The sequence below is a fragment of the Artibeus jamaicensis genome, unplaced genomic scaffold (genome assembly GCF_021234435.1).
Source record: "Artibeus jamaicensis isolate MK-2021 breed Jamaican fruit bat unplaced genomic scaffold, CSHL_Jam_final contig_311, whole genome shotgun sequence".
Classification (NCBI taxonomy): Eukaryota; Metazoa; Chordata; class Mammalia; order Chiroptera; family Phyllostomidae; genus Artibeus; species Artibeus jamaicensis.
Genome location: NW_026521717.1, coordinates 7,382,082 through 7,500,331, shown reverse-complemented (window position 1 = coordinate 7,500,331; position 118,250 = coordinate 7,382,082). Strand labels below are relative to the sequence as shown.

Genomic DNA, 118,250 nt, shown 5'->3' with positions numbered 1-118,250 from the left:
CTTTTCCTCAGAGAAGGAGTGATATTGACAGGGCTTTCAAAACGCTGCAGACAGAGGCCCCTGAAAACATACTTCTTTCCCACATGTTCATTCCGCGGTGATTTCAAAGAATTCAAAGCGTTCATGAGGGTTGTATCAGAGAAAAATTAACTTGATGGCCAAGAGTGAACTGGTAGAGTCATACACTTTTGGACATTCGCCACAGAGTCTCTTTTCAAATCAGGCTCTACAGGTCCATGAATAAGAGCTTGCTTGCTTTTCCTGTATAGAAAAGCATACTTTTGCTGAAACTGTGAGGCAGAAGATTGGTCACGTAAAATCCGCTACACTTTCCTGCATCTCCTCACTGACGTGATGAGAAGACAGGGTCCTAGAAAGCCTTTTTCTCTCATTCTTACCGCAAAACCCATCATCCGAAAGAAAACCCAATAGAGAGCTCACAAGAATACCTGCAGTGAAGCCATTCATAAGGCGCTGAATTGTGTACATATCCTTGGTTGAAATCCTGCTTCATGTGAAACGTTTCCCTTGCCGAGTTACTTGGAAAAGTTTGAACTCCTCACTACTGTATTATCAGAGTGTGATGGGGTAGAGTCTTAAAGTTGTTACTTTCCTTTCATATTCAGTTAGACAATGGCAGTGCTCTTCAAACGCACATGGGACCACGTAAATGCATTTCTTATTTGCGCTACGCTTTCCTTCCAAGAATGTGCTGTTGGGGAAACCCTGGTATGCTAGCTGAGTGGGGTTCACAGATGATATAGTTCTGCCTGCGACTTCACTCCCGGGCATAGAGAGAGGCCATTCAGCATCGTTCCCGCTAACAACCTGCCAGAAGATTCACATTTCACAGAAATACTTGAACCGAAAGGTCGAACTCACCATGGATTACCAGAGACATCATGTATTTCAACTTCGCACTGCAGAGGTTACGGACAGAGCGTCCTAAAGGCTCCAGGAAGAGTTGGGTTAAAACATACTTCTTCCCAAGCACCTTCATTCACCAGTGATTTCAAGAATCAAGACATTCATTACCGTTCTATCCCAGAGAAATGCACTTGGTCGTGAAAGCTGGACTGTTAGGATCTTATGCATTTTGACATTCCCGAATTGGTTATCTTCAAGTCCGATAATACTCAGTCTCTGAACCTCTGCTTCTTCGTTCTCTTCCCTTGGCCCAAAGAGTCCGCTAAAAGATAACTCACCTAAAATACCTTCCCGCTTTGGGCATCTGTTCCCTTTCGTCTCAAGAGAAGAGTATGTTCAAAAGCCTTCCATGTTCAATCTAACCTGAAAACACATATATCTTAAGGATACCTGGACACAGTGCTGAAAACACTCTGAGACAGCACTCATCTTCTCTTGTAGTCCAGTGAGCCACCTCAAGAAGTGCTGAACAGTGTCGATAGCATTGCTTGAAGTCCCGCTTCATACAAAGTGTTTCCATTTCTAGGTAACTTAGAGAAGTGCAAATTCCTCACTACTGGATCATCAGACGGTGATGCATCGAAGGTCTTTAGATGGTTACCTGCTTTTCTGTGCACCTAGACTCCTGCAATGCCTTTCAGATGTACAGGGTACCGTGTACATGCATTGCTTAGTTAGGCTACGCATTCCTCCCATGAAAATACTCTTGGCAAAACTGTGGTATAGTGGCTGACTGTGTTTCACAGGGGATACACTTCTGCCTGATAGTTCACTCATTGGACGAAGGAGCGGTCCCTCAGCCTCCCTTTAGCTAACAACCTACCACCAACTTCACATTTCACAAACAAATACTGCCACAGAACGGCTAAAAGCAGTATGAATTGCCAGACCTTTTATGCATCTCGACTTTTCCTCAGAGGAGGAGTGATATTGACAGGGCTTTCAAAACGCTGCAGACTGAGGCCCCTGAAAACACACGTCTTTTCCAAATGTTCATTCCGCGGTGATTTCCAAGAATTCAAAGCGTTCATGAGTGTTACATCAGAGAGAAATTCACTTGATGGCCAAGAGTGAGCCGGTAGTGTATTCATTTGGACATTCTCCACAGAGTCTCTCTTCAAATCAGGCTCTACAGGTCCATGAATAAGAGTTGCTCGCTTTTCTTGTATAGAAAAGGATACTTTTGATGAAAGTGTGAGGCAGAAGATTGGTCGCATAAAATCCGCTACACTCCTGCGAACCAGATAATCACGGCTCGATTCCCAGTCAGGGCACATGCCTGGGTTGCAGACCAGTTCCCTGCAGGCCAGTTACCAACAGGGGACGCACGAAAGGCAACCATACATTGATATTTCTCTCCCTCTCTCCTTCCCTTCCCCTCTAAAGATAAATAAATAAAATATTTTTAAAAAATCCGCTACACTTTCCTGCATCTCCTCACTGACGTGATGAGAAGACAGGGTCCTAGAAAGCCTTTTTCTCTCACTCTTACCGCAAAACCCATCATCCGAAAGATAACCCAATAGAGAGCTCACAAGAATACCTGCAGTGAAGCCATTCATAAGGCGCTGACCTGCGTACATATCGTTGGTTGAAATCCTGCTTCATGTGAAACGTTTCCCTTGCCGAGTTACTTGGAAAAGTTTAAATTCCTCACTACTGCACTATCAGCGTGTGATGGGGTAGAGTTTTAAGGTTGTTTCTTTCCTTTCATATTCAGTTAGACAACAGCAGTGCTGTTCAATCGTACATGGGACCGTGCCAATGCATTTCTTATTTGCGCTACGCTTTCCTTCCAAGAATGTGCTGTTGGGGAAACCCTGGTATGCTAGCTGAGTGGGGTTCAGAGAGGATATAGTTCGGCCTGCGACTTCACTCCCTGGCATAAGGGAAGGCCATTCAGCATCTATTCCGCTAACAACCTACCAGAAGACTCACATTTCACAGAAATACTTGAACCTCAAGGTCGAAATCACCATGGATTACCAAAGATATCATGTATATCCACTTTGCACTGAAGAGTATATGGACAGAGCGTTCTAAAGGCTCCAGGCAGAGTTGGGTTAAAACATACTTCTTCCCAAGCACCTTCATTCGCCAGTGATTTCAAGAATCAAGACATTCATTACCGTTCTATTGCAGAGAAATGCGCTTGGTCATGAAAGTGGGACCGTTAGTATCTTACGCATTTTGACATTCCCAAATTGGCTGTCTTCAAGTCCGATAATACTCAGTCTCTGAACCTCGGCTTCTTTGTTCTCTTTCCTTTGGCGGAAAGAGTCTGCTAAAAGATAATTCACCCAAAATACCTTCCCGCTTTGGGCATCTGTTCCCTATTGTGACAAGAGAAGAGTATGTTCAAAAGCCTTCCACGTTCAATCTAACAGGAAAACACATACATCTTAAAGATACTTGGACACAGGGCTGAAAACCGTACATACACTCTGAGACACCACTCATTTTATCTTTTAGTACAGTGAGGCCACTCAAAAGGCTCTAAGCAGTGTAGATATTATGTGTTGGAAACTAACCTCATGGGAAGTGTTTCCATGTCCCAGTAACTTAGAAAAAGTTAAAAGGCTTTGCCTCACCATTAGCAGAGTGCTGTGTGTAGAAAGTCCCCAAGTGGCTTCTTTAGAATCATATTCACTTAGACCTTCACGGTTCTGTTCAAAGTTGCATAGTACATTCTACATGCACTTCTTAGGCTACACTTTCCTCCTTGGAAAATACTTGTGAAAAAAACTGTGGGATAATTGCTTACTGGGTTTCATAGGCGATATTATTCCTGTGTGTGAGTGCCCTGATTGGCTGACAAAAAGGTAATTCAGCAGTTCTCTAATTATCAAACCTACTGTGAAAGTGACATTGCAGAAAAATACTTCAACACAAGTGGTAAAAAAACAGTATGTATCACCAGAGACACCATCCATTTCAACTTTTCCTGAAAGGACTACTTTGACTGAGAGTTATCAAGACTGCAGAAAGACTGGCTTAAAACACTCTTTCTACAAAACATGTTCATTTCCAAGTGTTTTCATAGGGATTAATCCATTCATTTTTTCCATTTTTATTTTTTATTTAGTTGTTCAAGCACAGTTTTCTGTCCTTTACTCCCATCCAAACCCACCTGCCAGTGCTCCCCAATTTTCTCCCATTTCCACCCTTCTTAGTTGTTTTCCATGTGTTCTTTGTAGTTGTTCCTGTGAATCCTTCCTTTTTTCCCCTGAAATTCCCTTCCTATCTCCTCTGGTCTCTGTCAGTCTGTTCTCTATTTCAGTGTCTTTGATTATATTTTACTTACTTGTTTGTTTTGTTGTTTAGTTTCCTGTTAAAGGTGATATCATATGATATTTGTCTTTCATCGCCTGGCTCATTTCACTCAGAATAATGCTTTCCAATTTCATCTATGCTGTTGCAAAGGGTAGGAGCTCCTTCTTTCTTTCTGATGCATAGAATTCCATTGTGTAAATGTACCATAGTTTTTGGATCCATTCATTTCCTCATGGGCACCTAGGTTGCTTCCAACTCATGGCTATTGTAAATTGTGCTGCTATGAACAATGGCATGCATAGGTTCTTTTGGATTGATGTTTCAGTTCATAGGATATAATCCTAGCAGTTAAATTGCTGGGTCAAAAGGCATATTCATTTTTAGTTTTCTTAGAAAATTTCATACTGTTTTCCATGGTGGTTGTACCAATCTGCAATCCCACCAACTGTGAACTAGTGTCCGTTTTCCCCCACAACCTCTCCAACATTTATTGTTTGTTGCTTTGTTCATGATGGCCATTCTGAGCAGTGTAAAGTGGTATCTTATTGCGGTTTTAATTTGCATCTCTCTGATAGCTACGGATATTGAGCATCTTTTCATGTGTCTCTGGATCCTCTGTATGTTCTCCTTGGAGATGTATCTGTTCAAGTCCTTTGCCCACTTTTAAACTGGGTTGCTTGTCTTGTTAGAGTGGAGTTGTGTAAGTTCTTTGTATATTTTGGGGAATAAACCCTTGTCTGTAGTATCATTGGCAAATATGTTTTCCCATACAGTTGGTACTCTTTTTATCTTAAAACTGTTTTCTTTAGCCATGCAGAAGCTTTTTATTTTAATGAGATCCCATTAGTTTATTCTTTCCTTTATGTCCCTTGCTCTAGGGTACATATCAGTAAAAATGTTGCTGTGTGAAATATCTGATATTTTCCTGCCAATGTTTTCCTCTAGGACTTTAATGGTGTCACCACTTATATTTAAGTCTTTTATCCACCTTGAATTCATTTTGGTGTATGGTGTAAGTTGGTGCTCAAGTTTCATTTTTTGGCACGTAGCTGTCCAGTTCTACCAACACCATTTTTTGAAGAGGATATTTTTAGTCCATTTTATGTTACTGCCCCCTTTGTCAAATATTAATTGCCCATAGAGACTTGGGTTTATTTCTTGGCTCTCTGTTCTGTGCCATTGGTCTATGTGCCTGTTTTTATGCCAGTACCAGGACATTTTGACAGTAGCCTCATAATACAGTTTGGTATCAGGTATTGTGATCCCTCCTACTTTGTTCTTCTTTCTCAAAATTGCAGCTGCTATTCGGGGTCATTTATGGTTCCATATAAATTTTCAAAGTGTTTCTTCTATGTATGTGAAATATGCCATTGGTACTTTAATAGGTATTGCATCGAATCTGTAAATTGCTTTGGGTAGTATGGACATACTGATGATGTTAATTCTTCCAATCCATGAACACCGTATATGTTTCCATTTGTGACCTCCTTGATTTCTTTCATCAGTGTTGTGTAGTTTTCTGTATACAGATATTTTACTTCTTTGGTTGTGTTTATTCCCATGTTTTCTTTTCCTTTTTCTATATTGAATGGGATTTTTTCCTGATTTCTGCTTTTGCTGTTTCAATGTTAGTGTACAAAAATGCCTTTGATTTCTGGATATTGCCTTTGTATCCTGCTGTTTTGCCTAATTCATTTATTACATCGAGCAGTTTTAGGGTAGAGTTTATAGGATTTTCCATGTATGCTATCATGTCATCTGCAAACAGTGACAGTTTTGTTTTCTCCTTTCCAATTTGGATGCCATCAGACTTTTCTTGTCTGATTGCTGTGGCTAAAACTTGCAATACTATATTAAATAGAAGTGGTGAAAATGGACAACCTTGTCTTGTTCCTGATCTTAGTGGAAAAGATTTTAGTTTTTCCCTGTTGAGTATGATGTTGGCTATAGGTTTCTCATATATGGCTTTTATTATGTTGAGGAATGTTCCCTCTATTCCCACTTTGCTGAGTGTTTTCATCATAAATGGCTGTTGTACCTTATCAAAAGCTTTTCTGCATATATTGATATGATCATGTGATTTTGTCTTTTCTTTTGTTTATATGATGTATTACATTTACTGATTTGCAAATATTGAACCATCCTTGCATCCCTGGGATGAATCCCACTTGGTCGTGCTGAATGATCTTTTTAATGTATTGTTGATGCGGTTTGCCAATATTTTGTTGAGGATTTTAGTGTCTATGTTCATCAGCGATATTGGCCTGCAGTTTTCTTTCTTTGTTGTGTCTTTATCTGGTTTTGGGAGTAGGATGATGCTGGCTTCATAAAAAGTGTTTGGGAGTCTTCCATCATTTTGGATTTTTTGGAATAGTCTGTGAAGAATAGGGGTTAGCTCTTTCTTAAATGCTTTGTAAAATTCTCCTGTGAAATCATCTGGTCCAGGGCTCTTGTGTAATGGGAGTTTTTTTATTACTGCTTCAATTTCATCTGCTGTTATTGGTCTGTTCAGGCTTTCTGCTTTTTTTTCGTTGAGTTTTGGAAGATTATATTTTTATAGAAATCCGTGCATGTCACCTAGGTTTTCAAATTTCTTGGCATACAGTTCTTTATAGTAATTTCTTAAAATCCTTTGTATCTCTGTGTTGTCAGTTGTAATCTCTCCTCTTTCTTTTTTGACTGTATTTATTTGGGTCCTCTCTCATTTTTTCTTGATGAGCCCGCTTAAAGGCTTGTCAATTTTGTTTATCTTTTCAGAAAATCAGCTCCTGGATTCATCAATCTTTATTTTTTTTTTATTATTTATCTTTAGAGGGGAAGGGGGGGAAGGAGAGAGGGAGAGAAACATCAATGTATGGTTGCCTTTTGTGCATCCCCTGCTGGGAACTGGCCTGCAGGGAACCGGCCTGCAACCCAGGCATGTGCCCTGACTGGGAATCGAACCGCGATCGTGTGGTTCGCAGGCCCGCGCTCAATCCACTGAGCTACACCAGCCAGGGCTCATCAATCTTTAGAATTGTGCTTTTAGTCTCTATGTTATTTAATATGCTCTGATATTGGTTATTTCCTTTCTTCTGCTTGTTCTGGGCTGTCTTTGTTGTTCCTCAAGTTCTTTTAGGCATAGGTTGTCTGTTTTAAATGTTTCTTTCTTTCTTTTTTTTTTTTTTGATAGGCCTCTATTGCTATGAACTTCACTCTCAGGACTGCTTTCACTATGTCCCATAAATTTTTGGTTGTTGTGAGTTCATTTTCATTTGTTCCCAGAAACTTTTTGATTCATTCCCTAATTTTATTCTTGACTCATTCATTGTTTAATAACATGCTATTCAATATCCATGACCATGAGTGTTTTGGGGTTTTTCCTTGGTGTTGGTTTCTAGTTTATGTCCATTGAAAGGTTGGAGAAAATGCTTGCCAAAATTTCAAGTTTCTTGAATTTGTTGAAGCTTGTTTTTTGTCTTATCATGTGGTCTATCATTGATAATGTTCCATGTGCATTTGCAAAGAATGCGTATTTAGCTTCTTTGGGGTAAAGGGCTCTATATATATCAGTTAAGTCCATTTCATCTAGGGTGTTGTTTAATGCCACAATATCTTTATTGATATTTTGTTTGGAAGATCTGTCCATTTTTGATAGTGGGGTGTTAAAATCCCCCACTATAATTGTGTTGCTGTCTATATCTTTCTTGAATTCCTCTAAGATTTTCTTTATATATTTTGGTGCTCCTATGTTGGGTGCATATATATTTATGATGTTAATGTCTTCTTGGTGGATTCTTCCCTTGAGTATTATGAAGTGACCTTCTGGGTCACTCTTTATGGCTCTTTTTTTGAAGTCTATTTTGTCTCATATGAGAATTGCTACCCCAGCTATTTTTTCTTGTCCATTTGCTTGGAAAATTTGTTTCCAGCCTTTCACTTTTAGTCTGTGATGGTCTTTTGTCCTGAGGTGGGTCTCTTGTAGGCAGCATATGTGTGGGTCATACTTTCTTATCCATGATGCTATTCTGTGTCTTTTGATTGCAGCATTTAATCCATTTCTGTTTAAGGTTATTATTGATAGGTACTTATTCATTGCCATTTTTGTACCTGTGTTCCTCTCTGTCTGTCTCTTTTCCTTCCTTTCCTTAAAGCAGTTCTTTTAGTATTTCTTGTAGAGCTGGCAAGGACATTATTCAATTCCACAATATCTTTGTTAATATTTTGTTTGGAAGATCTGTCTATTTTTGACAGTGGGTTGTTAAAATCCCCTACTGTAATTGTGTTGCTCTCAATAACTTTCTTGAACTCCTCTAAGATTTTCTTTATATATTTGGTTGCTCCTATGTTGAGTGCATATATATTTACAATGTTTATGTCTTCTTGGTGAATTCTTCCCTTGAGTATTATGAAGTGACCTTCTGGATCTCTCTCTCTCTCTTTTTTTTTTTTTTTTTTTAATGTACGGTTGCCTCTTGTGAGTCCCCTGCTGGGAACTAGCCTGAAACCCAGGCATGTGCCCTGACTGGGAACTGAACCACAATCATGTGGTACACTGGCCCACCCTCAAACCACTGACCTATACCAGCCAGGGCTGGGTCTCGTTTTATGGCCCTTTTTTTGAAGTCTATTTTGTCTGATATGTGTATTGCTACCCCAGCTTTTTTTCCTGTCTGTTTGCTTGAAAAATTTGTTTCCAGCCCTTCACTTTTAGTCTATGTAGGTGTTTGGTCTTGAGGTGGGTCTCTTGTAGGCAGCATATGTGTGGGTCATGCTTTCTTATTTATTCAGCTATTCTATGTCTTTTGATTGGAGCATTTAATCCACTTAAGTTTAAGGTTATTATTGATAGGTACTTATTCATTGACTTTTTTTAGCTATGTTCCTCTCCGTCTCTCTCTTTTCCTTCCTTTCCTTAGAGCAGTCCCTTTAGCACCTCTTGCAGAGCTGGTTTGGTGGAGGCGTATTCTTTTAGATGTCTTTTGTCTTGGAAGCTCTTTATTTGGCCTTTTATCTTGATTGAGAGCCTTGCTGGGTAAAGTAGCCTTGGTCGCAGGCCTCTGGTTCACATTATTTGGAATATTTTTTGCCATTCTCTTCTTGCTTGGAGTGTTTCCATTGAGAAGTCAGCAGCTAACCTTATTGGGGCTCCCTTATATGTTACTTCCTGTTTCTCCCTTGCTGCCTTTGAGATTGTGTCTTTGTCTTTGAATTTTACCATTTTGATGATGATGTGTCTTGAAGTGGGCCTCTTTGGGTTCCTCTTGATTGGGACTCTCTGTGTTTCCTGGATTTGTGTGTCTCTTTCTCTCATTAAATTAGGGAAGTTTCCATTATTACTTTTTCAAACAGGTTTTACATACCTTGCTCGTTTTCTTCTCCTGGTATTCCTATTATGGGGATACTATTACATTTCATATTGTCTTGCATTTCTCTTAATCCTGCTTCATTCTTTATGAGCCTCTTTTCCTTTTCTTTCTCTTTCTGGGTGTGTTTTTTTTACTTTGTCCTTGAACTGTCTTATCTGATCTTTTGCTTCATCGATCCTGCTTTTGATTCCTTCCACTGTTTTCTTCAATTCATAAATTATATTCTTCATTTCCTCTTGGCCCTTGTTGATAGTTTCTATTTCCTTTTTTTATGTTGATATAGTTTGCAGTGAGTTCATTGTAGTTACCCTGTAGTTTCTGGTAGCTCATTGTGAGCTCTTTGAACTTCCCTATAACTAGTGCTTTGAACTCAATATCTGACAGCTGACTATTTCATCTAGCAGTCTTTTTTAGGCTTCCTCCTTTCCTTTCATTTGGGGATTGTTTCTTTGCCTTCCCATTGTTTGTGAGACTCTTCTTGTTAGCTTCAGCTTCTTCAGTTGATCTGTTCTGGCTCCCTGGGTTTATGGTGTGAACTTCTGTGGTAGAATACCTGTGATATTTAGTGGTGTGGTCTCTTTGATCTCCCAAGCTCAATGGTCTTGGTCTATCTTTTAAGTTGGTTCTGTGTTTGTCTTTGGGGTTTGATCATTTTGGGGTCTTTCTTTTGTGGATCCTTCCCACCAGCTGGATAACTGATGGTCCCTCTGTCTACCACCTGTTTTAATTTGTTGTGCTGGTGAGGGCATGTTGTGTTGGAGCTAGTTCTTCCATATTTACAAGGTTTTGAGGAATCTTTTGTTTCTTGTTCAATTGTTCGTACTGGGTAGTTTCTCCACTATTTAGTTATATTTCCAGATATGTCTTGGATTGAGGTCTGTGTGGTTTCTACTCCCTGCTTTGCCTTCTTCTGTTATTATCTGTTGGTGGTTCCTTTGTTGTTGGGTTTCCTCTTCCAGTGGGTATCCTGGTGTTCACCACTTTCACTTAGTCTTTTTTTGTGATCAGTTTGAGGGGAAGGCAAAGTGGTTTATGACAGCAGGTGAGTATTCTATGATATTTATAGTAGCAGCTGGTAGGGAAGAGATAGGAGATCCTTTGGACATGTATAGTGTTAACCATAATCTTCAACCCAACTAGTGACTTTTAAGAAAGAGTGGACAGAAGGTAAGACTTTGTTGGGGAGGGAAAGCTTGTGAGTTGGATCTAGAAAGCAGTGAGGCTGTGGGAGGTCAGATTTTGAGGTAAGGCAAGAGTAAAGGATAGTAAATAGGTGTAGTGTGTGAGAGAATAGAGTTAACCACTACAGTAATAGAGTTCAGGTAACTATGAAGTGGTCTGAGATCCGTGGAGTGGTGATGTGAATTATTTACAATTGTATGGAACAGCTATTATTTACAATAATATTAGAGCAACAATCATATGACAGAATCTATGTGATCTGGATAACATAAATAGGGGATATAGAACCTTGAGTAGTGTGCTAAAGGAACACAAGTGACATGAAGGATAGTAATTTAGTAATACACTATGGAAGAGAGAACAGGAGAAACCTGTCAAATGATGCAATATAACCAGCCAAGCAAAGAAAATTATACAGAAAGAAGAGGAATACAAAAATACTATTAAAATAAAAGATGTAAGAATAATGTAAAAATAATAATAAAAATATTCAGTAACATGTACTTTCTCTGCTAGACCAGAGTGAAATTTGTCTCTCTGTCTCTACTGTTGGGATGCCCCCTCTTTGGGTCCAACTCTGGTCCTTTCAGAGTTCCCAGTTTTTTGTTTCACTTGTGGGTATTTTTTTTTTTTTTAAAAGGCAGGAGAAGGGAGGAAGAAGAGATAAAATTGGAAAGAAAGGAAGGAGGAATAAAACAAGAAAGAAGAAAAGACAGGGAACAGGTACTAAAAGATAAAACAATAATAAATTTTTTTAAAAGATTACTTAAAAAAAAAAACCTTTTGTGGGTTTCAAACTGGCCAAACTGGTTTTTCTGGTCTTGCTGTCTTCAGCATACTGAAGGGCAGTTGGTGTGGCCTTTCTTGTGTACTCAACCAGTCTTGCAAGTACTCTCCCAACAGCTAGTCTGATGCCTCTCCCCAGAACCCCAGGCAGGGGATCCAAGTCTTTTTTAGAGCGCTCTTTTCCCAATGGTCATTGCCGTGGGCTGGGGTGTGGGTGGCCGCACGTGCCGGCCAGGCTGCCTGAGTCGCATGGGCTTGGGCTCGAACCCTTCCCAGTGCTATGGGGAAATGCAGGGACTTCCATGCACCCTCAGGATTGCTGCCGAATTGGGTGGGGAGTAAACCGAGCAGGTGTTGTAGGAGAATTCCCCAAGCAGTTTTACTTTTTGAGAAATTCCTCCCACTCAAGTCTGTCGCTCAGAACATCCCAATTCTCCAGCCAGACTATCCAGGTCAATGCATGTCACTATGGGATTCTCAACTCTCTAAAGCCAGTGACCACAGACTCCATGGGTGATCATGGCCCTTGTGTATTTGTTTTCTTTGTCCTTATTCCTCTTTCTGCAACTTCAAGCAACCAGGTCACTCCAGGTGCTACTCAAACTCTGCGTGGCCAAGGACAGAGGGAGCAGTTGACCCAGCTCTCTCCCAAGGACTCTGTGGCTAGCCTGTGGCTCCCAAAGAGTCTGTGGTAGACCCAGTGCCAGGCACCAGGTGCTGGGCACTAGGTCTGGGGCTACACCCGTGTCTCTGTGCTGGTTTCTGGGAACTTATTGTCCTGAAGTAGTTTCCTTACCTTCTGGTTTTGCAGTGTCCACTACACTTTCTGGTCTTTTACTTTCATATATGCTGGGTGTTTGATCTGTTTCTCCATAGATTAGCCAGGTTTTTCTCCTGTGTGTAGGGGAAAATGGAATCTGCTCCCTCCTACTCCATTGCTATCTTCCAACTCCTCCTTGCCACTTTCTTAATATAATTCTAGGAAAAGGGGCAAAAAAATTGTTTGGTCTGAACTTAATATCCTTGCAGACCAATCTCAGAATGTTTTCAAAAATTTAGTTGATTTTCTCTATTCTCTAATATTTTCTGGTCTATGCCACCTAAATTCTAATTTAACACTCACAGGAATTTGCCACAGCTATAGAAGCTACAGTCTTTGCTTACTTATGAAGGACTTATCTCTCTTTAGTATATATCAAGAAGACAAAACAGTATAATTTGAAGAGGCAGAGAGGAGCTAGCTGTATCTTAGCAGCCTAATAGAAAATTCTGATGAGGAAGATAGTCTGACAAGTTCAGGACAACTCAAGAAAGGCTCTGACAGTAGAAACTGCCAGAAAATTAAGGGATGGTGTTGGGAACCAATCTGCCTTGGAAACCAACTCCAGAAGTTTTCAGGAGTTGTAACAGCCCCCCATGGCTAAAACTAAGTGAGTGACCTCTAGAATGTGAGTCTCTAGGGAGACAAAGCTTGTCTCTAGTAGCAAATGCTGCTTCTGCTTACTCCCCTGCCCCCAATGCATGGTAGGATAGTCAATAATGGGTAAGACCCCTGGGGGGGGCAACCTAAGCCAGACATGATCACTTGGGAGGCCATCATGGAAGGACTTGGGGGGCTGCAACAAATTGGGAGTGATGGACCCTCACCCCAGGCTATTCTGACATAGCCCGAGTTTCCATGTCCTCTGGGAGAAGCACTGCCTGGCTCTAATCCACTTAAGCCTGAAAACTTCTGATGGGGAGGTGATGCAGCCCCTTGCTGGCTAGAGTGGGATCTGGGGTGATCAGGCATAAGAAAGAATTCCTAAAAGTCCTGTGAAGCCTGCTTTGCTAAGAGTGCTTTCATTCATATGATAAGGGTCCAAGAGGAAATGTCTCCCAAGGTTTCTACAACCCCCTTTCCTGACAGACACTGACTCAGACTAAGCCCTCAAATTTCTTTGAAATGTTATCTACTGTTTGATCCTTACCACCCGTATGTATTACAACCCAATAAAAGCCATCGAGGAAGGGGCTCTTGGCCTTTCTCCTCTGAGAGATTGGCCACCTCTCCTACCCAAGCAGATCATGTCTTGGTAGTGTTACTTTAATCTGTGGAAGACGGGGGGACTTGCAGGCAAAGTTGCCTCTGCAGGAGGGGCTCAAAAGTGGGATTAATTTTAGTACAGTTAATAATTACAGGTCTTTATGTTGTGTAATTGTCCCTCCCATCTATGCTTATGTGGTTGTTGGTAGGTATTTAGTCCTCGACAAAATACTCAAAAGTTCTCTAAAGCAGAAGCAGGTAATTATACTCAAGTAAAACCATATATTCCTGGAATATGGAGGTTCTTACAACATAAAATCCGGCTCAAAACTGGGATTTGAAATTAATGGGGAGGTCACAAGATGGCAATGGAATAGAAGGAACTTTCTTGAACCTCTCCCAGAACCAAACTGGAAACAAAAATAAAAAGAGAAACATGCACCATAAAATGAACAACTGAACACTACCTGAAAAAAATACTTTTGGCCAAGGATGGGTAGAAACACCCTCAAGCCTGGTAGAGAAAGGGTGGGGATGTGAAAGCAGATGGCCCCATTCACATGGGTAGGGGGCCAAGGTAATAGCACTTTTGTGGGGGCTCCCTAGTGAGAAGTGAAGTCTGGACCCCAGATCAGGCTCCCAAATTGAGTGCCAGTGGTTGGATCAGCCACCAATATAGCATCTGGTGGTGAAAAGCCATGGGACTTTTATATATCAGGGAATAATAGAGACTGCTGGGGGCAAAGTCACTGCTTTTCTCCTTAAAGAGGACAAAGCACAGTTTTGGGTTTTTTTTGTTTTGTTTTGTTTTTTGTTTTTGTAGCAACTGAACTGGGGCTCCAGAAAAAAAAAAGGGCAGCATGGACTAGAGTTTCCCAAGCAGAGACTGGAGTGGCAGGCACTGGGGAGAGTCATGGGGGAGTGGCTGCAGGGATTTCTGTGCCTGTACATATTGCAAGTAACTTACTTGCGAAAAGCAAGCCCCTCCCAGGGGAAAAACAGTATCCCAATCTGTAGGATACTGTTCACCCAAACCTCTAGAATCTCACTCAATCCATTCTCTGAAATCCTGCTTGGCTCATCCTGTATTATCTTTTTTTCTTTTCCTCCATCCTGCACCTTAACCACTGATGAGCAGACAGAAACATACACAGACACAGAAGGTTTCAGAGATTGGCTTTAGCGTACAGCCATTATATACATTTTCCTGGGACACAGACTGGTGTTTTATCCTCATGGGAGACACATAGAAACCTTGTCCTGGTTTTTGAAAGACTCAGATTCTGGGCTCTGAGGGCTCTACCCATTGCCTACTAGGGGCTCTGTCCTGACAAGTTCAGGGAAATAATCTAGGACAGACTCAGACATGTGGCTCAGTGGTCAGGGAACATACCCACCATTTTTCCTGAAGTCTAAATGCACCTCCATGGGAAATCAGGAATCCAACCCCTCTGATTCTGCCAGAAGCCCTCTCATAAACAGTAGAGTCAACAATTAGTTTAAGACTGACAACAAGCCAGCAGAGGAAAATCTTGCAGTGCATTAGGACATTTGCTGACCCACCTGTGGGCCCAGTGCTGATAAAAGCCAGCCTTCAAACGTAGCTTAACCCAAACTGTGTGCAGCCAAACCCAGAGGAGACGGCCATAAACTGCATTGCTTGTAGCTTCAAACAGGCTGCCAAGGACTAGACTGTTAAAAGCTACACTGAAGAGCACACTGGACATTGACTTACACCAGTGTCAGACAACAGAGCTGTAGCCTAAGGAAAACCTAGCACTTAGGGAGTAAACTCTGCAGAGATGAATTCCACTTTGGTGTTTTTCATTATTTGCATTTTTTAAATCATATCCTTATTATTTTTCTTTTGCTTCTATATTTCTTTTTCTTTCATATCTCTTATTTACTATTTTAAATTCAGTTTATTCTTTCCTTGTTTTTGTTTTAATTTCTTTTCCTTTGTTCTTTTCCCATTTTCCTCTTCATATTCTTTACTCTTATTATTTCTCTTCCTTTGTCTTCTCATAATCATTTTTGTTTCTTTTGGTCTTCTCATATTTAATTTGCTTTTACTATTCTATTTTTCTTGCCACTTTTATTATTCTTTGCTCTTTTGTCATGGATTTTGCTGTTGTTGTGGGATGGTCTGCTTGTTTTGTTTTTTTTGTGTGTGTGTTGTTTTGAGGCAAGTAATTTATCAGACATAAAGTTCAAAGTAATGGTTATTAAGGATGTTCAGGAAACTTAGTGAGAACTACAAAAAACTTCAAACTACTTCAGCATAAAAACGGACACAGAAACTATGAATAAGAATCAATTGGAAATGAAGAATGCAATATCTGAAATGACAAACACACTAAAAAAATTAAAATCAGGCTAGAAAAAGCAGGGGATCAAGTCAGCAGTTTGGGAGACAAGAAAGAAAAAACACCTAGTCAGAGCAACAAAAAGACAAAAAGACTTTAAAAGAATGAGGATAGCTTGAGACAGCTTTGGGGCAACAAAAAACACAACAATATTCACACAATAGGGACACGAGAAGAAGAAGAAAGTGAGCATGGGATAGAAAACTGTTTAAAGAAATAATGACAGAAAAATTCCCTAACCTGGTGAAGGAAAATGTCATACAAGTTCAGGAAGGAAAGAGTCACACCAAGACACGTCATAATCAAAACAACAAAGGTTAAAGACAAAAAGAGAATTTTTTCTTTTTTTTTTTAATTTTATTTATTTATCTTTAGAAGGGAAGGGAAGGAGAGAAGGAGAGAAATATCAATGTATGGTTGCTTCTGGTGCATCCCCTGCTGGGAACTGGCCCCTGCTGGGAACTGGCCCACAACCCAGGCCTGTGCCCTGATGGGGAATCGAACTGTGATCTTTTGGTTCACAGGCCCGTGCTCAATCCACTGAGCTACACCAGCCAGGGCCCAAAAAGAGAATCTTAAAGGCAGCAACAGAGAAACAGTTACCTAGATGTGTGCTCCAATAAGGCTGTCAGCTGATTTCTCAACAGAAACACTACAGGCCAGAAGGGAGTGGCATGAAGTATTCAAAGTAATAAAAAGCAAGGAACTGCAACCAAGAATACTCTATCCAGCAAGATTTTCATTTAAAACTAAAGGTGAAACAAAGAAAAAAAAAAAAAACAGCTTCCCAGTGGGAAAAAAACAAACAAACAAACAGGTTAAAGGACTAAATTTCCATCAAGCCAGCATTGCAAGAGATGCTAAAGGGACTGCTTTAAGAAGAAGAAAAAATAGCCCTGGTTAGTGTGGCTCAGTGAATTGAGTGCTGGCCTGCAAATCAAAGGGTCACTGGTTGCATTCCCAGTCAGGGAACATGGCTAGGTTGTGGGCCAGGTCCCCAGTTAGGGGTGTGTGAGAGGCAGCTGCACATTGCTATTTCTCCCCTTCCATTTCTCCCTCCCTTCCTTCTTAAAAATAAATAATTTTTAAAAGAAGAAATAGAGAAAGGAACATATGCACAAAGGAGGGGGACTGGCAATGAATAAGTACTTATTAACAATAACCTTAACTGTGGAGATGGAAGATAGTGATGAAATAGGTGGGAGCTGAGCCCACTCAAGCATGCTTCCAACTAGGACACTTAGTTGACCTTCCAAAAACAAAGTGAACAGTCAATAGAATCTAAGATGATATGAAGTCTAGAAGCCAAAGTGTGCAGAGGATGCTACAAAATGGGCAGTAAGTAGGTTTTATATGTGGACAGGGAAAGTCCCTGGACATGGTGCCAGAAAATATGGTTGCCTGTGGGGACAATATATGTGGAGAGCCCAGTCAGGAATAGCAGCTTAGTGATTCCTTCCACTCCCAGGGTGGGGAATCCACAGACCTGTGCTAGGAGTGACTTTAATGCACAGAGTCACCAAGGAGAAACAGGCTGTACACATGCACACAGCTGGTATCCTACCCTAACTATGGAGGCAGTTGCCAGCCAGGACAGTGCCAGACATCGGAGATTCTGGCTGCACTTGGATGGAATATGGGGAAGAGGAGGGCCACAGTTGGCCATAACTAAGATGGAGCCACAACTCTTGACTTGCCAGAGTTGAAGTGTGTGGAAAGCCAAGCAGTGGTCTGGAGATACAGCAGAAGTGCCCAGAGATACTTTTTTCAAAGGGGTAGCTGAGGTGTGCTGGGCAAGGACTCCATGTGCATGTAGCTGCCCAGCCAACAAAGAGGGAGGTTTGTGGACATGATCTGTTCCCAACTAGTACACCTAGGCAGTGCCATCAAAAGGGTTCAGAGTGAGGTGGTTTCTTAGCCCCAGACCAGTGTAGTGTCGCAGAGTGGAGAGTGCAGGCCACAGGGTACTATGATGGCAGTGGGCTAGGGTCTGTGTACCTGAGATTAAGTGAGGCCAGATTGGTCCCCCTACCTTGGCAGAACCCCAAGGAAAGGAAGAATGAGCCCAGCCCCCCAACTCAGACAGAAGCTGGGAAGATATGCAAAACTGGCTGGGCAGGCTTAACAACCTGCAGGGGGCTTTTCTGAAAGAGTAGGAGAGCAAATTCAACATCTAGAAAGGCCCATTTTGAACTTTCCACTGAGGCCATCTAAGAAAGGGTACAACAAGGTTGATTCAGGGCACTGCCCAGACTTGGCTCACACACAGAGCTGCAGACTACACCAAGGAGCAATGAGCTGACACTCTTACACAGATTGCTCCCTGGACCATGCAGAATTGAAAGCTATTTAATTATAAACTATACATTATTGGAAGTAAACTGGGACAGACTAAGACAGGAGATGTAGGGGCAGAGGAAACACAACCACAATTTTCCCAGAAGACTGAACAGTGCTTCTCAGGGTAGACGCAGAGACTTCACCCTCTTGATTGCAACAGAAGCTCCCTCTAGAGGCAGGGAAAGGAGATACAGGTGGTTTTGCCAGAAGCTGAATGACCTACCTGGGGACCTGGAGCTGATAGAAAATCAGAGACAGAGACAGAAAGGAGTCAGAAGATGAACAATAGCTGAGACAAATTTCACCTCACTCTTCCTCAGAACTTGTGTGTTTTTTTCTCTTCTTTTTTCTTGCTTCCTTTCACATAACATTTTAATATTTCTTCATTTGCTTCACTCATATTCTAACTAACACTATTCTTGGTCTTTTTAAAATTCTTTTTATACAGATTATGTATTTTTTCATATTACTTTTATTCAAATCCCACACAACACCCTTCCCTGGTCTTACTCCATTTTGCCAACTTCCTGATCTTTCTTACTGCTATTGTAAACTTTATTTTCTCTCACACTATGTCATTTTCCTATTCCCTACTCTATTTCTTTTCCATGTAACCTCCCATAAGCACTCTTCTTAAGTCAGCTTGCATTCTTTCCCCCCTCTTATAATACTCTTATTTCCTTTCCACCTGTATACATTGTAGCTAGTTGGGTAAAATACCATGGTTATTGCTGTACTTCTCCAACAGAACTCCTATTTGTTTACTATTTATTTGTACTGTAAATCCCATAGGGTACTCTTCCCCTGTCATATTCCATATTGTCTTCCCCATGCCCCTGATCAGTTGGGTGAGGAATTTTATTTTAATTTCCTTCCCCTCTCTTAGTGTGGGCTTCACTGCCTAATCTTACTAGTCTGCCTCCCCAATCCTCTCATAATAATTTTACTTTACTATAGACATCTTATATTCATTTTTCTCTTTTGTATTATATTCTTATTCCCCTTCCACCTTTATTAACATTCAACCAGCTGTTGCTGCTATTGACTCTGTTGTGGATTCTGCAATTTCACACCTGTCGGTCCAATAACTTTTTAATTTAACTTCAAACCTCATAGTATACTCTTCCCTACTCTTATTCCATTTTCCCCATACCCTTCTGTGTTTTACTTACATTTTAAATTTTGTTTTCCCCTTTCTTTGCCTCGGTTCTATCCCTACTCCTATCAATTATCCCTCCTCTTCTCACTCAAAAACATTTTCTTCTATTACTCATCTCTTATTCCATTTGATCTATCTTATAATATTCTTTATCTTTATTACTCTTTGCTCAATAGGAGTTGATATTGTTGATGCAGTAGAGGAGTTCCTTTTGCTGGCATAGATTTCATTACCTGGTAATACTCCTGTGTTAACCAATACCTGTACAACGGCACACAAGACAAGGCAGAAGTTTTGACCACCAATAAGCCAGCTGGAGGGGAGAAGCCACCAACAAGCAAAGCTCAAGTACAACAAGAGAGACCACACAAATGGAAGAAAGGGTAACCCTAGAACATCCAGACAAGGAGATCAGAGAGACTGCACCATTGAGTCCCACAGACTCCTACAATAGAAGTCCACCCCACAAAGACATGCAGTCAAAGCAGAGTATCCTGAGACACAGAAACAAACAAAAAGAGTTACCTAAAATGGGGAGACAAAGGAAGACCCCCAATCAAAGGGAATGAAGGAATCCCCAGAAAAAGAGCTAAATGAAATTGAGGCAAGCAATCTACCAGACACATTATTTACAAATTGGCTATAAGGCTTTTCAAGTAATTCAGTGACATGTACAAGGAACAAAGTGGGAAATACAGCACCATGAAAAAGAAAACAGAAAGTATAAACAAGAACCAGTAAGAAATGAAGAATACAATATCTGAAATAAAAAAAATACACTAGAACAAATTACAAGCAGGCTTGATGAAGCAGGGGATCAAATCAGTGAGCTGAAAGACAGCATAGAAAAAATTAATGAGGTACAGCAATGAAAAAAAAAAACTCAAAAGGTATGAGGAGAGTTTAAGGGAACTTCAGACAACATGAAATGGAAGAACATTTGAATCACAGGAATACCAGAAGGAGAACAAAAGGAGCAAGAGATAGAAAACCTGTGTGAAAAAATGACAGAGAACTTCCATAACTTGGTGAGAGGAAAAACCATGAAAGTTCAGGAAGCACAGAGTGTCCCAATCAAGATGAACCCAAAGAGGCCTGCTCCAAGACACATCATAATTAAAATGCCAAATTTTAAAGACAACGAGAGAATCTTAAAGGCAGCAAGAGAGAAACAGATAGTACCATATAAGGAAGCTCCAGTAAGACTAGCAGCTCTTTTCCCAAGAGAAACATTACAAGCCAGAAGGAAATGGCAAGAAATATTCCAAGTAATGAAAAGCAAAGATCTACACCCAAGACTACTCCATCCAGCAAGGCTCTCAATTAAAACAGAAGGTGAAATGAGTTTCCAGACTAAAGAAGGCTAAAAGAATACACCTCAAACAAACCAGCATTGGAAGACATGCTAAAGGGGCTGCTTTAAAAAAACAGGAAGGTATAGAAAGAGAGAGGACCTTTGCTACAAAGGAAAAAATGGCAATCAAAGTACTTATCAATATCAACCTTACATGTAAATGGATTATGCTCCATTCAGAAGATATAGGGTAGCTGAATGTGTAAGAAAACACAATCCGCATATATGTTGTATACAAAGGACCCACTGCAGAACAAAAGACCTACAGAGACTGACAGTGAAGGGTTGGAAAAAAATTATCTAAGCAAATGGATAGGGGAAAAATAGCCAAGGTAGCAATATTTATACCAGACAGAATAGTTTCAAAACAAAAGCCATAAAAAGAGACAGAGAAGGTCACTTCAAAATACCTAAAGGAAGAACTCACCAAGAAGATATCAATGTTGTAAACATATCTGCACCCAACATAGGAACAACCAAATATACTAAGAAAATCTTGGAGTACTTCAAGAAAGGGTTCTAAACAAAGAATCAACAAAGATATTGTAACACTGATCAACATGTTAGGTCAAATGGACTTAACAATTTATATAGAACCTGTCACCCCAAAGAAGCAAAATATACATTATTTTCAAAGGCAGACCGTGTGATAAGGCACAAAATATACCCCAACAAACTCCAGAAAATTGAAATCATATCAAGCATTTTCTTGAATCACAATGGCTTGAAACTAGAAACCAACCTCAAGGAAAAAACTAAAAAACAATCAAAACCACAGAGACTGAATAACATGTTATGACATAATGAGTGAGTAAATAATGAGATAAAGAAAGAAATAAAAAAGTTCTGGAAACTAATGAAAATGAACACATAACAACCCAAAACCTATGGGACACTGCAAAGGGAAGTTCATAGCAATACAGGTCTACCTAGAAAAGATAGAAAATTTTCAAATGAACAATCTAACCATACATCTTCAAGAACTAGAGACACAATAACAACAACAACAAAAAATCTCAGAGTGGGTAGAGGGAAGGAAATAACCAAGATCAGAGCAGAATGAAATGGCATAGAGGCTAAAAGAACAATCCAAAGGATCAATAAATTCATTTTGTTCTTTGAAAAGATAAACAAAATTGACAAGCCCACTACAAGGTTCCTGTAATCAAAAAGTCTGGTACTGGCATAAGAACACACATAAACCAATGGAACATAATAGAGAGCCCAGAAATAAACCCATGTGAATACAGTCAGTTAATATTTGACAAAGTGCAAGAACATAAAATGGAGTAAAAATAGCCTCTTCAACAAATGTTGGTGGGATATCTTGACAAGCACATGCAAAAAAAAAAAAAAAAAGAAAGAAACTAGACCACCAACTTATACCATACACACACAAAAAAATTAAATGTGGATAAAAGACTTAAATATAAGTCATGACACCATAAAAGTCCTAAAGGAGACCCGAGGCAGGAAAATTTCAGATATCCCATGCAGCAGTGCTTTCACTGATACACCCCTAGGGCAAGAGATATAAAGGAAAGAATAAACAAATGAAACTAAATCAAATCAAATAACTTCTTGGTTAAAGAAAAATCAACAAAATAAAAAGGAACCAACTGTATGGGAAAATATATTTGCCAATGATACCTCAGACAAGGGGTTCATCTTCAAAATACACAAAAAACTCACACAGCTCCACACCAGAAAGACAAACAATTCAAGTAAAAATGGGCAAAGCACCTGAAGAGACACCTTTCCAAGGAGGATATACAGAGTGCCCATAGACACATAACAAAATGCTCAATATCACTAGCTGTCAAAGAGATGCAAAGTAAAACCACAATGAGATACTACTTCATACTGGTCAGAATGGCCATCATTAACAAAACAACAAATAACAAGTGCTGGCAAGGTTGTGGAGAAAAGGGAACCCTAATATACTGTTGGTGGGAATACAGACTGGTGCAGCCACTGTGTAAACAGTATGTAATTTCCTCAGAAAACTAAAGATGGAACTGCCTTTCAACCCAGTGATCCTACTTCAGGAACTATACCCTAAGAATCCTGAATCACCAATTCAAAAGAACCTATGCATCCCAATGGTCATAGCAGTGTATTTACAACAGCCAAGTGCTTGAAACAGCCTAAATTTCCATCAGTACATGAATGGATAAAAAACTGTGGTACATTTATAGAATGGAATAGTTTGCAGCAGAAAAAAAGGCCTCCTACCCTTCATAACAGCATGGATCAAACTGGAGAGCATTATGCTAAGTGGAGTAAGCCAGGTGGTAAAAGACAAATACCATATGATCTCACCTATAAGTGGAACCTAACCATCAAAACAAACAAATGAGCAAAACATAACTAGAGACTTAGAAAGAAAGAATAAACTGATAGTGACCAGAAGGGAGAGGACAGGGGATAATGGAGGAGAGAAGGGGAAGGGGCAAGCAAAGAAACATGAATAGAGGACTCATGGGCATGGAGAATGGGGGTGATTGATAGGGTAGCAGTGAGCAATTGGGAAAAAGTTGGGACAACTGTAACTGAACAACAGTAAAAAAAGAAAAGAATAATAGGCATACCAGAAGAAGAAGAGTGGGAGAAGGGAATGGAGGACCTATTCAAACAAATAATTGCAAGACATTAACAAATCTATGGACAGAGTTGGATCCTTGAATGCAAGGTAGAAACAGAACATCTACCACATCAATCCATACAGACCTTCTCCAAGGCATATTATATTAAAACTGTCAAAAAATAATGACAAAGAAAATGTTCTCAAGGCAGCCAGAAAAAAGAAAGTAACCTATAAAGAAAAGTCCATTAGGTTAACGTCAGACTTCTCAGCAGAAACTCTGCAAACTAGAAGAGAATGGAAACAAATATTCAAAATTACCTAAAGAAATTAGCAGCCAAGAGCTCCTACCCTTCTCAACAGCATGGATGAAATTGGAGAGCATTATGCTAAGTGAAATAAGCCAGGAAGTGAAAGACAAATACCATATGATCTCACCTATAAGTGGAACCTAATGAACAAAACAAACAAGCAAGCAAAATATAACCAGAGACATTAAAATAAAGAACAAACTGACAGCAGCCAGAGGGAAGGGGAGAGAGGGATAATGGGGGAAAATAGGGGAAAGGCCATCAAGGAACATGTATAAAGGACACATGCACAAAGCCCAAGGGGTTACATTCGAAGGTGGGAAGAGAGGATAGGTGGGACAGGAGTGTGTGGTGGGGTGAAAATGGAGAAACCTGTACTTGAACAACAATAAAAAATAAATAAACAAACATAAACGAATGAATGAATGAGTGAATAGAAATTACCAGCCAAGAATACAATGAAACCTTGGTTCTCAAACTTAATTTGTTCTAGAAGGCTGCTTGAGAAGTGATTTTTTTTTTCAAAAAATGAATCATACAGATGACTGATCATACAGGTATCAGCATGAAAGTTTTGTTGTGGTGAGGACCAAAGTTTTGTTCAATAACCAAGACTTTTTTTCTATACCAACTTGGTCAAGAACTGAATTATTGTAGATGAGAGATGTTTGAGAATCAAGATTTGACTGTTTATATTCAACAAAGTTATCCAATAGATAGATATAAAGGAGAAGTAATGGGTTTTTCAGACATAAAGAAGTGGATGAAATTAACCACCAGAAGACCTCAACTTTAGGAAACACTCAAGGGAGATATTCCACCTGAAACAAAGAACAAAAAGTCACAAAAATATGAGTAGGATCACCAACACACTCATAGCATAATTTCACCTATATAGAGAAACCAGAAAAACCTCAAGTAAACTCTTAGCATTACATCTTAAAGAACTAGAAAAGTAATTAAAAAGCAGCCCAAAGTCAACAGAATAAAGAAAATAATAAAAATTAGAGCACAACTGAACAAATTAGGGAACAAAAAGACTACACAAAAATTAACAAGCACCTGATTCTTTGAAAAAAATTAATAAAATTGACAAACCTCTGAGAAGACTCATTAAGAAAAAAAGACTCAAATAAACAAAATGATAAAGAGAAAATAACAAAAACATCATAGAAATACAAAAGGATCATACTAGAATATACTGAAAAACTATATGCCACCAAATTCAATGACCTAGAAGAAATAGATAAGTTCCTAGAAATATATAACATTACTCAACTGAATCATAAATGGGAGTCTAAATTGACCAATGAACTGTGAGGAAATTGGAACAACCATCAAAAACCTCCCCAAAAGTAAAAGTCCAGGACCTTTCAAAAGCAAAAGCCTTTGGTATTTAAAACAAAAACAAAAACAAAAACAAACAAAAAAGCTTCAGGATCAAAAGTAGAATTCTTTGCTAGTGAATTCTACCAAATATACAAAGAATATTTGATTCTTATCCCAAACTCTTTCAAAACACTGAATAAGAGGCAATACTTCCTAATTCATTTTATGAGGCCACCCTGACACCCAAGTATGGCAAGGATAACACACAAAAAGAAAACTATAAACCAATATCTTTGGTGAATACAGATGCAAAACACCTAAATAAAATAGTAGCAAATCAAATACAACACATCAAAAATAATCAAAGATCCTGATGAAGGGGTTTCATTCAAGATCCACAAGTGTGATTCAACATATGCAAATTGATCAGCATAATATACCATGTTAACAAAAGATAAAAATCATGATTTTAATACACGGGAAAAAGAATTTCCTAAGATAAACATTGGTTTATGATTAAAACACTAAAAAAATGGTATAAAAGGCAAGTTCCTCAAGATAATGAAGGCATATATAACAAGCTCTCAGTTAATATCATACTCAATGGTGAAAAACTAAAAGCTTTTCCTCTAAGATCAGGAACAAGACAAGGATGTCCACTCTCACCACTCTTTTTTAAAAAATAATTTTATTTATTTATTTTTTAGATTTTATTTATATTTAGAAAGGAAGGGGAAAAGAGAGGGAGAGAAATATCAATGTACGGTTGCTTCTCGTGTGTCCCCTGCTGGTAACTGGCCCCTGCTGGGAACTGGCTTGCAACCCAGGCATGTGCCCTGACTGGGAATTGAACCGTGATCCTTTGGTTCACAGCCCTGTGCTCAATCCACTGAGCTACACCAGCCAGGGGACACTCTCACCACTCTTATTCAAGAAAAATGTGGAAGTCCTATCCAGAGCAATCAGGCAAGAGAAAGGAATAAAAGGCATCCAAATTAAGAATGAAGAAATGTGTCACTCTTTACAGATGACATGATTCTTTATATTTAAAAAAACTTAAAGACTCAACCAAAAACTTAGAATTATTAAAAAATACTGTACAGTAAATTTGCAGGACATGTAAATATCAATGTACAAAATCCACTGCTGTCCTATATACTAACAATAAATTTTAAAAAATGAAACAAATTCCATTTGCAATTGCCACAAATAAATAAAATACTTAGTAACAGGCTTAACAAAAATTGTGAAAACAATTGTGATATTGTGAAAACTATAAAGTAGTATTGAAAGAGATTTAAAAAAAACACAGCAAAATGGTCAGATATTCCATGCTCATGGTTTGGAAGAATAAACATAGTTAAAGTGTCCATATTACTCCTGGCAGTACACAGATTTAATGCAATCGACATAAAATCCCAATGACATTTTTTAAAGAAATAAAAGAAAAAAATCATGAGATTTGTTTGGAACCACAAAAGACCCCAAATAGCCAAAGCGATCCTGAAAGAAGAAAGAAAGAAAAAAAGAAAAGAAAGGCAGGCAGGCAGGCAGGGAGGGAGTGAGGGAGGGAGAAAGGGAGGGAAGGGGAAAAAGAAAAGAAAGAAAGAAGGAAAGAAAGAAAGAAAGAAAGAAAGAAAGAAAGAAAGAAAGAAAGAAAGAAAGAAAGAAAGAAAGAAAGAAAGAAAGAAAGAAAGAAAGAAAGAAAGAAAGAAAGAAAGAAAGAAAGAAAGAAAGAAAGAAAGAAAGAAAGAAAGAAAGAAAGAAAGAAAGAAAGAAAGAAAGAAAGAAAGAAAGAAAGAAAGAAAGAAAAGAAAGAAAGAGAGAAGAGAAAGAGAGAAAGAGAGAGAGAAAGGGAGAAAGGGAGAAAGGGAGAAAGGGAGAAAGAGAGAAAGAGAGAGAGAGGAAGGAAGGAAGGAAGGAAGGAAGGAAGGAAGGAAGGAAGGAAGGAAGGAAGGAAGGAAGAGAGAGAGAGAGAGAAAGAAAGAAAGAGAGAGAGAGAGAGAGAGGAAGGAAGGAAGGAAGGAAGGAAGGAAGGGAAAGAAAGAAAGAAAGAAAAAGAAGGAAGGAAGGAAGGGAGGGAGGGAGGGAGGGAGAGAGAGAGAGAGAGAGAGAGAGAGAGAAAGAAAGAAAGAAAGAAAGAAAGAAAGAAAGAAAGAAAGAAAGAAAGAAAGAAAGAAAGAAAGAAAGAAAGAAAGAAAGAAAGAAAGAAAGAGGGAAAGGAAGGAAGGAAGGAAGGAAGGAAGGAAGGAAGGAAGGAAGGAAGGAAGGAAGGAAGGAAGGAAGGAAGGAAGGAAGAAAGGAAGGAAGGAAGGAAGGAAGGAAGGAAGGAAGGAAGGAAGGAAGGAAGGAAGAAAAAGAAGGAAGGAAGGAAGGAAGGAAGGAAGGAAGGAAGGAAGGAAGGGAGGGAGGGAGGAAGGAAGGGAGGGAGGAAGGGAGGAAGAAAGAGAGGGAGGAAGGGGAGAGGGGGAGAGAGAGAGAAAAGAAAAGAAAGCTGAAGTCTCACACTACCTGACTTCAAACTATACTACAGAGCAACAAAAATCAAAACACCATAGTACTGGCAGAAAATCAGATACTCAAACCATTGGAACAAAACTGAGAGCCCAGAAATAAAACCACATGTATATGGGCAAATACTTTTTTGGCAAAGGAGATAAAAACATATAATGGAGGAAAGAAAGCCTCTTTGATAAATGATGATGGTAAAATTAAAAAGCCACTTTCAAAAGAATGAAACTAGACCAGTTAGTCTGCATGTACAAAAACTAATTCAAAATGGATCAAAGACCTAAACATAACATCTGAAACAATAAATTACAGAAAAAACATAGGTATTAAACTTACATATCTTGGTCATGGAGGACACTTTATCAATCTGACTCCAAAGGCAAGGGAAGTAAAGGCAAAACATAATGAATGGGACTATAGCAAACTAAAAAGTTTCTGCACAGCAAAAGAAATGCCCAAGGAAACAAAAGGCACTTAACCAAATGGGAGAATATTTGCAAATGACAGCTCCATAAAGGGGTTATTTTCCAAAATATGTAAAGAACATACACAGCTCAACACCAACCAACAATCCAATTTTAAAAATGGGCAGAGGCCCTGAACAGAGACTTCTCACAAGAAGACATACAAATGGCCAACAGATATATGAAAAAAATGCTCACCTTCACCAGCAAAAGCAAATCAAAATTTCTGTGAGATACCACCTCACACCTGTTAGAATGGCTATTACTGAAAACACAAGTAGTAAGTGTTGGAGAGATAGTGGAGAGAAAGGAACTCACATTCACTGCTGGTTGGAATGTAAACTGGTACAGCCACTATGGAAAACAGTATGAAGTTTCCTTTAAAAAATTAAGAATATAGTTACCATATGGGTATCTACTCAACAAATTTGAAAACATTAATTCACAAAAATATATACACCTCTATATTTATTGCTGCATTATTCAGGTCAGGACATGGAAACAACCAAAGAGTACTTGGATAGATGATTTGATAAAGAAGATGTGGTACATATGTACAATGGAACACGACTCAGACATACATTTGCAACAACATGGATGGACCTTGAGAATATCATGTTAAGTGAAATAAATCAGAAAAAGCTAAGAATCATATTATTTCACTCATATGTGGGATATATGGAGGATTTATAAAACCAGAATTTATGCATACAAAATTGTTTATTTATTCATGCATGTCTGAACTTCGGTCACCTTCAAAGTACCCTCCATTTGATTCATTACACTTATCCAGATGTTTTCTCCACTGCTCAACACAATTTTTGAACACTTTGATTTTGATGCCTTTTAGTGCTTCTGCTGTTTTGTTTGTTTGTTTCACCTCTTCCACATCAGCAAAACATTTCCCTTTGAAAACTTTTTTCATCTGGGGAAACAAAAAAATTTAAAAAATAAGGTTTGTCCAGGGAGATATTGGGTGAATAGGGAGGATGGAGCATGAGGGTCATGCACTTTTTGGTCAAAAACTGCTGAACACTCAGTGTGGTGTGGGCAGATGCACTCATAAATCACCCAACATGAAATAGATACATTGAATGAGTCTTCAAAAGAAATTCACTGAAGCCAAAACCAGCCTCTCACAATGCCAGCTGGTACACTGATATAGATGGGTTCCTAGAACACTCATCCAGCAGGGGAAACCTGTACTACAAGGGGCCCACTCTCCAAAAGATTATTGCTGTGTTTTTAGTGGTACCCTCTTGTAAAACTGAAACTCACAGACAACAGTATGGTGGTCACCAAAGGAAAGAGATGGGGTGGGTAGTGAAGGGTAAAGGGTTCCAAATATATGGCGATGGAAGATGATTTGACTTTAGGTTGTGGGCACACAATGCAATATACAAATCATGTGTTATAGAAATGTACACTTAAAACCTACATAATCTTATTAATCAATGTCATTCCCAATACTCTTAATTTAAAAAGAGAACTTGTACTACTCAACACCAAAAAACCGCCAAACCATTCAATTAAAAAATGGGCAGAGGACCTGAATGAACACTTCTCCAAAGAGTACATACGGATGGCCAATAGACATTTGAAAAAAATGCTCAATGTCACTAACCATCAGAGAAATGAAAATTAAACCATAGTGCCCTATCACCTTGCATTTGTCAACATGGCTATCATCAATAAATCCACAAATGACAAATATTGGTGAAGATATAAAGAAAAGGTAACCCTGGTGCACTACTGGTAGGAATACAGATTGGTATAGAAGCTATAGAAAACAGTATAGAGTTTCCTCAAAAAATTAAAAGTGAAACTGCCTTACAACCCAGTGATTCCACTTTTGGGTATATATCCAAAGAAATTCAAAACACTAATTTGAAGAATATGTACACCCTGTTCATTGCAGCATTGTTTACATTAGTCAAGCTATGGAAGCAATGTAAGTGCTCATCAACAGATGAGTGGATAAAATAAACCATGGTACATATATACAATGGAATATTAGTTGGCCATAAAAAGAATGTGATCTTACCATTTGCAATGGCATGGATGTGGATGAACTAAAAAGGTATTATGCTAAGTGAAATAAGTCAGACAAAGTCAAATACCATTTCATTTCACTTATATGTGGAATCTAAAGAATAAAATTAAATAATCAAACAAAATGGAAACTGATTCATAGACACAGAAAGAACTGGTGATTGACTGAGGTGGTTTGGGGCATAGGGTGAAAAGTGAATGAAATAAGAAATACAAATTGGTAGTTAACAAAATAGTCATGGGAATGCATATAAAGCATAGCAAAAATAGTCAATAATGTGATAAAGATGTATGGTGCCAGTTAAGGTACTGGAAATATTGAGGGAAATATTATGTAAAGTATATGATTGTCCAACCACTAAGCTATACACTTGAAACCAATACAAAATAAAATAGAAAGAATAGTATAAAAATAAAATATTCTGTATAGAGTTTGATTAACATCTAATATTGTATCTAAAGAATCTTCAGGGTACTTCAGTGGAGTGAGAATAGAACAAATGCCTCACTGCAACATTAAAACTGCGTTCAAATTTTGTGACTTACACTAAATAGTAATGTATATCTTGCTCATAAATATCTTGGTATGTTTTAATATATAATATTTTTATTCCACGTGAAATAAATGGAATAAGCACTGTTTGTTTTAAATATGCCATGTTCCTCTCTTATCTTTGGCACATTGCTAAATATCTTTGATTTAAGATACACCAGCATTTTCTGATCTAGACCAACCAGCAACAACAAATGTTTACTATAATTATCATTTAATTATTTAAAGTTAATACTTATAAAATATTGTGAGGTCATCACACAAAATTATTGCCTGGTCAACTTTGTTTTACAAATTATCAAAAAAATTATATACAACATTAAAAAAACTAGTGTTTAGACTATGGTTTCAATTATGTATCAACTTTGGTCTAAGTAATAATATTTCCTAACAAATATAAATATAAATTACTTTATAAACTCAGTAGTTGCTCAAAACAATCACTACTTAAATTTCATTGTTTCATACTTTATAGCTATATATTGCAACTAGTGAATAAGGAAATACTCAGAAAAAGAGAAATATTTATAGTTTCCCTAGTTGTCCTGAACTTGCTTATGTTTATAGGCCAATTTTTTCTGACTTTACAATCTAGTTGTCCCTACCCATAGCCAAATTTCTTATCAGATTTTATCATCAGATTTATTTTATTAATTATGTTATAACAGTTACCCCAGTTTTCCCCCATTTGCTTCCTTGTCCAGTGCCTCCCTTCCCTCAAACAACTCCCACCCCTTATACCACCAGTTCCTGTACATGGGTGGTGTAAATTTTTTGGCATCTTCATTTCCTATGCTATTCTTAACACCCTCATCTATTTTGTACCTACAAATTATGCTTCTTAATCCCTGTACCATTTTCCCCATCCTCCCCTTCCCTCCTCCCAGCTGATAAACCTCCAAATGATCTCCATAACTTATGATTCTGTTCCTGTCTGGTTTCTTGCTTTTTGTTTTTAGATTCACTTGTAGATGTGAATTTTTGCATTCTTAATGTTCATTGCTTTGATCTTTTTCTTAAACAAGTCCCTTTAACATTTAATGTAATAATGGCCTGGGGATGATGAACTTTAGTTTTAGATTGTGTGGCAAGTGCTTTATTTGTCCTTCCATTCTCAACAACAGCTTTGCTGGATAGAATAATCTAGGTTATAGGTCCTTGCTTTTCATCAAATTGAATACTTTTCAATCCCTTCTTGCTCACAAGTTTGAGAAATCAGCTGATATTTTTATGGGGACTCCTTTGTATGTAAATGCTTTTCTCTTACTGCTTTTAAGATTCTCTATCTTTATTTTTATTTAATTATTGTTCAAGTATTCTTTTACTCCCATCCCAGCCCACCCCCCCAGTACTCCCCACCTCCCTCCCATTTGCACCCATTAGTTTTTATCCATGTGTTCTTTATACTTGTTCCTCTGAATCCTCCCCCTTTTCCCCTGAAATTCCCTCCCCTCTTGTCCCTGTCAGCCTGTTCTCTATTTCAGTGTCTTTGGTTATATTTTGCTTACTTGTTTGTTTTGTTGTTTAGGTTCCTGTTAGAAGTGAGATCATATGGTATTTGTCTTTCATCACCTGGCTTATTTCCCTCAGCATAATGCTTTCCAATTCCATCCATGCTGTTGCAAAGGGAAAGATCTCCTTCTTTCTTTCTGCTGCATAGAATTCCATTGTGTAAATGTACCATAGTTTTTCTCTATTTTTAATCTTTGGCATTTTAATTATGATGTGACTTGGTGAGATCCTCTTTGGGTCCATCTTGTTTGGACCCAAGTCCAGGAAGCACAGAGATGGAAGCTTCCTGGACTTGCAATGTCTATTTCCTTTGCCAAATTAGGGAAGTTTTCTTTCATTAGTTTTTCAAGTAAGTTCTTAATTCCTTGCTCTTCCTCTTCTGGTAGCCCTATGATTGGGATATTGGTAGTTTAAAGTTGTTCTAGAGGTTCTTTTTTTTTTTTTTTTGCATTTTTGGTCCTTCTGTTCTGGTTGAATGTTTTTTTTTTTCCCTTATGTTCCATTTTAAGTTTTCTGTGGTTTTGTTTCTGTTCTGTTCTTTCATTTGGACTATCTTTCTCTCATTTTGGCAGCCTCCCTGTGTTTGTTTCTGTGTATTAGGTAAAGCTGGGTGCCCTCAACTTAATATACCTGTTAAGTTGTATGGAACAGATCTTAGGCATTTGCCAGGGTGGGGTGACCCACTTTACCACTTTGTGGTTGTGTGTGTAGAGAAGACTCAGAGAGGAGACAGTGTCACTGCCTGGCTTCAGGAGGTTTGCCTTGCACTCACCCTGTTTGGTCACTTCATGCACTTCCCATATGCAACTGGTGCCCTTCCAGCTACTACCCTGGTGGTGAAATCCAAAGTGGGTGGGTTTGCATACATTCTAAGTCTGTGTGGGCCCTTTAAGGTATAAAAATCTGGGAGTTTGTTCAGCCAACTAAACTCCCCCGATTTTTTACAGCATCTTTCCAGTGCTGGAATCCTGGGCTGTGCAGTTTGGCCTGGGGCTGGAATCACTCCCAAGGTATCCCATGCAGTTTTTATCAACCACACGTGAATATGGGACCACCTGTTCCACTGTGGCCACTGCCCCCTCTCAACACACCACCCCTCCTGCCCATCTGAATGAATGTGGCTTAAATTATTGGTTATTGGACTTCAATATAGCCAGATTTTCTGATTGTTCTGGGTGTTGTTTTGCGATCGATCTGGTTATAATTCTATGGCTGCACAAGGAGGCAAAGCGTGTCTACCTACACCTCCATCTTGGCCTCAAGTTATCAGACTTCCAATAATTAATTTTCACTTGTAATAATCTCCAACGTGTCTGTTTCTAATAGATAAATCAATAAAAGATTCAATCTTAATTATTTTGGAGTCATGATGAAAATGGACTCAACCCACAAATAGCCTTTTTTTTGACATCAGCTATGCTTTCATTCAAACCTGCCTCAGTTTTCCCTCCCTACTCTTGACACTAATTACTAATTATAAATGTGACTTTTTAAAATCTTACTGACTCCATCAACAGCCTTTAGTAATTATTAACTTAATGAGGATCTTGAAATTGTATCTACTTAAAATTTTAAAATGTAATTTACAACCAAGTTATTACAATTTCTGCTTAAGACTTTAAATCTATTCGCTCATCCAAAAATATTTTTTAAATATCCCCTATTATGGGGAAGGCACTCTTCTAGGTAACTGTGTACCAGAAATACCAAGATGTGTAAGTATCTGCCTGAAAAACAGACGACACTCCAGCAGTTTCCAACAGAGATGTTCAAATATACAGATGTAATTCCTTTAAACATTTTCTATAAAACATACCTAATCACATTCTTAAAATTAAACAATTTTCTTCTGACACACATAAAATATTAACTATCACATCACCTGTGGAAAGGTAATGTAGAACATTACTTTAAAAGAGACTAAGCACCAAATGTGAAATACACATAAAAAGGCAGTATCCAACACAGTAAATATATTTAAGCTACAATTTACAAATATACTACATATAGATTCTAATAAATATTTTACTCAAAATCTGTCTCCTAATGCACTAAATATAAGTGCATTTTAATTAACAATGTAATTTTTTTAAAGTATAGAGCTTATGAAAACGCTGGTCTGAAAAGGCTCTTTTCTATAGACTTTTGTATTTATTAAGAAGAGCAAGATAGAAAGTATGCAAAGTCCAAGTATCCCAGGGAGGAAGAGTTGAGTCAGGGTAAACCAACACAAGTAATAGCATAACTAAAAAATTATGGAAAAAGAACTTAGCTTCTTAATTTATCACATACAAGTGTCCATTTTTTAAAAAGATGTTTTTAGAGGGTGGTACTTTCATGGTTTTAGCAAAATATCATATAACAAAATAAGTCAACATTATGTTGAAAATAGCTCCATGTTATTTCTCTTTAGTGGAAAAGAATTTTGCCCTAAAATAATTCTTACCATTTTAAGTAATTCCTTCCTAAACATGATAGATAAAAAATGAAAGCCATAAAAATTACTTACCTATTTCTTAATCACTCCCATATAATCCCCTCTCTATACTATCAGTTACTGTTTTAAAACTGGCAGTTTTAACTTAGGATGCAATCTCCTAAGAGTCATTTATAGTTTTTTGTTTCTTTGGGTAGAAGAATTGATCAAACTAGACACTCCACAACTTTTTAATAAATTGGCTCATCACATTTCTAGCCCAGAACTCCTTTGGTTGTACTTTTTTTTTTAATATTAAATTTTATTTAGTTACTTTTCAAGTACATTTTTTTAAATCTATTTCTCCCATCCCACCCCCCCAGTGTCCCCCCTCCCTCCTATCCCCCCCCCCCCCGCAGTCCTCATCTCTGTGTCTTTCATACTTGTTCCTCAAAATCCCTCCCCTTTTTTCCCCTTAAATTCCCTTCCCTCTCCCCTCTGGTCGCTGCCCACTTGTTCTCTATTTCAGTGTCTTTGTTTTTATTCTGTTTGCTTGTTTGTTTTATTCTTTAGCTTCCTGTCAAAGGTGAGATCATGTGATATTTGTCCTTCAATGCCTGGCCTATTTCACTCAGCATAATGCTTTCCAGTTCCATCCATGTTGTTGCAAAGGGTAGTAGCTCCTTCTTTCTCTCTGCTGCATAGAATTCCATTGTGTATATGTAGCACTATTTTTTGATCCATTCGTGATTCTTTCAACACGTTTGCTCATTTTATGATGGGTAATTCATGTGTGCAACTACCTACACCAACTGCACTGACTGTTCAGCAGTTTTTGACCAAAAACTGCATGACGCCTGTGACTCACTCTCCCTATCTGACTGATCATGCCCCTAGCAACTTTTTTTTTTGTTTCCCTGGATGAAAAAAGTCCTCAAAGGGAATGACTTGCTGATGTGGAAGAGGGGAAACAAAAAAAAAATGGCAGAAACAGTAGAAGGCATCAAGATCGTCATGCTCAAAAACTGTTTTGAGCAGCAGAAAAATTGTCTTGATAGATGTATTGCATCAAATGGAGAATACTTTGAAAGTGGCTGAAGTTTAAACATGTAAGAATACACAACTTTTATTAATAAATCCCATTTTGGGGAGGATTCTCTCTCATATACCTCTATATTTTACTTTCTCAGAGTAAAGACATATGCTTTAGTAAAAGCTAATCTGCTCAGCATTGGCTCAGAAATTTAAAGGGGGATTTTAGTTAACACTAATTTAACTTTTTTGTAGTTATAAGTTCATAATTTTAACATTTGGCTTTTCTGCTATACTTTTTCAGAATAGTATAATAAAACCCCATAATATTTCATTTGGATGATACTGATATAGATACTTAACTAAGAAATTTTCAAATCAACCTGCTACCAACCATGAACTCCAATGCATGGACATTTTTTTACCATCACGTGTAATATACTAAAATATGCAATAACCGTTATTTACACATTACATGGCAAACTAATTTTTAACAAAATTTTATTCAAAGCATTAGGAAAATCATATTCAAAACACGGAAATAATCAGACTATAACAATGCTGACAGATAGTGGAATACAAGTTCCCTGACACTTAGTGACTTCTTCCTAACTAAAACTTCAGTTTTAAAGTCACCAGACGGAAAATAGTAGAAGTATTATCTTGTGTCTCTGAGGCTGGAGAAATGGCTTTGATGTGAGAAGTGACACCATTTAAACAGCCAAGATTAGATTTTCCCTAATGTAATTATATTCCCTTCTTGTTATTTCCCAGAGATAAAAATTTAGAATGGAAGGGTTACTAGGAGGTAAATTAGCTCCTTGAAGATGTCCTGATCTGATCAATGCTTGCTTTAATCAGTCCAAACACTGAATTAGCTTTTAAAAATTACAACCACATCATTGCACTTATCTAAAATCATTAATATGAATACACTTTTAAATAATACATTACAGTTATATACCTGTTGTCAATCTTTTTACCTTAAAAGTTATCACTAATGGAGATTTGAAAAACAATTTTCATAGTAGAACTTCAGAACTTTAAATTTATAGAGATCAAAATAATTTCTGAATATTGAAAATAGACTAAATCAATAAATTGCTAAATTTAAGGATTACTTTTTGAAAAGGAAGATAATTTTGTTGGAAGGAATTTGTAGCTGAAAACACTGCCCATTAAAAAAAGACAAATAAAAAAATCATAGTTACCCTGAGACTTTTAAGTACTCTTTAGTACTTTCAGAGGCCCCCAAAAATTCATGAAGAAGCAACTTTTGGCTCTAGCCTCTTACTATTACCAACGTAAAAAATGTTTTCAACTAAACAGTGATTTGTGCTTCCCTGATACACTGGTAACAGGTTACACCTAGACATCTGGACTATAAGCAAATTCTGCATGCAGGTCAGGTAGACTTCTTTTTATTTCCAAAGAAAGAGTTTGTAATTTTTCAAGTGGTCTTGGACTCAAACCTACTGTTTACAAAAAATAATATTCTGTAAGCAAATTCATAGTTTTCTTATAATAATCAAATTCTCTAGTCTACAACCTCTAATCTATGAGCAAATGTTTTATTTCTAATGCAAACATTTCTCAAAGTACACTGTTATTTTTAACATCTCTTATGCATTTACAGTCAGAATTTTTGAATCTCCACATACTTTTAGTATGAAAGAATGGTTATTCCAAACTTCTTACATACCATAATTACTTGAGAGAAGAAAAGTGAAAAAGTGAAAGCAACTACAGAAGTACCAGGATATTTTTCAAAAATAAGAATATACAAAAAACGGCAAATTAGATGGTAACTGGTAGTATGAACTCTCAGTATTCTACTTTGGCTTCCAAATTAAGATCTGACAAGTTTGAAGCCTTGTCCTGTGTCCAGCACAGTAGGAAGAAACCAACTCATTTTTAACCTTTTCAAGCACCTAAAACAACTTTGGCAGATCCAAAAAAGGTTCAGACCACACAACCAATTTGCCAAATGTACTAGTGGATATGTAATACGAGGAAAGTGTAACATCCAGTGCTTGGCCACATCACTTCCTGTTGGCAAATGCAAAGTATAGTCACTCCACTGTTTTGACACACCATATACTGCTTTCACTGTGCGTCCCTTTTCAGTCCAGCAGATGTTATTATTGGAGTTGCAGTTATATTCTACCCAGTCTTTTGTAAAGTCACCCAGCTGTGGTGGGTCAGCTTCTTCAATATCTATTGTCTTTATCATCTCGGCTCCTTGCACTGCAACATACTGGTCATTGATTTTTCTTACTTCTTTCACCCAGGGGGTTGAATTCTCACTGTCTAATATAATAATAAGTCGGGAACAGAAGGAACCATTCTTTTCTCTCCACCATTCTAAAAGTGTGTCAAGGCGCAATATGTCTCCACCTACAAACAAAAGAAAATTCAATAATGTAATAATTTCTGAAGCCTCTTAATAAGAATTCCTTTTTGCTTAAGTGTATTTTCTTTAAGTTTGTAAAATTAAATATGTGAGTAGAAATATAGAGACTTCATTTCAAAGTATCTTTTCAAAAGATTTTTAAAAACAAACTTTCAACTTCATGTTAAAAAAAGTTATCCTTGTTACTCGCATACAAAATAGAATATGCTATAATATATTAAGAAAATCTTTTATAAAGTTAAATTCAGTGAAAAATATAGAATTATAAAGGAAAGTTTATATTCTACATCAAAAGCAGCAAATATAGCTTGCAGTCCAAATCCAACCCATTAAGTATTTAGGTATAGACTCAGAGCTGAGAATTGATTATATATTTTTACATATTTGAAGTATCTTTAAAAAAACAGTATTTGTGATATGGGAAAATTATAGGACATAAACATTTCATGTAATTGTTTCCATTAACAACAATGATTTGTATTCTGTCTATGGCTGCTTTTCAACTACAGTGGCAGAGCTGAGTAGTTGCAACAGAGACCTTATGGCCCACAAAGCCCGTTACAGAAAAAGTTTACCAGTGCTATTGTATACTACCAATAAAATAACAGTACCTATCCTCATTATCTAGATAGCTACTGAATGAAAAATAAACTCTTCCACCCTGTACCAAGAATAAGTTTAGAATGAATTTATTTTAAAATCAATTTTGTACCTGAAAAACAAAGAATTAAAAAGTTTAGTCGGACTAAAGTAAATAAATCTGACCTAGAAACCTATCTTACAGCATAGGTTTTCTATCTGGTTCATTGTGGATAGGTTCCCCCCTCCCCCCATTAATTTTGATTTTTAAATGTTACATTAAAGTATTACGTTATTTGTTTCTGGAGTCCTCTTAAATTTCACGGCCACTGCTATCCTCACCTCACCCTAGTCCTGGCTGTGAATGGTATACTGATAGAATCATCCCAATTCTAGTTATTTATGCTAAGGAAAGAGTAGAGATTAAGACAAATTATTACATATAAAGAGATCTCCTTCCCTCTACTATCTAAGATAGTGTAAAATCTGAAACATCCAGGGGGAATGGAAATAAACTATGGTAGAAACTCAAGAGGGAAGTTTATAGTAAAATAATATTTATTAAGAAATTTTAATGAGAAAATTAGCTATGAAATTAGGAAAAACATATGAGAGAGAAATGTTATCTATAAGAAAGCAGTAGCTATTGTTGGGTGTTTGAATTTCAGCTGGTTTTTGTTATATTTTTCTATATTTTTCCAAAGTTTCTACATTGAATGCTGTTTTTGTAATTAGAAAAGAGTTTTAACATGTTGTAGTTTACTTGCACAAGATTCTAAACCTAACTTTAGAACATACAGTTCTACCAAGAGCAACCATCCTCTTTGCTAAATTATCAAAATGGCAACACCAGAATGAGAAAGAATCCTTAATAATTTGTATTCTATTAGTAATATAACCTCTGAATCAAGGTAGACCACATTCTTTATGAATAATTAAATTTCTCTTATTCTTTAGCTCTGTGAATGAAAAACACATGCATATATCTCAGAGGCACTATTTCAATGCATGGTCTCTATATATTACTAATGGATTGCTTCACAGATACTTCCTGAAAATACCTTTTCAAAAATGGTGAAATGTTAACTTTTCATTACTGCCAATTTTATTAAATTTCTCTAGAGATCAGAGGACAACAGATTACGGGAGCCATTCTACAAATTCCATCTGCCCAAAACGTGACTGACTATCTAACTTGCCTTCTACAACTCTATCATAAATACTCTTCAGCACATTCTACACTAATTCTTATACACAACCTCTTTTAAACTATTTATCTTTTCTTGTTTTATTTTTGTCTGCTTTCTCCTATGAACTGAAAAAAATTCATCTGGCTTTTGGCCCAGATACAAAAGTACTTATATTTATCTTAGATAACAGCAATCTGATGCAGTTCAAGTTAACTAAAACTGCATTTTAAAGGCTCTGTCTATCTGTGATAAAGTGCTTTACAGATTATCTACATATTTTTCATTTACAAGGTGAGGCAAAAGTAGGTTTTATAGTTCTTACTATGGAAAATAATATAATAATTAATAAATAAATATAAATTCTGTGTCACATACTCACATCTATAAACCTACTTTTGCCCCATCCTGTATTTCTATCCCTCATCATTACCACAGTTTTTCTTTTACCCTCAAGCAAAGAGGCAAAAATAGGAGGTTACGAATTATAAGTAAGAAGACTACATATTCTAAGAAGTACTACGAGTAAAGGTATGGGATAAATGGTAAATAGAGATGTTTCTTCTCACAATGACATTTGGTTCTGGACCTGCTCTTAACTTGCTAACTCCAGTAAAATCCAGTCATAATGTTTCTTGTTTTAAAAGTTTTTAGAAAGGTAACTACTAAAAAATGTCAGAGCTCAGAGCTCTTTGGCACTTAGTTTAATACTACTTCTGAAGTAGAATCAGCCTTTGAGGGATGTCTGGGGAAGGCTAGGGCAGGAACTGACTGAAAAGAGGGCTTAGCCTCTGGGCCTAGTTAAACCTAGTTACCAACAAGTAGGCCAGATGCCTAAGGCTGTGAGAGTATACAGCTGCTGATTTACTGGAGAAATATCTACTACTCGTTTTTTCCCCCTCTTACTTTCAACTAACAAGTCTGTGACATAGAAAGTTACACAAATAAGAACAAATCTTCATGGCTAATAGAGCAATTCCATAATGGCCAACTTATTGGTGACAGACTTCAAAAAATATAAATATTCCATAATGTAACATTTACCTAAAATAAACTGTTACTTTAGAGTTTTTCAGTCTTCACAAATTACTCCTAATTGATATTGAATAAAAATTTATCAAGATTTCTACACATGCGTGTTGTAGACTGCTCTGCCTGATTTTAGGAATTGTATCTCTACTCCTTGTGGCTAAGGGTGAGAGATGACCTTTGGAATGCCAGCCACAGGAGACAAAGCCTGTCTCTAGTAGCAAACACTGCCTCAGTTCCTCTCCCTGCCCCCAAAGCTTGGTCAGAAGTCAATGACAGGTAAGACCCCTCACAGTGGGGGCAGGGAGGGGGGGAACCTGAGCCAGACTCATCACTTGGGAGGCCTTCATGGAAGGACTGGGGGGGGTGGCCTGCAACAAAAAGCAATGGACTCAAGCCCCCTGGCTTTGACAAAGCCCAAGTCGCCATGTTCTCTGGGAGAAGTGTTTCCTGGCTCTAATCCCCTTAAGCCTGTTGGGGAGAGGTGCAACTCCTTGCCTTGCTAGAGCGTGTCCTGGGGAAAAAATCTGGCATCACAAAGACTTGCTGATTAACCTGTGAAATCTGCTCTGCTAAGAGTGCTTTCATTCATATGATAAGGGTCCGAGAGGAAATGAGTATGTCTCCCAAAGTTTCTGTAACTCTCTTCCTGACAGACACTGACTCATAGTAAGCCCTCAGATTTCTTTGTAATGTTATCTACTATTTGATCCTTGTCACCTTGTATTCCTGTGTATTACAACCCAATAAAAGGCTATGGATAAAGAGGCTCGGGGCTTTTTTCTCCTCGGAGGAACTGGCCACTGCTGGCCTTTGTCTCCCCAGAGAAACTGGCCACAGCCCACTCCTCCTCCCCAAGCAGATCTCATCTTGTCTCGGCCATATTTATTCATTCACACATGTCCATGGCACCGGGGGGACTCGAGAGAGAAGTCACCCCCCCACACACACATGTACACACAATTTATCCTGGTGTCTATTATTCCTAAAAAAAAAAAAGCTGATACAAATATTAGTAAACTGTACATCTAGAATTTACTTCCAAAACCATTTTTAACAATACTTGGAATAAATTGTAAGATTTAAGAAAAATGTATACTTTTTGAAAACTGTTATATTATTAACCCTTTTCCTAAAAAATACAATAAGTTTACTTTTAAGATGACTTTCTTATGGCCCTGGTGGGGTAGCTCAGTTGATGAGAGCATGGTCCCATATGCCAAAGTTGAAGGTTTGATACATGGTGAGGGCACATGCAAAAGTCAATCAATGAATGCATGGATGCGTGGAACAACAAATCAATGTCTCTTTCTCCCTTCCTCTCTTTCTAAAAATCAATGAAAATAAAAAACAAAATTAAAGAAAATAAAAATAAGATTACTTTCATATAACACTTAAAAATAACTAAGGATTTATGCATGACCACCAAAATTATGCCTTTATTTTCCATTTCATTTGAAAAGTTTATTATTGTAAGCACTAGAGTAAATTTTCAACAAACAATGCTGTTTTTAGATCTGAAATTCTAATTTCTCTATAGATTTTTAAAGTTACTACAACTTTTTTCTTGTGCTCAGAAGTACATGGAATGCTACACCTTACCTGGAATAAAGTAGTAATACAGATTAAAAAGTTGTTTTCTATTTAAAGTTATTAAAAAGTTCAGGTCAAGAAAGTAATCTTATAAATTATATTCAAATTTTTTTTAAAAGATTTTATTTTTATTTATTTTTAGACAGAGGGGGAGGGAGGGATAGAGAGAGGGAAACATCAATGTGTGGTTGCCCTCTCGTGCACCCCTCACTGGGGACCTGGCCTGCTACCCAGGCATGTACCCTGACTGGGAATCGTACCAGCAACATTTTGGTCTGCAGGCCAGTGCTCAATCCACTGAGCCTCACCAGCCAAGGATATATTCAAGTAATTTTAATGGTTGAACCATGTTAACAAAAACATCTACTTACCAGAATATGCCATTTCTCTACCTTCATGTTTTTGCCTTTGGCAGGAACTTGGTACAATGGGGAAAAATGTATTTTAGGAGTCGGGCAGATCTGAGATTAAATCATGGCTCTTCACTTATTAGTAGTATGAACAATATATGTTATATAACCACTTTCAGCTTTCATTTCATGTTTGAAAAACGTAAATGATAGAGTGTTAGTATTTACCTGAAAGGATGTCAAGTAAAGATTAAATCTAATGTGAATAAAGTACAAATCATAGTAGCTGTGCTTCAAATGTGCCCAATAAATGTTAGTTTGTTATTACTCCTAGATAGCCATTGAGTTGGTAAATATTTATTCATAGACACAAAAAATTACAAAAATAATTTTCTTTATGATAAAGCCCTTGGTTACAAGTCTGGCGTGAAATTATTGAGACCACGATTATTTAAAGTCATCTCTACTTTAACATGAAGTTTATTTCCTTATTTCTGAAGTTCGTGTATTTGCAGTTCTGCCTCTGTCCTTCTATAATATTTTGTTTATATTTCCTTTGATCTGAGTATCTATTTCTACTTATATTTTATGACTTTTTTTGTATATGTCCTTGGTGTAATGTAAAATATTTATGAAAAAAAGCAGGATATAATTATCCCTAAAAGAACTATTCTAATTTAAAATAAAAAATTGTTCTTTTTCACAATTCATTCAATGATTTTATCCATCTACATGTTTTAAGGATCCTCAACTACATGACAAGCTCTATTCCAGGTGCTAGGCAAACGATTCACAAAACCTACAGGGTGACTATTGTAGTTGGTGAGGGCAACAAACAAATTGACATATAATATAAAGAGATCTCATTTCTCCCTTGGCAGGGAGATTTAAATTACCTCTTCATTTTATAGATGAGAGAACTGCAGCTAACAGAAGTTAAGTAACTTCCCTAAAATAACACTATTGCGGCAGATTAGCACCAAAACCAAGGTCTCCTAACTTTAGTGATTTTCCCATTAACACACATTGCCTGTTGTTTAAAGTTTGGTTGAGCTTTCTAACATAAATAAAACCATGCATGTGAAAGACTATTAGGGTCAGCATCCATAACTTTAGAGACTTAAAAGTACTAATCAGTTAATCATCTTCTGAAAAGTGTTACTGTATTTAATAATTCCGGAAATACTTTGAAGGGAAAGTGGTTGTAAATTATTTTTTCTTCCCACAAATAATAAGCCATAATGTTCAAAACCTTTGGAGATTACTAAAATTATGCTATACAGTTAAGCCAGAGAAAAGAAAAAACAGTCATATGTTATACTTGGTAAACTATAAAGTGAAAAAATGAGAATTCTGAAAATTTAATGTTTCAGTGTAAAGGATAGATTTCCACAATTGGTATATTTTCACAAAAGTGAAATTGCCAGTGGTGACTTTACCTGCAAGAGCCCACTCTCCTGTACCATGAGTGTGCCCACTGTAATACAAAACATATGTATCGTGTCTAGGTCCATCCACAGTCCGAAGTTCAAGAAAAGCTTTCAGTTTGGAATGTAGAGTATCAAAAGACAGTCCACTTGTGGAATAGTCACATCCATAGGTTTCAATCATATGATATGCAAAAAATCTTTGAATAGCATTGAGCATGCCAGTAGATCTCAAATTTAACTCCTGTACATGTTCGGGTGGAAGAAGTGTTGGTTGCCCATCAGGACTGAAGAAAGAAAAAAAGATTATTTTGGTGTTTAAGAAGTATTCATTCTGTATCATATTTTATCCTTTATTTATAATTAATTATCTAAGAATCTAAGAATAGCTGCTAACTAAATAACAGGATTTAAAAAAAATCACCCTTTTTAAAACTGCTAGGGTTAAGATTAAGTGTTGAAAATGAAACTCTAGTTTCTAAAATTATATTTCTTATAATAATTATATATATATTTCTTATCAATAAAGCAATAGCTAAAGTGAAAGTTAGGATAAAAAGATCTCCAAGTATAGATAGTACTACTATTCTTTGCCCTTCCTTCAAATCTTCTCACCAAATAATTGGTATTAGGCATTTTAAAAACAAAATTATACTAATTTTATCCCCAATGTGTTTTAAGAACAAGGGTGGGGACCATCATGAAAACTTTTCTTCTTGAGAAAAATATTAATAAAGTATGAAAACAATATTTTAAATTGTATATTTGTTTAATTTCTATATTGAAAAGGATTCTTTATAAATTTGTGCTCAAGTTTTACTAAGCAAAGGTACATAAATTGTATGAGACATTACCTATTAGTAAATGGTATTCTAATAAATTATTAAAATTTAGGTCCAACTGTCATATCTTACTGAACACTAATTGAAGACCTAAATCTACTCCTCAAACAACTGTAAAATGATACTCTAGTAATCAACAGGAGAAAAAAGTAAACAAGATATAATCAAAGACATTGAAATTAAGAACAATCTAACAATAGCCGGGGGGGAGGGGTCAGTGGGGAGAAAGGTTTTCAGGAAGAACTATAAAGGACACATGACAAAACCAAGGGGGAGGGTGGAATCAAGGGAGGGAGGTGGGTTTGGCTGGGGTGGGGTGGGGGAGTGGTGAGGAGAAAATGCAGACAACTGTAATTAAACAACAATAAAGTAATTAAAAAACAAACAAAAAAAGATGATAAACCAAGTCCTACAACTAGCAAGAATCATAACACTATTGATATTGAGCTGGGATGGGAGACTCATCAATCCTATTTAGTAAAGGCATTTCTACCAAGAATTTAAAAAACTACATTCACGTAAGACTTTACTTTTCATTACAACAACACATTTTGTTCCATACTCACTTAATAATTACAAAAAATAAAAATGAAGAAATGTATATATAAAAATTATATAATATAAAACTCTTAAATGCAAATTACTTTTTCTACATATTCTTCCTGAAAAGTTGTCACATCTTACTTTATGGAACCCTTCTAAATCTGTATTTTCTTATGAGAATCTTCAAATTTTTATTAAGCCTTTAACATGGAGAAAAAGAATACAAATAGTCTATCTGAGATTTTCATGTCACATACTCAAAAGGAGATAAAAACTTTTGGTTTCAAGTTCCCCTCATCCCAAAGAAAGTATGATGAATACTTGCCCATCAGAATCAATTAATGGCAAATAACTCATTTTTTTCTATTTCAAAGGTACTTAACAATATTAAAAATATTTAAAATGTGTCAACATTATAGGTTCAGACAGATATACCATATATTTGGGGTAAAAAATTATTCTGAAGTGAAAGTGCAGTCAAATACATATGTTTATGTACATACACAAATAAGTATTTACATACACAGACACACACTATACACACACAGTTATTTCCAATCTTTTGAATTCCTGGTATTATATTATTCAGGGGGCAGGGTATTTTTATATTCATATTCTCATTAACTCTTCATAATATTCCTCTGAGATGGGCAGAACAGGTACTGTCATTTACATTTTAGATAAAGATAATGAAGTTCAGAGAAGTTATGATTTGCCTAAGGTGACACAGATTTTGGATTTAGGACTCTCAGGCCCAGTGTACATTGTATTACATTTTACCATATTGTTTCACAGGACATTTTCCCAACAAGATATCACTTTCTAAAGAAAGGGTAGAATGTTTACTTAGAAAATCCATTAATATTTCTTGATTTCTAGCAAAATATAAGCTAATTGCATTTATCCAAAAGAAAATTAAATTAAACCCTGAAGATTATATTATTACTGAGAATAAATACTTTTTAAACATTTGGGATAACTAAAAATGCAATAGTATTGTATTTTTAAATATTATAGTATTGAAAACCTCATCAATAATTTGTATTTATTACCATATTAAGAAAATGTTAAGAGTCAAGTAGCTATTACTAATTACTACATTCTAGAGTACTGTACCTGCAGAAGTTGGTAGGAATCACAATAGCATATCCAACAGATGTTCCTCCTAAACAATTACCCAATTCATGGAAGAGCCCATGAGCCATGGATTCCAATGGCAAAACAATTAAAAACATGCTCAAGAAGACTCCATTTGCTGGCTAAAAGAAATTTGAAAAATCATGTTTACATAGTGTGACTGGTTTATGTGTACATACATCTATAGATATACATACATGAATATTTACCCTACACTTTTGGCTACTACTCTCAGAAAGAATAAAAAGGACAATTAATGATTCAAAAACAATCGTATGTTGAAGCAGACAAGAATATATGAAGAGGCAGTGAACCCTAAATTTATCTCTCAGGTTCTTAGAAGTCGGGACAAAACAAATATGGCACATATTTCTTTCATTTCTAAGATAACATCTCACTCAAAATAAATATACAAAACAAAAAAATAACCATTTAACTGAGAAAAAGCCAGAAAACAAATCTTTCCTGTTAAAACCCACATGCCCTAAATCATTTTTCAAATCACACACTTATTCACTTTAACAGAAGTGTTAAGTGCTCGTTTTTTAATGCACTGAAAAGTCCACAAATTAAGAGAATAAAATTTTAAAGAAACTAAAGATCCTAAAACTGTCAAAATGAATTCCATTCTTATATTTAATTGCACTTAGGTTTTCCTTTGAAAAGCTTTAGACTCTGTATAGACTAAAAATTGCAAAAATACAAAATGAAAAACTAGTTCCAGGCAAGATGGAGGCATAGGTAGAAACCCTGAGCTTCCTCACACAACCAAAAGAAGGACAATAGTCAACCTAAAAATAACCAGAAGTGCCAGAAATTCAAACTACATGGAACTCTGACAACCAAGGAATTAAAGAAACAGTCAACCAGACCAACAGACCAGTAAGATGGGTGGACGGAGAGAACCCACAGCAAGGCGGTGGAATGTGCAGGCGGGATTGACTGCGAGAACCCCTGGCCAAGGGGCAGACTATGAGGGTGGGGCTGGCAGAGTCCAGGTGCAGACCATGTGGGCGGGGCTGCTTGAACAGAAAGCTGAGACTCAGAACTCTTTGTGGAGTACAGCAGTTGCCACAGCGGGAGAAAATCCCACTCTCACAGGAGGGTTCATTGAAAAGTGGGGCTAGAGCCAAGCAGGTGAGCTGCATTGTTCTTTTTCTGGCCCGTCCCCACACACTGAGCTGCACTGCAGCAAGGAGGGTTGCTCTGCTTTGGTGAATACTGAAAGCCCCACCCCTTACAACTTAATAGGGGCCTCAAGCAAAGAAATAGGGCCAAAATGAAAGAACAGAGCAAAACCTCAGAAAGAGAGCTAAGAGAAGACGATATAGCCAACATAACTGAGGGAGAGTTTAAAGCCCCGGTAATCAAAATGCTCACAGATCTGAATGAGCTAGGTCAAAAAATGAAATAACAAAAAGAAAAATACCCAAAATGAAATAAAGCAAAATATTCAGGGAACCCAGTGACAGGAAGGAAATCATGATTCAAAGCAACGATTTGGAACAAAAGGAAGAAATAATCATCCAACCAGAACAGAATACACAAACAAGAACTCAAAAAAATGAAGAGAAACTTAGGTACCTCTGGAACAACTTTTTTTCTTTAAAACAATTTTAATACATTTTACTGATTATGCTATTACAGTTGTTCTATTTCCCCCCTTCACTCCCCTCTGCCCTATACTTCCCCTTCCACCCACCTCCCCCCCTTTAGTTCATGTCCATAGGTCATATTTATAAGTTCTTTGTCTTCTACATTTCCCATACTATTCTTACCCTCCCCCATCTATCTTCTATCTACCATCTATGCTACTTATTCTCTGTAACTTTTCTCCCTCTCCCCCCTGTTGATAACCTTCCATGTGATCTCCGTCTCTGTGGTTCTGTTCCTGTTCTAGTTATTTGCTGAGTTTGCTTTTATTTTTGTTTTAGGTGTGGTTGTTAATATTTGTGAGTTTGCTGTCATTTTACTGTTCATAGTTTTTGATGTTCTTCATTTTCTTAGATAAGTCCCTTTAACATTTCATATAAGGGCTTGGTGATGATGAACTCCTTTAACTTGAACTTATCTGAGAAGCACTTTAACTGCCCTTCCATTCTAAATGAAAGCTTTGTTGATAGAGTAATCTTGGATGTAGGTCCTTGCCTTTGATGACTTGGAATACTTCTTTCCATCCCCTACTTGCCTGTAAGGTCTGTGAGAAATCAGCTGACAGTCTGATGGGAACTCCTTTGTAGGTAACTCTCTCCTTTCCTCTTGCTGCTTCTAGGATTCTCTCCTTCATTTTAATCTTGGGTCATGTAATTATGATGGGCCTTGGTGTGCTCCTTTTTGGGTCCAAATTCTTTGGGATTCTCTGAGCTTCCTGGACTCCCTGGAATCTATTTCCTTTGCCAGATTGGGGAAGTTCTCCTTTATTATTTGTTCAAGTAACTTTTCCACTTGTTGCTTTTCCTCTTCTCCTTCTGGTACTCGTATAATTCAGAAAATGGAACATTTAAACATGCCTGGGAAGTTCCTAAGCCTCTCCTTATTTTTTTTTTTTTTGAATTCTTGTTTCTTCATTCTTTTCTGGTTGGATGTTTCTTTCTTTCTTCTAGTCCACACTGTTGATTTCAGTCCCAGTTTCTTTCCCATCACTATTGGTTCCCTGTACATTTTCCTTTATTTCAGTTAGCATAGCCTTCATTATTTCACCTAATTTTCCACCAAATTCAACCAATTCTGTGAGCATCCTGATTACCAGTGTTTTGAACCATGCATCTGATAGGGTGGCTATCTCTTCATCAATTAGTTGCATTTTTTCTGGAGCTCTGATCTGTTCTTTCATTTGGGCCATCTTTTCTGTTTTGACTCGCATGTTACGTAGTGAGGGGCGGAGTCTTAGGTGTTCACCTAGGCGAGGCAACCCACATCACTGGGTTGTGAGGTATGTGGGGGAGGGGTCTGAAAGGGAACAATGGCACTCGCTCCACTCTCTGCCAGATTTCGATCACTTCCCACAAGCAAATCAGGCTCTTCTGGTGCTGATTACTGCATGGGTGGCCTTGTATACATTCTGGACCCTGTGGGTCTCTCCAATGAACTCTCCTGCGAGGCTGGGAGTTTCTCCCGCTGCCTCAACACCCACAGGTGTTTTCAATATGTGGTTTGAGGCTTTATTTCCCAGCACTGAAACCCTGGGTTGTACTCCTTGGTTGACGGACTTCCACAAAGTTTGATTTTCTGTCAATTCTGGTTGGCTTTTGTTTTTAAATTATTGTTGTCCTTCTTTTGGTTGTGCAAGGAGGCAAGTGTGTCTTCCTACTCCTCTATCTTGGCCGGAAGTCCTCCTCTGGAATAACTTTAAACATTCCAATATGTGAATAGTAGGGATGCCAGAAGAAGAACAAAGCAAGAAACTAAAAACGTATTTGAACAAATAATGAAGGAAAACTTCCCCTGAACAAATAATGAAGGAAAACTTCCCCTTCCTTCTGGAGAAGGAAACAGACTTCCAGGAAGCCCAGAGAGTCCCAAAGAAGTTGGACCCAACAAGGAACATACCCAAGGCACATCATCATTAAGTTACCCATGATTAAAGAAAGAAAAAGACAGTTATCTTAAAAGCACAAGAGGAAAGGAGTTACCTACAAAGGAGTACCCATAAGACTATCAGCTGATTTCTCAAAAGAAACCTTACAAGCAAGAAGGGGCTGGAGAGAAGTATTCCAAGTCATGAATGACAAGGACCTACATCCAAGATTACTCTATCCAGCAAAGCTTTCATTTGTAATGGAAGGTCAGATAGAGTGATTCCCAGATAAGGTCAAGTTAAAGGGGCCATCATCACCAAGTCCTTACTATATGAAGTGTTAAGGGGACTTACCTAAGAAATTGAACAAAATCAAAAATTATGAACAGCGAAATGACAACAAACTCATAACTATCAACAACTGAACTTAAAAAAAACAATGAAAACAAAAACTCAGCAAACAACTAGAACAGGAACAGAATCAGAGAAATGGGTGTCACATGGAGAGTTTAGGGGGGTAATACAGGGGTAAAGTTACAGGGGAAACATTACAGGGAAGAAGCATAATTGGTAGGCAGCAATAGACTGGGAGAGGTAAAAAAATGGTATAGGAAACAGAGAACTCAAAGAACTTATAAGTATAACCCATGGACATTAACTAAGGAGGGGAATGCTGGAGGGTTGGGGGTGCAGGTTGGAGGGGGGATAAAGGTGAAAAAATTGGGAAAACTGTAACAGCATACTCAATAAAATATACTTTAAAAATATAAAATAAAGGAATAAACTTTAAACATCCAAAAGCAGATTAGAGAAGAAGAGGCAGCAGAAATATTAAAAAGAGGAGGCAAGATTAGGTAGTAACTACAATAAAGAATGAGAAAAAAAGGATCCATTAAGTGTAAAGGAAGGATGACAGTTACTCAGTCCTGATTTATATCTTTGCAATACTGATACTATTCTATATTCTTTGTTGTTATTGCACATATTACAGTCATGTGCCAATGAGCATGAACACATATTTTTTAGCCACAATAAGGAGATCTGTTTGATTAGAATTTAATAAAAAAACAGAAAGCTGATTCCCATAATGGAAAAATGGATTTAAGGTCCTACCTATATCTGGTACAGTCTGTAATCAATTACATAATTAATACAGTACATGACCAGCCCTGGCTGGTATAGCTCAGTGGATTGAGCACGGGCCTGCGAACTAAGGGATCCTGGTTCGATTGCCAGTCAGGGCACATGCCTGGGTTGCAGGCCAGTTCCTAACAGGGAATGCACGAGAGGCAACCATACATTGATATTTCTCTTCCTCTCTCTTTCCCTTCCTCTCTAAAGATAAATAAATAAAATCTTTTAAAAAAAAGTTAAAAAAAATACAGTACATGACCAATTCAGAGACATTAAAAAATACAAATAAGTAAAAAGGATATGTCATTGAAATTATGCCAAGTACCATCATCCACACATATGTACTACTTGCTTAAAATATTTACAGGCTTCATACAATGTATATTCACAAATATATATATATTTTTCCAAAGTGGGATATATAATAATGTTCTGTAAACAAACAGGATTACACCAAACTAAAACAATTTTGCACAGCAAAAGAAACCAACAACAAAACAAAAAAATGACCGACTGAAGAAAAAATGTATTTGCTAGTGAGAAATCTAGTAAGGGGTTAATCTCCAAAATTGATTAAGACCTCACACAACTCCACACACACACAAGTAAAAAATGGGCAGAAGACCTTAACAGATACTTCTCCAAAAAATAAATACATATGGCCAATAAACGTATGAAAAGATGCCCAAAATCACTAATAATCAGAGAAATGCAAATTGAAACCTCAATGATACATCACCCTACAGGTGTCAAAATGGCTATCACCAAAAAAAATCAACAAACCAAAAGTACTGGGGCAATATAAGGAAAAGGGAACAACCTTACGACCTAATGATTATACTTCTGGTTATATAGCTAAAGAAATTCCAAACACTAATTCAAAATGATATATGCACCTTTTATGTTCACTGAAGTGTTATTCACAAGACCCAAGATATGGAAGCAACTCTGGTGACCACAAATAGACCAGTAGATGAAAAAGTGGTGGATACAATGGAATATTACTCAGTCATAAATACAAATGAAGTCTTACCATTTATGACTGCACGGATGGACCTAGAAGGTATTATTCTAAGTAAAATAAGACAAAGAAGGACAAATACCATATGGTTTCACTTACATGTGGAATCTAAAGAGCAAAATAAATGAACAAATAAAATAGACTCATAGATACAGAATGTGGATGGGTGGTTGCCAGAGGGGAGAGGAGTTAAGGGACTGGGGAAAGGAGGTCAAGGGATTATGAAGAAGAAATTGGCAGTTACAAAATAGTCACAAAGATGTAAGGTACAGTATAGGGAATCTCGTCGTCAATAATACTGTGATAGCTATGTATATTGCCAGGCGGGTACCAGAAATATCAAGGGGAACACTTTGTAAAGTATATGATTTCTAATCACTATACTATACACCGGAAACGGATATAAAATTATAATTAAAGTGTAACTGAAAAAGACAAAATACAAATAATAACAACAATAATATTGTAATAAGTATGTCTAATGCCAGGTAGGTACTTGAAATATCAGTGAATACTTTGTAAAAGTATTAAACTGTCTAACCACTATGCTGTACACTTGAAACTAATACAAAATAATGTGAGTGTAAATTGTAATTGAAAAATAAAATTAGAAAAAATAACATCAGTGGTAGAAGTAACTGAAGTTGTAGAACCAAACAAGAATCAGAAGTGAAACCCGACAATGTGACTCAATTGCTGCAATCTCATGATAAACTTGAATGGATGAGGAGTTCCTTCTTATAGATAAACAAAGAAAAGTGGTTCCTTGATATGGAATCTACTTACTGGTGAAGATATAGTGAATACTGTTGAAATAACAACAAAAGATTATAATATTACATAAACTTAAATATAAAGAGGTGGCAGGGTTTCACAGGGCTGACTCCAATTTTGAAAGACGTTACACCATAGGTAAGATGCTATAAAAAGAGCACTGTATGCTACAGAGAAATCATTTGTGAAAGGAAATCAATCAATGTGGCAAACTTAATTATTGTCATATTTTAAGAAATAGCTACAACCACCCAACCTTCAGCAACCACCCCTCTAATCAGCCATCAATATCAAGGTGAGACCCTCCACCTGCAAAAAGTGTATAACTTGCTTAAGGCTCAGATGATAGCATTTTTAGCAATAAATTATTTTTACATAAGGTACATACCTTGTTTCTCATGACGTAATCCTATTGCACACTCAATAGACTACATTATAGTGTAACCATAACTTTTATATGCACTGGGAAACCAAAAATTTGTGTGACTCACTTTATTGTGATACTTATTTCATTGCAGTAGTCTGGAACTGAATCCACAATATCTCCAAGGTATGCCTGTACCTTTCCTCTCTGTAACTCCTGTAATGCTGTTTTTGCTTAATATAAGTACCTAAATGTAATGTAGTGTTTTTGTGTATTAAAGAAATTTCCCTCCACCTAAAGATTAGTGAGATATTTTACATTACCCTCTAAAGGACTTAAAGTTTTGTTCTTCACATTTAGACCTATAATCCGAATGTAACTGATTTTTATAATGACCCAATTTTATTTTTTTATGATACCCAATTTTCAATTATTAAAAGTATCAACTATTCCACATTACTTTGTCAGGTTTGGCCAGAAGTCCTCCTGCTAAGGAGGAATAACTTTAAACATTCCAATATGTGAATAGTAGGGGTGACAGAAGAACAAAGCAAGAAACTGAAAACGTATTTGAGTAAATAATAAAGGAAAACTTCCCCTGTTTAAACAGGAAAATAAAACTTCCCCTGTTTAAACTCTGTTTAAACTTCCCCTGTTGGACTTTCTTCTGTTCCATGGTCTATTTGTGTATGCTTTAAAATATTTCTTTGGTCTTTTTCCCGGGACTCCAATAAAACACAGATGAGATCTTCCCAGTGTAGAGACTCTTTGAGTCTTACCCCTTTTCTTCTGTATAGTATTTTCCCGATTTCTTTCCTCTTCTGTGCTCCTTCTTGTATAGCTTCTTTTGAATTATATTTTCTAGATCATTAATGCTCACTTCAGCTTTACCTGATCTGTTAAGCTTTGCGCACTCCATTAATTTCAGGCACTTTTTGTTCTGATTCTAAAACTTCTTTTTGGTTCTTTTTCATGTCTGCCTTGTCACATTTTTATAGTTTTCAACTTTCTACCATTATATATTATCTTTGCTTTTTTTTTTTTATCAAGTTAGTAAATACAGTGGTTTTCTCTCTGATAATTCCAATATCACAACACTTTTTAATCTCTCTTTTCTGTTGGTTCTGCTGCTTTTTGTTCTGGATGCTATGTGTGTATGTATACCTGGTTATATTGATATTTATGAGCTAAACACTGTATATTAAAAAAATTATTACATGGCTAACTGCAGGCCTAGTATAATGATACCTTCTTCAAGAGGACTTTGTTTCAGGGAGCTGAAGACATTACTACTCTACATAGCTTAATCCAGGTTTAAGCACTTAATCTAGATTAAATCATAACTGGACACAAGGTCAGGATTCAAGTTCATGAGGGACTGTAATATACGTGGCTCTACAATTTTCCATTGGTGTGTCCTCTTAAAATTTACCAGAGGTCTCTCCTCTAATGGCTTTGGGCTTTGGTTTTTCCTCCTCTTGACAGCACCAGAAGTGCAGCTTAGCTTTGAAAACTGTCTCCTCTATATTAAAAATGTCTTCAGGCAGTCTCGAGTTTTTCTCTCCCAGAAAGTATAGTATACTTGTCCATTCTTTCATGTCTTCTTTTACAACCTTCAGTGGAGTTTTATATATAAGTATAGTTTTATATATAAATAAAATATAGTATTTTACTTATAAAAGTTTCGTGAGTTTCTTTAAACTTTATTTCTAGGCATTATGTGTTTCTGTTCTATGAATGAAGTGCTTTCTACAAATAAAGTAATTTTTGTTATATTTTCTGATTATCGATTTCCAAGATACGAATTTTTGTATATTTACATGTTACCAGTTACCACCTAAGTGTTATTAAAAATATATTTTCAAAGAGTTACGTTAGCAACATGGCAAAGTGAGATGATGTATTTGGATATACCCTTAAGTTTACAAGTTGGAGGTCCATAATCCAAAAGTTTCCTTCATTCAACACACAAACATACCTGAGCAATTCACTAATTGGTACATCTGAAGACAGGTATCATGGAATATGTAGAGAAGCTAGAATAAGGGGAAGGACACAGATGATGTCCACAGACAGAGTGCTTGCCATGGCACCAGCTAATGAGTGGTGATGGAGAGTCTGGCTTCAGACCCACAGTATACCTGCTTGAAGGTAAGAGAGCCAGACGCAGCATCAGTGCTGGAGAATCTGGGGAGCTTCCCCATCAACAGAGATCTGATATCCAGTAGGAGCATCGATGAAGTATGTAAAGTCCCCAGACTATAACACAGCTGTGTCAGCAGCCATAAGAAATAAGGGAGCACTGCTGAGGGCACGTGAACCTAGCTCCCCATCACCAACCTAATCCTACAATAGCAATGATGCCACGAGACCTAATGGATCAGAACACAGTAGGTACAGCTATCAACCTGGTCTCACCCAGGTGTCAATTTTCATGACTGCAGTTATCCCCTTGCCCCACTAGAACCCCAGAGGCAAAAGCTGTGGAGGTAAGAGAGAACAAAAACTTGCACTATAGCACCATCTATTGGAAAACAAAAGAAAGACTTCTAACAAAAAAACTGCTGATTTGTTAAGACCAAAATAGTATCCTCACAACAAAAAAGTTCACTACCTCCTCCTAGCCAGTGCTGCTTAGTTGATCGGAGTGTCATCCTACAAAACTGAAGATCACAGGTTCAATTCCTGGTCAGGGTACGTATCTACATTAAGGGTTGATCCCCAGTTGGGGCGCATGCAAGAGGCAATCGATCAAGGTTTCTCACATCAATATTTTTCTCCTGTTATCTAAAATCAATGAGGATTAAAAAATGAAAGTAAACAGTAAAAATAAGTAATAAACCACTAACTCAAATGCAAAGGCAGAAGAACAATGCATCAAATGCCATGAAAAACCACGGTAAAATGGTAATGCACACAAAACAAATAAAATAATCTCCAGAGACCAAACTGAGAGTCATGGAAGACTAATAAAATGACAGAAAATTTAAGACTATAATTATGAAGAAACACATGAGCTACAAGAACAATCAGAAAGGTAGTTCAATGAGCTCAGGAATAAAATCAATGAACAAAAGGAATACATTATCAAGAGTGAAACTGTAAGAAAAGGGACCAAACACAAATTCCGGTACTGAAAAACTCAAATAAATGATAAGAAGAATGCATTAGGAAGCATTGGAAAAAAGCAGACCAAGATGGAAGAGAGAATTTGTGAGTTCAAAAATAGAAATCTAGAAATAATTCAGATGGAAGAAGAGAGAGAACTAAGTGTTAAAACAAAACAAAACGAAAAACCTCTACCAGAATTTTCTGACTCCATTAGAAGAGAAACATTAAGGATCATAGATATTCCAGAAAAAAGTGAACAGAGAGTCTATTCAAAGGAATAGTTGATGAGAATGTTCCAATCTTAGAAAGTAAGCTGGACAGTTGAATACAAGAATCTAACAGAACACCTTATTATCTCAATGCAAAAACAAAACCCAATTAGATTATTATCAGATTTCTCAGGAAAACCCTTTAGGGCCAGAAGAGAGTTGAAACGATACTTTTAAAATGTAGAAAGAGAGAAAGCACCAGCCAAGAATGATATACCCAGCAAAGTTATTCTTTACATATGAAGGACAAATAAAGGCTTTCCAAGACATGCAAAAATGGTAAAATTTACCAACACGAGACCTGAACTAACAAGAAATGTTGACATTAGCTCCACTACCTGAAGCAAAAGGATATGAGTATACAAAACTCTTGAGTATGGTGTGACAAAAAAAAGAAAAAAACCACTTTTTTAGTACCCTGTTTCACAATAGGGTATCAAATAATTATAACATTGTTTCAATACCCTATTTCAGAATAGGGTATTAAACAATTATAACACAACGTTTTAAAAACATTAAAAAACTATAGCTCTTACAGTTTAGTAACAAACACACAACATAAAAAAGGGATAACTTGTAACAACAATAAAAGGGGAAGTTGTAAAAACTGAACTTGTATAGGTACATGAAGATGCTATCAGAAGGCAAAACTACTTTATCTATGAGACATTTTATATAAACCTCATGGCAACCAGAAAACAAAAATTCAGGGCTGAGACACAAATCAATTTTTTTAAGGCAGGGAAACAGAAAAATATCATAGAAAACCACCAATCTAAAATAGCAGAGATAAACATATAGAAAAAGAGACAATGGAGATACAGAGCAACCAGAAACAACAGATTGAATGGCTATAGTAAGTTCTCAATATCAATAATAACTCTAAATGAAAGGAGAATGACCCCACCAATTGAAAGGCAAACAGTAACTGGATGGATCTAGAAAAAAGAAAAAAAAGGACAACTACATGCTGTCTTCAGGAGAACCATCATGAAGACAAATACAACCTCAAAGTGAAGGGGTAAATGGTATTATGTACCATTTACATAATACTTCATGTAAATGGTAACCACCAAAAAAGTAGGTGTAGCCATACTTATATAAAATAGATTTCGGGACACAATGGCAATAAGACACAAAAATGGACATTTTATATGATTAAGGGAACAATCCATGACGAGGTCATGACACATTAATGTACATGCACTCAATCTAGGAGCACCAAAACATATAAAGAAATGATAAACATATGTAAAGGGAGAAATTGACAGTTTAACAATAGCAAGGGACTTTAATACCCCACTTATTGTACATTAATGGATAAAATCATCCAGACACAGTAAACTGGGAAATGTTGGCCTTAAATGACACATTAGATGACATAGCATTAATAGATATAAATAGAACTTTCCACTCTTAACATATAGCAGAATATACATTCTTTTTAAGTGTAAACGGACGTTCTCCACAGCAAACATGCTGGGATACAAAACAGGTATCGATAAACTTAAGAAGACTGAAATCAGAGGATGCTGGGAAGATGGCAATGGAGTAAGATGGAGCTGATACTAGCTCCTGTACTCATGGGTGAAAATCCTGGCAGATCTATAGAGAAACAGCACAATAAACCATCGGTTACCCAGCATTTATGAAATTAAAGGACCAGAGATTGTGACCGATGCTGAAACACCAGACGGCGGCAGAGTCAGCTACTGGAGCTGGGTCTCACGCGGCCCCTGTGCTGCCGCCAGAGAAACAGGCTTGGGAGCTGGGGAGTCAGGTATGGGAGCCAGACACTCCAAGCCCCTGTGACGGTCCTGGGAGACAGAGGAGTCAGGAACCGGAGCGGAGACATTCTCGGCCCTTGTGCCAATGCCATAGCTACCGGCCTGGGCAACGGAAGGGTCAGTTGCAGGAGCTGGGACACCAAAGGCCCCTGTGACGCCGCCATAAAGACAGGCCTGGGCCCTGAGGATCCAGCTACAGGAGCGGGGACGTTCTCAGCCAGTGTGCTGCTGCCATAGCGACGGGACTGGATGCTGGGGAGTCAGGTACGGAAGCCGGGACTCTCCAAACCCCTGAGACACAGCAGAGGAGCCACCTACGGGAGCCGGGAAGTTCTTAGCTCCCCTGCTGCTGCAATAGCGACAGGACTGGACGCCGGGGAGTCAGGTACGGGAGCCTGGACACTCCAAACCCCTGAGGTAGCCCTGGGCGGCAGAGGAGCACTCTATGGGAACTGGGACGTTCTCAGCCCCTGTGCCGCTGCCACAGCGACGGGATTGGACACTGGGGAATCAGGTATGGGAGTTGGGACATTCTAAGCCTCTGTGCCACTGCCATAGAGACAGGACTAGACGCCAGGGTGTCAGGTACGGAAACCGGGACACTCCAAACCCCTGTGATGGCCCTCGGCTGCAGAGAGAGCCAGATACGGGAGCCGGGACATTCCCAGCCTCTGTGCCGCTGCCGTAGTAACAGGCCTGGGTGCTTGAGGAGGCGGCTACTAGAGCCGGGATATTCAGCAGTGGTGGGCGACCAACAGAGGGACCAGCGCGAGGACCAGAGTGAGTGTAGGTGGAGATGAAGAACATCAAGAAACTTCAAGGAGTCTGCACCACTGAACTTCACAAGGATCATACCACAGAAGTTTACACCATAAAACCAGGGATTCAGAACAGATCAATTTTAGAAGCAGAGACTAACAAGAAGAGTCTCGAAGAATGAGAAGACAAAGAAGCAATCCCCAAATGAAAGAAAAAGCAGAAACTTCAGAAAGAATGTTAGATGAAATAGAGGCTGATCAACTATAAGATAGTGAATTCAAAACACTGGTTATTACGAAGTTCAAAGAGCTCACAGTGAACAACCAGAAACTACAGAGGAACTATAATGATCTCTCTGCAAACTACAGCAACATCAAAAAGGAAATGGAAACTATCAGCAAGAGACAAGAGGAAATGAAGAATACAATTTCCGAATTGAAGAACACAGTAGAAAGTTTCAAAAGTAGGATAGATTAAGCGGAGGACAGGATTAGTGAGTTGGAGGACAAGGTAGAAAGCATCCCACAGAAAGAACAGGAAAGGGAAAAGAGGCTCAGAAAGAATGAAGAGGGATTAAGAGAAATGCAAGACAATATGAAACGTAATAATATCCGAATAATAGGAATACCAGAAAGAGAAGAAGAAGAACGAGAGATAGAAAACGTATTTGAACGAGTAATAAGAGAAAATTTCCCTAATTTGAAAAGAGAAAAAGTCTCACAAATCCAGGAATCACAGAGAGTCCCAATCAAGAGGAACCCAAGGAGGCCCACTTACACACACATCATCATCAAAATGGCAAAATTCCAAGACAGAGAGAATCTTAAAGGCAGCAAGGGAGAAAAAAGAAATAACATATAAGGGAGTCTCAATAAGATTAGCCACTGACTTCTCAATGAAAACACTCCAAGCAAGAAGAGAATGGCAAGAAATATTCCAAGTAATGAGAACCAGAGGCCTACAACGAAGGCTACTTTACCCAGCAAGGCTCTCAATCAAGATAGATGGCCAAATAAAGAGCTTCCAAGACAAAAGAAGTCTAAAAGAATTTGCTGCCACCAAGCCAGCTCCACAAGAAATACTAAAAGAACTGCTTTAAGGAAAGGAAGGAAAAGAGACAGACAGAGAGGAGCACAGGTACAAAAATGGCAATGAATAAGTACCTATCAATTATAACCTTAAACAGAAATGGATTAAATGCTGCAATCAAAAGACACAGAATAGCGTCATGGATAAGAAAGTATGACCAACACATATGCTACCTACAAGAGACCCACCTCAGGACAAAAGACCATCACAGACTAAAAGTGAAAGGCTGGAAACAAGTTTTCCAAGCAAATGGACAAGAAAAAAAAGCTGGGGTAGCAATTCTCATATCGGACAAAATAGACTTCAAAAAAAAAAGGCCATAAAGAGAGACCCAGAAGGTCACTTCATTATTCTCAAGGGAAGAATCCACCAAGAAGACATTAACACTGTAAACATATATGCACCAAACATAAGGGCACCCAAATATATCAAGAAAACCTTAGAGGACTTCAAGAAAGATATTGACAGCAACACAATTATAGTAGGGGATTTGAACACCCCACTATCAAAAATGGACAGATCTTCCAAACAAATTATCAACAAAGATATTGTGGCATTAAACAACACCCTAGATGAAATGGACCTAACTGATATATATAGAACCCTTCATTCCAAAGAAGCTAAATACACATTCTTTTCAAATGCACATGGAACATTTTCAAAGACAGACCACATGATAGGACACAAAACAAGCCTCAACAAATTCAAGAATATTGAAATCATACCAAGCATCTTCTCTGACCACAAGGGACTGAAACTGGAAACCAACCCCAAAGAAAAAAACCCAAAGCACCCAAAAACATGGAGACTGAATGGTATGCTATTAAAAAACGAATGGGTCAAGAATGAAATTATGGAAGAAATCAAAACGTTTCTGGAAACAAATGAAAATGATTTCAAAACAACCCAAAACTTATGGGACACAGCAAGGCAGTCCTGAGAGGGAAGTTTATAGCAATATACAGGCCTACCTAAAGAAGACAGAAACATTTCAAACAAACAACCTAACCCTACACCTGCAAGAACTCGAGGAACAACAACAAAGACAGCCCAGAGCAAGCAGAAGGAAAAAAATAACCAAGATTAGAGCAGAATTAAATGACATTTAATGACATTAAATGACATTTAGTTTTAGAAACTAAAAGCACAATTTTAAGGATCAATGAATCCAGGAGTTGGTTCTTTGAGAAGATAAACAAAATAGACAAGTCTTTAAGTAGGCTTATAAAGAAAAGACGAGAGAGGACACAAATAAACACAATCAGAAATGAAAAAGGAGAGATTACAACTGATACCACAGAAATAAAAGGGATTGTAAGAAATTACTATGAAGAACTGTATGCCAAAAAATTTGAAAACCTAGGGGAAATGGACGCATTTCTAGAAAAATACAATCTTCCAAAACTCAGTGAAAAAGAAGCAGAAAATCTAAATACACCAATAACAGCAAAAGAAATTGAAGCAGTAATCAAAAAACTCCCATCACACAAAAGCCCCGGACCAGATGGGTTCACAGGAGAATTCTACAAAGCATTTAAGGAAGAGCTAACCCCTATTCTCCACAGACTATTCCAAGAAATCCAGAAGAATGGAAAAATCCCAAATTCTTTTTATGAAGCCAGCATCATCTTAACTCCAAAACCAGATAGAGACACAACAAAGAAAGAAAACTTCAGGCCAATATCGCTGATGAACATAGATGCTAAAATCCTCAATAAAATATTGGCAAATTGCATCCAACAATATATCAAAAAGGTCATACACCATGACCAAGTAGGATTCATCCCAGGAATGCAAGGATGGTTCAATATTCGCAAATCAGTAAATGTAATACATCACATAAACAAAAGCAAAGACAAAAATCACATGATCATATCAATAGATGCGGAAAAAGCTTTTGATAAGGTACAACACCCATTTATGATAAAAACACGCAGCAAAGTGGGAATACAGGGAGCATTTCTCAAAATAATAAAGGCCATATATGAGAGACCTACAGCCAATATCATACTCAATGGGAAAAAACTAAAAGCTTTTCCACTAAGATCAGGAACAAGACAAGGTTGTCCACTTTTACCACATCTATTCAATATAGTATTGGAAGTTTTAGCCACAGCGATCAGGCAAGAAAAGGAAATAAAAGGCATCCAAATAGGAAAGGAGGAAGCAAAACTGTCACTGTTTGCAGATGACATGATAGTGTACATGGAAAATCCTATAGACTCTACCCAAAAACTGCTCAAACTAATTAATGAATTTGGCAAAACAGCAGGATACAAAGTCAATATCCAGAAATCAAAGGCATTTTTGTATACCAACAGTGAATCAGCAGAAGCAGAAATCAAGGAAAAAATCCCATTCGATATAGCAAAAAGAAAAATAAAATATCTGGGAATAAACCTAACTAAGGAGGTAAAAAAACCTGTATGCAGAAAACTACACAGCCCTGAAGAAAGAAATCAGGGAAGATACAAACAAATGGAAACATATACCTTGTTCATGGATTGGAAGAATTAGCATCATCAAAATGTCCATACTACCCAAAGCAATATACAGATTCAATGCAATACCTATTAAAGTACCAATGGCATATTTCACAGACATAGAACAAGCACTTCGAAAATTTATATGGAACCATAAACGAGCCCGAATAGCAGCTCCTCTTTTGAGAAAGAAGAACAAAGTGGGAGGGATCACAATACCTGATATCAAAATGTATTACAAGGCCACTGTAATCAAAACAGCCTGGTACTGGCATAAAAACAGGCACATAGACCAATGGAACAGAACAGAGAGCCCAGAAATCAACCCAACTCTCTACAGTCAATTAATATTTGACAAAGGGGGCAGTAACATAAAATGGAGTAAAGATAACCTCTTCAACAAATGGTGTTGGGAGAACTGGACAGCTATGTGTAAAAAAATGAAACTTGAGCACAAACTTACATTATACACCAAAATAAATTCAAGGTGGATAAAAGACTTAAATGTAAGTCGTGACACCATTAAAGTCCTAGAGGAGAACATTGGCAAGAAAATCTCAGATATTTCACGCAGCAACTTCTTTACTGATATGTCCCCTAGAGCAAGGAATATAAAGGAAAGAATAAACAAATGGGATCTCATCAAAATAAAAAGCTTCTGCGTGGCTAAAGAAAACAGTATTAAATTAGCAAGACAACCAACTGTAGGGGAAAACACATTTGCCAATGATACCTCAGACAAAGGTTTAATCTCCAAAATATACAAAGAACTTATATGACTCCACTCTAAGAAGACACCCAACCCAATTGAAAAATGGGAAAAGGACTTGAACAAACACTTCTCCAAGGAGGACATACAGAACATTCAGAGACACATGAAGAGATGCTCAATATCATTAGCTATCAGAGAGATGCAAATTAAAACCACAATGAGATACCACTTTACACCAGTCAGGATGGCTATCATAAACAAAGCAACAAACAACAAATGTTGGAGAGGTTGTGGGGAAAAGGGGTCCTTAGTTCACTGTTGGTGGGATTGCAGACTGGTACAACCATTATGGAAAACAGTATGGAATTTTCTCAGAAAAATAAAAATCGACCTGCCTTTTGACCCAGCAATTCCACTGCTAGGATTATATCCTAAGAATCCTAAAACATCAATATCAAAGAACCTATGCACCACAATGTTCATAGCAGCACAATTTACAATAGCCAAGAGTTGGAAGCAACCTATGTGCCTAGCAGTAAATGAATGGATCAAAAAATGGTGGTACATATACACAATGGAATTCTATGCTGCAGAGAGAAAGAAGGAGCTACTACCTTTTGCAACAACATGGATAGAACTGGAAAGCATTATGCTGAGTGAAATAGGCCAGGTGCTGAAAGACAAATACCATATGATCTCACCTTTAACAGGAAGCTAAACAACAAAACAAACAAGCAAGCAGAAAAAATAAAAAACAAAGACACTGAAATAGAGAACGAGGGGATAGTGACCAGAGGGGAGAAGGAAGGGAAGTTAAGGGGAAAAAGGGGGAGGGATTTGGAGGAACAAATAGGAAGGACACAGGGACGAGAACTAAGGGGGGTGGAAATGGGAGGGAGGTGGGGAGCAAGGGGCAGGGGAGGCTGGGATGGGAAAAATAGACAAAAAACTGTACTTGAAAAATAACTAAATAAAATTAAAAAAAAAAAAGAAGACTGAAATCATATCCAGCATCTATTCCAATATCAACGGTGTGAAAATAGAAATCATCCCAAGAAGAAAGATGGAAAAATCACAAATATTTGCAGATTAAACATTCTCTTGAACTACTGGGTCAAAGAAGAAATAAAAAAAGAAATCAAAAGCTTTGCAGAGACAAATGAAAATAAAAAGAATACATATACCAACATTTCTGGAATGCAGCAGAAGCAGTACTAAGAGGGATGTTTATAGTAACATAGTTTACCTCAAAAAACAAGAAATATCTCAAATAAACAGTCTAAAATTATACTTTAAGGAACAAGAAAAAAATAAATGAGCTCAAAGTCATAGAAAGGGGAATATAAAAATCAGAGAGAAAAATGAAAGAGAATTTTATTAAAAAGACTATTTACAATTATTGAAACAATGAGCTGGTTTTTGAAAATATTAAAAAAATAATTCAAATAAATAAAACGAGAAATGGAAAAAAGCTACAAGAGATATCATAGAATACAAAGAATTATTTAAGACTACTAAGAAAGGCTATTTGCCACCAAACTGACAATCTAGAAGAAATGGACAAATTCTTAGAACCTTCCCAGAGTGAATCATGAAGAATTTGAAAACTTGAACAGATGAATTACTACTGGTAAGACTACTGAAAAAAGACTAAGCAAAAACTTTATTAAACAAAAGCTCAGAACTAAATGGCTTCATTGGTGAATTCTACCAAACATTCAACAAACACTTACTATCAACCCTTCTCAAATTCTTCCAAAAACCTAAAAAGGAGTGAATGCTTTCTAATGCATTTTACAAGGCCAACATTATGTTGATACCAAAACCTGACAAGGACATCACAACAACAACAAAATTCTAGACTAATATTTATGTTGAAATACATTTGCAAATCTTCAACACATTACTAAGTGGAATACTACCATACATTAAAAGGACCATATACCACAATCAAACACAATTAATTCCAGTGATGCAAATATGGTTCAACATCTGCAAATCAATCAACATGACTTTTCACATTAACAAAATAAAAGATACAAATCATACAACCATGTCACTAGAAAAAAAGAAAGCATTTGACAAGTTACATCATTCGTGATAATTACGTTCAATAAAATGAGTATAGAAAGTACCTCAACATAATTAAGGCCTTATAAGACAAACCCCTCATCTAACAACATATTCAATGGTAAAAACCTGAAAGCATTTCCTCTAAGATAAGAACAAGCAAGAGAAACACAAGGATGCCCACTCTTGACACTATTATTTTACACAGCACTGGAAATCTTAGCCAAAGCATCTAGGCAAGAAAAAGAAATAAAATATATCCAAACTGGGAAAGAAAAATTAAAGCAGTCACTATTTGTAGATAACATGATTTTTTATAGAGAAAAAATTATTAAAGACTCCACCAAAAAACTGTTAGAAATAATGAGTACAGTAATGTTGCAGCATACAAAGTCAATATACAAAAATATGATGCATCTGTATATATACTTACAACAAAATTTTAGAAAGAGAAATGAAAATCCCACATATAATCACAAAAAAAAAAACCTAGGAATAACTTAAAGGAATTAAAGGACCTATACACTGAAAACTATTAGGCATGATGAAAGAAACTGAAGAGACATATAGAAATGGGAAGATATTCCATAATCATCAACCAGAAGAACTGACAATGTTAAAATGTCCATATTACCAAAACTAAGCTACAGATTTAATGCAATACCTATCAAAATCAAAAGGACATTTTTCAAAGAAAGAGAACAAAAAAAAAAATCCTCAAATATTGTGCAGAACCACAAAAGACCCTGAACTACCAAAGCAATCCAAACAAACAAAACAAACAAACAAACCAAAAGTATCACATTCCCCAATTTGAAACCATACTATAAAACTACAGGAATTGAAATACCCATAGTCACAGATAACAGTGTGGTGATGGCCAGAGGGAAAGGGGGTAAAGGGTTGGGTGGCGGTGGGTAAAGAGGAAGGAACAGGGATGTATGTATAGCATCAATGACAAAAATAAAGTTAAAGATACATATATACACACATATATATGCACACACATGTGTATATTATGGTATTGCCAGAAAAAAAGACACACAGACCAACAGACTAAAGCTGAGAGCCCCCAGAAATGCCAAAAATATATGGACAACTATTTTACAACAATGGAACCAAAAATATAGAATGGAGAAAACAAAGTCTCTACAATAAATGGTACTAAAAAAACTGGATAGTCGGACTTCCACCAAGATGGAGACGTAGGTGGAGGAACCACCTTGCCTCTGTGCACAACCAAATCTAAGAACAACTATTTTTAACAGCAGTCACAACCAAGCCACACGAAAAATCGACAATACAGAGTCCAAAGGACAACTAGATACTCGGCTGGACCGGTACGAGGAGCGAAACCAGCAGCGGAGCAGGTTAGCAAGAAAAAATTCCAGGGTGGTGCGCGGTGAGCGCGCAAGCAGCCGAAAGCGCTGATCGAGAGCGAGCTAGCTACGGGAGCGCACAGGGAAGAGGCCGGCGGGTAGGTCGGTCAGTCGCGCATTTAGTGCGGAGAAACCAGTGAGAAGGGAAGCCTGCGCGGGGGCAGCAGCCTCGCACAATTCCGATCAGATAAACAAGCCCGAGGCGTGTGGTGTGATTGGACGGGCTGGGCTAGCAGAGAGGACCGCCATTGCTCCCTCTCTGACCACGCCCCCACACACAGCGTCACAAACCAGCGACCTGGGTCTCCCCATCCTGGTAAACAACTAAGGCTTCGCTCCACTTACTTAACAGCACGAATAGACCAAAAATGGCTCTAGGACAACTCAGAGCCCCAGAACCGATAGATCTAAGTGATGAAGAAATAGCCAGTCTTTCAGATGCACAGTTCAAAACACTGGTTATCAGGATCCTTACAGAACTGGTTGATTTTAGTCACAAATTAGAGAAACATATGGAAGCTAAACTAATTGAAATGAAGGGAAATACACAGGAAACCAATAGTAATGGAAAGAAAATTGGGACTCAAACCAAGGGAGTGGACCAGAAGGAAGAAAAAAATGATCAAACAGAAAAGAATGAAGAAATAAGAATTCAGAAAAATGAGGAGAAGCTTAGGAACCTCCAGGACATCTTTAAACGTTCCAACATTCGAATTATAGGGGTACCAGAAGGGGGAAAGGCACAGCCACCAGTGGAAAACTTATCTGAACAAATAATAAAGGAGAATTTCCCCAAGTTGGCAAAGGAAATAGACTTCCAAGAAATCCAGGAAGCTCAGAGAGTCCCAAAGAAGTTGGACCCAAGAAGGGACACACCAAGGCACATCATCATTACATTAGCCAAGATGAAAATGAAGGAGAGAATCCTAGAAGCAGCAAGAGCTAAGGGGACAGTCACCTACAAAGGAGTTCCCATCAGACTGTCAGCTGATTTCTCAAAAGAGACCTTACAGGCAAGAAGGGGCTGGAAAGAGGTATTCCAAGTCATGAAAACCAAAGATCTACAACCAAGATTGCTCTATCCAGCAAAACTTTCATTTAGAATGGAAGGACAGATAAAGTGCTTCTCAGATAAGACCAAATTCAAGGAGTTCATCATCACCAAGCCCTTATTATATGAAATGTTAAAGGGACTTACCTAAGAAAAAGAAGATAAAAAAGATGAACAGTGAAAGGACAGCAAACTCACAGTTATTAAGAACCACACCTAAAACAAAAGCAAACTAAGAGGACAGCTAGATCAGGAGCAGAATCATAGAAATGAAGATCTCATGGAGGGTTAGCAACAGGGGAGTGGGAAGAGGGGAAGGGGGGAGAAGGTACAGAAAATAAGTAGCATAGACAGTAGATAGAAAATAGATGGGGGGAGGGTAAGAATAGCAGGGGAAATACAGAATCTAAAGAATTTGAGACACGTGTTCATGAACGAAAGGGGGAAATGGTGGGGGAGGGGTATGCAGGGTGGACGGGAATGGAGGGGGGGGAATAGAGCAAATGTAATGGCATAATCAATAAAAAAAGTTAAAATAAAATAAAATAAAATAAAATGTCTAAGCAAAAAAAAAAAAACAAAACTGGATAGCCATATGCAAAAACTACAAGTATTCACCTTAAGAATGGGAAGAAGACAAGGATGTCCAATTTTCCCACTCTTAATTCATCATGGTACTAGAAGTCCTAGACACAGCAATGAGACAAATAAAACTGACATTATTTGCAGATGACATGATACTGTATACATAGAAACCTAAAGATTCCACCAAAAAACTACTAGAACTGATCAATGAATTCAGTGAAGTAGCCAGATACAAAATACATTTCCAGGAATCAGTTGCATTTTTATATACCTGTAGTAAACTATCAGAAAGGGAAATAAGAAAACATTGCCATTCACACTTCCTTCAAAAAAATACCTAGAGAATAAATTTAACCAAGGATGTAAAGGTTTAAGTAAGCTTAAAAAAGTGTAAGACACTGAAGTAAGTGAAGATGATATAAATAATTGGAAGCATATTCATATTCAGAGAGAAAGAATCACCATCTTTAAAATATTCACATTACCCAAAGCAATCTCTAAATTCAAAGCAATTCCCGTCAAGATATCAATGGATTACTTCACAGAACTAGGACAAATAATCCAAAAATTTATATGGAACAACAAGAAACTTCAACTAGCCACAGCAATCTTTAGAAACAAGACCATAGTAATCAAACATCATAGTCTGGCATAAAAAAAGACATGTAAAGAAATTAAACAGAAAACAGCCCAGAAATAGAGCCATGCCTTTATTGTTGATTAATATGTGGCAAAGAAAGCAAAGTCAGACAATGGGGTAAAGAGAGCCCATTTAATAAATGGTGTTGAGAATACTGGACAGATATGTACAAAAAACCGAAACTATACCACCTTCTTATACCATACAAGAATAAACTCAAAATTAACGACTTAAATGTTAGACTCGAAACAATAGAAACCCTTGATGAAAACATAGTAAAATAGTGGACATTTCTCATAACAATATTTTTTATGATATATATCCTTAGGAAAGGGAATGAAAAGAAAATATAAATAAATGCAACTACATCAAACTGAAATGTTTTGCACAGCAAAGGAAACCTTCAACAACATGAAAAGACAACCCAACACAATGAATGGTAAAACATATTCACTGATACATATGATAAGGGGTTAATATCCAAAAATCTATAAAGAATGTATAAAACTAGACCTTTTCTTCCTGGGACCTGTGAGAAGTGGGTGGCATAGATATGCCAGATCCCGGGAAACCTCCAAGAAAACCTAAAGATGCCCTTTAGAATCTGCTCTAAGATGTGGAAACTATTACATTAATCTCCTCCCGGAATGGAACTGGAATCACAACTAAATTATATTATAGAAAAATTATCCTATATAACCAATTAATGACTGGTTTTATGACCACAGACTTACAGAAAAAGTCATGTTGAGACTGATAGGACATTAGGAGGAACAAGAGCCCTGTCTGGTTTCCCACGGTCAGCAGATGGAAGTTTCAGTGGCTGCAGGGGGTGGGGTTCCCCCTGAGAAGTATGGGGTTTAAACTCCTAATGGACTCCCAAGCCTAGAGCACCAGAACTGGAAAAGGCAGCCACATGAAATTTGGCTGTGTAAAGCAGAGGGGTTTCTGTCAGCCAGAAAGAGATGGCTAAAGATGCAGTTACCCTCATAAACAGCCAACACACAAAATTTTGTTTGCTTCCTCACTCACCCTGGGCTTCAGAGGAGGTAGGTCAGAGTGACTAGAGCCATGTGAGAACAATCTGAGGCTGATGTCTCTAAGAGAAAGCTGAAGGTTCAACCATAAGAATCCCTGTACTCAGTCATCACCTCATACTGTGGAATCCATTTTTCTCCGGCAAGAGGACTTCCCTCCACATAGCATCAGCCTAAGAGAGAGTATTAGTCCCATCTGCAGGAACCCCACTTTTGCTACCCCATGGAGCTAAAGCCCTGCTGAGGAGTACAGCCAGAAGCTCTTTCAGTGACTAAGTCTAACAGGCAGCCTGCAAGCAGAGATCTCGTGGTCCTTTGAGAATTTTGCTGACCTGTCCCCAGGACCAGGGCGCCAGGGCACCAGCCTTGGTGCCAAGCTTCATCCTTTCTACATGTACCCACGCCCAGCAGAGGAAACCACAAACTGTGGTTGAGAATTCAAAACAAACTGCCAAGGCCCGTCACAGGCAGCATCTGCCATAGGTTTGTTTACACTGGAGTCTTTGCATATGTACCTAATACATATGGAACAAACACAAAAGGCAACCAAAATAGGAGACAAAGAAATAGGCCACAAATGAAAGAACATAAGAACTCATTAAAAGAAGAGTTAAATAAAATGGAGCCAAGCAATTTCTCAGATATAGAGTTCAAACTAGGGTTATAAAGATCTCTACAGCATGGAAAGTGACATAGAAACCATAAAACAGGATCAGTCAGAAATAAAGAATGCAATATCTAAAATAAATAATACACTGAAAGGAATAAACATTAGGTTAGATGAAGCAGAGGACAGAATCAGCGATTTGGAAGTTAAGATAGAAAAAAATACCAAATCAGTATAAGAAAAGGAAAACGAATGAAAAAGTAGGATAATTTAATGGACTGCTGGTATATGAATCATAACACATTCGCATCATAGATGTAGCACATGAAGAAGAGAGCAAGCAAGGGATATTTGAAGAAATAATGATCTTCCCTGGCTGGTGAACACGGGCCTGCGAACCAAAGGATGGTGGTTCGATTCCCAGTCAGGGCACATGCCTGGGTTGCAGGCCAGTTCCCAGCAGGGGACACACGAGAGGCAACCATACATTGATATTTCTCTCCCTCTCTCCTTCCCTTCCCCTCTAAAGACAAATAAATTTTAAAAAAAAGAAAGAATGATCGAAAACTTCCCTAACTTGGTGAAGGAAAGAAACATGTAAGTCCAGGATCTACAGTGAGCCCTATACAAGATGAACTCAAAGAGGCCCACATCAAGAAACATCATAATTAAAGGGGTAAAGTGTAAAGACAAGGAGAGAAATCTTAAAAGCCACAACAGAAGGACAGTTACTTACCTACAAGGGAGCTCCTATAAGACAGTCATCTGATTTCTCAATAAAACACTTTAGGTCAAGAGGAATTGGCATGAAACATTCAAAGTGATGAAAAGCAAGGAGCTATATTACCCAGCAGGGCTAACTGTTTGAAACTGAAGGAGAAATAAAAAGCTTCCCAGACAAGAAAAAGCTAAAGGAGTCTGTTACTACCAAATACATCTCATACACCTGATAAGGGGTTAAGGTCAAAATTTTACTTTTTTAAAGTTTTAAAACAACACACACACACAAAAACAAACAAACAAACAAACAATCCAATTAAAAATAGGCAAAGGATCTGAATAGACACTTCTCCAAAGAGAACATATATATGGCCAATAGTAATATGAAAAGATGTTCACATCACTAATTATCAGAGTAATGCAAATTAAAAGCACAATGAGATATAACCTCACACCTGTCAAATTGGCTACCATCATAAATAAATCAACAAACAAGTGTTGGCAAGGATGTGGAGAAAGGGTAATACACTGTTGGTGGGGATGCAGATTTTGTAACCACTATGGAAAGCAGTATGAAATTCCTCAAAAAATTAAAAATGGAACTGTCTTACAGCCAAGCAATTCCACTTCCAATAATTCATCTGAAGAAACCTTAATCACTAGTTCAAAAGAATATGCACACCTAGGTTCATTGCAGCATTATTTACAATAGGAAAGATTTGGAAGCAGCCCAAATGTCCATCAGTACATCAGTAGATAAACGTTATGGCACCTTTACACAATGGAATACTACTTGGCCACAAAAAAGAAACTTTTAACTTCTGCTACAACTTGGAGAACATTCTGCTAAGTGAAATAAGCCAGTGAGAAAAAGATAAATACCATATGATTTCCCTCATATGTGGAATCTAATGAACAAACAAGCAAAACAGAGATGGACAGCTGTTCTCTTAGATAGAGAACAGGTAGACAGCTCGTGGGGGAGTCAGTTAGTGGGGTGGCAAAACTGGGCTTAAGAAAAAAAGAAATAATAATCATGGACACAGACAACAGTGTGGTGATTAGGAGGCAGAGGATGGATGGAAATGGAAAAGGTTATGATGGATAGATGTCAATAAAAAAACAAAAAATAAAATAAAATTTTAAAAAAGAATAAAACTAAACATCAATCAAATCCAATTTAAGAATAGGCAAAAGCCTGAAAAGACATTTCTCCACAGATGACACACAGGTCGAATAGACATGAAAGAATGCACAGTGTCACTATCATCAGAGAAATGCAAATTAAAACCACAATGAGTTAACACATCACTCCTGTTAGGATGAATGGCTATCATCAATAAATCCAAAAACACCAAGTGTTGTCAAGATATAGAAAAAAGGGAACCCTCATGCACTGCTGGTGGGAATACAGACTGGTCAGCCACTGGTAGAAAGCAGTATAGAGTTACCTCAAAAAATTGAAAATGAAACTGCCTTACTAATACCCAGCAATTCTACTTCTTGGAGTATGTCCTAAGAATCCTGAAGCAACAATTTGAAAGAATATATGTATAGGGAACCGATTTGATTGGCGTGGTGAATGTAGTCCAGCCCTATTGGAAAACTGGCAGGTGCAAGTTGGCATGCAGGAGCCAAACTCACGGATCGGCTTTCCCAGGAAACCAGGCCTACATTGTAACTAGGCTGCTTTGTGACTTGCTCTTGCTAAAACTCCCTCACACTGAGTTGAATCAGAAAATGTTTACTGTGTATCTTTAAAGTAACTTCCTGAAGTCTGTGCTAATTCTCCCAAAGATAGAGTATAACCAGACCAATCACTCTTATCATTCCCTTGCATTTGCAACATTTTTTCCTTGTTAATCTGTAAGAAGTAATCGGTAACATCCTTTCCTTTGTTATCTGTAAAAAGTAATCACCTAAAGCAAACCTGAACATTATGAAAGAGAACATTCTTTGATGTATTGCTACTGGAAACCAATAAAAGTCTGTCCAGGCAAGGGTTGAGGCACTCTCTCTCTCTCTCAGAGAGTGGCCGTGCTATCCCTTTTTCTTCACAGGACATCTGTAGTCTGTGTGAATTTGTTCATCACATCCACAATACCACTGACCCCAATGGACAGAGTCCATATCATATATGCACCCCATCTTCACTGCAGTGTTATTTATAATAGCTAACATCTGGAAGAAAGCCAAGTCCCCATCACTATATGAGTGGATAAAAAAGTTGTGGTACATTAACACAATGGAATACTCCTGAGCTATAAAAAAGAAGGAATACTTATCTTTTGAAACAGCACATATGGACCCAGGGAGTATTATGCTAAATGAAATAAGCCAGTCACTGAAAGAAAATACCATGGGATTTCATGCATATGTGGAATCTAATCAACAAAATAAGCTAATAAAATAGAGATTCATGGATACAGAGAACAGACTGGCACATGTGATAGGGAAGAGGGTTGGGAGGCTGGGAGAATATGATGAATGGATTAAGCAAAAAGAAAAATAAACCTCATAGATCACAGTAAGGGGATTATCAGAGGAAAGGCATGTGGAGGAGGTAGAAGAGGGTAAAGCCTCACAGGAGAGTTCATTGGAGAGACCCACAGGGTCCTGGAATGCCTGCAAGCCTACCCACATAGGAATCAGAACCAGAAAGGCACAGTTTGCTTGGAGGAAAGTGGCAGAAGGGACTGAGGTGCAACAGAGAGTGGAGCAAATCGACATTGTTCCCTCTTGAACCCCACCTCCACATATGGTGTCACAACCCAGGGACTTGGGTTGACCCCATGAACACCTAAGGCTCCACCCCTCATACACAACAGTTGCAACCAGACCAAAAAAAAAAAAAGGCTCAAACAAAAAAACAGATCAAAGTTCCAGAGCCAATACATCTAAGTGATCAAGAGATAGCCAACCTATTAGATGCACAGTTCAAAACACTGGTGATCAGGATGCTCACAGAACTGGTTAACTTTAGTCACAAATTAGAGGAACAAATGAAGGCTACATTAAGTGAAATGAAGGGAAATGCACAGGGAACCAATAGTGACGGGAAGGAAACTGCGACTCAAATCAATGGCGTGGACCAGAAGAAAGAAAGAAATATTCAACTAGAACAGAATGAAGAAACAAGAATTCAAAAAAATGAGGAGAGCCTTAGGAACCTCCAGGACATCTTTAAACATTCCAAGATCCAAATTATAGGGGTACCAGAAAGGGAAGAAGAAGAGCAACAAGTGGAAAAGTTATATGAACAAATAATAAGCCCTGGCTGGTGTAGCTCAGTGGATTGAGCGAGGGCGTGTGAACCAGAGTATCGCGGTTCGATTCCCAGTCAGGGCACATGCCTGGGTTGTAGGCCAGTTCCCAGCAGGGCACTCATGAGAGGCAACCACACATTGATGTTTCTCTCCCACTCTTTCTCCTTCCCTTCCCCTCTCTCTAAAAATAAATAAATAAAATATTTTTAAAAAAAACAAATAATAAAAGAGAACTCCCCCAATCTGGCAAAGGAAATAGACTTCCAGGAAATCCAGGAAGCTCAGAGAGTCCCAAAGAAGTTGGACCCAAAGAGGAACACACCGAGGCACATCATAATTACATTAGCCAAGATTCAAATGAAGGAGAGAATCCTTGAAGCAACAAGAGATAAGGAGACAGTTACCTACAAAGGAGTGCCCATCAGACTGTCAGCTGATTTCACAAGAGACCTCAAAGGCAAGAAGGGACTGGAAAGAAGTATTCCAAGTCATGAAAGACAAGGACCCACATCCAAGATTGCTCTATCCAGCAAAGCTTTCATTTAGAGTGGAAGGACAGATAAAGTGCTTCTCCGATATGGTCAAGTTGAAGGAGTTCGTCATCACCCAGCCCTTATTTTATTAAATGTTAAAGAAAAAGAAGATAAAAAAATATGTACAGTAAAATGACAGCAAACTTACAATTATTAACAACCACACTTAGAACAACAACAAAACAAACTAAGCAAACAAATAGAACAGGAACAGAACCACAGAAAAGGAGATCACATGGAGGGGTAGCAACAGGAGAGTGGAAGGAGGAGAGAGGGGGGAAAAGGTACAGAGAATAAGTAGCATAGATGGTAGGTAAAAAATAGACAGGGGGCGGGCAAGAATGTATGGGAAATGTAAAAGCTAAAGAACTTAAGACATATAGATATGAACTAAAGGGGGGGAATGTGGGTGAAAGAGGGTGTGCAGGGTGCAGGGGAATGAAGGGGGGATGGGACAACTGTAATAGCATAATCAATAAAATAGATTAAAAAAAGAATTTTAGAAAAGCTACTTTACAGTTTTACAGTTTTAAAGTGATTTTTCTGTAAAGATGCAATAGGACACACTGGAAAAGGACTCAAGCTTTAGAGTTAAGTCACCTGTGTATACATGTACAAATTGACCTTTTGAGTCTGAATCTATAAAAGGGGGCTATTTATTTTATGAGCTATTCTACAGATTAGAAATATATAAAATATTTCTGGCATAAAAATGGTAGCTGTAATCTGCAATAATGCATTTAAATTGAAATAGATCAATTTAAAGGACACATGGACAACAACTAAGGGGGTGGAAATGGGAGGGAGGTGGGGAGCACTGTGGGGATGGGTTGGGATGGGAGTAAAAGATAGAAAACTGTACTTGAACAATAATTAAATAATAAATAAATGAATAAATAAATAAAATGGTCTTAATAGCAAAAAAGAGAATAAAACAATATTCAGAATGGGAAGGATTTCTGGTCAGATGGAGGTGCAGGTAAATATGCCTTGCTACATGCACAACTGTAGCAAAAACTAAAACTAGACTACAAAATGGGTATCACCCAGATTTGTCAGAAAAATCAAGCTGTGTGGAAATCTGACAACCAAGAATTTAAAGAAGCTACATTCATTCAAATGGGTAGGAGGGGAGGAGACTCAGAGATGTATGGAAAAGTGGAGAGGTGTGAGGCACAGAGAAGCACGGAGATGCTGAAGATGGGAATGGGAGGTCCCACATCCACATGTGGTGGATAAAATCCCAGAGGGATACCTTAGGAGCAAGGAATCTCAGCCTCAGATCAGACCACCCAGCCCAGGGTTCCAGCACCAAAAAGATAAGCTCCCATACTTCTGGCTGTAAAAACCAGTGTGGTTAGGGGTGGCTAAAGTAACAGTAGGATTCTCAAGTAGTTCCTTTGAAAGGGCCCACAACTGACTTAGGACTCAGGAGACCTACCCCCTCTGGGATTTTAGCACCAGGGCAACAGCTGGAAGGGCACGGGTAGCACATGAAGAGAAAGTGAAGTGTCCAGCATGGGGTGAGTGCCAGAAAAAAGCTTCCTGCTTGGCAAAACTCCAGAGGCCAGGGAGCGGCACTGTCCTTTCTCCAAGCTCTCCTACACACACCAGCGGAGCAGTGACACCGATTGCCCTGCCCTGGCTAATACCTAAAAATCCACCCCATACAACTTAACAGGTACGCTTTTCTGCAGTAGGCCATGCTACTAAAACAGAGAGTCAAAGCAGCTCTACCTAATAAACAGAAACAAACTGAGGGAGGCTGCCAAATTGAGTAGACAAAGAAATAAGGACCAAAAGAAAGAATATAACAAAAATACAGAAAAAGGACTAAAATAAATAGAGATAGCAACCTACCAGATGCACAGTTCAAAACACTGATTATTAGCATGCTCCAGGAACTCACTGAGTACTTCAACAGCATAAATAAGACCCAGGCAGAAATGACAGTTGCATTAAGCAAAATAAAGAAAAATCTACAGGAAACCAACAGTGGAGGGGATGAAGCCAAGAATCAAATCAACAATTTGGAACACAAGGAAGGTAAAAGCATTCAATCATAACAGCAGGAAGAAAAAAGAATTAAAAACAAAAACAAAAAAAACAAGGACAGGCTTAAAAATCTTTGGGACAACTTTAAATGTACCAACATGTGAATTATAGGGGTGCCAGAAGGCGAAGAGGAAGAGTAAGAAACTAAAAATATATTTGAGAAGATAATGAAAAAAACTTCCCTAATTTGGCAGAGGAAATAGACATAGAAGTCCAGGAAGCACAGAGTCCAAACAAGATGGACCCAAAGAGGAGCACACCAGAACACATCATAATTAAAATGCCAAAGGTAAACGACAAAAGATCTTAAAAGCAGCAAGAGAAAAGCCAATAGTTACCCACAAAGGAATTCCTGTAAAACTGTCAGCTGATTTCTCAAAAGAAACCTTGCAGGCAAGAAGGGACTGGCAAGAAGTCCAAAGTGACGAAAATCAAGAACCTATAACGTAGATTACTCTATCCAGCAAAGCTATCATTTAGAATTAAAAGAGAGTGATTTCCCAACAAGGTAAAACTAAAGGAGTTCTTCATCACCAAGCCATTATTATATGAAATACTAAGGGGAATTATGTAAGAAAAGAAGATCAAAATGATGAACATTAAAATGGCAATAAATTAGCAACTATCAATAATTGAATCCAAATAATGAACTAAGCAAACAAGTAGAACAGGAACAAAATCAAGATATGGAGATCATTTGGGGGGTTATTAGCTGGGAGGAGGAAGGGGGATAACGGCGGTAAAGGCGTAGGGATTAAGAAGCACAAATTGGTACGTACAAAATACACAGGGTGATATTAGAAAAGTATAGGTAATGGAGTAGCCAAAGAACTTATATGTATGACCCATGGACATGAACTAAGGGGGAAGACTGCTGGCAAGAATGGGGGTACCAGATGGAGAAAGGGCAAAGGAAGAAAAATTGGGACAACTGTAATAGCATGATCAATAAAATACATTAAAAAATATTCAGGCCATTGTACTGCTGTTTTAGAAAAACTAAAGCATCTATTCCTGTTTCACGGTATTCCAGAAAGAAAGAAAAAAAATAATCAAATTAACAGTATGCAACTATCAATATATCAACAACAAGCATTAGTAAGGATGCGGGGAAAAGTGAACCCTTGAACACTGCTGCTGGAAATGCACATGATGTAGTCACTGTGGAAAGCAGTATGGAGTTACCTCTGATAATTTAAAATGGAACTGCCATATGACCTAGTGATCCCACTTCTGGGGCTATAACATGAGAAACCCAGAATGACCATTTGAAAGACTATATTGTTCATTGCAGTGTTATCTACAATGGCCAAGGTCTGTAAACAACCCAAGTGCCCATTAGTATATGAGTGGATAAAAAGCTGTGGTACGTTTGCACAATGGAATATTACTTGGCCATAAAAAATCTTACCTTTTGTGATAACATGGATAGACCTGGAGGGTAATGTGCTAAGTGAAACAAGTCAATCACAAAAGGACAAGTACCATATGATTTCACCTATATGTGGGATCTAATAAACAAAATAAACCAAAAAAATTAAAATTAAATTTCACACTAAAGATCCAGACTGTTTTAATAAACAGCAATAGGATTGTCAAGCCTTTATAAACAATTTATTTCTTCCAAAGAACTCATTTTATTTTGCAGAAATGAATACATACAATATTCCCACGCAACTGCAACAGTTCTTCCTCTGTGCCAAATTAAGGATCAGGGGATTCTTTTTTGGTTTGTATTCTGTCTTGTGTTTTTCTTTTTCCTATCTTAGATATATAGCAATTTTTAAATCCGGGGGGAAAAGTATATCCTCAAGGTAAAAAGAGTTACTGTCCTCTCTCTCATGTAGACTACAGCAGCTCTAAACTTTAGAAAGAGAAACACAACAAAAAATATAAAACATATGCATTTCTCATTTTGAGCAGATTTTAAAACTCCCTATATCCAATTCAAGTGAAATAATAATATGGCTGAATCTACCCTCTTGCTGGAAATAAAACTGTGCTGCACCTGTGGATTATATCTGTGCCTTGCATGTGAGGCTGATCTTGTTACATCTGTCACACCACCTACTGACTGCCATTGCTTCCCCTACACTGACTGTAGTTATGGTTTTTCTGGTTTGGTCAAAAGGGCTTCTACAAAGTTACATCAAACCCCCAATCTGCAAATGGTATTGGTAATGAAAGACATATAAAATCTCATGTAATAGATTACAGAAAAAAATCTCTAAACATAAGAGCAAGCCATGAGGTTGTTTGCTTGGGTATCTGGATGCTTCCTTCTCTTTTTATCTTCATCAGAATTATAAATTATTCTGATTTCATAAAAGCCTACAGGTGAGCAATAAAACTAGCACCAAACTGATTTCCAGTCAAGATGGCTGAATAGGAAAATCTGGAGCTCACCTCCTCCCACAAATATCCCAACAAAATTACAACTAAATATAGAGTAACCATCAATGAGAACCACCTGAAGACTAGCCAAACAGAATACCTAATAACTAAGGATATAGAAAAAAACATATTGAGACAGGTAGAAAGGACAGAGTCATGGTCTTGTCAGGTCTCACACCCATGGTGTGATAATTCACAAACATGAAATGAAATAAATCAGCCACACGATCCCTCTGAGGAGTCAGGGGTCTCAGGCCTGCACTGGGTTTTCTGGCCCAAAGGACATGTGCTAGGAAGAGTAGACACCACAGTATCTGGCTTTGAAAACCAGCAGGGATTAATTCTGAGATGAAGGGCTGTGGGAGACTAAGATGTTGCTCTTAAAGGGCTCATACCAAAGCTCACTTGGTCCAAGCTTCCACGTGGAGACAGCAGTTTGAGAAGTGCCTGGGTCACATGTGGAGAAATTAAACTGACCGATTTTAAGGATAGTACCAGAGGAGTAAGGGTCAATGGGAACTCTGTCTCTGGATGGAACTGCTGGCAGGTGTCACTATGTTGTTTCTTTTGTTGTACTCTCCATCTGCCTGGTGCCAAATCTGTCACTCTTCATTAACCTAACACCATCACCTACCCTTCTTATTATACTGAGATCCCACCCAACTCACCAGCTCAGGCTGGAGCCCCTCTGAAACAGCTCTACATGCACCACACAATGTAGCTGGATGTGGCTCACAATGCAGGCTTTCCCAAGACAAAATATGAGACAAAGGAATATGTTCCAAACAAAAGAATGGGAGAGAACCCCAGAAAATATAAAACTAAACAAAATGGAAACAGGCTATCTAACAACTAAGCAGTTCAAAGCAATGGTTATAAAGTTTGTTAATGAACTTGGGAAAAGAACAGATAAACTCAATGAGAACTTCAATGAAGACAGAAAAATACTGAAAAAAATCAGAACTGAAAAATACACTAGAAAAAATCAACAGCAGATTAGATGATATAAAAGAACAAATCTGAAAGAGAACATGGAAATCAGCTAATTAAAACAAAAAGATTTTAATGAGCATAGTTTGAGGGACATCTGGGCTACAGTAACTGAAACAAAAAATCTATACTAGTACACAAAAATAAAAAGAATATGTTAAAAGTGATTTCAAATATATCACTAAAGAAAGTCATTAATGCACAAGAGTTCATCATCACCAAATCAGTATTACCAGAAATGTTAGTCTTCTTTAAAAATAAAAAGATTTAAAAAATATGACTGAAATGGTAATACATATCTATCAATAATTACTTTAAATGCAAATGGATTAATTGCTCCAGTCAAAAGACACAGGGTGGACAAACAAAAAACAAGACCCTTACATTTGCTATATATAGGAGACACATTTCAGATTGAAAGACACACAGACTGAAAGGAAAGGGCTGGAAAAGATATTTAATGGAAATGAAAACAAACAAACAAACAAAAAACCTGGGGTCTCAATATTTATACCAGACAAAAATGGACTTTAAAATAAAGGCTATATAACAAGAAATAAAGAATGGCCCAGCAATTTCACTTCAGAATATTTATCAAAAGAAACCCAAAACACTAAATCAGAAAGACATAAGCATTCATGTATATTGCAGTATTATTTACAATAGCCAAGATATGGAAGTAACCTAAGTGTTTATCAAAAAATGAATGGATAAAGAAGTGGTGCATATATACAATGGAAAATTAATCAGCCATAACAAAGAAAATGTCTTTGCCATCTACAACAACATGGGTGGACCTAGAAGGTATTGTTCTGAGTGGAAGTCAAACACAAAAAGACAAATGCCATATGATTTCACTTATATGCAGAATCTACAAAACAAAATAAATGAACAAACAGAAACAGGCTCAGATACAGAGAATATGTTGATGGCTGCCAGAAGGGAGGGGAGCTAAGGGGATCGGAAAGATGAAGGGATTAAAAAGTACAAAATGGAAGTAAAAGAAGGTTATGGGGATGTATAGCATAGAGAATATAGTCAGTAATAATGTAACAACTATGTATTGGTGATGGTGGATAATTAGACATATTGGGGTGTTCACTTTGAAAGTTATATAAATGTCTAATCACTAGATTGTACATATTGTATGTCAAGTGTAACTGAAAAAAGCTTTTTAAAAAACCTTAATACTAAGTAGTAGATTATAGTAAATGCTTATATTGAAAGGAAAGAAAGCTAGGGTAAAAATACTCAGACAAAATAAACATTAAAACAAAGACTATAACAAGAGACAAACAAAGGCACTACATAATGAAAAAGGCATCAGTTCACAAGGGAATATAACACTTGTAAACATCAATACATCCAACACAGGAACACCTATACACATAAAGTAGCATTAGCAGATATAATGGAAGAGATTGACTGTATAACAATAACAGTAGGGAACTTTAAAACCCTGCTTACATCAATAGATAGAATATCCAGACAGAAAATCAACCAAGTATGGCCTTAAAAGATGCAGATCAGATGGACTTGATATTTTCAGAACGTCCCACCTAAAACAGCACCATACATTCTTTCAAGTGTACACAAAGCATTCTATAAGACAGACTATGTGTGAGGCCACAAAACCAGTCCAAATAAATTAAGAAGATTCAAGTTATATCCAGTATCTTTTTGTACTTTCAGCCAACTTTAGCATCATAGGTAAACACAGTACTCGGAAACTCACACAACCACATTAAAATTACAACTAAACTTCAGAAGAACCATCTCTGAGAACCACCTAAAATCTAGCTAAACAGCAGTCCTGTAACTAAGGATATAAAGAAGCCACACAAAGACTGGGAGGAGACGTGGAGACATGGAACAGGCTGGTCCTAAACCCATGTGTAGCAGTTAAAAATCTGCAGAAATATCTCAGCTGCAGAGGTCCCCCCAAAAGGAGCATGGAATCCCAATCCCACATCATGGCTCCCAGCCCATGGTTCCAGAACCATGAGAGGGTCCCCATTAACTTGTGACCATGGAAACTGGTGGGGATTGTGGCTAAGTGAGATGGTGGCTCTGGAGCCATTCCTCTTAAGGGGCCTACACAGAAATACTCAGACTCCCTCTCAGCTCCAACACTGGGGCAGCAGCTCAAAAGGCAAGTCAAGAACATATGGGAAGGAACTGAATTGTCTGGCTTCAGGATGAGGGATGACTGGCCAGCTTTCTCCCAGACAGAGTGCTGGCAGAATCCACTGTTCCTCTGTTGAGCCCTCCCCAACAGAGCCTGAAGATGGGCATCATGGCTGAACATCCACCATCCACCGGCTAACACCATTTGCCTCACCCTGGTAATTCCCTGAAACCCTGACCCTCACCCAAATTTGAGCCACCCAAGCCATTTCCAATGGCTTTACCATAAACCAGTCTTGGCCCATTGTTGAGAGCCATTCTGCCTGGTTTGGGGTACTATAGCCTCATTAATGAACAAAAATGTCCTATGACTAGAGCTGAGTGAAAAGGCCTTGGGTACGTGAGGAGACAAAACATTTCCTCCTGGCAGGAGTGCAGCCCCTACCTCCCTCATTTTACCCCTGCTTGGCCTGGGTGGATGACTGGTTAGCCAATGATGAATAAGATCCCTCAAGGGAGAGGCAACATAACCTAACACAGGCACAGTCATGATGAGCCATCCGGGAAGAACTTACAGGTCTTCAGAAGAAAGGGGCAAAAAGACCCTCACCCCTTGGCTTTGTCATAGCCTGAGTCCTCAGTCTTTCTGTAAAAGTCTCCTAGTCTCTTGGCTGCTTTGCTCTCCCTACCTGACTCAGCCTGGGAACTATGCCAGAAACAGCTATGACCTTGTACTGGAACAGACAGCTCCTGCAGGCCGAATCAGGCCAGAGAAAGAATATGCACTGTTTCCTTTGAGGCCTGCTCTGCCCTGTTGCTATGAAATAGACATTTGAGCTAAAGCCACCCTGACTAGAGACAATCCTTGTTTCTTCAACTATTACCCATAAATATCAGTTTTTCCTGACTAGCTTTTTGGACATTGGCTGATGAGCTTTATGTGCATACTATGTATCTCTGTGTGAGATGAACTCAATAAAAATGCAGGAAAGGAAATGTTCAGGACCCTTCTCCTTTGAGAAGGGCCACCTTTCCTCCTCAAGCAGATCACGTCTTGGTAGATTTATTCTCACCAGCGATGACCCAGGGGAGCTCTGCAGGGAGAGCCTCCCCACAGCTCATGCTGCTGACTTTCCTAAAGCCTCTCAGAAGTTCACAAACCCCACAGAAGTAGCATCTGGCCTTGGTGTGCCCTGCCAAGTGGCCCCAGGCCTGGCACTAGTGATAGCCAACCTCAGTTCACACCTTGGCCTCTCCTGGGCACCTCCAAGTCCAGCACAAGTGGCAGGCAACTGCAGATTGCTTTTTACCTCATGCTGGGTGGCCCCTGGCATGGCACAGGCAACAGCTGATCTTGGTCAGTACCTCCTGGAAAGCTGCAGAGTCAGAGTACAAGGTGCTAGCTTCAGACCACACTGGAGCATCCCCAACCACCTCCACCAGTAACACACTCAAGGGGCAGACTCAGTGTGTACCAGAGACCTGCTGACATGCTCCAAGGGGCCAGCCCCTGCACAGGAGCTCCTCTGCTGTGGTTGCAGGCAGTCATCAAGACCAACTGCTCTTATGGTATATTCCTTCCACTGACATGTCAACAGCAATCAAGGCTCAACTACAAAATGAGGGTGTACTGGGCCCAAATGAGGTTAACCTAGAATGCAAACTGTGACAGGGCTGGTGACAGAGCTGTACCACAGAGCCCTACATGACATCTACCACATAAGGTTACTACTCAACCAAGCCCTAGAGATGTAGCAGCTCTATCTAATTCACAGAAACAAATACAGAGAAGTAGTCAAAATGAGGAGACAAAACAGATCCCAAATAAATGAACAGAAAAAGACTCCAGAAAGAGAACTAAACAAAATGAAGAAAAGCAATCTACCACATGCAGAGTTCAAAACACTGGTTATAAAGAAGCTCAATGATCTCAGTCAGAATGTCAACAAAGAGAAAGGAAATGTAAAAAGAACCAGTCAAAAATACATTAACCAAAATGAAAAATATATTACAAGGACTTAACAGTTGAGTAGATGAAGCAGAGTTGATCAAGATGTTGCAGATAAGGAAGCAGAAAACACTCAATCAGAACAGCAAAAAGCAAAGAATTATGGCTTAGGGGAGAAAACAGTGGCCAAGTAGGTGGAAGCTGAGTCCACTTGCTCTTGTGCCCACTCATATTTCTTGGCTGATCTTCCAACAAACAACCTGAACAATCAACGGAATCTAAACTGATATGAAGTTTTGAGCCAAGAACTACAGAAGATACTTCAGAATGGACAGTAAAGATATTTTACAAGTTGAAGGAGGCAGTGTGTACAGAAAACTAGACAGTGACTTGGTACTGCAGTGGGTGTACCAGAAAGACTTTTTAAAGGGGGAGCTGAAATGTGTTGAGCTGGGACCCTGTGTGCAGCTGCCCTGCCAGCAAACAGACAGGAATGAAAGTGCAGTTTGCTCCCACTGAATACAGCTGGGCAGTGAGATCAGAAAGTTGCACAGCAAAAGGATCTCTGGGCCCCAACTGAGCATGGCTGGCAAGCCAGGGGCTACACAAAATGGAGAGTTCGGAACTGAGTCTATTGCAAGGGCAGTGGGATGGGAATTACACAGGTTAAGAGTCGAGCACCTGAGATTACTTACAGCCAGACAAAACTACGTTCCCTGGCAGAGTTCTAATTTCTGGGAAGGGAAGGACCAACCTCCTGCAGGACTGCAAGCACTGCATCCAAAGGGGAAGGGGCCAGAACAGACAGGACAGGCTCAAGAACCCTCTGCAGGGTGTGTATCTGTAGGAAAAGGCAGGAAGAGAAACTCCCAAAGAGCCCATTTTAAACTTCTCTCAGGGAGACAAAATACACTGGTTCCTAGGGTCCAATTCCACTGAGTCCAGAAATGCACAGAGATGAGAAATCGAAGCAGCAAGGAGTAATCAGGGCCCTACCCAGCCTCTGCTCCCACAAAGAGCTGCCAACAGTTGTTGGGAACCACCCTGTTACTGGACACCAGGTGATGCGGACTCTGTCCAGCAGTGTTCGAAAACAGCATCACACAGGAAAGAGCTGACCCTCTTACACACATTGGCCCCACCCCTGAAACAGATAGCTAGTTCATAAGAAACTATATGGGTGGAGGGGCAGGGTAACACAATCACAATTTTCCCAGAAGACTGAACAGCACTTCCCAAGGGAGCCCCAGGAGTTCTACCCTCTCAATCACAACAGAAGGCCCCTCTGGAGACAGCTGAAGGAGGTACATGCAGTGCTGCCAGATGTACCTGCTGTTGGGTGACCCACCCCTGGACCTTGAGCTGATAAAAAGCCAGAGGTGGATCCAGAAGATAAACAACAAACTTACTGCGACAAATTCTACCTCATTTTTCAGAATTTGCATTCTTTTGTCTTGCATAGCCTTGTAACATTTCTCCTTTTTATTCAATAGTATTCCCAGTAATTTACTATTTTTGCCTTTCATTTTTATTCCTTTTATAGTTTTACATTATTTATTTTCATTTCAAAAATCACATAGTACCCTTCTTTTGACTTACTCCATTCTTCCACTCTTTTGGCTTACACCTTCTTCCTGCCTTTTCTTATTTTCATTTAAAATTTTATTTTCCGCCCTGACTGGTATAGCTCAGCGGATTGAGCGCGGGCCTGCGAACCAGACAGTCACGGTTTGATTCCTGGTCAGGGCACATGCCAGGGTTGCAGGCTGGTTCCCTGCAGGCCAGTTTCCAGCAGGGGATCCACGAAAGGCAACCATACATTGATGTTTCTCTCCCTCTCTCCTTCTCTTCCGCTCTAAAGATAAATAAATAAATAAAATCTTAAAAATTTTTTTTTTTATTTTCCCCCTATTTACACCTTGTTCATATTATTTACTCTTACTATTTCTCTTTTCCCTGTCTTCTCAAAATCATTTTTCTTTACTTTGGTCAGCACATTCTTTTTCCCTTTCGTCTTTCCACCTTTACTAAGCATTGCTTGTTTGGCATGGAGATTATGGATATTGCTGTTTTTCTTCAATTTTATTCCTATTTGTTCACTATTATTTCATTTCAAATCTCAGATTACTCACTCCCTGTCTTACTCCATTTTGCCTTCCTCCTGTTTTTGTACCTGAGTTTGGAATATTATTGTTCCCTTTCTTAGCCTGGATTCTGTTCCTTACTCAAATTATTTCTCTTCCCTCTATTCTCTCAAAATTATATCACCTTACTGTAGACCTATACCACATGCAGTGTGGTAGACACTCTATTTCTTTCATATAATAGTCTTATTTTCTTTCCACCTTTATTAATCTTTGCTCAGCTGTCATTGCTACTGACCCTATTGTGGTTTTCCTGCAATTTTGTTACCACTGGTTCACTACTTTTTATATTTTATTTCAAACCTAATAGAATTCCCTCTTCTTACTCCATTTTGCCATTGCCCTTCTCTTTTTTTACTTACATAGTAAATTTTATTTTCTCCCTTTCTTTGCCTTGTTTCAATTCCCTAATTATTTCTCTGCACCCTTCCCTCTTAAATCATTTTTCTCACCTTTAGTCAACTCATATTTTTTTACTATCTTATAATATTCTTAATCTCTTTCACCTATATTAATGTTTGCTCATTTGCTATTGATACTGCTGATGTGGTAGGGGGTAATTTTTGCTGGCATGGGTTTGGTTTTCTGGGTAGTTTTGCTTTGTTTTGCCAGCACCTGTACAACAGCATACAAAACATGGTAGGGGTTGTGACTCTCAATCCATCAGCCAGAGGGAAAGCCCATCAATGAATGAACATCAATAATCAAAGCCCGAGTACAACAAGACAGGCCACATAAACTGAATAAATGGCATCCCTAATCATCTAGAGCAAGTGATCAGAGAGACTTCACTACTGAGTCCCACAGAACTCCTACAACAGAAGACCACCCCACAAAGATAGTCAGGCAAAGCAGAACAATCTGAGATGCAGAAACAAACAAAAATAATCACCTAAATGGGGAGACAAAGAGACAACCCCAATTGAAAGGAATAGAGGAATCCTCCCCAAAACAGCTAAATGAAATTGAAGTGAACAATTTCTCAAATACAGAATTCAAAATAATGGTTATAAGGATGTTCAAGGAACTCAGTGAAAACTACAAGGAACTATGAAAGTTATAAGGACTTTAGTGGGAAGTAAAGCAGCATGAAAAGGGACATAGAAACTATGAATGAGAACCAGAAGGAAATGACAAATATAGTATCTGAAATGAAAATACACTAGAAATAATTAAAAGCAGGCTTGATGAAGCAGAGGACTGAATCACGGAGCTGGAAGAGAAGTAGAAATACCCAGTCAGAGCAACAAAACAAGACACAAAAATAACAAGGAGAGTTTAAGAGAGATTCAGGACCACATGAAACATAAGAACATTCAAATCATAGGAATACCAGAAGGAGAAGAAAAAGATCCAGGGATAGAAAACCTGTGTGAAAAAAATAATGACAAAAACTTCCCTAAACTGGTAAAGGAAAAAAAAATCACACAGGTTCAGGAAGCAGAGGGTCGCAATCAGGATGAACCCTAAGAGGCCCAATCCAAGACATATCATAATTAAAATGGCAAAATTTAAAGAGAAAGAGAGAATCTTAAAGGCAGCAAGGGAGAAACAGCTAGTAACATACAAGGGAGCTCCAATAAGGCTATCAGCTAATTTATCAACAGAAACACTACAAGCCAGAGCAACTGACAAGAAATATTCCAAATAATGAAAAGCAAGGTCCTGAAACCAAGACTACTCTACTATATCCAGCAAGGTTCTCATTTAAAATGGAAGGCAAAAATAAAGCTTTCCAGACAAAAGAAGGCTAAAAGAGTGCATCTCCACTAAGCAAGCACTGTAAGAGATGATAAAGGTACTGTTCTAAGAAGAAGAAATTGAGAGAGAAAAAGAGACAGATGGACAGGGAGGAGGGGGGAGGAACAGATATATGAAGGGGAAAAACAGCAATGAACAAGTACCTGTCAATAACAACCTTAAACGTAAATGAATTAAATGCTCCAACAAAATCCATATAGTACCTCAGCAGATAAGAAAACACAATCCACAAAAATGCTTTCTACAAGAGACTCACCTCAGAACAAAAGATCTACACAGGCTAAAAATGAAGTGATGAAAAAAAACATATTCCAGGCAAATGGAAATGAAAAAAATACTGCTATCAAACAAAATACACTTCAAAACAAAGCCCATATCAAGAGACAAAGAATGTCACTACATAATACTTAAAGGACTTGTCAACAAGAAGATATAACCCTTGTAAACATATGCACTCAAGACAGGAGCACTTACATGCATAAGAAAAATCTTCAATACAGTCATCAGGGGGGGTTTTAACACCCCACTGTTAACAATGGACATACCTTCCTACAAAAAATCAACAAGGATATTGTAGCATTGAACAATACTCCAGATCAAATTGGAGTAACTTAATTGGTATTTACAGAACATTTCACCACAAAGAAGCAAAATATCCATTCTTTTCAAATGCACATGGATCGTTTTCGATGACTGACCACAGTTAGACAACAAAGTCAAGAAAACTGAAATATCAAGCACCTTCTCACATCACAATGGCTTGAAACTAGAAATGAACTGCAAGGAAAAAACTCAAAACATTCAAATACATGGAGACTGACTGAATAACATGTTATTGAATAATGAATGGGTCAACAATGAGATCAAGGAAGAAATCAAAAAGTATCGGGAAACTAATGAATATGAACACACAACAACCCAAAACCTATGGGACACAACAAAGGCAGTCCAGAGATGGAAGTTCATAGCATTACATGCCTATCTAAAGAACACAGAAAAATCTGAAATAAAAAACCTAACCCTACATCTACAAAAGAGAAACAAGAACAAACAAAGGCCAGAGTAGAAGGAAGAAAATAATCAAGATCAGAGCAGAATTAAATGATATAAGAGACTAAAAATACAATTCAAAGAATCAATAAATCCAGGGGCTGGTTCTTTGAAAAGATAAACAAAACTGAAAAACTTTACCCAGACTCACCTAGAAAATAAAAGAAAGGAACTAAATGAATAAAATCAGAAACATGAGGGAAAAAATTCAGAAAAACAAAGGATTTTAAGAATATATTATGAACAACTATATGCCAAGAAACTGGACAACCTAGACAAAATGGACAAATTTCTGGAAACATACAATTTCTCAAAAATGAATCAAGAAGCAGAAAGCCTGAGAATATCAATAACAACTAGCAAAATTGAAGTAGCAATCAAAAAATTCCTGGTACACAAAAGCCCTGGAATGGATGACTTCACAGGTGAATTTTACCAAATATTCAAAGAATACATAACCTTCTCAAACTATTCAAAAAAAACTGAAAAAGAGGGAAGATTCCAAAACTCTTTTTCACAGGACAGTATCATCCTAATTCCAAAACCAGGTAAAGACACAATTAAAAAAAAAAAACCAAAACTACAGGCCAATATCTCTGATGAATGTATATATTAAGTCCTCAGTAAGATACTGGCAATCCAGAGCCAGCAAAAATTAAACAGATCATATAAAACATAATTAAGTGGGATTTACCCCAGGATGCAATGATGGTATAACATTCACCAATCAATAAACATAATTCATTGCATAAACAAAATAAAAGACAGAAATCACAGTATCACATCAATAGATGCTGAAAAACATTTGACAAAATTCAGTATCAATTTCTGATAAAAACACTCAGCAAAGTAGGAACAGAGGGAGCATACTTCAATATAACAAAGGCCATATACAAGAGACCTACTGCCTATATCATACTCAATGGGCAAAGACTGAAAGCCTCCCTTAAGATCAGGAACAAACAAAGATGCCCACTTTCATACTCTTATTCAACACATTACTGGAAGTTCTAGCCACAGTAATCAGAAAAGAAAAAGAAATAAAAGGCATCCAAATTGGAAAGGAGGAAGTAAAACAGTTATTATTTGCAGCAGACATGAGGGTGTACAGAGATCACCCTATATTCTTGACCAAAAAATACCTGACCAAATAAGTGAATTTAGCAATATTCAGAAATATTCAGAAATTGACGGCATTCTTGTACACCAACAATGAATTATCAGAAAGAGAAACTAAGAAAAAAGTCCCATTACTTACAGCGATGAGAAAAGTAAAATACTTAGAAATACATTTAACCAAAGATGTAAAAGACCTGTAGTTGGAAAACTATACCACAATGAAGAAAGAAACTGAGGAAGATACAAACAAATGGAAGCATATCATGTTCGTCATTGGAAGAATTACCAACATCATTAAAATGTCCATACTACCCTAAGCAATCTATAAAGTCAATGCAGTTCCTATTAAAATACCAATGGGAATATATCACAGGTCTAGAACAAAGATTCCAAATATTTATATGGAACCAAAAAAGACCCTGGATAACGCCAGCAATCCTAATAAAGAAGAATAAAGTTGGAAGGAATCAATACCTGATATCAAACAATACTACAAAGACAATGTAATCAAGACAGTCTGGTACTGGCATAAGAAGAGGCACAGAGATTGATGTTAACACAAGACAGAATCCGGATATAAACTCATGTGTCTATGGTCAATTAATATTTGACAAAGAGGGCATGAGCAGATAATAGAGTAAAAACAGTCTTCAATAAACAGTGTTGGAAAAACTGGACCGGTACATGGAAAAAAATGAAACTTGTCTACCAACTTACACCATACACCAGAATAAACTCAAAATGGATATAGGACTTAAATATAAATCCTGAAAGCATGAAAGTCCTAACAGAAAACAGGTAGCAAAATTTTAGATATCCCACATAGTCATATTTTAGCTGATATATCTCTCAGGGAAAGGAAAAATAAATAAATGGGAATACATCAAATTAAAAAGTTTCTGCATCAAAATGAAAAGGGAACTGACTTATGGGAGAACATATTTGCCAATGATATATCAGACAAACGTTTGATATCTAAAATATATAAAGAACTAATATGACTCAATAAATACCAGGAAGACAATCCAATTTAAAAATAGGCAAAGGAACTTCTCCAAGGAAGATATACAGATGGCCCATAGATATATAAAAAGATGCTTAACATCACTAGCCATCAGAAAGATCCAAATTAAAACTACAATGAAATAATATCGCACACCTGTCAGAATGGCTATTATCGATAAAGCAACAAAAAAGTGCTGGCAAGGTGGTGGATACAAGGGAACCCTACTGCCATTTGATGGGAATGCAGACTAGTGCAGCCACTGTGGAGAACAGTTTGAAATTTTCTCAGAAAACTAAAAATGAAACTGCCTTATGAACCACTGATTCCACTGCTGGGAATATGCCCTAAGAATCCTGAAACACCATTTGAAAACTTATGCATACTGATGTTCACAGCAGTGCTATTTATAATAGCTAAGAGATAGAAATAGCCCAAGTGCCCATCAGTATACGAGTGGATTAAAAAAATGTGGTACATTTACACAGTGGAATACCATGCAGCAGAAAGAACAAAATCTTACCTTCTGCAACAGCCTGGATGGAAATGGAGCCTGTTATGCTAAGTGTAGTAAGGCAGTTGACAACAGACAAATACCATATGACTTCCCTCACCTATAAGAGAAGTCTAATGAACAAAATAAACTGATAAAAACAATAACCAGAACCAGAGATACGGAAACATGGAACAGACTGATAGCAGTAGGAAGGGGCGGGGGGGAGGGGAGAGTAATGGTGGAAAGAAGGAAAAGGGAATATGTATGAATGACTCATGGAAATGGACAACGGAGAGGGGATTGTCTGTGGGCAAAAAGGCTGGGCTGGTAGGTGGGGGACAAAAATGAAAAAAAATTGGGACAACTATAACAGAATAGATAAACAAAAAGAATGGCCCAGCCAAGATGTAGGCAAAGGTAGACGAAACAAGTGTTTCTACCTTTAAAGGAGGGTAAAAACCCTCCTTTAAACAATAAACAACCAAAAGCGTCAGAAAATCAAACTGGATGGAACTCCAACAACCAAGAAATTAAAGAAAAAAAATCAACTAGAACCAGAAGACAAGGAAGGCCTTAGACTCAGAAAAACCGCAGAAGACCTCAAGGGTGGGGCTGGGAGGGGTTCTTCACCTAAGGGGAAAACAGAGACTCAGAGCTGACTGTGGGCTAGGGCTGGGGTTGCCATGGTGAGAGCCACTCCCAGCCTCACACAGTTAAAAAGTGGAGTTAAAAAGTGCGCTAGAGACCATCGGGCCAGCCAAGGCGTTCCCTCTCTGGTCCCTCTCCCACAGGCAGCACCTAGGGCAGCAAGGAGGGCTGCCCTGCCTGGGTGAGTATCTAAGGCCCCCACCCCCTTACAAACCTACCAGTGGCAACAAGACAAAGAAATAGGGCCCAAATGAAAGAACAGAGCATGACCTCAAAACTAAGCAATGAGGAGACTACCAACCTACTGGATGGTGAATTTAAAGACCTGGTAATCAAAATGCTCACAGATCTGACTGAGCTGGGTTGAAAAAATGAAAGATACCCAAAGTGAAATAAAGCAAAATATTCAGGGAACCAACAGTGACAGGAAGGAACAGGACTCAAAGCAACAATTTGGAACAAAAGAAAGAAAGAAATATCTACCCAGAAGAAAAGGAAGAAACAAGAATCCAAAAAATAAATAAATAAAATGAAGAGATACTTAGGGACCTCTGGGACAATTTTAAATGTTCCAATATCCAAATTATAGGAGTGCCAGAAGGAGAAGAACAACAAGAAATTGAAAACTTATTTGAACAAATAATGAAGGAAAACTCCCCCAATCTGGTGAAGGAAATAGACTTCCAGGAAACCCAGCCGGCCAACAAGAACACAACAAGGCACATCATCATTAACTTACCCATTATTAAAGACAAAGAGAAAATCCTAAAAGAAGCAAGGGGAAAGGAGACAATTACCTACAAAGAAGTGTCATAAGACTGTTAGCTGATTTCTCAATAGAAACCTTACAAGGCAAGAATGGGCTGGAAAAAAGTATTTGCAGTCATGAAAGGCCAAGGACCTACACCTAAGATTACACTCTCTGGCAAAGCTATCAATTAGAATGGAAGGGCAATGAAGTGCTTCCCAGATATGATCAAGTTAAAGGAGTTTATCATTGCCAAGCCATTATTCTATGAAACATTAAAGGGGTTTATCCAAGAAAAAAAGATCATAAATATGAACAATAAAATAACAAACTCACAAATATCAATAAATGAACCTAAAATAAAAACAACAAAAACAAAAACTAAGCAAACAACCAGAATACGAACAGAATCCAAAAATGGATATCACATGGAGGGATTTCAGTGGGGAGAGGGAAGGGAAGAATAGGGGGGATAAGATAAAGTGAAGAAGAAGCATAATTAGTAGGCATAAAATAGATGGGGAGAGATAAAAATGGTATAGGAAACAGAGGACTCAAAGAACTATGTACAACCCATGGACATGAACTGGGGGGGGAATGCTAGAGGCTTGAGGGGGCAAGGTGGACAGGGGGTAAAGGGGGAAAAATTGGAAAAACTGTAGTAGCATAATCAATAAAAAAATACTTAAAAAAAAAAGAAGAGCAAGATGAAGAAAGAATCCCCTAAAATGAGGATAGCATAAGAAGCCTCCTGAACTTCAACCATACCAACATTTACATCATGGGGTTGACAGAAGAGAAAGAGAGAGAGTAAGGAACTGGAAATTTACATCAAAAAATATTAACAGATCCCTGGCTGGTATGGCTCAGTGAACTGAGTGTCAGCCTGCAAACCAAAGGGTAGCCAGTTCAATTCCCAGTCAGGGCACATGCTTGTGTTGCAGGCCAGGTCTCCAGTAGGGGGTGCATAAAAGGCAACCACACACTGATGTTTCTCTCCCTCTCTCCTTCTCTTCCCCTGTCTAAAAATAAATAAATAATCTTTAAAAACATTTTAAGAAATATTAACAGAAAACTTTTCTAACCTGGTGAAGGAAACAGACATACAAGATCAGGAAGTGCATAGTCTTCCAAACAAGATGAACCCAAAGAGGTACACACCAAGACACATTATACTTAAAATGCCAAAGATTAAAGACAAAGAGAGAATCTTAAAGCAGCAAGAGAAAAGGAATTAGTTGCCTATAAAGGAGCTCCCATTACACTGTCAGCTGACTTGTCAACAGAAACTTTGCAGGCCAGGAGAGATTGTCAAGTATTCAAAGTGACATAAAGCAAAAACCTACGACCAAGACTTCTGCCAAGATGGAGGTGTAAGTGGAAGCACTGCACCTTCTTGCACAACTAAGTTTAAAAACAACAAAGTTTTAGCAACAGAAACGCAGCCAAAACCATAGAAAACTGAACTTCACAGAAGTCTGACAACAACGAACCCTTCACCCAAACTGGTAAGAGGGGCAGAGCCAGCAGCAGAGTGGGTTGGGCAGGAAAGATCCACTGGATGGACCCCAGCACGTGACCCAGGTGCTGCGGCAGCCATAGGAAGATCCCAGGTGTGGAGAAGGGGGGGCGGACCCACTGAGGGCGCAAGGCGGTGGACTCACTGAGGGCTGACCACGGTCACACATTTGCATGCAGATAAACCGGTGAAGGAGGGAGCAGTGAGATGGACCGTACAGGCCCCAGTGGCAGGAAGCAGCAGAGAGGGCCGCCATTGTCCCTCTCTGACCCCGCACCCACCTACAGCGTCACAAACCTGCGACCTGGGTGGCCCTGCCCTGGTGAACAACTAAGGCTCCACTCCTCATACCTAACAGGCACAAACATATCAAAACATGGCTCAAGAACAACTCAGAGCCCCAGAGCCAATAAATCTAAGTGACGAAGAAATAGCCAAACTTTCAGATGCACAGTTCAAAACACTGGTGATCAGGATGCGCACAGAACTGGTTGATTTTAGTCACAAATTAGAGGAACATATGAAGGCTAAACTAATTGAAATGAATGGAAATGCACAGGAAACCAACAGTAAGGGAAAGGAAACTGGGACTCAAACAAAGGAGTGGACCAGAAAGAGGAAAAAAATGACCAAACAGAAAAGAATGTAGAGACAAGAATTCAAAAAAATGAGGAGAGCCTTAGGAACCGCCAGGACATCTTTAAATGTTCCAACATCTGAATTATAGGGGTACCAGAAGGGGAAGAGGAATAGCCACGAGTGGAAAACTTATTTGAACAAATAATAAAGGAGAATTTCCCCAATCTGGCAAAGGAAATAGACTTCCAGGAAATCCAGGAAGCTCAAAGTCCCAAAGAAGTTGGACCCAAGAAGGAACACACCAAGGCACATCATAATTACATTAGCCAAGATTAAAATGAAGGAGAGAATTCTAGAAGCAGCAAGAGATAAGGGGACAGTCACCTATTAAGTAGTTCCTATCAGACTGTCAGCGGATTTCTCAAAAGAGACATTACAAGCAAGAAGGGGCTGGAAAGAAGTATTCCAAGTCATGAAATCCAAACACCTACATCCAAGATTGATGTATCCAGCAAAACTTTCATTTAGAATGGAAGGGCAGATCAAGTGCTTCTTAGATAAGATCAAATCCAAGGAGTTCATCATCACCAAGCCCTTATTATATGAAATGTTAAAGGGATTGACCTAAGAAAAAGAAGATAAAAAATATGAACAGTAAAATGACATCAAACTCACAGTTATTAACAATCATACCTAAAACAAAGGCAAACTAAGAGGACAGCTAGATCAGGAGTGGAACCATAGAAATGAAGATCACATGGAGGGTTAGCAACAGGGGAGTGGGAGAAGGAGAAGGGGGGAGAAGGTACAGACAATAAGTAGCATAGATGGTAGTTAGAAAATAGATAGGGGGAGGGCAAGAATAGTAGCGGAGATATAGAATCCAAAGAACTTGAGACACGTGGTCATAAACTAAAGGGGGGAACGGTGGGGAAGGGGGTGTGCAGGGTGGAGGGGAATGAAGGGGGGGAATAAAACAACTGTAATGGCATAATCAATAAAATATATTTTCAAAAAATTTTAAAAAACACACAACAAAGAATACTCTACCAGCAAAGCTATCATTTAGAAGTGAAGGTCACATCAAGAGCTTACAGAAAAAGAAAAAGGCATCACCACCAAAACAGTCTTATTAAGAACTGTTAAAGGATCTTCTTTAAGGAGAAGAATAAAGATAAAAATATGAATAAAATGTCAATGAATACATATCTATCAATAATTACTTTAAATGAAAATGGATTAAATGCTCCATTCAAAAACATATGGTGGCCAAGCAAAAAATAAAACAAGACCATTATATGTACTGCCTACATCAGACACACTTCAGATCAAAAGACACATACAGAGTCAAGGAAATGAAAAAGATATTTCATGAATATGGAAAGAAACAAACCAAAAAACACCAATACTTACACCAAATGAAACAGACTTTAAAACAAAGGCTATATAACAAGAGAGAAAGAATGACCAAGCAATTTTACTTCTGGGTATTTATCTGAAGAAACTCAAAACACTAAAATCAAAAAATATATGCACCCTAATGTTCATTGCATTCACTGCAGTACTATTTATAAGTTATGATATGGAAGCAATCTAAGTGTCCATTATAGATAAATGGATAAAGAAGTGATACGTACATACAACAGAATGAATACTCACCAAAAAATAATGAAAACTTGCCATCTGACACAACATGAATGGACCTAAAGGGTATTATACTAAGTGAAATAATTGAGACAGAAAAGACAAATGCCCTGTGATATCATTTATGTGTGGAATCTATAAAACAAAATAAACGAAAAAAGCAGAATACAGACAGACACATAGATATAGAGAATTAAATAAATTATGGTTGCCAGAGTGGAGGAGGGTTAGGGAGCTGGGTGAAAAGGGTGAAGGGATTAAAATGTAGAAATTGGTAGTTATGGAACAGACTGGGTTATAAAGTACAGCAAAGGAAATACAGTCAATAACATTGTAATAACTATGTATGGTGTTAGATTTGTACCAGATTTATTGGGGTAATCACCTTGTAAGTTATATAATGTCTAATCACTATGTTGTACACCTAAAACTAACATACTATTGTACATCAACTGTAATGAAAAATTAAAATAAAATCTTAAGGTATAATCCAACCAAAATGGTATAAAACTATAAATCAATTACATTGGAAAAAACAGGTGTATGCTAAAAACAAACAGGTGTATGTTAAACAACATGTTCCTAAATAACCAATGGGTTAAGGAGAAAATCAATAAATATCTACCAATAAATGAAAATGGAAATATAACATCCAACAATCCATGGAACACAGTAAAAGCAGTTCTGAAAGGAAATTCATAGCAATACAGGCCTACCTCAAGAAACAAGAAATATTTGAATAAATAGTCTTATCTTATATCAGTAGGAACTAGAAAAAGAACAAAGAAAGCTCAAAGTTAGTAGAAGGAAGTAAATTAAATAAAGATCATAATGAAAATAAATGAAATGGAGATATAGAGTAAAAATTAAAAGATCAATGAAACTAAGAGCTGCTTCTTTTTAAATATAAACAAAATGTGTAAACCTTTTATTAACTCATCAAAAAAAGGAAAATAAATAAAATCAGAAATTACAACCAACATCACAGAGATACATAGGATCGTTAAATGAATACTAAGAACTATATACCAACAAATGAGACAACCTAGAAGATACTGATAAATTGCTAAAAACATACAACTTTCCAAGCACAAATCAGGAAGAAACAATTTGAGCAGACCAATTACTATAACAAAACTTAATCAGTAATCAAAATCTTCCAACAAACAAAAGTCCAGGACCAGATGGCTTCACAGTTGAATTATACCAAATATTTTTTCATTTTTATGTTTTTAAAATATTTTATTTATTTATTTCCAGAGAGAGGGGAGGGAAGACGAGAGGGTGAGAAACACTGATGTGAGAGAGAAACATCAATCCGCTGCCTCTTCTACATGCCCCATTAGGGGACCTGGCCCAGGCTTGTGCCCTGACTGGGAATCAAACCAGCAACCTTTCGCTTTGCAGGACAAAGCCCAACCTGGTCAGGGCCCAAATGTTTTTTAAAAATTATTAACTATCCTTCTCAAAAGATTTCAAAAATTGAAGAAGAAATATTTCCGACTTCCGCCAAGATGGAGGCATAGGTGGAGACACCATGCTTTCTCACACAACCAAGTTTAGAGACAACTAAATATTAGCAACAGAAAACACAGCCAGAACACAGAAAATTGAACTGTTCGGAAGTCTGATAACAACAAATTCTTCAGCCTGACCGGTAAGAGGGGTGAAACCAGCAGCTGAAGGAGCGGGGTTGCACAGGAAAACTCCGTCAGACGGACTCGGGCGTGCAGAATCCAGGCGCAGGATTGGACCTGGTGGGCAACTCAGAGAGCAACTGCGGGGAAACAGCGAGGGAGCAGGGCTGCGGGTTGACTGTGGTCGTGCATTCGTGGGTGGATAGACAAGTGAGGGAGTGGGCGATTGGATGGGAGCCAGCAGGCCCCAGTGGCGAGCAGCAGCGGCGGAGGGCTCCACCATTTCCCCGCTCTGACCCTGCCTCCACATGCACCGTCATAACCCAGTGACCTGGGAGTCCAAGGCTCCGCTCCTCAGACTTAACAGGCGCGAACAGACCAAAAATGGCTCAAGAAGATCTCAAAGCCCCAGAGCCTATAAATCTAAGCCATGAAGAAATAGCAAAGCTCTCATATGCACAGTTTAAAACACTAGTGATCAGGATCCTCACAGAACTGGTTGATTATAGCTACAAATTAGAGAAACATATGAAGGCGAAACTAATTGAAATGAATGGAAATGCACAGGAAACCAATAGCGATGAAAAAGAAACTGGGACTCAGATCAATGGAGTGGACCAGAAGAAAGCAAATAATGGCCAAACAGAAAAGAGTAAAAAAGGAAGAATTCAAAAAAATGAGGAGAGGCTTAGGAACCTCCAGGACATCTTTAAACGCTCCAACATCCGAATTATAGGGGTACCAGAAGGGGGAAAGGAACAGCCATCAGTGGAAAACTTATTTGAACAAATAATAAAGGAGAATTTCCCCAATCTGGCAAAGGAAATAGACTTCCAGGAAATCCAGGAAGCTCAGAGAGTCCCAAAGAAGTTGGACCCAAGAAGAAACACACCAAGGCACATCATCATTACATTAGCCAAAATTAAAATGAAGGAGAGAATCCTAGAAGCAGCAAGAGCTAAGGGGACAGTCACCTACAAAGGAGTCCCCATCAGACTGTCAGCGGATTTCTCAAAAGACACCTTACAGGCAAGAAGGGGCTGGAAAGAGGTATTCCAAGTCATGAAAGCCAAAGACCTACAACCAAGATTGCTCTATCCAGCAAAACTTGCATTTAGAATAGAAGGCCAGATAAAGTGCTTCTCAGATAAGATCAAATTCAAGGAGTTCATCATCACCAAGCCCTTGTTATATGAAATGTTAAAGGGACTTATCTAAGAAAAAGAAGTTAAAAAAACATGAACAGTGAAAGGACAGCAAACTCACAGTTATTAACAACCACATCTAAAACAAAAGCAAACTAAAAGGACAGCTAGATCAGGAGTGGAAACATAGAAATGAAGATCTCAAGGAGGGTTAGCAACAGGGGAGTGGGAGGAGGAGAAGGGGGGGAGAAGGTACGGAAAATAAGTAGCATAGACAGTAGATAGAAAATAGATGGGGGGGCAAGAATAGTATGGGAAATATAGAATCTAAAGAACTTGAGACACATGGTCATAAACTAAAGGGGGGGTAATTTTGGGGACGGGGGTAGAGTGTAGGGGAATGAAGGGGGGAATAGGACAACTGTAATGGCATAATCAATAAAAAAGTTAATTTAAAAAAAAAGAAATATTTCCAACTCATTCTTATGAGGTTGGCATTACTCTGATACCAAAAGAAAGACCACAAAAAAGCAAAATCACAGGCAAATATCCCTGATGAACACAAATGCAAAAATTCTCAAATATTAGCAGATCAAATTCAGCAACATAGTAAAAGGATCATACACTATGATCAAATGGGATTTATTCCAGGGATGCGAAAATGATTCAATGTCTGCAATACCAATCATATCTGCGTATCAACCAGTGTAATAACATTAACAAAAGAAAGGATGAAAACCATGTGATCATTTTAATTGATGCAGAAAAAGCATTTGGAAAAACTCGGCATCTATTTATCATTAAAATTCAACATAGCAGAAATAGAGGGAACATATCTCAACATAATAAAGGTCATATAATGACAAGCCCACAGCCAGCATTATTTCAATGGTGAAAAGCTAAAGATGTTTCCCCTAAAATCAGGAATAAGATAAGGGATGCCCACTCTCACCACTTTTATTAAACATATGGGTATTACTGAAAGTCCTAGCCACAGCAATCAGACAACAAAAGAAAATAAAATGCACCCAAATTGGAAAGGAAGAGGTAAAACTGTCACAGATGACATGACACTCTATGTAAAAGACTCAAAAGCCTCCTGAAAAAACTATTACAGTAAATGAATTCAGTCAAGTTGCAGCATACAAAATTAACAAACAGAAATCAGTGGCACTTCTATACATTAATAATGAATTATCGGAAGCAAAAAGTAAGAAAATAACTCCATTTACAATTTCATATAAAAAAACAACTTTGGATTAAATTTAACCAAGGAGGAAAAGACCTATGCTCTGAAAACTGTGAGTCACCGAAGAAAGAAAATGAAGACAACACAAATGGAAGGGCATACCAGGCTCACGGACTGGAAGAACAAATAGCAGTGAAATATCCATACTACCCAAGCAATCTACATAATAATCATAAATAATCCTAAAATTTATATGGAACCATGGAGTCCATAAGCAACCCTGAGAAAGAATATTGAAGATACAACTCTCCTTGATTTCAAGCTCAACTACAAAACAATATGATACTGGCACAATGGAACAGAATAGACCAGAAATTAATGCATACGTATATGGACAATTAGTCTACAACAAAAAAAGGCAGCAATATACAGTGGGGGAAAAGACAGTCTCTTTAATAAATGGAGTTGGCAAAACTATACAGATGAATGCAAAAAAAATAAAGCTGGATCACTTTATTGCACCATATACAAAAATAAACTCAAAATAGACTTAAATGTAATAGCTGCAACTATTAAACTCCTAGAAAAAAACACAGGTAGTAAGCTCTTTGAGAGGAAAGGAAGAGGAAAGAGAACTCTTAAGAGTCTCCCACATTAAACTCCTTCATCTTCATCACCATCACCATCATCCTGACAGTCCCTAGCACTGGCAAATAAACTGAAGAATATACACTGAGGCTACACCCACAGTGTTTACATCATTTGGTTTACTCCCACACAGGCTCCCTACATAGGTCACTAACTAAAAAGCAGCATACACAGGAAAGTCTCCACATCTCCCCTGAAAGAGTCACATCCAGAAATCATTCTGTAGGAACTAACTAGTGCAAAGCAGAGAAGTGCACCAACCAGAGCTAACCTTCCTTTATGCCCTACCTCCCAACCTGAGGTAATCAAATTATAGCATTTGTCACTGTAATAATTGTTTCTTTACATGTCTGCCTATTCCCCACCTAATTAGAGATTGTGCCTTCAAGAACAGAGGCATGTCTTAGTCATCTTGAGATCATCAACGTAGTACAATACCTGACATATGGTAGTCAATAATTGTTCCAAGAATGGAAGATTGGATTAATATTCTAGATATAAATTCCAACCATACAGTTTAAATGCCTTTGTCTGCAAAAGACCTTTTTTTTTAAACATTCTGTACACTAAATATATTGTAAAACCCATTTTTTCTTTCTTAGGAGAGGTTTTAATCTGTAATTAAATACCTATATATCTAATCACCTTGTATATACAATCTTTAGGGAAATGGCTATGTAAAACATAATGTGCTCTAGTGAGACCAATAACTACATAGAACCTAGGTAACCTGGTTCTGGCTATTACCAGTGATTCTGGAGATAAGTCTTCCCTGGTTTTCAGTTTCCTCATGTATAAAAGTAAAAGAATTAAAAACAATCACTAAGCATCCTTCAAATGTTCAGTATTATGGAAATCTTTAATCTATGAAGATTTCTTCATTAATGAATAAGCAAAAGGTGGGAGGCATGTCACATGCTGGGTAGTCCTAACATTTTGGTACCTCTTTGCTAAAGGTCAAACTAACTTATCCTATCAACATTTATTCAGTACTTCAACTTTATAAACAAAATTAGATAAGCATAGAAAGAAAGAATCTCCTTTTGAAATCAGCAAGTTGATTTTTCAATTCTAATAACTGAACACCTGAAGCAAGCATTTAATCACACAACACAGGCACTGACATAATAAATAAACTATAAGCTTACCTGCCAGGAAACTGCTCCCAAAATAGCTGTTGCTAGAAGACTAAAAAAAACTAACTGCTCTGAAATTAAGCAAAAATGTCGCATCCCTTTGGATGCCATGATTCTGTCAAGGCTGTTGTTATCTACCCTGTGGGTAAAATATACTTTATGGCAGTCATTTAATTTAGTATGGAATCCCCAAAGAGTTAAAAGAAATATAATATGGCAAATCAACCAGAAAATTCCAAAAATGGAAAAGCCTGGTATTACAAAATACCAGAGATGAGTGTCTTTAAGTTTAAATGCTGAAAGAATAAAAAATGTAAGCTCGATCATTCCAGTAAAAATGACTGAAAGTCTTCTGCAAATTCTTCCGCGGTACAAAAAAGGTTTCCACCTCTCAGTAACTGAAAGTCCACTAAAATAAATGTCAAGGAAAGGATCAGTTATCAGGCAAGTAAAAAAACATGCAAAAGCAACTGGATTTTGGGGCATTTCCGATGAAGAGAAAAATAATAAGACTACAAAAATAACTAAGTTTGAAATGGCTAGGAAAGACTTCATTCTCAGGTCAATAATCAGCATGGCCAAAGCTATAACAAGTAAAATGACACTGAGAGACTTCTCCACCAACATAGTTGTGCTGGCAATGGCAAATCCAAGAAGTTCCAAAAATTCAACTGTGGTTAGTAAAATGGGTCGATGGCGAACATAACCAGAAATTCTCTCCACCAAAGCACATAACATCCTTAATACTATAGAAGTTAGAAGCAAATATTTGGTTGATTCTTCTTTCACATCATTTTTAAAGAGTGAATTATCAAGAAAGCATAGGAGGCCAAGCAAGAATCCAAACCAAAGATTGGAGAGACTTAAACTTGCTGCTTCCATTGAAAAATAGTAATACAGTATGCTGGCAATTCCAAGAACAAAAAGACCAAGAATAAAAATGACCAAAAGTAAAGAATTTGCTGTTTTTTCCCATCTTACATAAAGACCTAAGCATATAGCAACCAGTAAATTAATTCTGGCTAAATAGCCAAGATAACGCACTGAAGAATGCATGTTCACTTCTCGGTTTACTTCTTCGAGTCTTGTCATTGCTAAATAGAGACAATGACTAAAGCAATAACGCAGTGATTTACACATGTAATCTGGCAATTTGGACTTTCTCCCCACGTTACAAAAATTAACTCCTTATATTTCATCCAGCAAATGCCATGTATCCGTAACTCCTACTTCAGCATTTTCTCTGGTAGAATTTTTGTTTAGTGATCTAAAAAGAAGAAAACATATTTCAACATTAATTTTATATAGCTTTCACATGTAGCTTCTTCATACAAAATAATAATAAATAAGTGAGAAATAAAGTTTCTTAATGTAATTGTCTCTGGCTTAAATATTCAGTTTATCCAAACTAAAAAGGCTGTGCTCTCTGCTCATCATATGCAAGGACTGTATGACTAAATGATGACTAATGAAACTTTTTTCCAGAGGTGGTGAGGAATTTGCCTAATTCATCCTTACTCCAATATCTTGTTTTTCAACAACATGCAAGTATGAGATATTCAACTTACATCGTAGCAGATGGATTTAGCATAATGTAATGCTATTCAGATCTTAAGTAGAATGAGGGACTTCATCATTACCTCTAATTTGAAAAGCACCCTATCCAATAATAGCAATCATCACTACCTGCCTAAAATCCATCAGGGGTGTCCAACCTGCGGGCCACATGCAGCCCAGAATGGCTGTGAAGGTAGCCCAATACAAGACTATAAATTTACTTAAAACATTTTTGTGATTGTGTGTGACAATGTATTTAACATGTGGCCCAAGACAACTCCTCTTCTTCCAGTGTGGTGCAGAGATGCCAAAAGGTTGGACATCCCTGCATATACATGGCAACTTTAAAATGCTGTAAAACCTTAGTCTTTACATTGTTTACCTAATAAAATGTTCTAAAAGCAAAGTTTAACTGTATTAAAGTTACTTAGTCCCTATAGTTGACCCATAATTCTTCATCTACTTTACCTCTACTAAATTATTTTATCAAACCTACTTTCCAAATCTAAGTACCACCTATGTAGTAAACCAATTCCTGACCTTCCTAGTCAAAACTGAAAAGTGGGAATGTTGACCCAGCTATTGTAAATTAAAAACTTAATTTTATTTTTGAAAAGTTACCACAACAATTATTTGTTAAAGGAGCAGATAATTATTTCAATCTTAAGTGCCCCACAAGTTGCACTGAAAGCATGACAATGGTAAAAAAAAAAAAAAAAAAAAAAAAGGCTTAACTACCTACTAGGTAATTCTTCAATTTTTCTAGCATACTGTTTCAGAAGTGATCCATGCAATGACTCATGGTCACACTGAATATCCATGGAGAACTCAACCAGTTAAAAAATTCAAAAAGTAACTAGTTTATGATGACATTATTTATATTTTCTTTATAGCAGGACCCTACAAAGAAAAAGACTCAACAAAAACATTAACGTGGAATAAACCTGTAATTACCCATTTGACTGAAGAATAATGTCACCAGGTGACAGACAACCTTATGGTTTCTAAGAGGTTCCAAGCATTATTACTAATTCTACTTCTACATATTCAGCAAGATTTTTTATAGCTAATTCTATTTAATTAAGTATTTTAACTGATTTTCTTCAATTATATTTTCATTCAATAATTTCTTTCTTAAGATATCACATACCTCTACAGAAAATATATTCCACTGATATATATTTTTTAAATAATTTTTAAAAATATTTTATTTATTTATCTTTAGAGGGGAAGGGAAGGAGAGAGGGAGAGAAACATCAATGTATGGTTGCCTTTCGTGCGTCCCCTGCTGGGAACTGGCCTGCAGGGAACTGGCCTGCAACCCCAGTATGTGCCCTGACTGGGAATCGAACCGAAATTGTCTGGTTCTCCGGCCCACGCTCAATCCACTGAGCTACACCAGCCAGGGCTGCCATTGATATATTTTTGTTTTATCTTTTTAAATAAGTATGAGAAACAGATAAAACAGAGAGTACTGCATTTTTTAACATCAACTTTGTGTGTAATATAATCATTCAGCAAATATGTTGAAATATATATCCTCAAAGAGTCAATGGTTACAGTTTGGGCTCTGGTGACTGAACACTGCTAGAGGAAAAATAAATCATACACTAGGCTAAATGGTTGCCATTCAACCACGAACATCCTTCTATGTTTCCCTGATCAATACTCTCTCCATGAGCATCCAAACCTCTCTTCCCTATCCTCAATCTCTGACAACCACTGCCCACTGCATTCTCACCAGATGACTTTGCCTCCAATAAAATAATCAGAAGGGGAGTTCACTTAAGTTTCCAACACCACAAACCCACCTCTACCTACATCTCCTGATACAAGGCAAGGGTGTCCCTTTCCCATTTGAGGTAAAATTTTTAGACATCCTATGTATCCATTCTCCTCTGCTTTTCCAGTGAACACTCTTTCCTCTCTCTTCAAACTCCCACTCTTCTCTTATCTATTTACTCTTATCTATATGTGCAAAGCTCTTTCCAAAAACAATCTCAGTCATCCCATCTCCTCTTCCAAGTTCAATCTTCTGTACCTTTAACAGCTGATATTTGATCGCTTTACTTTTCACACCTTGAAACTGTGATTTTCACCCCACAAAAATAAATGTTCTGCCAAGTTCTGAAATGGCCTGTAAATTCCTAAATCCAATGGGCACTTTTCACTCTTAACGCTGTGCATTCTTTGAACAACCTTTGACCCTGTTGCCTCTTTCATTCTAAAACCTGTCTTTCCTTTAGCTTCCAAACAGCAGTCTCCAGATTTACTTCCTTATTTATTGATCTCTCTTTCTCAGTCTCCTTGCAGGCTGTTCATTCTCAATACAAACTTTGGACATTCAATCCCAAGCTTAGGATTTTCTCCTACTATATATTTTCTATAAGCAATCTCATCTATTTCCATGTCTTCAATTATTATCTGCCCCAAAATATACATATACATTAATCTACCTGATAGAAATAAAAGCACTGGCGTGGTTCTATGTTGTTAACAGAAGTAAAAATTCAGATTAAAAACAGTATAGGACATCAATATAATGAAATATATGCAGCCACTCTTAGGGGCCAAAATCAACATGGGAGAATATTACTTTTAAGTGCTAATTTAGTCTTTTGCCCATTATGACGTTCTTCAAACAACAATTAGCCTATATCAGAGAGTAAAACAACAAAGCACTACAATCATTTTCAATCGGTCAGCCATCATTGGAAAATTACTTGAGAGGCAGATAAAAATTGAGCACAAGAGTCAATCTGCACATGGGAAAACTTAATAACTGCCAGAATTTGCCTTTTAAAAATGGTATACCACACCTCCCCACCTATATTAATCTTCATCAAGTACTGACCGCTCTTCTTCCTATACACCTTTTAAATGTTTCTACTTTCCAAGGTCATAATCCAAATTTTGGTCACAGGCAACTCATGCTTGACATCTCCAAGAAATGTCCTTTTGTAAACTAAAATTTTTCATATCACTCTATGTAAAACCCTCCAAAGACTTTCCATCACCCTTAGTAATAAAGTCTAAACTCCTTAAAATGCCTTACAAGGCTCTCTGCATTGGACGTGAATAAACTCTCCTGCCTCACCTTCCTCCTGAATTTTGTATTTCATCTGTACTGACCTTTCACTTCCTTCAGTGCTATCCCCTCTCCAGGTGCACTCCCCTCCTCCCTGGCCCACACCTACTCTCTGAGGTCTTATCTTAAATCATTTTCTTAGGAAGACCATCCCTGACCCAAGTACATGATCCCTGTACTTCCTCTACTATAGGAAAATACAGATTATCACTTGTCTCCATTTCCCACTAGATAACATTGTCTCTGAAAATTTGTCAATACTATATGCCCAGAGTCTAGCACAAAGTCTGACACCAAGTAGGTATTTAAATACTTGTTGAAGAAATAAAAACTAATCCAGAAACAATTATATTTAATAACAATGCCAATTACTGAACATTTATTAATACACAAAAATAATAAACAAGTTGCCAAATATCCCACAGCTAGCTAGTAGAGCTAAGGACTTTCATGAGCTTCTGGATTGTTTCTTTCCGCCTTACTCCAGCCTTCATTTTCATCTAAATCAATCAATAAGTTATCTCCCATGCCCTACCTTCTAGGGAATGGCTCAGTAGGGAGTCCAGGACACACCTAAAACGTGTACCATCCTTCAACCAAGATACTGTATTTCCGCCCCATCTAGGGGAAGTGTCAAAAACTTAAAGAACCATACTGAGCAGCTAGAGTCGGGGAATTCCAGTGCTTCGGTTCTATAAACTCATATAACTCTCTGGGCCTATTTCATAAAAGGAGAATGCTGCCTTGAATATACATCCCTCAGCAACAGGGTAGCGGTAGTCATTCTTCTTGTATTCCGCCTCCTTCTAGCAAGATACGGGAGGCCGGAGGAGCCTGGCAGTTCTCAATCACCGCTCTACTTTGGGAGAAGGCGACTACAACTGGACGCCCAGCTGAGTGAGAAAAAGCTGGGTGATACTATTAGACTTTTCATCCTGCACCTAGCCCCTTCTCCCCTGCTCCCACTTATCCCACTGGCACTCCTGCTCCAGCCTCGGGAAGACGCCTGGGCGGTGCTGGGGGTCGGCACCACGCGGAGCCCGGTGGGGTGTCCGTGCCCAGGTCTCGCCGCCCAGCGGTTTACCCTCTCACCCCCTACCTGACTCAGCCGCTGCTACCAACGCTCTCTCAACCTTCGCAGTCATCTCTGGGGGCAACACAGTAAAGGGTGGCCCAAGAAACTGTGCCTATGATTCGGAACGGGTGCGGGGGAAGAATCGAGTGCCCGAGGCCGGACACACTAGAACAGACCGGCCTCTTTTAGAAACTTATCCTGTAACTGGCCCCAACAGAGCCGCCATGTTCCCGCCACCGAATCCGCGGTGTTACGGAACGCCGCGGGGGTCAAACTGCGCAGCGCGCTTCCTTTTTTTTTTTTTTTTTTTTCCCCTCCCCACCCCGCCCCGCCCCCACCCCAAGACCTGCCCTTTCTGGCAAACCCTGGGTGCTGCAGGCATCTCCGGTGAACCAGGCCCAGGGCGAGCATTACCCACCGAGGGCTGAGCGCGACCTTTCTCCTCCACAGTCCTGAAATCAGCTGCAGAAAACGGAGCGAGAAGACCACGAAGAATCTTACTGATCGTATCCATGAAGCATCTGGAACTGGGGGGGCGGGATAGCCACAAGTGGATTGAAAATACTGCAGGAGGCGTTGCTGCTCTGTAATACCTTTGGAATAAGATGTGGCTTGGTGTACATTGACCAGATAAAGCCCAAACTCCTTAGGCTCACCTTCAAAGCCCTTCTTCCCTCCTTTTCTAAGTAGAAACTCCATTTAATACACCGCCGGGGTCTTCACTTCACTGACGCCCCTGCTCCTGGCCTACTCCTGGTCCCTTAGTTCAGCGGCCTCAAATCCTGAGGGCTCTTCAAATTCCAGGGCTGATTTTCATTTGTACTCTGAATGCGCTGAATAAGTTCTAGGGGACGTTACGTGGAGGTAGCTTTCACAAGAGCTGTGGAGCAGGATGGTCTTGGGGTTTGATCCCCGTTCTTCCCCTTCCTATGTACAACCTAGGGTTCTAAGCGTAATGAAACCTTTTTTTTGCAAAGTTGTCGTGAATATTCAGTGAAACAGTATTTATTTTTTCTGGCATAAGGTAGGCTCTCAAGAAGTATGAATTACTCTTTCACTTTAAGAAACCCTGCTTATTTGCCTGCATACCTTCTATCCCTATCCTCATTTTCTGTGTATAGCTCTTAGGAGGTTAATTAATCTCTGAACTGGTTTCCTCATGTAAATGGGTGCTCATAATACCTGCTTTACAGGGTTATAGGGATTAAATGAATTGATGTATGTAAAAAAATTCCTTAAAACCTTCAGATGATTTATCTCCTGTAGGATAAAGATCACAATCCTTAAACATGTACAGACAAGCTGTGTATATAGTCTGGCCCCTTTTTACCTTTGGTCTCACTTCCACCACACTGCCCCAAACTCTCTCCACTCTGACATGCTTTCATTTTCTCAAATGCAGGGACATGTTTGGTTTTGCATGCCATTAAATCAAACAAGCATAGTGCTTGATACATAGCTGGCACTTAAATATTTATTAATAAAAAACTAGTATACAACAAGCCTTCAACATCACAAGTTTTCCTCCCACCCTTTTTCTGTTAGTGTTATCTATATACTTGTTCTTTCTCCCCAAATAGAGTGAATTTCTTCATTTTCATTTGATAGTTAATGATGGTAAGAGGGAGCAACACATCTATAGTGATGAAGCACTCTCACACTCAGGTTCTACATATGTAAATGAAAAGTTTGAGTTACACTTTCTGCAGACTCCAGTCTCCCTCTAAATGTAATCACTAACCAAATCACAAATCTATACCTCTTGCTCTCTGGGAAACATTGTCACATTTCTAGCTACCTGCTAGATATTTCTACTAGATTACATTGTCGTCACTTCCAGTTCAACTTCCTTTTTTTAAAAAAATAAATAAATGACTGATATTTTTTATTTTATGTTTTTTTATTCTATTACAGTTATTCCTGCTTTTTCTCCCTTTCGCCATTACCACTAGCCCTACCTATTACCCTCCCCAAGCCAATCCCCATGTTGTTTTCTGTGTCCATGGTTTGTTCATAAATACTGTTTGGTTAAACCCTTCACCATCTTTCCTCCCATTCATTCCCCACTTCCTCCTTCCAAGCAGCAACTGTCAGTCTGTTTTATATAAATCTAAGCTTCTGTTACTATTTTGTTCATTGGCTTACTGTGTTTATTAGATTCCACATATAAGTTAGATCATGCAGTATTTTCTTTCACTGACTGGCTTAATTCACTTGACATAATTTTCTCCAGGTCCATCTACACTGTTGCAAAATGTATGAGTTTACTGCTGTGTAGCATTCCATTGTGTAAATGTCACACCTTTTTTTATCTGCTCATCTACTGGTGGGCAGTTAGGTTATTTCCAAATCTTGGCTATTGTAAGTAGCACAGCTATAAACATAGGGGTACTTATATTTTTTTGTATTGATGTTTCATGATCCAGGGGATATATTCCCAGAAGTGAAATCACTGGATCAAAAGGGAGTTCTATTTTCAATTTTTTAAGGCTACTTCATATTGTTTTCCACAGTGATTGCATCAGTCTGCATTCCCACCAACAGTGTACTATGGTTCAATTTTGTCCACATCCTCACCAACACTTGTTGTTTGCCTATTTATTGATGGTAGCCATTCTGACAGGTTTAAGGTGATATCTCATTGAGGGTTTAATTTGCATTTCTGTGATGATTAGTGATGATCATTTTTTTTATGCCTATGACACTTTGTCCACTTTGAAAAGGTGTCTATTCAGGTATTTTGCCCATTTCTTAATTGGGCTGTCTTCTGGCATTGAGTTGTAGTAGTTCTTTGTTTTGGAGGTTAAACACTTGTCAGATATAGTATCATTGGGTTCCTTATGTTCTTCCATTGATTGGGTTCCCCATTCATCCTACCAATGGTTTCTTTAGCTGTACAGAAGCTTTTTAATTTGATGTAGTCCCTTTTGTTCCTTTTTCTACTTTATTTCCAGTGACTTGGGACATATATTGGTGAAAATATATCTACACTGAATATCTGAGATTTTACTACCTATGTTTTAGTTTAGGATTATATGGTTTCACCACTTACATTTAAGTCTTTTATTCATTTTGAGCTTATTTTTGCATATAGTGTAAATTGATGGTCTAGTTTCATTTTTTTTTTGCATAAACTAGTCTAGTTTTCCCAGCAGCATTTATTGAAGAGATTGTCTTTGCCCCATTGTATGCTTTTGCCACCTTTGTCAAATATCAATTAGCCATAGCCTAGAATTATTCCTGGGTTCTCTGTTCTGTTCCATTGCTCTATATGTCTGTTCTTGTACCAGTACAAGGCTGTTTTGATTACAGTGGCATTATAGTATAGTTTGATATCAGGAGTTGTGATACCTCCACCTTTGTTTTTCTTCTGCAAAACTGAAACAGGAAGAAGCAGAAAACCTAAATAGATTGATAACAAAGAATGTAATCACAGCATTAATAAAAAACCACTTGGCACACAAAAGCCCTGAACCAGATGGCTTCACAGGCAAATTTTATCAATCATTCAAAGAACTGTCACCAATCCTTCTCCAGCTACTCCAAAAAATGAACATAGATACTAAAATTCTCAATAAAATATTAGCAAACCAGATCTAGAAGTACATCCAAAAGATCATAGGCCATGATCAAGTGAGAGTCATCCCAGTGATGAAAGGTTGGTATAGTATTAGCAAATCAGTAAAAGTGATTTATCACATAAACAAAATGAAAGACAAAAATCACATGATTATGGCAATAGATGAAGAAAAAACACTTGATGAAATCCAGCACGCATTTATAATAAAAAATAAACTCTTTAAAAAAAGTTTTTTAAACATTTTATTGATTACATCATTACAGTTGTTCTATTTCCCCCCTTCATTCCCCTCCACCCTGCACACCCCCTCTCCCGCCATCTCCCCCTTTAGTTTATGACCACGTGTCTCAAGTTCTCTAGATTCTATATTTCCCAACATATGAAGGCTAAACTAATGGAAATGAAGGGAAATGCACAGGAAACCAACAGTAATGGAAAGGAAACTGGGACTCAAATCAAAGGAGTGGACCAGAAAGAGGAAAAAAATGACCAAACAGAAAAGAATGAAGAAACAAGAATTCAAAAAAATGAGGAGAGGCTTAGGAACTTCCAGGACATCTTTAAACATTGCAACATCCGAATTATAGTGGTACCAGAAGGGGAAGAGGAACAGCCACGAGTGGAAAACTTATTTGAACAAATAATAAAGGAGAACTTCCCCAATCTGGCAAAGGAAATAGACTTCCAGGAAATCCAGGAAGCTCAGAGAGTCCCAAAGAAGTTGGACCCAAGAAGTAACACACCAAGTCACATCACAATTACATTAGTTAATGTAATGTGGAGAGAATCCTAGAAGGAGAGAATCCTAGAAGCAGCAAGAGATAAGGGGATAGGTATAGTTTGTTTTAAAGATTTTATTTATCTATCATTAGAAGGGAAGGGAAGAAGAAGGGGAGAAAAATATCAATGTATGGTTGCCTCTCATGCATCCCCTGCATGTGCCCTGACTGGGAATCGAACCACAATCCTTTGGTTCGCAGGCCCGTGCTCAATCCACTGAGCTATACTAGCCAGGGCTAAATAGATATAATTTTTATTCCTTTACAAAAAATAGTAATTACCTACATTTTTTTGCTCCAAAGGAGAGACTTAAAGAAAAATCAGGTGCCTATACTTATATATAAAGATTTGGGGTACCGAGAATTAACCAATCATGTGAAACATTATTATGGGACTATGTGATGTGACCAATAAGATGTAACCCTATTACATTATGTTTATGGTTCAGGGCAGGGACACTCACACCAGATGGTTACTGTTGTGTCCTCTTTTTGTATTTGACAATCTAAGAAAAAAGAGGTCAGCGCCCCTGGCTGAATAGTCAGGTATTGCTTGTCGTAAAAAATCTTCTACACCAGTGTCCTGCTTGTGGCTGGTTGAAAATCTCTGGGCTACAGAATAAAGTCTAAACTCAGTCTGCCACCTGAGGCCCTCCAATGCATAATTCTAAACCTCTTTTCCCTGGCACTATATTTCTGAAATTAGAAATATCAGGATCAATTCCTGACATCTGGCACATCCACAGTCAAACACCTGGATATAAAACAGCCACCTAGGAACCAATTCAGTGACAGGAGATTTCAAGCACAGTTATTGATGGCAGTGTAAAGATCCTGATAGCAGGAACATTTATTCCTCAAGATTTGCTTCTATGCAGGCAAGAGCTGTGTCCTCCAGGCCAGGATTTCACCCAGGACTAAGAAACCCCATTGAAAATATAATTATGATTTTTTTTAAAAAAGGAAAAGCCCTGGCTTGTGTGGCTCAGTGGATTGAGTTCTGGCCTGTGAACCAAAGGGTCGCCAGTTCAATTCCCAGTCAAGGCACATGCCTGGGTTGCAGGCCAGGTCCCCAGTAGGGGGTGTGCGAGAGGCAACCACATGGTAGTGTTTCTCTCCCTCTCTTTTTCCCTCTCTTCCCCTCTGTCTAAAAATAAATAAAATCTTTTAAAAAATAAAAATAAAAAAAGGAAAGAGGAGTAGGTAGCACTTGGGGCAGGTGGAGTGAATGATCCAATTACACATTTCAGTCCACTGTGGCAAGGTGTCATAGATGACTCCTACATGGTTTCTTCTTAATCTTCTTGCTTGTTTTCCTCCTACCTCTTTTAATTTTTCAAATTTGTTTAGAACTAAATAAACTAAAATTTCCTTTTCATAGACAATCTGGATCTGTGGGACCTAATTCCTTATTTCTATGTCATACTTTGAGATTACAAAGTGCCATCATCTATATTGTGTAATTCAGTCTGTACAAAAACATAATGATATAAATATTTTCATTACTATTTTCAGATAAAGTAACCAAGGTTTACAGAAACTACACTGTCCTGCACCAGGGATTTAAAACTCAGTCTTTTGTCTTCAAGTCCTAGTTTTGTAAATACCATCCTCCTCTCTGGGTGAACACAGGTATTTTAGTCTCATTACCACTGTTTATAGTAAGTAGAGTAAGAGTGTTCAGGCGTGAATCATCTGGAAAATTTTTAACCAATGCCTAGACCGAGGTTCAATTGAGATCAATTAAATTAGAGTCTCCTCTGGAATAAGTCCCAAGTAGACTGAGAGTGTTTTTAAAGAAATTCCTAGACCCCTTCTCCCGAGTAATCCTAATGTAGATCAAGGATTGAGAACCACTGAATTATTACTTCCATATTGCAATGATTCTGCAAGTGATCCACAGACCAGATGCATCAACATCACATGGGAACTGGTTAGAAATGCCAATTATCAGGTCCTATCTCTAGAACAGAGGTGGCAAACACAAGGCCCATGGGTCTAATTTGCTCCTCCACCTTTTTTTATCCGACTTGGCACCTTGTTTCTACCCAATGGCAGCGTCGAGCTCTCACTCAACTTAAGGAGTAGTTACATTTATACTGTCCTAAAATTACATTTGGCCTTGAAGGCAACTGTGAGGCTGATATGGCACCTGGAAAAAATGAATTTGACACCCCTGCCTGCTCTAGATCCACTGAATCAGCAACTCTAAGGGTAGAGACCAAATTTTATAAGAATTAGGTTCAGGTGTGTTACAGATGTGTCAGTAATAGTGGCTTAGTAATAGTTTATTTCTCTCTCAAGTAAACAAAGTATAGAAGTAAATGTTCCAAAACAGATGTGCTACTCCTTAGTGTTAAAGATCCTGATTGCTTCTCTCTTTGTTGCACTTTCACCTGGGGCATGGATTCTTCCTGATAGTCCAAGATGGCTGCTTAATTTCCACCTATCACTTCTGAATTGCATGCAATCAAGAGAAAGGAGAAAGTACAAGAGGCAAGTGTACTCCCCTCCTCCCTCCTTTAATGAAACTTCTTGGAAGTTGTATAAGACACCTCAATTTATATCACATTGGCCAGTATAGCATGTACAGATTCTGGGAAAAGTGGTAAGTTTCTGAATGGCCATATAAACATCTAAAAATGAATTCTCCCTCTGGAAAAAAAAAAAAGAATAAATAGTGGATGAAAACATGCAGTTTTGCCCAGAGTTTAACCCTTTTTCTTGACCTTCCAAATTCTTGTTAAGTGAGATAATAAATGTCATTTTTGTTTGAATGACTTTTGGTTTGCTGTTTTAACAAATGCACCTTATTTCATTAGTCATTCTACTCTGTTAATGATGGTAAATATTTTAATATATGGCTGAACCATGATTTAGTTAACTTTTAAGGTAAGTTTGAAAATTTAGAATGTTTTAAATTTTTGCTAAAAAAACAATGATGAGCACTTTGGCTCACTAAATTTGTGTAGAGTATGTTTCTAAATATTATTTTGGAATAGATTTCTAGATAGGTTAAAGAATATGAACATTTTTAAGGCTCTTAATTCATGCTGCTAATTATCTTGCCAGAAAGGAATCATGTAGTGCTCCCACTGTCAGTGAACTATACTTTTGGCAGTAAAAAGTGTTGTCTTTTTAAGTTTTTTGATTATTGTTCTTTCAACATTTTGAAAACAATGTGCTCTTACAATCTAAAGATGTTGATGAAAAGTCTGATGCCCATTTGAGTACCATTCTTTTATAGGTAACCTGCCTTTTCTTCTCTCTTAGCTTTTAGAAAATTGTCTTTATACTAAATCTTCTGAAATTTCACTAGGTTTATGTTTAGGAAAACCCTCTATTTTTATTTAGCAATCCTTTATTGGAGGATTCTAATCATTCTTCAATTGTGGGAAAACTGCCCATTGTTTTTTCCAGTATTCCTTTTATTCCCTTTTCTCTAGTCTCTTACTTGAAACACCTATATCTGATATACATGGAAGCTTTATCTAAACTTAATAGGATTTTTTCATTTTTTACCTCCTTTTTTGTGCTGTTTTCTAAAAGAATTCTTCAGTTTGCTATTACAGGTACTAATTTTCTATTTAGGTTTATTTTTAAAATTTCCCTAGGCTTTGACTTTCTTTTTTAATTTCCTTTTTTTCCTTGAACTATCTGTTATCCTGTTATGAACTATTTTTCATTTTATGGCATTGCCCTCCTTTGAGAATATTAAACATATGGGTTGAAGTCCTCTTCTGAATACTCATTTTATTCTATTTCATCAGCCTATGAGTTCTTTCATTTGTTGGAATTGTCATCTATCTTATGGTGTACCAGGGATGTCCAACCTTTTGGTGTCTCTGTGTCACACTGGAAGAAGAAGAGTTGTCTTGGGCCACATAGTAAATACATTGTGACACGTAATCACACACAAAAAAGTCTCACAATGTTTTAAGTAAATTTACGATTTTGTGTTGGGCATTCACAGCCATCCTGAGCTGCATGCAGCCTGCAGGCCACAGGTTGGACACCCCTGGCACTGTAGACCTTTTTCAAGTGTTAGGAATTTCTTGTTTTTCCACAGTTTTCCTACTGTAATCTCTGAGCATTGCTGCTTTAGTGTTTTTGTCTGATACATTTTTTCCTTGGTTTCCTTACTTAATGATTGCCCATAGTTCTCTGTTGAGACTTACCTTTTAATCTTCAGTATGGCTATATTTATATTAAATTATTTAAAACATGTTGGCCCTGACTGGGGTGGCTCAGTGGATTGAGTGCCATCCTTCGAACTAAAGGGTTACTTGTTGGATGCCCAGTCAGAGCACATGCCTTGGTTATGGGCCAGGTTCCCAGTGGGGGAAAGCAGGAAAGGCACACATTGACATTTCTCTCCCTCTCTTCTTCTCTCTCTAAAATAATTAAATAATTGCTAAATAATTATTAACCAATTATTATTTATTAAATTAATAATTTAATTTAACGATTATTAACCAATTATTATTTATTAAATTATTTAACAATTTAATAAATTAAATCTTAAAAAAATAAAATATCTCTTTTGAGAAAACCGCTGACAGTCTGATGGGGAACTCCTTTGTAGGTGAGTGTCCCCTTATCTCTTGCTGCTTCTAGGATTCTCTCCTTCATTTTAATCTTGGCTAATATAATGATGA

At 37.8% G+C, this 118,250-nt stretch overlaps 1 protein-coding gene across 2 annotated transcripts; it reads right to left on the bottom strand.

Moving 5' to 3' along the window:
• Positions 1 to 36,009: 36,009 nt before the first annotated feature.
• TMEM168 (transmembrane protein 168) lies at positions 36,010 to 109,487 on the bottom strand. 2 transcript variants are annotated; one of them, XM_053662946.1, is made up of 5 exons: positions 109,258 to 109,487; positions 103,526 to 104,780; positions 46,605 to 46,747; positions 44,116 to 44,390; positions 36,010 to 37,922 (listed from the first exon to the last, which is right to left on the bottom strand). In XM_053662946.1, the coding sequence occupies exons 2-5, from the start codon at positions 104,651 to 104,653 to the stop codon at positions 37,375 to 37,377; spliced, it is 2,094 nt and encodes a 697-aa protein (XP_053518921.1). In that variant the 5' UTR covers positions 104,654 to 104,780; positions 109,258 to 109,487; the 3' UTR covers positions 36,010 to 37,374. The 2 variants fall into 2 exon arrangements, with proteins under 2 accessions (XP_053518921.1, XP_053518922.1); XM_053662947.1 differs by lacking the exon at positions 103,526 to 104,780.
• Positions 109,488 to 118,250: the final 8,763 nt, after the last annotated feature.

Excerpts from the sequence above, each read along its gene's own strand:
- TMEM168 (XM_053662946.1), bottom strand. The coding sequence starts at position 104,653 with ATGTGTAAATCACTGCGTTATTGCTTTAGTCATTGTCTCTATTTAGCA. Across the intron at positions 44,391-46,604 it reads ATTCCTACCAACTTCTGCAG|TCCTGATGGGCAACCAACAC; the intron begins GTACAGTACTCT and ends TTCTTTCTTCAG. Across the intron at positions 37,923-44,115 it reads AGGAGAGTGGGCTCTTGCAG|GTGGAGACATATTGCGCCTT; the intron begins GTAAAGTCACCA and ends TTTTGTTTGTAG.